Raw genomic sequence first — 133608 nt, forward strand, 5'->3', positions numbered from 1 at the left:
AGTAGCATATGCTCATATATAGCAATTTAATGATGGAGGAAGCTTCAATTTCTTCACCATTTTTCCAAATCAAAGCTTAATATGTTTTTAGAGTTTCTCTACTGTTTTCCAATGTGTCACGGTAACACCGGACAAGAGATCAAAAAGACTAAAAGGGACAGTCACGTGGAACGTGCCACCCTGATCCCCCTGATCCCAAGGAATCCCCCTGAACCCTATATGGTGCAAGAGCCTGTTGACTTACTAGTCGATGTGGCAGATGCAGGAAAGGGTTAGAGATATATGAAGGAGCTGGTGAGCTCAGTGAGTGCTACAAGTGGTAGACGAGAAGAAACAATCTGAGGTTTCATCCCCTACATGGCTGGTCTTATATACACATACAGCGGGCTATCTTACCTAAGCTACCTATCTATGAGTATAAGCAAATGGCTGTACATGAAACAATGGGATGTCCGGAAGTAGAACAATAAGTGGGAAGATCGATGGTTGCTGCAGTAATGCATGTGCACATCGTGCCTATCTTGATTTCTCCTTTGTTCTCCAGTGTGAACATCGTGCCTATCTAGGCTTCTGGCTAAACTAATAGGAAGTGGAAGGCCGATGCATAACAATAGTCCTTGTTCCCTTTATTCCCAAGTGGGTGCCTCTATTGTATCCTGGAATAGACAGGTCCGACTGTATCATCCGCGGGTCTGGACCATAACATGTGATGTGGACTATCACCTAATCTCTACGTGTCGCGTCTGTGGCTGAGTGGCATGAGATATTGGTGAAGCACGTGATCTGTGGTGTGAGGAAAGTCACGTGCGGACTTTGTGGCAAAAATCTGTGACACTACCCCCCTCTCAAGGCTCATTGTCCCGAGGAGCCAAAACCTTTATTACCCCTTTTAGTTGCTCGCAACGGTTGGTAGCTTCGGGAGGGAAGCCCTTCTGCATAATATTCGAAGATTATTTGGGCTATCCTATCTCCCGGCTTGACTGAAAATACGAAATCCATTATGTTGATTAGTACGACCTTGAGTTCCCCAGTGTAATCTGGATCAACGACTCCTGCGCCCACGTCAATTTCTCATACAGCCAGTCCGCTGCATGGAGCTATTCATGTATAGGTACGTTTGGGAGGGTCAATCGCAACTCCCGTTCCTACCACAGCTCGTGAATGCGGGGGGATTTCATGTGTTTCTGCTGCATAAATATCCCATCCTGCTGCTTCATTTGAGGATTTTTTCAGTGATTTGGCGAGATCTGTCATCTTATGATATAGGAAGAACTCGTCTGGATGGTCGGACATGTTGATTCAGTGTGTGGAGATCGGTGCAACTTCATATGAGGATAATTCGAAGCGTTTTCCATCAAAAGTGACGACCCTGATTGGTGCTTTGGCTGCATCTGGGTGTTGCTGGTGGAATTCTTGAAGAAGCTCGTCGGCATTGGTAAGATTTGTTCAGGGTTCCCATGTATCATCAGAATGGTCATAGCCTTTCCATTTGATGAGGTATTGGACCCTTCCCCTTATGACCTTAGAGTCTAGTATTTCTTCAACTTCCAATTCTGGTTCTCCTTCGATTTCTATAGCTGGGGGCTTTGGAGGTTCGTGGTTTGTGACCGTGTCTTGATGGTACATGATCAACTTGCTAGCATGGAAGACTGGGTGGACCTTCATTTGCTTAGGCAGTTCCAGTTTGAATGTGACTGGGCCTAGCTTCTGAAGTACTTTGTAAGGTCCGAAGTTTTGTGTGCCTAGCTTCACGGACTTGACTTTTACTCTGAGATCCTTTCCCTTGAGTAGTACTAGGTCTCCGACTTTGAATGAGACTTCTCCCTTTTTCTCGTCGAAGTACCATTTCATCCGTGAAGCTGAAACTTCCAATGCTGCCTTTGCCTGTTCTTGCGCCTCGAATCGGTGGGCGAATAGATGTTCCAATGAGGGATGACATATCGATTCATGTATGTCTGGTGTCATTTTTGGATGTCAGCCATATTCGACAAAGAATGGGGAAAGTGCGGTGGATTCATGGGTCTGGTTGTTGTACGAAAATTGTGCTGTTGGCAGGTAATAGACCCAATCGTTCTGTCTGTGGTTACAGTACATTCGTACGTACTGTTCCAACACCTGGTTAACCCTTTCTGTCTGACCGTCAGTCTGGGGGTGATATGCAGTGGACATTGTTGACTTTATACCGAGCTTCTGGCAGAACTCCTGGAATAGTTTGCTCACAAATTGAGTACCTCTGTCTGAGATAATCTGGCGCGGCAATCCATGGAGTTTGAAGACTTCATTATAGAATACGTTAGCAACTTGCGATGAGGTGACTGTGTCGTCCGTCGCATAGAAGTGCGCCCGTTTCATGAGTCTGTCCATGACGACAAGTATTGCCGTCTTCTTTTCTCCCCTAAAGTCCATGGCTGGAGGAAGTTGTGTGATGAGATCCACTGTGACAATCTCCCATGGTCCTCCTGGTACCTCGTTTGGTTGTAGTAGTCCGTATGGTTTTTCTCTTGAGTACTTGTTACGTTGACAACTGTCGCAACCTTGTACATATTGTTTAACCATTACAGACATTCCTGGCCACCAATAGTTCTGAGTGATAAGCTCCAACATCTTGAACCTGCCGGGGTGTCCAGCTGGTAAGGTGTCATGATGGAGTTTTATTAGGTCAAGGTGTAGCTGTTGATCCTTGGGGACATAAACCTTTCCGCGATGGAGCAGCAGTCCGTGCTCAAAGTTCCATTCTGCGAGGTTTTTCCCAAATTCGCACTGTCCTGTAGTCAAAAGTGCACCATAATCCTTGGTCATCATGTCATCTGTGAGTGCCTTCTTGATCCTTTCCAGTAGTTGAGCATCATCAATTCAGATGCGTGAGTGGGTCGAATCGCATTGATAGCGAAAAATTCGGGTTTTAACAGCATTTGATTCGAATTGTCGCTGTCTATCCCCCTCTCATGGTCTGGCCTCCTGGACAGAGGATCAGCACGTAGCATTGTCTTTCCAGGTCAGTGACTGAGTCTAAAATTGAAACATGTGAGGAATAATGACCAGCGCACTTGGCGCCGGGATAATTTCTATGCCTGACGGAAGTACGTAAGATTGAGATGATCAGACCAAATCTCAATGGGTTCTGGGTGGCCTTCTAAATAGTGCCGGTATTCTTCTAGTGCCCGGATAATGGTGAGCATCTCTTTGTCATAAATCTCGTAGTTTCGCTCGTGTTCATTGAGCGACTTTAAGTAGTATGTGACTGGGTGCCATAGCTTATCTTCTCCCAGTTGTTCCAGTACTGCACCGGTTGCATAGTCTGAAGAATCTGTCTCCAGTCGGTAAGGCGCAGTATCATTGGGGAGTTGTAGGATCGGGGCTGAAGTGAACGCCATTTTGAGTGCACTGAAGGCTTGGTCTTGCTCTTCCTTCCATTGCCAGGGCACATCCTTACAGGTGAGAAGTGTTAAGGGTCGTGCGAGTTTCGCAAAGTCCTTTATAAATCGCCTGTAGAAATTCGCGAATCCTAAAAAGGCCTGTACTTGTTTGACCTTTGTCGGTGCGGGCCAGCCAAGTACACCTTCGACTTTAGCAGGGTCCATCTGTACTGAGTTCTTGCTGATGATCATGCCAAGATACTCGATTGAGGACTGTTCGAAGAAGCATTTCTCCAGTTTGGCATATAAGTCATTGTCCTGGAGGTGCTGTAAAACTGCTTTCACTTGTCGTCGGTGTTCATCGAGATCATCCGTAAATATGAGGATGTCGTCTAGGTAGACTACCACCTTTCCAGTGCGAATTAAGTCTTCGAGGACTGTATTCATCATTGTTTGGAAGGTGCTAGGAGCATTGCAAAAACCGAAGTACATTATGGTGGGTTCGAAGAGGCCACGATGTGTGATGAAGGTGGCTTTCTCTTCGTCTCCTTCCCTAATCCTTATGTTGTTGAACCCCCATCTCAGATCAAGCTTCGTAAATATACTAGCATGTGAGAGTCTGTCGATGAGGTCCGAAATGTGTGGGATTGGGAACTTGTTCTTCTTTGTGACTGCGTTGAGGTTCCTGTAATCTTGTACGAGCCTCAGTGATCCATCTTTCTTTTTGACGAAGAAAACGGGTGCTGCAGTTGGACTCCTTGATCTCTTGATGTAACCTTTGGCTGACTCTTGGTCTATCCACGTGTCGAGCGAATTTCTTTCCTGTAGGTTCATAGGATATAACTTTGCCGGGCGTGGTAATGATGCCTCTGGAACAAGTTTGATTGGATGATCGTAGGGCTTTCTTGTGGGCATTCGTTCTGACTGCTTCTTGGAGAACACATCGCCATACTCGTGGAAGTGTTTGGGGACATAGGCTGACCAGTAGTCTTTGTCCTGTTTTCCTTTTTGCGGTGCTCTATCTGGGTTCCTCTTGGTGTCAAGACCCATAATGAGTGATGCTATGGCCTGTGCATCAGGGTCTTCTGATAATGACACCCATCTGATGAAGCTGTCCATGTCATTCCAGTTGTCACCTAACTCCTGGGAACCGACGAACTCCATCAGGTCTTCGATGTGGGGGATGTTTGTGTCTTCCAGATCCTCCTCCTGGATTGCTACCTGTGAGGGTGTGCATCTTTGTGGGCACCAGGTGAAATTGACTGTGAGTTTTCCCCAATCCACTTCGGGATTATGCTCCTTAAGGAAACTCATGCCTAGTATAACATCTTTATGTCCTATATCGGTGACCAAAAGGCTTTGCCTGCTTGTGTGGTTTCCGATGGTTATACTTAGAAGAACCCTTTTCTTAATGGTTCCACCCTTGTTGTGAGATGCATCTGCGTTGTAAACCCTGATCTCCTTCTCAAGTGAGATCATAGCGAGATTCAACTGATCAACCAGCCGTGGGTTGATGTAGCAAGAATATGCTCCTGAATCGAGGAGCGCCTCAGTCTGGACTTCCCTTACTCCCTGTTTGAGGTGAACAGATAAATCGATTGCGTGTTTTGACGAACCAGTAGATGCGATGTATAAAAAACTTGATACTGGTACATGCGAGAGCGAGTAGGTACTATTACATTGTCTATGGGAACTCTGGCCAGACCTCAGAGAACCCGCCAAAGAAAATCCTCATCATCTTCTACCTCCGTGATCCTAGCGGCTTCAACAGCTGGTTCCGGTTCTGCCTCCTTTTCCTTTCCCTTCGCGTCATAGCTGGCGATGAAAGCACGAACTGCTTCGTATCTCACCTTGCTGTCGTCGGAGATGTCTGAGGCCGTGTTTGAAGAAATTGCCCTTGTTGCTTGGCCCCGCTTCAGCATTTCGAATTTGCCTTTGTACTTGAGGTCTGGGCATCGCTGTTTAAAAATGAAGGGGTGTTTCCCACATCCTACACACAGCTTCTTCTCCAGCCATCCTTCTTGTTCCTTGGTGAGGGTGGATACTCGATCCATGACCATTGCGTTGAGGTCTTTTGGAGCCCGTGGTGCCGATGATGATGTTGCTACTGTTTCGCACTGTCCTGCCTTGTCAGCTCTGAACTTGGACTCTAATTGAAGACATAGGTCGAGATATTCTGGCCATGTGATGGGGTCAGAAATTCCTAGACTGTCTCGTGTGACCATTCCCTGGCATACGTCCTTGCTTCGGTGTTCAGCGATGTAACTGATGAGTGCAGTGTGCCCTAAGTTGATCTTAGTGGCCCATTGGCAGAACTGTTCTGCAAAGGATACCATTGTGGGATACGTCTTGCCACAGATATCCTTCAAATGCTGCTGCGCATCCTTGTCTGGGTCGAGGGTCCTGTAGTTCACTTTGAGAATGTCGACGAAGTCTTCCCATGTGCCAAGTGCCTGCCGTGCTGCTGCCCCTGGTTGCATATTCGGACATGTATGTGAACGCACCACCTTCCAAATGCAGTAAGGCTGTGGTAATCTTGTGTTCATTGTCGTTGATCTCGTTCCACCACATCCATATACTGAGTTGTTGGAGCCAGTCCTCCAGACTTCCTTTGTCCGAGTAGTGTGGAGGTTCAGCAATTTTGATGTGGGGCTTGTGCGATTGGACCGTGCCAGATGTTTGACCTTGCATTGTAGTGACACCGCTTGCTTTGAGCGAAGCTAGCTCGTGTCGCAGCTTAACATTAGCTGCCTTGATTTCCATCATTTCTTTGCCTGTGTCGAGCATTGCCACCTGGGTCCCCATGAGCTCATCATTTAAAACCGCCATATGTGCATCTTGCGCAAGGATCCTATCTTTGAGCTTCTCGATCTCCATCTGGAGAACTGCCTCCTTAAGTCAGTGCTCGCTTTTGTTGTTTTGGATTCTGCGATTCAAAGGCTTTCTTATGCTCGTACGTCTTGTTTCCAAGCACATTGTAGACCTTGGCGATTTCAGCAGTGACCGTCAGCTTCATTGCGATGATTACCCATTCACGTATGTGGTCCGGGACTTCTCCAGGAGCAGACTGTCTGAGAGCATCTTCCAGGTGCTCGAATTGGTGTCCATCAAACTCTCAGATGGGTGAAACGTAGGCGGGTACAAGTGATGGTGTCGGGGATGCTGGTCCTCCGACTTGTGATGCAGAATCCTGCGGTCCTAGCACAGGTTCTGGTGAATTGCACTGTGAGGCGCGTGGGGTGCTTCCATCATGTGCTGACTCGACATTTGTGTGCAGAATGTCATCCATTCTTTGCCTGAATGTGGATGCATGCACACGATTGGCTCCTTCCATTGTGATGTAGTTAAACTAATACAAAAAGTTGAGGTATCGCTTCTCTGCGATGAAAACCAGAGCCTTGGCAATCTCCTGTAGTCTCTCCTCTTTTCCTATCTGTTTGAAACTGATCCCTCCTATCTCCAAACAGACCATGTTGATCACCTGCTTCTCGATGAATGTGTAGGTACGTGTTCCAGTGTATAGGTCAGCGCAGACCTTGTCGAGTTCTGTAGCGAGGCTGTAGATGGGTCCTTGGTGCTGGTCCTTGAGACGATATGAGAATGCTCCTAAGATGGGTTGGAGCCTGAAGCGAGTAGCGTCTACTTGCTTCTTAAGGGTCTCGATATGAATCGTCAGCCTCACTCTAGATGGGAGTGGGCAGATGGGATGGGCAACCATGTTTGTTTTGATAAAGTTCAGCAGTGACTGGACTGGGATGAGTGCAATGACGGGGGGAGGAACTGCGTTGGATGTTATGAGCTCTGCTGGTGGTGCCGGCTTGTGACTACCAGTGGTAAGACATCCCTTTCTGGGCTTGTAGCATTCGAGCAGTGGGGTGTGATCGCGTGGCTTGCAGATGATTCTGCACTTTATGATGTGTGTGGTATCTACAACCCTAGCTGCTGCTCGCTGCCTGTCTGTGGATGATGCGCCTAGTGACGCAAGTGTGAGGAGCCTTCCACGCTCCTTGTTGGTTTTCTGATGCTTGTAGTGAGTGTTGAGGTCAATCCTGGGAGTGGCCTTGTGCTTTGAAGCTTTGGGCAGCTCAGAGTCTTGCTGAGGCTCACGCCGGGTAGAGATCGGATTGGAATGTTTGTCAAAAAAGCTGCGCGCTACGGCTGAAACTGCTTGTGCTGAAAATACGTGGCCACTTGTATTAGACACTAAGCAGGGGCACAGAAAATGTCAGATTGTTTCTAATGTCACGGTAACACCGGACAAGAGATCAAAAAGACTAAAAGGGACAGTCACGTGGAACGTGCCGCCCTGATCCCCCTGATCCCAAGGAATCCCCCTGAACCCTATGTGGCGCAAGAGCCTCTTGACTTACTAGTCGATGTGGCAGATGCAGGAAAGGGTTAGAGATATATGAAGGAGCTGGTGAGCTCAGTGAGTGCTACAGGTGGTAGACGAGGAGAAACAATCTGAGGTTTCATCCCCTACATGGCTGGTCTTATATACACATACAGCGGGCTATCTTACCTAAGCTACCTATCTACAGGTATAAGCAAATGGCCGTACATGAAACAATGGGATGTCCGGAAGTAGAACAATAAGTGGGAAGATCGATGGTTGCCGCAGTAATGCGTGTGCACATCGTGCCTATCTTGATTTCTCCTTTGTTCTCCGGTGTGAACATCATGCCTATCTAGGCTTCTGGCTAAACTAATAGGAAGCGGAAGACCGATGCATAACAATAGTCCTTGTTCCCTTTGTTCCCAAGTGGGTGCCTCTATTGTATCCTGGAATAGACAGGTCCGACCATATCATCTGCGGGTCTGGACCATAACATGTGATGTAGACTATCACCTGATCTCTACGTGTCACGTCTGTGGCTGAGTGGCGTGAGATATTGGTGAAGCACGTGATCTGTGGTGTGAGGAAAGTCACGTGCAGACTTTGTGGTGAAAATCTGTGACACAATGGAAAAATGTTGCTATGCATGCTGTGCAGACAGCAGACATGATGCGATTTATCAATGTGGGAAAATAGTGTGGGAATGTTGGCTGATGTCTTACACATGTGACAAATATTTGCAACCATGGCATTTCATGTCGAAAATGTTTTCCTTTGGCTGCAAATGTGCGCTATTTGCCGTTTAAATGCTACATTGGCAAACCTTTATCACAAGTGTAAGACATCAGCTGACATTCCCACACTATTTTCCACATTTTTAAATCACATCATGTGTGCCGTGTCTCACTACAAACATGATACAATAAAATCGCACACGAAAGTCTGTAAAAAATCTTTGGGTAATTAGTTGAAACCGTGGAAGAATAGATGAAACTGCGGATAAATAATGAATCGAGATTTTGTTCAGACTTTTCGGACTGAATTTATTGTACCATGTTTGTAGTGTCTCACGGCAGACATGACACAATTTATCAAGGTGGGAAATTGTGTGTGAATGTCGACTGATTTCTTACACATGTGACAAATATTTGCAACTATGGCATTTCATGCTGAAAATGGTTCACTTTGGCTGTGAATGTGAACTATTTGCGATTTAAATAATACATTGGCAAACCTTTGCTGCAAATGTAAGACATCAGCTGACATTCCCACACTATTTTTCCACATTGATAAATCGCATCATATCTGCCGTGTCTGCCGTGTCATTGCATCCGATCACGAAGCACGTGCGCCCCGTGATCAAAACGCGTGAGTTCACAACTTTTGGCCTGCAGAAATAAGCCTCCCATATAAGTATACACTCTAAATAAAATTTGACTACAGCCAATCTGTCTTTTCGTGAACACTACTGTCTGCTCGCTCGAAGTGGCGCTAGGAGGGAGAATTACATGTATATGAACAGTGGCAACATACCCACTGGGCCAGTGAATATCCGGGTGACATGGTTTGCTGTGTGGGGCTACTGATTGTTAGAGTTGGAGAGTCCGTCGTGCCCATGATGGTAAGTTCCTTGCACGACACCTGGTCTCCAAAATGATTTTGGAACATTTCATATGCAATCCTCTCGCATTCACACATCTTATACGCCGTACATGAGTCAGATCAAGCAAAGCCATGTTAGATAGTTACGTGAAGGTCGATCAGGAGTTTGTACAAGTGACGCCCACGGGTTTGCTTCTGTTCTCATCCTGGCACCACCATGTCATCGATGTCGGTCGCTCGTCATTCTAATCTCATCTTGACAGGGGGTCACTGGTTTGAAGCAAATACCTCGACATCTATATTACCGAAAGCCTCGACATGATAACAAGAATTACAAGAGCTTGCAAACTGCACTACTCTAATCACAGCACATCAGCTGCAATTAGGTTGAGATGCCGCGTCAAAGTTACACAGATATTGGGCGTGGATGCACCATTCGCGCAATGGTGGAACATATCGACACTATGGGATCCTTAAACTTCCAGTCCAGCATTTGAACTGACGATAATCTGCACGACTTTGTCCGAGCGTGGGCGAATCTTGCAAGGGAATGGGCGCGGGTGCTTGTACAATGGCTGAGCACATGAAATCTGTCACATTTGAGAGAGTCCTACCTGACAGTCCCCGAGGAAAACTTTGGTACTGGAATGATTTCCTGTCCCGATGAGTCATGATCCCTTCCGATATCCATGGTTGCTAACAGATTGGCCGCTACTAGCCATGCATTTGAACCAGCCAGCAAACGGCCAGGACAGACCCTGCGAACAAAGAGATGAAATCAAGCAAAGTATGTAGCACTACATTACCTTCTTCTGAACCCGAACGCAAATGTACACGGGTCAAGTAAGTCATCGGTGTCATCGGTGGTCTTGAGAAATCGATCAGGGTTGAAGACTTCAGGATTCGGATACGTATCTGCATCTCGCGTCATAGCCCTGAGAATTCGTTCAGACATCTGTCATCCCACAACGTTGGAGACCCTACCAGATTATCATGGTTCCTCCCGGGATGTAGTAGTCACGATATTGATCATCTTGAGAGACGTAGTGGGGTACGCCTCATCAAAAAAGAGCATGAGGGTATTGTTTCCCCTCGGGAAATGTGCCATACTCACCAAGCGGTGCGGAACAGCACCATCTGTAGTGCGTACAATGTCAGGTAGAGCCAGACGTGCATAATGAGGGACATACTGGAAGACCTCCTTCAAAATGCATTCTAGATATGGTAACATTGGTTGATCGTCTGGGGTTGGAAGCCTTGTTTGTCCTACTACAGCGTCCATCTCCACCTGAGCTCTTCGGTACACCTCGGGATACAGTACCATGGCAAGAACAAATGATGTCAGGAAAGCACCAGTCTGGATGGTTTGCATAAGAAAGACAGTATTTGGACACAACACAGTGCCAACCGTGTCAATCCCAGCTAGAATGACCAATGAGCTCAATGGATACTCAGCGGGAGTCAGAACGGACGCAAGTCATACCTTGATATATGACAGCAGCACCTGCTCTGATTCGAACCTCATCCTCTATTCCACCCGCAGTCTGGGAGATCTCCTGCAAAAGGTTGCTTACATATGAGGGCTTAGCAGATCCGGAAGCCTGCAGGCGTGTGAGCGATGATAAACGACAAACAACGATTGTGCAGCACCATCTTGGCTTTAACATTCTCATACGGAAGACTCATTGTTTCGAATGTGAACCGTTTGAGCTCGAGCGCTCTGCGCTTGAAGCTCCCTGGGCCCGGTAACCACGTTGGTACATACTTGACTGTTGTATCAATTACCGGCAGGGTTGTCAGCAGGTCTTAGTAACAATGCGAAGAAAATTGCACTCACAAATGGGGAAGAAGTCCACCAGGGTAGAGCCTAACTCTCCAATTTCGAGAATCTCAGCCTCAAGTTCGTCCGCCATGCGGACAAAGTCATCGTCTGTGGATGTGAAGGTATGGCCGTAGCTTATCTCCATGAGCACTCTGGCTGCATATCTGTCTGTCTCAGAATAAGCAGCTATGGTCATTACCGGATGAGATAGTTTACTGCTTGAGGTGCGATAAAAAGTCTTGACGCATTTGAAGCATGTTTGAAAGTAATTTAACCACTTCTCACCACTGCATGGGGCGATAGCTGTCGAGGGAGACTCTGGTGGAGAGCGCCGTCTGGAACCACTTTCGATGCTTCTGCCATTCATCTCCAACGAACATCAGAAGTATGTTGGGTTTGACGGATTCAATTCTTATATACCAGAAGTTAGTTGCAACAATTCAGCCGATGCTAGGAATGATAGCTCACAATTCACTGAGCAGCACAAAGCACGGCCTGTCTGAATACGTTGCGCCGTGCTTCTCCAAAAGGTCTCATGCAGCGCGCACCGAGTTCAAGATGACGATGTGCTTCTGTAAGACACGTGCATATATGATATCCCCTGAAGCCGATTCAGCATGTGCACGTACTTCATCAGTAAAAGCGTGCACCATATTTGACCCCCCATTCAGTAAACGTATCCTGTTGGTACTCCAATGGCATCTGTAGAGCATTTCCTACCAGAGGGAGCCCCTTTGGTCTGGGCGGTAGATATTTACCCACTCTTTGCTTTGAAGTGCGAGTGATGACGAGCCACAGAATGGTTAGACAGCATACAGTCACTCCAAGATACGGTGTCAGGTCAAGCATCATTGTGCAATGCATCGGCGACACTGCTCTCATGTCCTATTTGTACTTGAGATGTGAAGAGCTCTGTAAAAATCACTTCGCATAAGGGTGCTATTACAGAACGTAATGCGCCTCACCACATGGGGGCCGAACGGCTCCGCTGACAGCTAACCGGTGACTTATGGACTCCATACTGCAGCATGGAAGCCAATGTGCTGATGAAGCAACTGACCCGCATGTGGTTCGGAGAAGTGGAGATAATTGGGGTTCTCACATCACTTTTCGAAGTCTGTACAAGAACTCGCGAGAATATATCACGTAACAGTCATCAGATTACGCCGCTGAGTGATTCTTGACCTTTGGATCGGTAAAAAGTGTTCCCATATGACCAACATCCATTGGTCGAAGCAAGAGTGGACACTAGCCTGGCTGAGCCTGGATAGGAAATTTTCCCATTTCCCATGTCCCGGCTGAGCCTGGTAGGAAAATTTCCTATCTTCTAGCTGAGCCTGATGGGAAAATTTTCCATGAACATCTACTTTTCTTTTCATATTGTATTGCTTAATATGATGCCTAAACAATGAGCCTGAGCATGAGCCTGCAAGTGAGCCTGAGATAATTATGTAAGCCTGAGGTAATTATATGAGCCTGAGCATAAATCAGTTCAATCCACATTCATATGTTTCTGTCTCCATTAACCAGACAGATCTTTATAATTTCAAGCAATGTCATCAATACTCTATAGAGTGACAGTCCATGTCCCAGCCCTGCAGATTTAGTAAAAAGAGATGAAAAATAATGGATTTTCTTTTACTTTCTTCTGCTGCAACATCCTATTATTTTCTGAGCCAATTATGGCTGTTTCATGCAAATTTTTGATCAGAACAGGTGCAGAACGTGCCTTTTCTAAGCTTTTCTGAAAAACATTTCTTTAATGAGAAAGGCTGATTATTCAATTAAATTCTAACACCTTTTCTGCAACAGAATCAGTACTTTCTTTGCTGTGATTCAGGCTTGCTCAGTTGTAAGTATGATATGGCTTATTGTAGGCTCATGTTCAGGCTCACAGTCTTATGTCAGGCTCATAGTTTCATATCAGGCTCACTTTTGGGCTCATTTTCAGGCTCACTTTTGGGCTCACACTGTCACAGCACACTAAATACTTACTGATATAGTTGAGGTCAAGTGCTGGTGTAGATACAAATGCTAGAGTGGCTGATTAAGCCTAAGTGTATTGTCATGGTGGATGAAGAAGAATAAGACTGAGGTTCATCTCCCACCCACCCTAGTCCTTGTATATATGATTGCTATGCTACTGTATAGTAGTTACCTAAGCGAGTCACACACTGGCTACTGGTCCATGCTGCAATCATACAACTTGTTCTAACTGCCATGATAGGCTGCCTAAATATAACCGGTGATAACGGAACTCTGGCTAAGCACGCAATATGGCAACATGGTGATTGCATCATATAGTGTCAGTGCAGCATTGTGCCACTTAGTCCGCTGACTACACATCTTTGTGTCAGTGCTGAGGAGTCTGAAGATCACATGATATAGCTGAGGATTGCCTGAGATCACATGACTGTGTGTTTGGATAGGTTTAGCTCGAGTCTATTATACTTGAGTGGAGTTGGCGCAGCAGCACCGGTTCCAAATAACATTGCTGCATAGGGTTATATGTAGTGATACAAAGGAGTACATGTAAACTAAGGAAGCCGGTGAAGCAAGGAAGATGATGAACATCACCTAGACATTACCATCAGATGATGCGAGAAGGCGAGTAATGATTGCGGTACAGTGAGGTCCACAAGGTGCTTCTGCCAATCACCATGACCTGAGCAGGTTCAGAGCCATGGGAGCGGCATGATCATCATCGAAGGTGAGACAGAGGCAGATGTCATTGATGAAAGAGCGTACTCTGCAGCAGCAGAGTTTAGGGTGGCAACGCGAGAGGGGGTCCCAAACAGCTGTAAATGGTGCAAAGGCGTATCCCCGTTCAGAATTGAGGTGGAACTTAGGCATTCAATACAGGACTTCCGATAGCCGCAAAGACAAAATTCGAAGTGATAATGTTATGATCTTGACCAGTGATTGTTGATCGATCAACCAGTCAGTGGAATCCATCCGAGGAGGATCTGATGACAAATACGGCTGCAGTTGCTTATTTAATAATAACAATCTGATAGTGGTGACTTGACTCTTCATGTAGCCAGTCCTGTTCTCAATTAGTTATTAAAGACAGACATCAACAAGAGTGACTTGCAGCAAGCTCAGGGCTCAGGCCATGCTTGTGATTCTGGCAAGCCTGAGCCTGCTGAAGCTAAGCTCAAGCCTGGGCTTTCAAGCTAAGCCAGGCCATGGACATCACTATGCACATGTAAATAGCAGAGGTTGTGGCTTATGAAGATTGAGCTGGACTTAGCCATGTTATCTAAAGTCATTTATTATGATTGAGCATGCCATGCTAGCTTAGATCTAAGACAGATGCATAGAGCAGTAGGCTCATGATTAGGCTGACAGTTCTGCATTATGTTCACCTCCAGACTCATGCTTATAGTTCTATAGGATAATCTCATTTTCAGGCTCACACTTAGACACATCAGGCTCATACTTAGACTCATGCACAAGCTCACTGTCAGACTCATGCTAGTTCTACATCAGGCTCACTTTCAGGCTCGTAGTTTATGTCAGGCTCACTGCAAGACACATTTTTATCTTCAATTTAAAGATGGTCATTTTAGACACCATATAAGCCATAGAATATGTAAAAAAAAAAGAGTAGATGTTCATGGGAAATTTTCCCACCAGGCTCAGCCGAGACATGGGAAAAGTTCCTATCCAGGCTCAGCTGGGCTAATGTCCACCCCTGGTCGAAGAGGATTGTTGCACGAAAGAGGGCGGGGGGTTGGTGAACGGCGACAGAGACGTTGCGACTATCAGAAAGACCGACACCTATAAGATTCCTGCCACATGATTAGATTTCCATAGAGCAAGCTGTAGAAAGAATGATACTGTGCGTGCTGGTGATGCATCCAAGGCACTGCTTGTGCGTGTTAGAAGATCATAAAGTATGAATAACCTCGGTATCTCAACAGACGATGTCTTTCAAACGCAGGGCCTATCTGCAGGTCAACAACGTGCAAGTAATGATGATTACTCATTTTGACTGCAGCCGATGATACTCTGACTAAACGTCACCACGATGATCTGAACAGCCTGGAAGCTGTCTGTCTTGGATGCTGGAAGATTTTAGGTTTCGTTGTTCCGTACTGGAAGGCAGGCAGATGAACAACCCCATCGTGAACAAACGACGAAATGAAAGTGAAAGACCTCCGCGATATATGTTATACGGGCGTATCAGTGACAGGAGCCTCTTCAGATAGCCACAAGTATCTATACGTACCTATCGATGCACGCTTTTGCTCTGTATGAGAATTGAGTAAAAATGTGAGAGTACCATTGTGACGCTAGCTTGATGAATATAGGACGTGCAGCGTTCAAGCTGCGCGTGCTGGGGATCGAGATTATAGGGGCCTATAGACAGCTCGATATTCAAGCATGAGAACAGATCGAGACTCAACGGCAAGGTGTGAAGCATGTGATGACACACGAGACCAGCTCCTCACGAGCACCAGTCTGCATCTATTGATAGCACATCGATGTAAAGCTTCCTCCGATGCGGAATTCGTGGCATAAGCAACCGTCCTCTGTATGGAGAGTGAACCGTCCCAACTTCAGTTCATCTAAAAATTAAGTCTCGAGCGGCGAATGCAAAATACAGTCCGAAGTGGGGTTGATAGTAGTCTCCATCTTTCGCAATACAGTATAAACAGACACCAATAGCCAGAACCTTCGGTTCCATTCTTCCTGGCCTTCATCTGTATAATCATCTGTGAGATTTGCTCTGATAGTGCCTTAATGTTACACGGGAATGTTTTCAGTGTCTGAAATTGAGTTCGATAGACATGCGAAAGATCCTTTACCGGCTTTTTTACTTACTTGACCTATGACGGGCACTGGATCAGAAATAATTTCATCTCCCGCTAAATTGTGAGCCCTAGCGATAGCAATGGTTGCCATCGACTTCATCGCTATCAGCGACGTATGTCTCGTATATAGACCAGTTAAGTGCTCATAGAGCATAAAAGAGGTTCAGTGTAGAAGTAGACAGCCCGAGCCGTAGTTGACATCGATGAACACTTCACTGTTTGCGTATTTGTCAGAATCATTTATAAACGATGCGATGGGGCTCAAAACGTGAGAGACATACCTCTTGGGATGAGATGCAAAGTCTTGCAGTTTTTGGGCAGGTTCATAAGAATACCTTATCACTTGTCGCTGCCAGTGCGTTGGAGGCTGATAGCTATCAAACACGGCCCTGGTTGGCAGGGCTATTCAGAACCACTTTTGTCTAGGCCACTAATTCTTCATACCGCATAAGATGAGTCTGCGGCTCGGCCGCTTCAACCTGAAGATCAGAATGTTTTGGCCAAAGTAAGGGGTCTCTTCCATTATGCACGCTTCATTTATCAGTATACATTGTGGTCGACCCAGGTTTGTAAGGCTGAATTTATCCAGCAGCTGTCATGCAGTGAGTGCAGAACTCAACTTCAACTTGATGATCATACATTCCGAGAGAGGCTTGCGTAGTATGTACATCACATCTTCTGTCATTCATTGAGCAGAAAATTGGCCCCAAATGCTCACCTTAGTCTCCGCTTTGCGAAAATGTCCTGCTGACACTTGAGTAGAACACGATGTGCACTTCGTATGATGGCAAGTTGCTTGAGGCAGTAGCCAGCATCTGTAATCATGCTTTGAAGCAGTGAGAGACAAGTGAGAGCATGAGGAGTACGATGGCGTAATTAATGTACAGCATGAGGTGTGGAGAAAAACCATGATCGAAATGAGAAGGCATCTTCAACTGGCCATCGTAATCTATATACTCGAAGCCATTAGGATATCAGAAAGTACCGACCCAGTCATCGTGATCCTCTCACTCAGGTAGGCATAAAAACCTCTACTATCATCTATAAACGGCCCAACAGGAAATGTGACCACATTTGTAGCAGTTTTGTGTACCGCATAGCATTTGACAATCATCTGCAATTTGAACAGCGTGAACTTCGGGACTATAGCACGGGGCACGGACCGTGACGGTGTACGCGCTAGGCCGAACGCTTGCTTACTAAGCAGGCGGACAGCGCTCACCTAAAGGCGTCTCTTCTCTCCGCCACCACCTCGCTATTTGCTCGCTTTCGAGATTTCTCACCTCACTTCCCGTCCGTAATCTGTGCCTTAGGTAACTTCCTGAACACAGAATGACTGAAGGCTGCAGATCCGGACCCCGAGCACCTGTCTCGTGCGGATGCCGATGTGCGCGCACCCGGCCGAATCCTCTCCCCCCACACTCTGTCGTCGTACATTACGCTTCACATATTACACTCCTCCTTCCTCTGGAGGCGTCCGCAGCCGTTAGAAGCTCTCTAACGTGCTATCATAGAGAATACTGCGTAGCCTATAGTACGTGTTGTCTAATCGTGACTGAAAGATTACAGCAAAAAGCTGCAATACGCTATCTCACCGAAGGGTGAAAAATTAGACATAAACAATGTAGTACCGTAAAGCTTATTCATGATATGTGATCTAGATTATCTTTCCACTTCACCATAAAACGGAAAGGGTTCCTGTGCAATGACTCCATTCATCGCGTCTCGGACCATAAAACTACAGTATGTAAGGGGCATCCACTTGGCATTAAGCGCCAATATGGCGTCACGAAGCGGTATTTTTTCTGAGCCCGTTCCGCAAGAATCTAAGTTCGTACCTTGCCCCAGCCATCGCAAGCGTTTCCCGGAAGCACTTCACGTATCTCATGAATGGCGGCTGTGACAAGTCTCGCTATACAAAACAGGTGGCATTCAAGACCGCGGCCACCTTTCTGCGACGATTCCCGTATTCGTGTTTATTAAGAGCCTATCATAACAATCATATCTGCTCGTAAGGTACTCACGAACGCTAGCAAACCTAATAGATGCCCTAACATGATGGACCTGATAGAAAGCTCTCTGTAAAATTCGGACCCTGCAAGTGCGCGGCGATCCCAATTGATCCTTGTCACTTCGGCAACGGGCTGCCTTTCGACGATCCATCATCGTTTTCGATGGATTCGACAATGACGGTCTGATGCGCCTTCTCGGCAGCGGCAAGCTCGAGATACGCCGACGTCACAGCTGCAATGAACGTCCCGTCAGTCTACTGATATGCAATTAACGAGACGGCGGAGGGCTCACTTCGATTGGAATCGTTGAAGATGCACTCGTAGAACAGGCCCGCGAGTAAAGTCGCAGGGATGTTCGTGAGTGCGGCGATAGCCGCGTACCTGCTCCCGGATGCTTTCAGACCCCAAAGTGTGAGAACTGCAAGGCGGCCGCCGATGTCACGCGCTGAGTTTGCCGCCAGGCCTGGTGGTGAATAGCCCCAGATCACGACAGCGCTGGAATAGGATCAAGTGTCGGAGACGCAGAAGAATGAAACGGACATGAGCCGGCGTCAGAGGCGGCGAATAAGAGGAGACGCACTAGGTCAAGGCGATGATCCATGGCGCCATGACGGGCGGCGAGAACGCGTTGGTGGGTTCGATGGCGCCGAAGATAACCAGAGCGAGAACGAAGTCCTGTGTGAGAAGCGCAATCTATGAGTGGGAATGCAGGCTTTCTCGGAAGCGACTTACGCAGACGAACTCGTTGAAGACGACGTATCCGAGATTTTCATTAGTAACGTAAAGCCCGAAGATGCCTGCTGGCCCTTGGACAGTGAACATGACTGCATCGTATACGCCCTTCTCAACCAATACTGCAGTTGCTTCCTGAGAGTTCCCATGACTACGATGAGCTAAGGTCACTCGGAGATTCGAAAAACTGAGTGCTGACCTCAATTAAGTTGTGATATTGTACGTAGATTACCAGGCAGGCGATGTAGGCTCCGACAATCTGTGCCACAATCAGCCTGCACGCTAGTCAGTCTTTCTGCTCCCAATGTGCTGACGTGCAATCCATACCTAAGAGCCCTCGTAGGCGAGCATTTTCCTGCGATCATGGCACAGATCGTGAATGCTGGATTCGCGTGGCCATGCGATGTGGTCTGACGCAGCTCTCAGTCGATAACAGTAAAGGCAACAGCGGATGAAGTGACTCACAAGGCAGATGGTGAGAGCCATTACGATACCGACAGCATATGCGATACCGACTTGCAATACACCTGCATACTTTGAATGGACGCTGATTAGATTTTGCAAGGAGATAACTCACTGCTGAGATTCAAGCCAAGTATATTTCCCAAGACATATCCAGCTGTTGAACCTGTACCAGCAAACGTGTAGAAGAAAGTAGCCGTCTGTTCGCGGACTCATCAGGTGACCGAAAACAGGTCATGAAGACTGCACTTTACCGCTTCAGCCACGAACTCGACGACCCACCGTCCGCGACCGCGCCTGATTTTCTCCCAACGGGTCAACCAAGCGGGTCGCGGGCTGAACTCAGATAAGTAAACAGTATGGTCAGCCGACATGTTGGTTCAAACTCGTGCAAGTGAAGTGCGAGTGGCACTGCAGTGTCCAAGAAGAGCGGAGGGAGGCAAGGCCTGCAAGGACACAGAAGCGACCACGAGCAGTTTTATAGCCGCAGAGCGCTCAAATGTCGTCTTCGCCTGGGACTGTGGATCTGGTGGCGTCCCTAGCCTTTCAGCCGAAGAGGACGAGCCTTACGCGGGTAGCACGGGGATATTCAAGTGATCGGGTGCACTGGCCAGGAGTGCGATGCAATAGCGAGTCCGACCTCGCAAAGAGACAAATTCCGTGTCCCAGCTGTGTTTGCAGCATGGTTCCTGGGCTAGGCAGTGACAGGTGAGCAACGCAGCAGAGCTATCGCCTCCCATGTGAGCGTCCTCCCGTCACATGGACATGGAAGCATGATGCATGAGTTCAAGCGGCAATCTAGCATCACGGAATCGGAAGTGAGAACGCCCCTGTCGGCTTGGACCAAGATTCCGACGTAGAGAACCATGCAGTTTTGCAGATGCTGTGGGATCCGCCAGCCGGCGTCCTACATGGTGCGGAGAAGGAGTCGAGCACAGCATTGATCTGCGACTGTCCTGCATTGCGTCGTGTCTCAGCATCGTAAAACTACCAAATTGACGAGCCAAGAACGTTCCCTTAGTTTCAACAGCATTAAATAAGTGGTTGTAGCCTGCAGGATGATAATTCATTTGTTGTTGTTCCGGTCAAGAATGTCGGAGGATGATCGGAATGTTTTGATCGTGAAGCGACACTAGAGACATGGAGGTATTTTCGAGCGTGCTGTATGCTGTGACAAATGTTAATTAGATAGTCAACCTTCAACAATAATAAGTGGACGTTACATGTGCCGCCGCAAATCTAGAATATGATAGCCACAATGAAACTGTGGTATATTACAAACCATAGTTTGGGAGTATTATACTTCCCATAAGAAATTCAACATAACGGATTGGCGGGGGGTTGACATTTATATTTTCATATTTGTGACTACGCGCACAGCAAAGAAATGACCCTTTCCCGACACAAGAAAGGCATTAGATCTGAATTGATAATTTAAGCCTTTCTCATCAAGTAGTTGGATTTGTAAGAAAGCTTTGTAAAAGGCATATTTCATGCCTTCTCTCCCCGTTGATAGGCTCTACAGTGCCTTTACATACTCAGGAAATGTCAAACTGTACATAGCACTAAGCACTTGAATAAAGGTATGAGAAATATCTCACTTTCTCTCACCTTTCTTATGTAGAGAAAGGGTGTTTTCTTTGCAGTGGCGCATTCTGCGAAGTTTGAATTTGGCCTGTAGGATTTTGCACAATCCCATGTATGGTCTCAAATGTTAATTTTACTAGACAAATTGCGACCAACACAAATAATGAACTAGAATCTAATTATTATTTGCTAAGCATATTACATGCTTGAAAATGGCACCATGTCTCCCGTGCGACGAATGGCGATGCAGATCAAGCGAGTATCTCGGCAGACATGATTGTGAATGCCGACTGATTTCTTCGACATGCGAGACAAACATTTGCAACCATGGCATTTCATGTTGAAAATGTTTCACTTTGGCTGTGAATGTGCACTATTTGCCGTTTAAATGCTAAATTGGCAAAGCTTTGCCACAAATGTAAGACATCAGCCGACATTCCCACATGATTTTCCACATTTATAAATTGCGTCATGTCTGCCGTGTATGCGCGTCACAACAGAAAATGCTCCTCTCTACACAGCTGATCGTGTTCATAATATCTAACCAAATCATCGACGGTCGTCCAGCAATTCACGCGCGATTTTCTCTCAAAGACATCGCAACTGAGCCATTGATTTCAGCGCGGTAGCATCATTCAACGTCTTCAACTGCCTTTTACAATTCTCTGTCTCTTACTTCCAATTAGGCGTGTACTCCTTCAGAGTCGTACGGTTTCCAGGGAACAAACGGACTGATTCAATGCATCTCTGGTCCAACACATATCGACAGCACAGATTGACCGTTGCAGCTAGCCAACCTCCCGAACAACTTCCATACCGTGCTCTGAATTGACAACCAGTATATCCTAAGGACAGCTTAAGGGTCCACAAGAGACGCGTCACGTCAGATCAGGTACATAATGCCGTGGGCTTTGAGTTTGCATGATTAAGCACTCTTGGCAAACTTTCTGCGACAAGCTCCAGGTGAAATAAAAGGACGAATTTGCGATGCATCAGAAAGTCAGTCTGCTTGGTAGTCATCATCGGATGTTCTCGGCGAGATCACGAGCACGAAACGTGAGATGGGTCTTGAGTTGTTCACAGATGCGAGCCAACCGACTGCATTGTGGCATAGTTGCCTAAGAGACTAATTGGCCAACCGGAAGATTGTTGCGAATGAGACACGGTGAACACTAGTCATCTTATACGAGGTCCTTCTATCAGAGTAAGATCATAGTAAGATCATAGTAACAACAGGACTGTCAACGTGGAAGTGCAAAGTATTCGTCAGAGTTGCCAGTGGTGGCTCTCATCCGACGCGGACCACCACTTAACGAACGGCAAACGCCGAGTTGTTATTGGGCGCCAAAGAGCCCAGATGAGAAAATCTAGAGGGACTTTCGTATTTGACGAATCTTGTACCTCACCATGCAAACGAACTGCAAGAGTTCACGTTCAATATTCAATGTTCAAGATCTTATGAGCCAGCGTACTGGTCATACGTTCTTTTACAATCTGCTACCACGGCACATGCCGAGCCATCATCACTAGGCGCTAAACGTAGCACGTAACACATGTTCACCAGTTCTTCTGCTCGCCCTCCCAGATTCTCAGCCACTTGTGCAGTCGATATTTTGCCATTTCACGAGAGATAGAGGGGCGGGTTATTTGCTCACGAATATTTCTCGACAGATCTCTCCAGGTCGCCCGCTTAATTCTAACTAGTCGGCTATCTGCTTTACTACAACTCCCTAACGACGTATCATGCCTTCCACGGAGAACAGCTGGGCCGCATTAGACTCTCCACGACTAACTAATGTGGCCGAGGACGTGCAGTACGCAAGTCCCGGGCGCGCGAGTCCCTATTACCATGCAGCGTTGTCCGGGTCCACCGCGACGTTCAAGGCTGCAGCGAGCTCCAGCAGCCTGGCTAGCGCATCAGGGTCGGGTTCGTCCTCGTCCGCTCATCGCGCGCCGGTAGGGCCGCGGAGCCAGTCCAATCTGGTGCGCTCGTCAACCTCGCGGTCTGCGAGCGAGGCGGGAGGGAGCATATTCAACGGGAGGAGCACGCCAAATCTGCGGGCACAGGACGAGTCGCCGACCCCGGTGAAGAGCAAGGAGAAGGCAGTGAACGGGGACGGAAGCGCAGCTGGGGAGGAGAAGCGGGAACGCAGTGAGAAACATAGGGACAGACATAGGGAGAGGGAAAGGAATGGTAAGGCTGCCAAGGTGGCGGCGGCGGCACCCGCTGGTCCTCCCGCACCTCGGATACGAAATACGCCTCATCTCCCACACGCAAAGGACGTCGAGGCTGCGCCAGCGACGCTCATGTACTGGAGTCGTGCCCCCGTCTACGGCGTGCTCCCAGAACACGGCGTGCGCGCACACAGCGTGACGCTCGTCGACAGCGTCGCCTGGCTCTTCGGCGGGTGCGACGAGCGCGGCTGCTGGCGAGACGTCTATCTATTCAACACCGGTGCGTGTCCGCCTGCTGCATTCGCGGAGTTTCACTGACGAGTGCACCCGTGAAGTACAGAAACGATGCAGTGGTCGCACCCAGACATGCTCGGCGACGTTCCGCCGCCATGCCGTGCACACACCGCGACGCTCGCCGACCGGCGAATCGTAGTGTTCGGAGGTGGAGAGGGGCCGGTATACTACAGCGACGTCTACGTGCTCGATACAGTGACCCGGCGCTGGTCTCGCCCGGTGTTCCCTGAAGATGCACCGGTGCCTCCGCCAAGAAGGGCGCATACAGCCGTGCTCTACCAAAGCAAGATTTGGGTATTCGGAGGAGGAAACGGGATGGAGGCGCTCAACGATGTGTGGACGCTGGACGTGAGCGGGCCGACGGAGCGGATGCGATGGGAGCAGGTGGAGACGCGGGGGAAACGACCTGCTGCCCGAGGCTATCACACGGCGAATCTAGTAGGGAACGTGATGGTGGTCGTCGGCGGGAGTGATGGAAGGGAGTGTTTCCAGGATGTGTGGTGCTTGGACCTTGGTGCGTGTCTATTCGTTGCGATTTTGCGCGATGTGGCCTGATGTTGGTGGCAGACTCGTTGCAATGGAGCCAAGTAAGGCTCGAGATGACCCATCGACGGCTGTCGCATACCGCCACGCAGGTCGGGTCTTATCTTTTCATCATGGGCGGACATGACGGGAACCAATATACATCGGAACTACTCCTATTCAACCTCGGTATGTCTCCCACCCATGGTGCCATTGCCACAATACATCTCAATTCTTCCCCCATCACATAGTTTCGCTGACCTTCGAGCCACGGCCGACCGCTGGCAAACCGCCATCGCCGCGCGGGTATCATGTTTCTTTCCTCGCTGACAGCCGGCTGTTCGTCATTGGCGGGTTCAACGGAAGCGACGTGTACGACGACGTGCACATCCTTGATCTCGCCGGCGCGGCGTACCTCCCGCAGGTGACGAGCTTCAAGATAGAGGTTCCGTAGACTAACTTGAAGGCTGCTCACAACGCCATCATCCCGTCCCCGTTTGGCGAGCAGCGTTGCAATTCTCGGTCGCCTTCGGCGACGAGCATGGGCACTCGCGATGGAGTGTTAACTTATGACGGCCCGTATCGGTACGGATTGCATAATCTCTGTTGTATCTGACTTTGTTGCGTGCGTGGTACTCATGCCGTTCCGGAGTATAATGGATGGTCGTTTCTCTGCCTTTCAAGGCTCAAGCTCAAGGCGCAGGGGCCGCGTATGAACAAGCTCGTTCCCGAAAGGGCTCATTCTGGCACCCGGTCCTATCAGCCTATTGGAGCCATCCACGCGAATCGCCGACTAGCAAGTGCGTGGTGGTGGCGCAGCCGCATATCACATTAGGTGCTGCCTGTGGAAGGCCGACACGCGTGTGCGTGCAGGTTGTTCGGTACCAGGAAGATGAATTCCGTCGGTGCGGTCGGTGCGATGCGGTGCATCGGTGGAGCCAAGACCCATATCTGCCTCGTGTACATGTATTGCCATTGTAAGGTACCCACGCGGCCAGAGGAAGCTTGTCCGGCGGTTCTCTTGAAATGAAATGAAATGAAAGGACCACTGCCTTGTGCTTGTATCGTCATTGTTGGAATCCATAGGTGTGGTACGTGCATGGCCACGTTGGTGAAGGCTGATGTAGATTGTAGATACGGCGATGGTCGAGGAGGTGCGATGTTTGTCGTGACGAGTTTTGGCGCGGACGCCAAAGCGACCTATGTGAGATGCAGCGGCTTTGAAAGTTGGCCAATCGTTGTTGTCTTTCATCATCCTCAGGCTTGGCATGTAGCGATGTCCGAGCTGAACTTGGGTGCGGTTTCCAACAGATAACGATGATGTCGATACGATCCCTTGCATCTTTCAAATGTTCAAAAATAAGAAGATGCGCCGCTTACCCCGCAATAGCAAAAGCTCAACCGGCTGGCTAACGTTGTAGCATCACGAGGTATCAATGGGTTGCAATTTTTGACAGTTGGAACGTAAGTATCTGAACATGGGCGACGTTTTGGCCTGGCGGGATACAATACACCCAGTGAGGCTTAAAGCTTGACGATTGGTGCACACATGACTGCACCGCATCAGAAGGAATTGCACCGGTTGCGGCCACAACGGGCTTCTCGTTGCCACCCGCCATATCAAGCTTCGTGCCAATCATGAACGAATACGATGGGCGCAATATGCGATTGGATACGGGGCAACGAACAGAGACGCAGGTGCAGGATTGGACGCGACGGTGCTCACCCGTGTATCTGATAATGCAGAGACGACCGTACCCATGAGACGAACAACCTAGGACGACATGGTTCGATGATTATCTTCATCAGAAGTATGCGGCGTGGCGCGTTCAAAGTCGTATCCATGGGCAGGATTGAATTTCGGTTGGTATGCCTGTCAGTACGGTGATAATCCGCCATGCACGGGAGCGAAAGCGGGCGACGTGCGCGGAGGTCCCCGCACCTAAGAAGGTTATCACTACTACCGGCATCATGCAGCCTCTGCATGATGGGATGCCTATCCAATGGAGTGTGGTCATCGCTGGTTGCTTGCGCGACAAGGGCCAACTCATTTCTCTCAAAAATGATCAGTGGGAGCTAATGTTAGTAGAGTGACCGTAGTGCACTCCGAGTCCCCTCGCGATCAGAGGATACCATTACATTCCGATACTCAGCATGTAGCCATCTTGTCATCCTCTGCCTTCAGCTTGCATAGGCTATAGTGACCAATCTCAGTCCAAAATTTTCGCTTGTTCAGCCACCACTCGTCTGCCTACCCGTCATGATCCGGCGATCAAGCTCAGAGTTCTAGCATTGTGAGGACTGTAAACGAGTTGACAGGAATTGACGACCAGGCCACACTAGACGAGTAGCAACCGCGATCGTGGCCAAAGCAGGTGCCTGATCGGATTCGACATCTACAGAGTCCAGACTCTTGACTCCCATCGTCCACATCGCTTGTTACGTCGCGCAAAATCGGCTGTCAATGCGCGATCACGAGCTTCGAGGAATGTTGGATTCGGGCCAGAATCCACGGTCAGCCTATGGCGGCGCGAGAGGCGGGCGTAGAGACCGCTTGTGCAGTGGTCGACGAACGCACGCTGGCCTCGGGCTTCTCTGATATCCAAGACCTCATGGCAACGGTATGCATTGGACGAGCGTCATGTTCCCCGCCCTGTTTGGCAACGTTTTCTTCTTGAAAGATTTCGATTAAGGTTGGCGCACAAAGACCACGACCAATGGTGGCATCCGCAGCGTTGTTGTATTGCCTACTGGCTCCTGATCATCTCAAAGTCAACATGCATTCCCCGCGCGCTTCCTCCATTATGAAGAATTGCAAAGCCAATTGGAAGGCCACGACAATGCAGACCAGATTGCCCTGGCGACGGCTCTTGTCGACTTTCGCTCAGAAGACGGTTGGCACGGCAATGCTTCGCTCTATCTGATTCGCTCAAACGTGCCATCGTCAGCGGGTCATGCGTCGGAAGATTTCGTGCACGAGCTCCCTGCACGATGTATCGGTACCTGATGCCGAAGAGCTCCGCGATTGAGCATAAAAGCAAGCCAAACACATGCGGTATGCCCTTCATCTTCCTTCTTCATCTGCCTTGCTCTTGCTATCGTTCGCTGGCCGGTGCTTGCATTCGCCACTCGACCTGGGGTCGTTCTGTTCATAACCTTCAGGCTTTTCTTTTCACTCTCAAGCTCGCAAAGCACTCCCGTTCATTCCCATCCTGGCCCTTTCTCGATAATCACTCCTGGTCGAGATGTTCCCCAAAGCCTTTGCTGTTGCTTTCCTTGCTCTTTCACTTGTTGCGCATGCGGCTCCGGCAGCTGATGTTGATTGTGCAAGTAACCTCGGTCGAAGGCGTTCTCGGCAGTGTACTGATGCATTATATAGAATGAGACCGTGACTGTAACTGCTCGTGCCGTCGCAACAAAAGCTGCATCTTCGACATCGACCAGCAGCGCTGCTATTGCGGTAAGTAACGCATAATCATCTCTTGCAACGCGTCGGCTTATTCAACGCGAACCAGTCCGAGAGCGGCACAAATGTTGCTAGCACAAGCACAGGTAATCTGCAGACCTCCCTCAGTACGTCCCATCCTCTCGTCTTTGCCACCTGAATGATTATCAACAATCATCCACGTCTAGCACTGGACTCGTCATTAGTACAGCCAGGTTTCGAACAGAACGGACAGTCGGATGGAGAGTAAGTGCAGCCCTCGTCATTTCTCAAAACGAGGAACTCTGCTGATCAATGTCGCGGCGTAACCAGGCCTGAGGGTGCCGGCCAAGTCGCGTCCAACACCTCCACGAACAACTTCATCAACTTCTGCGCCGACTTCTCCTCGCTCCCACTCACGAACGGCACGCAAATCAAGGCCGGCTCATGCAACGCCGCGCCAATGGGCCTGATCGCCGCAACCACCGCGATGCCCTCCGCCAAATTCGTCAACCCCAAGAACCTCGACACCATCGCCGCCAACACCAACTTCACGATCCAAATGGCCATCAGCAACCTCGACACGGGCTTCTTCGTCAACCCCGACACGAACTACTTTGCCGCGCCCCAGACGCTCAACGCGCAGGGCCTCATCGTCGGCCACTCGCACGTCGTGATCGAGCAGCTGCAGTCGATGACCCAGACGACCACGACGGACCCGACCACGTTCGCGTTCTTCAAGGGCCTGAACGCCGCCGCTGAGAATGGCGAGTTGTCTACGACGGTGGCTGGCGGGCTGCCCGCGGGCGTTTACCGCATGGCGTCCATCAACGCCGCGGCGAACCACCAGCCCGTGCTCGTCGCCGTTGCGCAACACGGTTCACTCGATGACATGGTCTACGTACGTCAAGCATCTCTCTCTTACCTCGCGGCGGAGCTGACCTTGCAGCGTACAGTTCACGGTCAGCGATGATGGCACCTCTACGGGTACATCCAGTGCTGCCTCGGGCGCCAGCTCGTCGGCTGCCACTGCTAAGGGCAATTCGAGCGGCAACAACGGCAAGAATGGCGACACCGGTGCCAACGCTGCCTCGAGTGCCAGCGCATCCAGCGCCGCTGCGAGCACGAGCTCGTCGGCCGCCATCAAGAACAACGCGGGCGGCAACAACGGCAAGAATGGCGACACCGGTGCCAACGCTGCCTCGGGTGCTAGTGCATCCAGCGCAGCTTCAGGCGCTAGCGCGTCCAGCGCCGCCGCGAGCACGAGCTCGTCGGCTGCCACTAAGAACAACGCGGGCGGCAACGATAACAACACCGGCAACGACAACGGCAAGAACTTTGGCAACAAGGGCAAGCGTTACATTCGCTTCGGTCGCGCCTAAGCGGTCCCCCCCTCCCCTTACCTCCCTCGCACGTTCCCTCCCTGTTACCGTTGCCGTTGTCCCCTCATAGATCGTCCATCTTGATCGATATCACTCGCCCGCTGTTATGAGGATGTCTGAGTCTGGGCTTGGCTACGTGTGTGCTTTGCTTTGCGTTCCTTTCTTTATCCCTTCGATCTTTATTTTTGTACTATAAGTGGTGTATGCGTGAGCGGCCCTCACCCCTCGCTCAGGCTCAGGCTAGCCCTGGTATACGTAGATCTTTAGCAGAGCAGTTCAATAAACAGGCATGCTTGATGGAACTCTGCGCGCGTGTGGTCTTGCGGTCGTGTGGTCGTATGGACTCGGACTCGAGGTCGGGTCGTGCTGCCGCATTCGTGCGATCATCTTATCTCAACTTGCAGTTGCAAGGCGACACCTCGGCGCCGAACGCGGGATGGATGGATCTGATTGTAGGCAGGCAGGCAGAGATGACCGCGAGAAGAGTGACCTCAATTCGCGCATTCAATGTGCTTCAATCTTGCGCACGGTGAGTCCGTCTTCTACCGGTGGAGTTGGATGGCCTGGCAACCACTGGCATCCTTATCTCAGAGTAGGGGAAGAAATCGATATGGGCGTGGCCATGGATACGGGCGGCTAGATGATTCGGATGAGAGCAACCGATCTCCAGATGTCGTGGGCATCAAACTTTTGGTCTCAAAATATCAAGATGTCCAGACAGAAGTGATCCAATAATAAGTTACATGGCTATTATTATACACGATATCCAAACGAATGTACAGATGATACACTAGCAGCACATACAGTAGATCCGCCTCCAATCAGACCCACACGGGTATCCCACACCGCACCACACCGCACCGCACTACACCCGATCACCGCCCATACTCGCCACCGTCACCGTCCTCGACATCTCACTCGCATCATCCGCGTCCCCGACCCCAATCCCACCTAGCGTCCGCTCCCGCTCGCTCGTCCTCGGGCGCCACCTCTCCACACTCCCCCTCACCCCACCTGCACCGCCCTCCCGCATCTCCCCTCGCTCGGCCTCCTCCTCCTCCTCCTCCTCGCGCTGCGCACGCTCATCCGCATCGCGCCGCAGCTGCTTCCCCTGTATGAAAAACACAAGCAGCACGACGCCGCACACCGACACGCCCTGGAAGATGCTCGCCCGATGCATGTTGAACGGCGGGTCCGCCGAGGGGCCGTCCCTCAACGCGCCCTCGACTTTTCGCGCAATCATCGGTCATCGATCGGTCACAGAGAGATGCGACGAGAGAGCGTGCTCACCCAAGACGAAGATGATCCCGACGAGGTTGCTCCTGTTAGTTCATAGGAACATGCTCAGCGACGCGACCAGCGCAAAGATGAATCGGATCGACTCACGAAGCCCAGAGCACCGCCGAGCTCGCATCCGCATTCCTTGTCAGCTCCACCGCGAGCTCCAGCGCAACCGGCAGCATCGTCAAGCTCGTCACCCCTATCACCGCCATCAGCGCAAACAGCGCGCCCGTATCATTCCGCCGCACTACACCCCCAAGACAATCAGCATCCGCGTAGTCTGCAGAAGGAGATGCGCGGCGCGGCGGAGAGGGACAGGGAGAAGGGGAGGGGACTCACCCGCCCAGATGAGGCCGAGCCACGCGCCGCCGAGGAACGGGCAGAGCAACTTGCACGTCAGCGCGAGGTGGTGCGTGAACACCCTGTCGAAGAGCGGCGCGGTGATGAACGCCGCGACGATACCCGTCAGCAATATCGTCGCTCCAAACAACCCCGATATATCGTCCGAATACCCATAGGGCTCCTACACGTCCGCACACCATCAGCTCCTGGAAGCATCGACGCGGGGTGATGAGATGGGACGACGTACAAAGTCCTGTGCGGTGAGGATCGAAAACGCGTTGATCCTGACGAGAAATCCCAGTGATCGACGCTCAGCTGCCTGCTAACGAGTAAGGAGGCGAGAGCGACTCACACCCCAACCAGCACCCCAAACGCCAGCGCCAGAATCACCAAATCACTCCTCTCCCGCCTCGTCATGTACGTCACACGCTCCTTCGGCTCCCTCCCCACCATCGCACGCACGAACGACATGAACGACGGCGACCTCTGCTCGCCAGCATGCGCTGCATCGCACACGTCAATATCAATATCAATATATCTCCAAGGGGGATGGAATGGGAGAAAGGACGCACTGGGAGGTGTGGGCGGCCCATCAAGCACGATGAACACGAACGGCGTCGCCGCGCTATAGATAATCGCCAGCACCAATATCTACCACACAAATCACCAAAGTCAGCACCTCATCCCACCTCAAAGTTTAAAACGCCACTGACAGACTGCGCCGGCGTCTCCACGAGCGGCGAAATAAGCTGCCCGATCGCATTCCCAATCGGGTTCGCTGCACACAAATCCTCAATAAGTGCGATGTACGAAGTACGAGGGGGGGAGGCACGCACCGATGGACATGAGCATCGTCGCGGTCGTGCGTCCCTTGAGGTCGAACCACCGCTCCGAATACCCCGGGATGAGCACCTGAAAGACCGGCTGCGTGACGCCCGCGATGATCTGCGCACGCGCCAGCGTCAATTTCATCATGACATTGTCAATATCAGTTTGGCAGAGTCGACGAGGGTCGATCATGCGGGGCGGGGAGGGACGAGCATGCATCGTGATCAGACGGGGTTGTGAATGTGGGGAAGGGAAGAGCAAGACGCACCTGCCCGATGATCAGCAGCGCGTATTTCCCGTGGACGGACAGCGAGCTCGCCGTCCCTGCATAGCGGATCCAGGCGCTCAGGAGGAGGAGCACGGCCCCGATGTAGCACTGCAGAAACGGGGCAGAAAACGATGTCAGTACGTTCTGGCTCGGATCACCGTGACCCACACAGTCAAAGTGAACAGGAAAGAAATATGGAGAAATGACACGAAGAGACCGCGCACTGCATTTCTGGACTCAGCGCGAGAATCTCTGGGAAATCCGATCCAAGACCACTGCGCCGCCCGCACATACAAACTGCGCTGGCGAATGAACCCGAACCACAGCTCACGACGCGCCTCGTCTGGCACATCCGTCCGGCATGTCTATTCAGGATAGCCGGCTGACGAGCAGCAGCTGGTCTAATGCGCAACGGCAAACCCGACGCCCATCAAACCCATTCCGCAGTCCGTACGAAACCCACCTGAGCCTGATCGGATCAGCGTACGGGGAGCGGGAGAGAGTCAGATCGGTGCTTTTCGCAAGGTGCGCCTGGTGTGTCCGCCGGCGCGCCTAGGCGGGGTCCAAGTGTGAATACGAGAGAGCGAAGCGCATCACAACCATACGCGCGTGCGTAGTCGGCGCGTTGGAATGCACGACGCACGCACGCATCTGCACCTCGACGCACCACCCGACCCCACACCGCCCCACAACCAAAAGAAAACCCGCAAAAACGTTCACCAAAGGAAGAAAAAAACACGAAACGCCACTCACCGTCCGCCTCACGCCCAACCTCGCATACACCGCAGGGACGAGCGCCGCACACGGCAGGTACGTAAAATTGACCACGTTCCCGAGCCAGTTGACCTCGTCCAGCGTGAACCCGAACGCCTCCACCACTGCCATCCACAAACGTCGTGCAGGGGGAAGCATGAGGATGTTAGCGTGTGAGGAGAGGGGAGAGGGGGGTGCGCACCGTTGTTGGCGATGGGGCCGAACCAGACGAGGGACATGCCGGCGACGATGTTGAGCACGATCTGGGGTGTGTGTGTGCGGTGAAGGGGAAGGGGATGGAAGGGAGGGGGCGGCGTCGAGTGATGGGTATGGGGGGCGAGTGGCGATGAGCAGGATGCAGGGTTGGACGCGGATGATGTGCGCGGAGGGGCAGCGAATCACCAAGGAAGCAAGGCGGGCGGGCGCGAATCCGAACACGCATGCGACACCAACCAAATGATCCAATATTTACCGAGCATAGAGGATACAGATGCACGGTCAGCACACGCTCCGGAAAGGAGAAGGAGGCACTCACGATCGCACACACGCCCACCCATCTCCGCTTGTACATCCGGTACTGCACATGCGCGTGCGCGTGCGCGTGGTGCTCGCCGCTGTCCACGCGGGTCACCTGCAAGACTGGCGAGGGGGGGAGACAGGAGGGAGAAAGGGCGTCAGCATCAGTGTGTGCGCGGGAGCCTTTTACGAAGGAGAATGTGGAATGGGAGGAAGAGGGGGGGAGGCCTGGGGGTGGGGGAGGTTTTTGGGTGGGCAGGGAGGGGAGGGATGAGTGGATGGAGGTGGGGGAGAGGGAGGTGGTGGAGGAAAGGGAGGCGCGGGCGAAGGCGTCAGGAGGGGGGAGGGTCATCGTGTGGGACAGCAGTAAACGAGTGACGGACGGGTGGACGAAAGAAGAATGGATAGATGGCGGGCAGGACGCTAGATGTACGCCGGGGGAATATTGCGACCGCCACCTCAACTCAGACGCGCAGGTACGGAGTCAAGGATCGCGAGACGGTGCAAGCACGTATCACCGCCAACAGCAGCGCAGAAAGATGCGAAACGAACCCTAACCGACTCGACTCGGCACTCACCATCCACCCTGACCGCTCCCTTCTGCCGCTCCTTCTCCTTGCTCCGTCCTTCGGATACTCCGAACGGCCTTTCGTGCTCGTCCGGCCCTGGCTGCGAGCTCGGACTTGAGGTTGGCGAGGCAGCGGACCATGGCGGGGGCATCGTGCATCGACGGGCGGTGGGCGGTGGGTATCAATGTTCGCCGCAGGACGAGATACGAAGTGGATGCGGCACAGGAACGGTATCAGGATCGTGCGCCGCGTGAGTGGCACGGTTATCAATCAGCTGAGGCCGGCGGCGAAACAGAATCAGATGGGTTCTGGTTGGCGTCCGCAGAGCCCGCTCGGCGAGGAGGAGAGGGGGCGAGGAGGGGATCGGAGGAGGACGCCGGATCGGACGCATAAGGGCTCAGGAGGCAGGGCGAGATTGGAGACGACGGAGCATGCTGATTCGTTCGATCGCGTCGCGAGTGCCAAGAGGACGCGTGCGTAAGGACGATGCGTCATCAGGGCAGTGCATGGCTCCGAGATGCTCTGCTGTCAAGTGCCCGTGCTCGCTGGACGCGGAGAGGCGACGACCACTAGCATGCGGCGCTCGCGAGATAGCTGTGCACGCAGCACATGGCCGCACGACCAGCTGATTCACGCTTGAGCTTAACACAAGCTATACTGATCGCACCGCCAGCTGTCATCTCACCCGCGCCCGCTGTGTCCGCGTACGCGTCCTACTTCCCACAGAGCGCCACACGCCTCGCAGGGACTCAGCTCTCTCCAAATCGTTGCGTGGTTCACAGCGAGACGCGCAACCACGAGCACGGCACCGAACCTCCACCCATCCTCATTCTCATGATCACTCCCTTGGCCAAGCGGTATGATCTATATCTGACATCCTCACGCTAAGGGCGCCAAGTCCTGCGGCTCCGAGCTCCCTGGCCCACCAGCCCCGAGGTTCCTCCTCGCCGAAGTGCCTTTCGTGGGATCCGGGTGCGCTGTGCATGAGAAGATGAAGATAGCGTGCGAGCACACAGGCTTGTATCATAGGCGATGTCGATGGTGTGTGAGAGAGAGACAGGACACGTACAGCTGAGAGCGAGAGCGAGAGGAAGGTGCGTAATCTCTGGGTCCGTTTATCAGAACGTGTGCAGAGGCGCACAGATTCAGCTCGCGTGCGCAGGAGCAGCTATCCAGCGTTCATCATCATCGTACCAGTTCGCGCGCACGCGTCATTATCGCACAGCATTGAATCCGCTTGGGCGGCCCTGCGATAAACAATATGATGCAATGCAGTACGTCCAGGTCCAGGTACGCACAGGCACGGCGCTCACCAGTCAAGCTCAAGCTCAAGCTCAAGCGCAGGCACATGCTCACCTCCATCTCCGATCCCCCCTGCTCGTTATCGCTCGCGACCGCCGCGTAATCCGTTCTCAAGACACGCTCGCCAGTCGCCTGGTGAGAGTGGGACGCCGGGATATCAGACCTCGTTGGTTTAATCTGCCACCAAGACCCAACACGCGTGCCTCGCTGGACTCGACTCCGGCACACTACACACGAAAGATGTCGCCCGGCGCTCGGCAGGCATGCGCAGCCCAGTGAGATTCATGGACGATCGAGCTTGTCCGCGAGCGGTGCGCGTCCGTCTATGCGCTATCACATCGCCGGCTGTTGCAACGTCGCACCCAGCATCCTTCTTTTTTTCGCACCGCCGTCTCGTAAGCACCGCGATACCGTCGAAGCAGAAAACCCCGCAACCGCCCCGCGTCCCGCCCATCCGGGCCGCACGGCTCTCTGGGAGGACGGGGGTGCCTGGTGCGGTAAAGGAAGAAACGGCCAGGGATATTGCGGCGTGCGAGCCGCGAATAATATTGTCAGTTCAGAGTGGGACCAGGATGAGTAACGTATTCTGGTCCGGAGTGTTTCAGAGATTTAGATGATGATTGCGCTCAGGTCCGTACTAAGCTTGTAAGTATACTTAAGCTCGGGCATGGCGTTGGACAGCGTTTTGTGAGCGAGCGCTCGCGATGCCAACGCGGAGTTTCAAAGTCGATCGAGTTCGCGCGTTTGTGGCTGCGTGGTATCATACGCCACAACCCATTCCCTTTGTGAACCCTCACCAAATTGAATTCGAGCACCTGCAAGTCGCGATCCGCACTTTGACGAGCGTCATATACCATCGAACCCGTATTGCGGTGCACCGAGATCCAACGCATTGACGAAGGACAGCAGCATGCGGGCCCTTGCGTAACAGTAGTGCCTACCATGATCATATCGCAACTCTCCTGACCCGTGGCGCGTGGCGGACACGACGACGCGCATTGTAGGAATGTCACGGCAGTCACCGGTGGTCCTATGGTGTCGGTTGCTGGCGTTGTGGATGCAAGCGAGTCATGTCGTGATAATGAATATTCCGAGGAGGGCAGGGCGGCACGATGGACAGCCTCAGTGTAGTAGATGAAGGACAAGACCCGCAGCGGCGGTGCCAGTGGCTAGTGATGCGTTGCGCTTTCAGCAATCGAAAAGAGAGAGTTAGACGTCACTTCCCAGATCGCGTTTCAGTTGCTGAAAGGCATCGTGGCTTCATGGCAATGTGCCATCAATGAAAACAATCTGAAGCTTCTTGGTGTAGGATGTCGATGCGTTCATGCACTTGTTGTTATTGCGCGTGCGTTGTCGTCAGTGTGATCTTCGACCGTGGGCTGACGACAGGATGAATATGGATGGGCATAGCCTAAGCAATGTTGTTGGCGTTGTGATCCGTTCGGGGATCATCTGCAGACTGCTGGGGCATTTGGGTCCGCAACTTCGCTGGACCAGGCACTCACGGGAGATTGCTGGCCAGAATCATTCTGAAGGACGTCAATCAGGACACAAGCAACCGTTCGTCTCGTACTTTATTAGAGCGAGGGAATTATGCGGAAGGTCTAGAGATGGAGGATTCAAAAGACCAAGGGAGAGATATGCTCAGGATGAACTTGAATGATAGGACTGTAGACGTTCATCCTGAGCATATCCTCCCTCGGTCTTATGAAACAAGCAACCTCGTACCTTATTAGAGCCAGGCAACTATTCGGAAGATCCCAGAGATGGAGAATTCATTGACTGAGGGAGGATATGCTCAGGATGAACTTGAACGATAGGACTTGTAGGTGTTCATCCGTCCTCCGACGTTGACGTTGCAATCGGATCGTAGTATCGTGATTTGCATACGGTTGTCCGTATACAACCATATGACTGCGTATGGAACCGCAACTGCAGTCCACAAGAATTTGATTCCACTTTCCCCAGAGGCGCAGGCCGTCGGCTCAGGGCTGAGGTGTTAACGCAAGTCACTGCTTCGCATTGCTGGAAGGATGTACAGTCGACAAGTGAAGGGGACTTGCTTGGTGCCTAGGTGCGATCCTCAGAGCAACACACCTCAAGAGGCCGTGGAAACGAAGACTATTGCTTGCGCTGGGGGCCGGGCAGGAGCTAAAATTGGGATTACAGTGCATTCGACAATCAGTTAATCCCGGATCGGCGCTGATGCCTGTGAAGAAAGGCACGGCTTCACAGTGACCTTAATGACCATAACTACCTGTAGGTATTCGCTCCTTTGCATTCGAACGTAGATGAATCGAGAAGCGGGACCTGCCTAGGACCTGCCGCTGTGGCACCCTGTGACATTGCTGTGTGACTATACCGTTACAATCATGTAACCCGTTACGAGACGCGATAATGGATGTGGCCACTGGCCACATCAGAGCTGGACCGCTATCGCGTAAAGGTCATCCGTCGACATGGCTTCTTCGTAGTCTCATCACTTACTCTTGCATAATATACGGTATGCCTGGCCCTCGGAACATGAAGAAGAAGAAACAAGTGGAGTCGAAGAAAGCCAAGCGCAACAAACCACTCCCCGACAAGCCGACGTTGGAGACAGACGCTTGCGATGTTCGCTCGCATCCACCAGCTTCTCACCATTCACATCATGCCTCCGAAACCAGTGTACCAGATACCATCTCGAATCAAGTTTCCGAGCTGCAGATATGGAGCCAGCCGCCATCTGACAGCCCCGACGATCACGTTAGACGCACCACACCCTACACCTATGATATGACCTACGAAGACGCTCATCTTGATGCGGATATCCCACCAATATTTACGAAGAAGCCGTTCATTCATGACCCCGGTAACGGACCACGCGTACGGGATACGCGAGCTTTTCTTGCATCGACTTTCGCTTCTCCGCCCTCGCTGGAAGATCCTCTGTGTGCCGAGTTCGCACAGGACGAGATGCTGGAGATGTTGTCACTGATACTCCCAGAGGAGACTGCATTGGTATGCCTTCACTTGCTTTACGTGAGGCTGCCCCTGGATTGACGCAGCTATGAAGGTGCTGTGGTACAATAAGAGCCGCAAGACCGCTCGAGTATGTCCTGCCTGCCAGCGACTGTATCGGCTAGGGGATGTTCTTCCCAAACACCTCAACGAAGAGGCACTCACACAGTCTGCCGAGCACATGCGGGAGCATCTCTACCGCGAGCAGGCTATCAGCGGGCTCTGTACGTTCCCTTCCTCCGCGTGCCCTCTGTTGCCTAAGACTACTTGGCTTAGGCTCCTCCGTCTGCTTCATGCTCGCTGCATTAAACTACCCCGGCGCTATTAGCTCCACGTGGGGACGGATGGCGGAGGAACTGGGCGATGCGACGTGGGACCTGCTGGACGGGCCTGGCACGAACGCCGTCCAAAACGATCGGGGGCTCAGTCTGCTGCTGAAGATGACACGCTGTGCGGATCTCGGGCTGGGAGAACTGCTCTTTCCGGAGGATGATGTTGACGACCTATTGGATGGGGAGGGCAGTCATACGAAGGTGGTAGAGGATCGGACATGGACTACGCCGACGTTTCGCGATGCAGATGGGGTGGAATTAGCAGAACAGATGGGAGGCCTCCGATTGCGTGCTGGGAGCTGATATAGCCGGACACTTCGAGCCCCTCGTGCAGCTGCGTGACTTATCTACTCTAATTAATTCTGCTAATTTTCCGGACACGAACTTCGCATCCGTCTAGTTGGCAAGTCATTGCCTCGACAGGTACATAGCGAACACTTACACGCAAAGAGTGCTATACGGCGTAATTCCTGGTTCATAATACAGCAAGATAGATACTCACCTCTTATCTGTGTTCATCTAAACAGGCGCAGACAGATGAAGAAGCGATACGTTTCCTCGTGCGGTCTAGTGATCGAAGGCAGCTGGTTGTTCTTCTCCATTTCGTTTGTAACGAAAGGACGCTGCACGACCGTTGTCTGTCTAGCCAAGCTTGAACGCAAGCTCATTTCTTTTCCGGGCTCTCGTGGACCTCATCTTCTCGCCCTCCAACGTTTCCTCAAAGCCGTCGTTCGTCCGCTCCCCCGTTCGTCCTCCGTGCTGCAGGCAGTGCTCAGTTCTCGAAGACTCCCCCGCATTCTCATTGAGTCCAGAGGCCGGAGATTTTCACTGTGCAAAGCCGATGTAATAATTCGCGAGAGGAGCTTCCTAACAGTCCCTATTCTCCGATGTCGAGATGCAGCCACAAGTCTGTGGCTTATTGGCGAAGTCAATATTCAGAATGGGGAGTGCTGGCAGGAGGTGCAAGAAAGGTGGAGGTTTATGAGGTGAGTACATCGGAGCGGAGCTGGGAGGGCATGTCATTAGTTCTGAATGCAGTCAGCAAACAACATCTCTGCAAGCTGTGCTGATCGATGAACTCGTGCATGTCCGCGGACGCTTACAACAGGCGTGCCGTCCCGGAATCAACAGGACGCGTCGTCTGCTCCATTGAACCCCGCACATGCTTACTTAAACCTTTTCGAAGCTCTTTGAAGTCTGTCCCGCATCGGTCGTGGGCGCGTTCATAAGTCTGTGGGCCAAGCCGGTCGTTCTGACGAGATTGGATGAACTGGTACGTGCAGAAAAGATTACTCTCCATCTGAGGGCTCAATTGTCCCGTTAAAGCATTCTTCGGAGAAATGAAAGAGCTGTGTCATGCTTGCGTGGCCGATCGACTCTCGTGCAGACGACCGTGTATCGCGCACAAGGTGCACAGGTTTAGTGTTCGTGTGTCGATCTCAATCTTCAGTTCTGTCTGCTATTCGCACTATTTCGAGCATCGTTCTCATGTATGAGCTGTTCGACTGGCGATGCTCTTTGAAGAACGTTCCTGGAGGATATTTGACCATGACACATATCCAAGTTGGAGGCCCGCCTTAAAGTCAGTGTAGCGCTCCACGTGCAGAGCGGAATCTGCTTCATCCTTCGGTCTCTCCTGAGCATCGCGTCCCTCTTACCTTCCACACCCTTCAACATACGCCTAGACAATAATCATTTCGCGATTATACTATCCCACCGCAAGCAAGCGCCTAGAAGACAGTGCGTCGGCTCCCTGTCCGTACTCGATAAGCCATGTCGTCCATGAATGACATTCACATCCCCTTTCGCTTTCAGCTTTCGATGCCCGCCAGAGGGAAGAACGGAGTCATTACCCCCGGGAGGAAGACATGCGGATGGAGCTCGCCTCGCGAAATCAGCATCTGCACACATCCAGTGTGTACCGATGCCAGTTACGGACGCTGCATATGAGTTTAGGATCAAACCGGTACTGGATCGTGCTCATGGCTTCCCAACAACTTCCGTTTATGTTTGACATTCGCTCTCTGCAGAGGCGTGGTCACATAGTGTCTGCGCAAAATTTACTTCGTCTTCTTCCACGGATGCTCAACACAGCCGCGGCGTTATCCAGCAGCATGCCATTGATTATATCCTGGGGTCTTCAATTCCTCATGAGGCAGCCTAAAATGCTCCTCGGATGCTCCTCGGAGCTCCATGAGGCCGCTAGATCGGATGAGGAGCAAATTCAGACGCAAAGGTAATAGCTGGGGTTGGCCGTTTGAATACTGTCTATAAGACGGTCAGGACATGAAGAATGACATGCGCTGAACGCGCCGGGGATCTCGGTCAACTGCCTTTGGCCATCTTCCTCAGGCGCTTCCAACTGCCATTGGCTACAATCGGATCCCCCAAGGGAAGCTGTGCGATTCGTAACAGCTTTTTTTGCAACGAGGCGTGTGGCATATGCATTGACAACTTCCATGTCGGACTACATGCCGCCTTCTCGACAGGCCGATACACAGATTTTCCCATGAAGCCTTATGTAACAGTCCTTGGCGAGATTTTACTTCGGTTCGGCTCGAACGCGCTGATCGCAATATTGCCTTATTAATCACAGAGTCAGTGTATTCTGCTGAGAACCAAGGAATTGCTGTCGATTCTGTTTGCAGGCATTGAAGCCAAGATTGGATGGAAAATTGTAACGGTAGAGCTTGCTGTCGCAAGCAGGAAGAATAAACACGAGCAGATGATATTTCGCTCTGGCGAGCTATTCTATATGCCTTGTTCAGCCATCAAGTGAAGCTTGAGAACTTGATGCATTTTGACAAACCAGATAGCCTTCTCAATGGATGACCCGTGCACCGCAGTAATGGACAAAAGTGAGCACTGATTTTCGTAATCCTCCGACTCTGGATACATTCCGGGTCACCCGGATTGTCCAAGGACAATCCGCGAAGGAGAGTCGACATTGAATCCGACTCATGGGCCACATGGGCCAAGAGAACATTAGCGGACCCAGCTCACCCCCACTCCACATCCCCATAAAAGGAAATGATATGTTCTGTGTAAATTCAATCAAAATGTGTTCGGTCCATCCATGCACCCCAAGCCACCTTACACTGCCTCTACTGTTATTTCCAGATAACATTGATGAGTCCAATGCATAAGCACATCCATATTTACCTTCTGTCATGAGGGGAGTGGGTGTGTTGATACTCACTGATGATATTCATAACGGACATTATTGGCTTAAAATAATTTATGATATATATTACTAGAAACACAATCATCGTGGTCACTTAGCTTAGTGGCTACCACCGCGATTTCATTTTGTATGTCGCAAGTTCGAACCCGGTCAGTTTCAGCTACTTTTCACTTTCTTTTCGCCGGATGATCGTGGAAGTTCACATTTGTCTGCCCTAAACTTGTCATGTGCCGGGTTGTTTGCAATGGTTATTTCACCTTTTTGCCTCTTATCATTTCAAATCTGTACATGATCGTGCAAAAATAACTGGTATTACCATAAGTGGAAATGTGGAGTGGGGGTGAGCAAGGGTCACTGAGAACATTCGTGGCGAAGGTAAGATTGTCTCTACGTATTCGGCCGATACCGTTCTATTAGTGCGTGAATTTGCGAAGAGTACTACAAGGGTAATTCCAGGTCCATGATACAGCAGGGTAGACGCTCACTTCTTCCACACGCTTACTCAACAGGTGCAGAAAGACGTAAAGGAGCATTACACCCGCACGTGCGGTCTGATGAGCAAGGGCAGCTGGTGACCCTTCTCCATCTCGCTCGTAACGAACGGACGCTGCACGATCCCTCTCTTTTTCGTGATATCGCTTGCCGTCACCGCAAGTTCGAACTCGAATGCGCGAACCAGAGTGAACAGCAGCGCTTTCATCCTAATATGGTGTAGCGTGTCAGCGATGCGACCGACATTCTAGTAACGAAGCGGACGGGCGCTTACTCGACGAGGGAGAAGCGGTACCCGATGCACGAGCGCGGACCGCCGAGGAAACTCATCAGGTTTCCCCAAACGCCAGGAATCGTCTGGATGACATCAGGAGGCGATTCCCATCGCTCAGGCCTATCACGAACGATGAGCCTAACTGTCATCTGGGACCTGTCTCACGCAACTCACTTAAACTCAAATGCATCTTCCCCCCACAGATCCTTCGCACGATTTATGGCTAGGACCGGGATCAATATGAGCGTGCCCTGGTCGATCCTGTATTGCCGCGATCTCAGATCAACCGATAAGCTTTGCATGGGCACCACCACTCACTTGATGCTATCGCGCACCTGCCCGTGCACGTCCGTATATGGAGCGTTAAGCGGGATAAAGTCATCCTTACCGGCCATCCGGATTGTTGAAACGACGGGCGAATGAACGCGCATCGTCTCGCGCACGACGGCGTCGAGGTATGGCAGCTCGTTGAGCTCGTCCATGGTGGGATCCTCCGTGGGTATGCTCCAGAGCTCCTCGCGCAGCTTCTGCTGCACCTCGGGAGCCTGGCTGAGGGCAAAGAGGCACCACGTTGTTGCGTTGCTGGTCGTCTCGTGCCCTGCAACGAGGAAGCTATGGAAGCTGCGTCAGTATCGGCTCTTGATAACGAATTACTCTACCTACGTTGGGACCTCTGTAGGACGTGCGATCTTCAGCATAGACCTCAATGACAGCCTAGAGGCGACTCACGTGCAAGTACATCCGCGTCGGACAGCCGTTGACTCTCCGGGATATCGGTGCTCATGTTCGCTTTGATGAGAAGAGTGAGCAAGTCGCGTCCATGAAGACTGCTGCCATCATCATTCTCCTTATCCTTCTCAGACTCAGCAGCTTTCAAGATCGCAGCCTTCTTGTCCGCGATTAGCTGCATGCCGATGCGCCTCATCACCGCCTGAGCAGCGCCCGACTTTCTCGAGAAATTATCAGGCTACGATATTGGTCAGCAGCATCGGTCAATCTTTGTAGAATGCGGCGATTGGGGTGCGAACGCACGATGATACGAAGCGGAGGGATGTACGCCTTGAAGAAGCGGAAGAGGTGCACGCCGGCCCCGGAGAGCGATTCGAACATGATGCTGAATGCTTCGCTAAGTTCGTTCGGCTTGCCCTCGGGGTTAAGTGAGTCGAACTTGTAGTTGAAGCCTAAATATTGGACCACGTAGCATAAACTTGCACGCATTATCTCAGAACAGGGAGGCCACAACGCACCAGCTAGGCCGATGACATCAAGGGTAGCCTTGCTCAGTCCGCTGAGGACGTCCACTCTAGCGGGCTCGCCGTGCTTCGCTATCTCGGCGCTCCAAATATCGCGCAGCTAGAGGCGAATCTCGTTACTCCTCTACCCTATGTTAAACCACACGAGCGCTTACTTGCATGGACTTTTCCACGAAAATCCCTGTCAGCTCTCGGATTTGAGCGGGACCGAAAGCAGGGTTCTGGAATACGACAGGCTATGGACCTGCCAGGCTTGTAACACAGGATTCGACTAACCATAATCCTCCTCTGCGTTCCGGGTGAACCTTCAGACGGTCTGGAAATGTATACACTGCGGGGAGCTCACCTGCATGCGGTGCTGTTCTCCTGGAATTGGACGAGTTAGCTCGGAACGCATCGTTAAATAGGAACTGCTCCAAGGACATACCTTCAACAATCAATAAACCTGCAGCAGACGGGGTCAGCAGCGCGTCAACGGACTGGAGAGAGAATCTGTTCGAACCTGCTCCAAGTATACGGGAGAGGAAAAAGTGTGATATGTGAGGCTTGGGATAGTCGTAAGAATGGCTGAGGATGTGGCTCAGTGCCCGTGTGTCTACGGTGTACAACCTATTTGTCTATCAGAAGGCTTGGGATAGGCAGCACGAGAGGCTTGTGACTGAAGCGTACGTTCATCCATCCCTTGTAATTGATCGTCTTTCCATAAGTCTCGGTCCACGCTTCATGAAGTACGGCCTCTTCAGAATTTCGGATCTGTTTGAGGTTGCCATAAATCCAGCTCGGATTAGAAGGGCCTGGGAGATCGCGCATTGGAGAGATCCATAGACGGTACACGAAAGGGACTAGCTTCCACAGAGCATAAGCAAGCGCGGCTAGTCCCAGAGAGAGGGCGGCGTTCGATGCGTTAGCGACGGACATCGTGTATAGGGTGTTGGTTCTAGTCAGATCCGCAAGCTTTCCTTAGCGCTTTATATTGTTCTAAGATGCCTGCGGGGGCAATCACGAGGGCAATTTGACACATAGAAAGTGATTGCTTCTTCAGCGCGAGTCCCGGGCTGCGGGGGCATGTATGTCGGCACGGAGTCGACGGGTTAGGATATGCTAACGGTTGCTGACAGAGGGAGGGTCTGGACAAGCCATGTGGGAATCGCTTGATCATCGGATGAGTCTCAGGAGGTACAAAGGCGATGCTGGGAAGTTACCCTTGACAACTATAGCATAATACGCCGGAGAACCGCGCAAATTTCTCGGCTGATGGCACCCACAGGGTACGCGCGTTTTCTCACCAGCTATCTGAACGAGTTCGAAGCATGAAATACAGCCCAAACAATTACACTTGTCTTGACGATCGAGGAGGGAAAATGTTCGAGTGATCCGAAATTGACCACCGTCACCTAAAATAAAACAATCCCGAGCGTGCGATTCGTCACGGTAATAACCGAGTCGATCATGTTACTCCGAGAAAGTCGGAAATCAGTATTCTTCGGAACATTTCGTCCGACAAGCGAGGGTAAGTAGTAAGTACCGGTCGAGACTCAATATCGAAAAACGTCATTCATTCGCGATCTTGGATCAACCTTCGCTCGACAGAGATAATAGTAGGGATTCTCAAGCAAGCATGTACAGCAAGAATGCAAAAAGTCTTATCCTCGCACGTACGACCTGATGAGCAAAGGCAGCTGGTTGCCCTTCTCCATCTCGCTCGTAACGAATGGACGCTGCACAATCCCTATCTTTTTCGTACTATCGCTTGCCGGCACCGCAAGTTCGAACTCGAACGCGCGAACCAGAGTGGACAGCAGGGCCTTCATCCTACGCGGCGCGTCAGTGATGCGACATTCGAAGCGGACGGTGCACTCACTCGACCAAGGAGAAGCGACATCCGATGCACGAGCGCGGACCGCCGAGGAAGCTCATCATGTTTCCCCAAACACCAGGAATCGTCTGAGTGATGTCAGGGGGCGACTCCCACCGCTCAGGCCTACCAAGAATGTATTGAGCCTATTACCAGTGACAATCCGATGCATGCGACTTACTTGAGCTCAAACGCGTCTTCGCCCCACAAGTCCTTCTCACGGTTAATCGCCTGAATCGGAATCACGATAGGTGTGCCCTGGTCAATCCTATATAGTAAAGGACGATCTCGCATGAAAAAGGAGACCTTCGCATGCACAGACCGCCGCTCACTTGATGCTATCGTGTACCTCATGCACGTCCGTGTACGGGGTGTTCAGCGGGATAATGTCGTCCTTGCCGGCCATCCGCATCGTCGCGGGGACAGGCGAATGAACACGCATCGTCTCGCGCACGACGGCATCGAGGTACGGGAGCTCATTCAGCTCGTCCATAGTGGGGTTCTCGGTGGGCACGCTCCAGAGCTCCTCGCGCAGCTTTTGCTGGATCTCGGGAGCCTTGCTCAGTGCGAAGAGACACCACGTTGTTGCGTTGCTGGTCGTTTCATGTCCTGCGACGAAGAAACTGTTGGACTCTCGTCAGTGTTATTCGCTCCTTCTGAAGGAGCTATTTTGCGTACGTCGGGACCTCTATAGCCTGGTAAGTGATCTTTAGCATGGATCGCGGTGATGGCCTAACAGTGGCTTACGTGCAAGGACATCCTCATCCGACAACCGTTGACTCTCCTGAATATCGGTGCTCATATTCGCTTTGATGAGAAGAGTGAGCAGGTCGCGTCCATGCATACTGCTTCCATCATCGTTCTCTTTATCCTTTCCAGACTCAGCAGCTTTCAGATCGCGGCCTTCTTGTCCGCGATGAGCTGCATGCCGATGCGCCTCATCACCGCCTGAGCAGCATCCATCTTCGTCGGTATACTATCAGGCTGTGATAGTCATAGAGATAGTCAAGTCAAACAGGCATAGAAGGAGAGATCAAAACGCACGAAGATACGAAGCGGCGGGATAAACACCTTGAAAAGGCGGAGGAAATCAATGGCGACGTCGCTGAGTGAGCCGAACATGACGTCGAACGCTTGGCTGAGTTCCGTCCCCTTGCCCTCAGGATTGAGAGTGTCGAAATGATAGTTGAAGCCTGAGCACCGCCGTATCGTGTTCTGCGCGAGATAGTGCAGGACGAAACAGACATGCGACGTACCGGCTAATCCTATTACGTCGAGCGTAGCCTTGCTCAGTCCGCTGAGTACGTCCACTCTAGCGGGCTCGCCGTACTTTGATATTTCCGCCCTCCAGATATCGCACAGCTGCAAAAGGATCTAGTTACTTCTCTAGACATTACTCAATGCAATGGATGTCTACCTGCATCGACTTCTCTACGAAGATCCCCGTCAAATCTCGGATTTGAGCAGGGCCAAATGCAGGGTTCTACCAGGTGAGGGGTCACGGATAGAACAGGTCACGAGACACGGCGGCCGACTGACCAGGATCCTTCTCTGTTTTTTTTGGAGAGATCTTCAGACAGTGTCAAGATGCATGCTTTGCGGAGAGCTCACCTGCATCCGGTGCTGTTCCCCTGAATCAGACCAGTCAAACCAGGCGCGTCGCCGGACAGAGCTATCTCGAGCATACCTTCAACAATTAACAAGCCTACGCAGACAGGTCAGCAGCACATTCACGGATTGAGAAGATATTTTATGCGGACCTGCTTCGAGTATGTTGGACAAGTTGAAGCGCACCATCTCAGGCTTCAAATAGTCATGAGAATGGCGGAGGATATGGTTCAGCGCCCGGGTGTCCACGGTGTACAACCTTTTCCGCCTAGCGGACCAGCTGAGATCGGCACCACGGAAGAGCCTGAAATGAAAAGCGTACGCTTATCCATCCCTTGTACTTGACCGTCTTTCCGTAGGCCTCTGTCCAAGCTTCGTGGAACTCCACGGCTTGTGGTCCCTGAATTTATTGAATTGCCGTATTACAGGCTTGCATTTGGAGGGCCAGGAAGGTCACGGATTGAAGAGAACCAGAGACGATGCACGATGGGGACTAGCTTTCATACTGCATGGGCAAGGGCCTCTGCTGCCACAGAGAGAACCGCATTCAAGGAAGAAACGATGGGCATCGTGGATGAATCTGCTTCCATCTGCTGGTATTATCTCGCGCTTTATGCATTCGGCACGGATTTGCGGCAGCACGAACGAAATACTGCTGACAGTTGACGCGGTTTGGAAAATACTCTCCGCGGTTACAATCAAGCGGTGTGGGAACCTTGGTGATCCATTGAGCCGCAGTCGATGGCAAGAACGTATCCTGATGTTTTCAACTTGCTTGACAAGATCCGCGGAATGTCTATGCTTCATCGTCAACGTTGTGAGCCGAAGTGAGATGCGAGAGTGGCTAGCGATCCTCGAAGCGACAGATACTTCGTGTACCATGTGCATGTGCATGAAGACTCGGAAGAGTAATCCAAGTTCGCTGTGATTCATGGCCGGTGATCTTATTCCGAGAGTGTCAGAAATTAGTGCATCTCAACGTAAGAATGATCTGAGACACATTGATCGGCGATGCGTTAACAACACTGCCAGCATTACACCTGACTTCTATATGCCTGTTCATTGGTCTCATCGCGCCTGAAAGTGAATCTTCTTTCCAGAGCAGGTCCACCTTAGAAGCGGTGACCGTCCATGACGCGCTAGGGGTATGGTCACAGCTCAGCAGGACCCAGCTCGTGCCCATCACCTTAGGTGAATTTTTCGACCATGAGCTCATCGAGCCTGTGCTGAATGTATTGGAAGTCAGACATGCCTCCGGATTTCCCGACGACGGTGGATGAGCCCACCGAGTACAGACACTGGATTTTCTGAAGCGAGAGAGCGCGCCGTAAAATGCTGTATATCAACTATTCATTAGGATTTTCGCAGTGTGGCGTTGTTTGGGCGAACTGACCGAGGTTGTCGGCAGCCATCATGATGCCATCCTTGCAATGGATGGCGAGGACATTGCTGCCAGTAACGATGGGCTGCTTGAGCATCGATCAGAGGGAAGCAGACTCTCGGTAAGACCAAAATGTTTACACAGTGAAGTATCGAAGTGCAAACACGGGTGAAAGGGAAAAATGGCGCAGAGGGAACGTGTTGTACTGGTCATACAGATCGCTTCTCTGCGAGTCATCAACTATCAGCACTTTCTTCAATGCAAGGCAAAAGTACCACATGACGGATGTCCCCACTCGTTGGAAAGTGGTTCACGGTGAGGGTAAGGGCTTAAGGGGAGAATAATTGTGGACGCGGTCGTGAGCTCGAGCCTCGCGCCATGGTCACGCTCCGAGCGCTTGCTATCAGCCGGCGGTATATATAAATTGGTTGAAGAAACAAATTATAATGAAGAAAGTCGACGTACTTTACAGAATCGGCAGCGCATATCGTTCATACTCAGTCGTAGTGTTTCAAGTTGACACTGCAATGTCACGTTGTAATCACGACATACGCTATGGCCTCAAAGTCGAAAGCAACAAAGCAGGGTGATGCAGCGACCCTCATTTATCCTCCATTTCTCTACCTAGGTTCGCATCTACAAAGCTCGGCCGCTTTTATCGCCGCACATGGCATAACGCACGTCCTCAGCATCAGCTCTAAACTGACAGCGAAAGTGGCGTCCGTCTCGTACCACCTGGCTGCCGCTAACAGGCAGCCCGACCGCGTCCATTGAGAAAATTATGTGGCTGGCGAGCGCCGTCATCGACCCCGCGAAAGCGGGCAAGATCCTCGTGCACTGCTCGGCGGCGACATCAGGAAAACTCCAACTTTACCTTTTTCCTCGCTTTGCCACCTTTTTCGAGGATTAAGGAGTGAAAATGACAAAAAAGCATGAGGATCTCCTGAAATTGCACCTTTTTCTTATGAGAGCTTTTTACTCGAAAAGGAGCGGAAAGGATGGTGAAAAGGCATTGATCCGCCAGCTGCATCAGAATCAGCCGAAGCTCGGCTTTCCGGCTTACACCGGGGGCATGAGCTCATGATTCCGCTGGGAACATTTTGGACACATCATGATAACAGTCACAATGTAACTCTAATGTTACTGATGTAAACATCACGGAATAATTTGAATTATTTTGAGTGAGCTCATTTTGGAATAATAGTGATATTATTCAGAAAGACACCAGGATGAGACAACAATTTCGCTCTGGCCAGCATTCATATTATATGTTGGTATCATTTTGAATGGATCTTAAGGGTACATTACAAATGTGATCAATGTGATGTTACAATGAGTACCAGATGCTTTCCATCATGTGCCAGCTGGAATCATCTTGAACGCATCGGGGATGTCCTAATATGGTTAGCATATTACCATATATAGTAATACCAATTATGCGAATCACAATGAACCCATTGGGAACATCTTGAAGACATCATGGCCACTCACAGGTATCATTCAAGATTGTTCCTCAAGAAACATTTAGGATGCTTTTGCAATAATGCTTGAATGCTGTCATGTGCAGCATTGGGGTCTCATTCTTGCATCTTTATGAATGCTATCAAAATTGTGCCGCAATGTTGATGCTTAAAACATTTTAAAACATTCAAAATGATTTCAAAATGTATGCACTAACAACATTGCATAATCATTTGGACTGTTATTACAATGTGTCCAAAATGTTTCGGGCGGAATCATAGGCCCATGCCCCCGGTGTTAATGTCTTTAAACAGAATTTCTCGTGACCTTCCCGGCGCTTTCTGTGTGACTTTTCCATGAAAAAGGACAAAATAAGCGCAGAACCAGGAGATCCCCACGCTTTTCGGGCTTAATGCCTTTTTTGAACCCAAAAAAGCTCTAAAGGGGGCTAAAAAGCAATAATTGAGTTTTCCTGATGGATATCGCGCTCCCCGACGGTCGTCGCTGCATATTTGATGACGAGGTATGGGCTATCATTGAAGGACGCGATGGATTGTCAAGGCGAGGCTGGCTATGTGTCCGAATGAGGGATTTTTGTCGCAGCTGAAGAAGCTCGAGATGCAGCTTCGTGGAGAATGCTCGCTGGACGTGGATATATTGCCTGGCGAAGAGGAAGATCGATTAGCTCTGTTCAACTCATGATGCACGAGGTCCTATGGGCATCGCAGGTCGTGTTTCTCTAGGTGGTGAGATTTACAGCGGTGCTGCATGTTGTGGATGCTGATACGGCTCAATCTCTCTGCAGGTTTCCCGCACAAGTTGGATCGGCGCATCCCGCGGGCAACAGACCAGCCCGGAGCACTCCACTGCCACTGCAGACGACATCCTGCAGTGAACGAAGGATTTGTTAGCCGTACTTGTAGGCACCGACTACGGTGACAAGGACGTCCGCTGTACGTCACCAATCATCCAATCGCATTCAACACGTCGCGACATTTGAGACATCGCACAGAATGCAGGCGACGATAGGGAGCTGAAATGATGGGATGGTCAGTCGCCATTCTTTGATCGAATGTGGCCACCGGTTTCACATAGTCGTTTTCTAGTTAGAGTGAGAAAAGGGCACCGTTGATGGTGACAGCGTTATCCTGTTCCAGTAAATGATTACGGGCATAAACGGGAAGGCCATGAGACGTTGTTGGCAGCAAACGTTTCGAGGCTGTGGTCTCCTCGTCCTGACAAATACTCTTCTTATCGGCGACATTAAAGTGAAGGACGAAATCACCGAAGTGGTCTCTAAGAAAGCAATCATGCCACCACGGGCTTGAAGGATCTATTCCTGCCCTCGTCCTGACAGATACTCTTTGTAGTTGATGACATTTAAAAATGGAGAATGAGATCATCAAAGTGGACTATCAGATCAATTATGCAAACAGGGCCTTGGATGGACCTCCAGTTATCGCCAAACCCTCAAGATAACCATATCACTTGGAAGCAGATGATGAGAAACGGACAGGTTTGACACGGGGTGGGAATGTGCGGGAGCTACGTCCTTGTGGGCGGTGTAACAGAAGCAGGCATGGTAGAAGGCGGTGATGCTGCTTCGGTCTGAGCAGCCGGCGCACGGCGCTCAGCTCTGGCTAAACAAAAGCAGATGCTATGCTGCGTGAATGGCAGAAATAACAAGGCGCGTTCGGTAAGGATGTATATTTGCTTCAGTTTTGATCGCTAAAACACAACATCTGAGATTTACACAGGCGCTGTGCTTAACTTCCTGCACAGTTGACTATTAGCGAGGCAGGGCTCATCTCATCGGCACGGGAGTCAGCTTATTCTTTGCAATCGCTCGCCTCGTTGCAATCTGGGTGACAGGAGTCTGATTTACTGCCTGACAGCGCGATGACCGCAACCGTAGAACGCCTAGGACGATGACGATGAAACGCCGCAACATCGATATATCATTGATCAATACCGGGTCCCGCACATGATAGCATTTTCGTCTCTTCGCTCCTGCCACCCTTCAAGGGGCCGTTGGCCTCGTCTGTTGCAGCAAATCTTGCCAAGCTGGTCGTCTTCTTTCCTCCGTAGAGCTTCCAACATCAGCTATGACAGTCCACGGCAGATCGTTCGTCCTCTGTCTGCTCGCCCTGCAGGCCTGTGTCTTGCTCTGTTGCGCCCAATCACTAGTGAATCGGACGTTTCAGTGGAGTTTCGGCAAGAACGTTAGTGGGTCGGGTTCTAAAGCGTGCTCGTGTGAGCCAAGGCTGATGAATATGTCTACTGTATCCGATGATATGAATAGTTTCTCGAAACTGCGCTCGAGGAATGCCAGAACGTGACCGTCGTCATCGAGCCGCTATCGAGCAAGTCGTCGGAGATGGGTGTGCCGCCGTACTATCTCATTGCATTCGAGCTGGGAGGTGTCCCGACGACGCGCATGGTCGGGTCTAATGCCTCAGAGCTCTATTGGCAGGTTGGCCATCGAGAAGGTGCGTTTAATGGCCTGTGAAGTTCGCCGATAGTTGATGAATTGATATGACAATGCTTTACAGGATCGGCGCTGATGATAACAATGGTCGACTCGAATGACAGTACTGGGGGCGTTTCTCCGACACTACACATTGTGACAGGTATCTTAAGCTCCCGAACTGACCTATATCACCAACTGAGATTGGCCCGCTATCTGTAGCCGGCAGCAACAGCTCTTGCCTTCCTTCTTCTTCACCTTCCGCCGACATCGCACGCATTACGCCAAATCTTACTTCATCTCTTTCCACATGTGAACCGTGGGGCCTCACATTAACCAACGGCACAAAACCGTATTCAATGATATTGGCAGCATTGAACTCGCCTGTAGTGACGAATGTGACGCTGGGCCAGGATGACGATGTGTTTACGTACATCAATCGCGCGGGTCCTGACGGTGAACTGATAGGTAACGTTTCGTTTAGCGTCTTGATGGAGCCGATGTTGACTTTTTTGTTCTGCAGCTGCTGTAGTGAGTGCGTGAGTCTACTCCCGTTTTCCACTTGTCTACGAGCTCAGTCATTTTCAGCGATGGTCAATGGGGCTATGCAACTCTTACCGTTAACACGGTCGGCTCGACCGATGACGAATGCGTCGGGCTGGTCTCCACCTCACAAACACAAGCTGAAATTGCCGCGGAGGCTGCCGCTCGCGAGCGAGCTGCCGAAAAGCGTCACCGTGAAGACGTAGTCATTGGCGTCGTCATCGGCATTGGCAGCACACTGATCCTCGTGCTCGCTGGCGCTTGGCTGCACAGACGACGGCAGCAGGCCATGGCACGCAGGGTTTGGGACGGCCCGGAGATGCGTGCGACAGCATGGGTACCAGATTCAGACATGGACCCCCCATCCGTGCGATCGCACGTCAAGAACTATTCTACCGACACGGTGACAACCGCCGCAACCAACGGCCTCCTGCTTTCGCGCGCGCCGCCATACGAAGAGCAGCAGGCAGAGAACAGGGTGCTCGAGCAATCACAGACGACGCCCGCGCTGGTCCTTCCTACATCACCGCACTCATGGCGAAATCGTAAGCAGCAAGAGACCTCGTCGAGCATATCAGACACATTTGGGGCGCCACAGCTGCCGAACCTCGCGTTCTCCCATCTGTCGATGCCGATGCTGCGCTCGCCGCGGGGGCAGACATATCCCTTGCTGGAGATGAGCCACTCGGACGTCCAGCCGGACGTCATCATTCAGCACCGCGATGGCGGGGTCGTGCATGAGCTTCCACCGCCATATAGCGCGATCACTATCAAGGTACGAACTCGGGCACTGTCTTTGGTTTTGGTCCGAGGTAGGGTGGCCGCGATGAGAGTATTCACTTTCTGGATGGACCGTAAGCGGGATTGCGCTATCTAGAGAACAGATGAAAAGCAGTCTTTATGAGTCAGAAATTCTCGTCATTAATGGATAGTTTGTTACCGAGGACGGCAATGTAACAGTGCTGCATTTTTTATAATTATACGGTATGGTCGCTTATTTGCACATGTCTTGACGGCAATGGACTGTAAAATTCGGAGCCATTATTATATTTTCTTTCACAAAGCTGCTGTCTCGTGCGCCCTGGCCACCGCACAGGGCCCTGCGGTGAGTTCAGGGCCTAAATAGGCAGCAAATTTGTGGGTGCGGAGGATTCGGTGCGACGGCAGTGTAGAATTAAGCATGAGGTCGGATCTCGACGACCACCATCGCCCATTCTCGTACGCTCGGTGTCTTGCCTTCGCTTTCCTCGTCCCTGCTGTGTACCTGCTCCGGTACGGGGTGTCCGTAATCCACCGCGAGCCCGCTGTATTGCCACATTCAAATTAATTTATCCGGACCCACGCCTCCGCACGTCGCGTTCTGAGTGCAAAAGTACTTTATACCATATGGATGTCTAACGCGCTGGAAATGTCGTAAGGGCTGCATCTGTAGACTCCCGACAATTCATCGGCATAGTATGGTTCGGAGGTACAGTTGATGCCTTTTCTCCTGGGAAGAGGTATGAAAAAGTGACAAAAGGCATTGAAAAGTAAATGTAGACGGACTTTTTCAGGTGTGCAGACAGGTTTGCATGCCTTTCAAACCCCGCTGTGGCTGAAGGTAGCCGTCGCGTTGCAATGCGCTCGTTGGCTTCCGACGACTTCATTTCGGAACGCGAAATGTTCTCTCATATCACGCACGAAATTCTCAGATGCTTTTAGCAAAATCTAGTATGCATTTAGCGTTCGCTGAGTTTGCCACTACACTCATATAGGGGAGTTGCCCGGGGCTTGATCCCGTGCTGGCTGGTTTCTTATATTTGATCCCTTCTTCCACCCCTCCGCGTATATTGGCATGCCCTGTCTTGGGGGCGCGAGGCTCGTCTTCGACTTGCCGGCAGTTCCATTCTGGCTATCTCTGCGCCGTCCTCGCTCCTCACCGAGTTTATTTCACGTTTCCTACTCTTGCTCCATCGCCACCCCGACCCGTTGGCCGCCACGTCGCGCGTTCTCTATCATGGCGCGTCTTCGTAGCGACCTTTGAATACACGTCAGGGCGATGGATGTAAGTCTCGTACATGTTATTCTATGAGGTATGTGTCTAACCCGTAATTTGACATGTTCAGCTTAAACGATGACCTTTGCCATGCAGAGCGCAGACGTATCTTTAACGTCGATAAGCTAAGTCGACTTGCAGCGGAGTCTCTAAAAACTAGCCGAGCGTGGGTTTAACCATACCTTCCTCATCACCATGCGCGGTGGCTTCCAAATGGTGGTGCGTATCCCGTACCCGCTACGATTCCCAAGTACTTCACTGTCACTAGTGAAGTGACTACTATGGCCTTACTCCGTTCCTCCGGGCTGCCTATACCTGAGGTATACGGATACTCTCCTGCGCCGGACAACGCGGCAGAGACCGAGTATATCTTTATGGAATTCGTTGAAGGCACTAGCTTGAGCGACATATGGTTTGGTTTTAAGGAAGGGGACATAATTTCAATCTCACGCCAACTTGCTGAACTCGAGTCGAAGATGATGTCGATTGCTTTCCCGGCTGGTGGAAGCCTGTACTATATAAAAGACTTGGAGAAGGTGGCCGGGAGGCCGGGCATCCCGTTAGAGGACGAACATTTCTGCATCGGTCCAGATACAAGACTGCCTCTGTGGTATGGCAGGAGATCACAGCTCGACGTAGATCGAGGACCATGTAGGCCGCTCTCTGCCTTTTTATCATTACTCCTTCAAACTAACTGATAACCATAGACGAAAGTGCCGAAGCAGCACTCGTAAGAAAAGCTGAAAAGGAACTAGCTTATCTGGAGCAGTTCGGTCGATCGCTGTTGCCGTTCCAGCACGTAAGGAGGGAAGGTTGCCAGCACCAGGAGCAGCCACCATCGGATCACATCGAGAACCTGCACCGCTATCTCTTCATCGCATCGTCACTCATCCCTAGAAACCCGGCCCTCGATCATTTCTGCATCTGGCATCCCGGCCTCCAGCCAAGCAATATCCTCATTTCCAGGTCATCTGACTCTAACTTGCACATCATCGGCCTGATCGACTGGCAACACGAACAAGCCGGGTTGGGGGAGGTCTCACGGGCAGTAGTCGATACGGTTATTCTACGACGTCGTATATTCAATCATGTATTCTACCTTTCATACAATTGCATGATACTCCGACTATTGCGGTGAGACCCCTCGTTCTTACCGGAAGTTTCTTCAGCGTATCGCGATATAACGTCCGCAAGGGAAAAGAACATCATGCATGTTCCCCTCGACGCGGAGAATGGTCGAGAAAGGACAGCGGGCCACCATCTGGTCCGTACTCGTCTACATCGCAAAAGAAACCTGGCTTTGTCAAAAATGCAGGAATGACTGGACCGGTTGTTTCAGGAACCTGACGGTCCCCATCGCTGAGCTGCATTTCCGGGCCAAGACTCAACGGGGCAGGCCGTACTCCTGCATGCACGCGCGATACGACGACGCCGCGTAGAGCCGATGTCGAGCTGTGCCGGTACCAAGCGTCGCAGACGATAGCTCCCGACCCGGGCCAGCAGCTTGCATAAAGGCCAGAAATGGACTCGACTCGACGTTTATCGGTCGAAATGCGCTCATGGTTGGAAAGGTAGAGATCAACACAAGGTAGCTTGGTCCACTTTGCGGCACGTCCTGCGGGTCTTCAGGCTCTCGACGGTCGGGGTGTGGAGACCGGAATCTGCACCATACGTTGGTCGTTATCGACATTCTTCATAGGTCGGCCACCAGAGAATCGGAACCGGGCAGGTGGAGCTGCATTCCCGACTAAGTCTACTTAATGGTGCAGTAGACATTTGCCCTTTCGATTGAATTTTGCGTTTACTATGGCATTTTACAGACTTACAGTGGCACCGACACACCCGTGACGATTTGCTTGCTGATGCACAAGAACAAGAACGTTGAACTTTGTGTTGCTACACCTACACGGAGGAATCAATATATTGCAAACACTACATGAGGTAAAGTGCCAAGCACCAAAAAAAGTCGAAGAATATACACAAACTCGACGGAACACGAGAGCGAATGGATGAAGCCTGACTCGATATACCTGGTTCGAGTCAATCGGCCACCTATATTTGCGTATCATGTCTGAGAGGAAATAGAGGGTCCCTGGGGTAAAGTCCACACGCAGCTACTACACGAAATCAATCGGGCTGGGATTCTCGATAGAAGCATCGGTGTACCGGTGTACACTTGAGATGAAAGCATGTCAGTATGCAACATGAAGATAAAAAGCATTGCATTATGTCAGACATACCTCACTGTTCCGTAGGTTGTCTCATCTTGAAGCTTCTTCACCGCATTCGGTGTCACGGTGTACTCAAGCTGCTCGAGGAAAAACTGCATAGAGGTGCAGGTGAGGCGTATGAATGGATAACAGAATGGTGCATTGAACAGACCTTTTGGCCAAGGATGAAGAACCTGGATTGCTGCGGCATGTGAGCAGCTGGCTTGATGACGAGAGGGGTGCTGATCCTCGTATTGGCGCCCCAGATCCTTTTCATTACTATAAATTGACTGCACACGCCCAAGAGGGGAAATGAAGTCGGACATACACGACATCCATAGAGAGAAAGTCCGGGCCTTCCACCCCAGTCTTGACGGCATCATTAAGGGATTCCATCGCCACCATGCAGCTTTGAGCGCCAGAGTCCCAGAGGCACCAAACGTTTTCAAACATCTGGGTTTCCTTGTACGTTCGGGAGAACACTGTGATCGACTGGCAGCACACAAACGGAAGGTTCTCGTAAGATGAGAGGGGAGATATGATGAGGAATGCCACAGGCATGGCGCCCTTGAAGTCACTCTTGGCACGCTGGACGAGATTGCGCCTTTTGGCGATTTCATCGGCGTCCAGGGTGGCGGGTGCGGCCTTTGAACTGTACGGCGGAACAGGCTCTCCAGGCGTCATTGATCTGGCCGCTTCACGAAGGATAGAGGTAAGCAACCGCACATGCACAGGGCTTCACATAGGTACCGGAGACGAGCGCAGTTCTCTGTTGGGGATCGAGAGGAGGAGGCGCGGTCTTGAGTGCCTCGTGCTCGAGTGCTTGGTACAAAATTGAGGAATCCAGTTTATCAGACAGCCCGAGTTGCATCACGACTTGTCGAACAGTGTCGATGGTGATGGTGACGCTCATCGCTCAAGTTTCAGCTGTTGGGTTAGCGGGCCACTGTGAACTTACTAAAGCATAAGTGTGTATGTATTTATTTGCGTCGATTTACCAACCTGGCGGGTAAATCGCCCCACGCCACAGCGCGAGATGAACCAGGCTCCTTCCCATCTCGCTTTCGGGAGTTTGAGGGCCCCATAGGGAGGGTCACGGTGCCACATCCTAGACCGATCAGCCATGTGCTCGATCATGATGCGGTCACTAATTTCGAACTCCTAACTCTTATTTCTCCTCCAACTCCCTACAGCGGCTGGGAGAAAACAAGAGTAAATATCGGTGACCAGCACGCAAATGTCCCCCATTTGAAAGGCTAAACTCCATGTGGAAAATAATTTCGTGAGCTAGACATGTGAAGTATCATGTCCATTGAGATACTACAATGTGCTCAGTGCATAAAGCTGCACACGTTTCTACTGTTAAAGATATTTGCAATAAGACTCTTGAACAACAAAGAGATGCTGAAGGGCAAAACAGATGTTGTTTGTGTCATACTGACAGTCAGACAGGAAAGATTTTGGCACTTTGAATGCCTCTGCCATTCTGTATGACAGCATGAGAAAATGGACTGAACAAAGCACTCAGATTTCTTGGGTGAGCATCAAGGTGATATGCATTTAGAACACAGTGTCACAGAAACTCATTACAAAAATTGCAACATTCGACGTCTCATGATTGCCCTATTGGGGTGGTTGGCAGCTGCAGCACCGATGTTTACTTTTATTTTCTCCCAGCCACTGTACAGTGCATGTCGCTAAGGTTCAGCGCCTCTGTGTAGCCTTTACTAGAGTGCCGCAGGTCGACAGAAATTTTTTTGAGGGGAAACATGGCCAAGATATGCATAAGTCTGCAGTTACCGAATTCCTCAGTGATTATGTAATTGTTCACTTTTGGGGTGAAAAAGTTTTGAAGTGCAATTTTAACTGTACCATGGCTCCTCTGATGAAAACTAAAAATCAGGCGACGCAGCAGCATGCTAGATCAGAGACTCACTTCACGGATGCTCATAATAATGTATCTGAAGAGGAATCATGATGGCTGGCAGAACTCAGACTGCTTGATAAATCAAGTAACATGCACGGTAAAATGATGGTTGTAAGTTTTTGATAAATCTGTCGATAGGTAAAAGAACAAGCCATACCAATTGGTGAGAGGCTGCATTGGGGCTGAATGAAAGCATGTCAGTGCTTCTTCTAACAATTGTGTTACTGTCTCAATATGATCACAAAGGCTTCTGAGCAACTTCAAGTGGAACATTTCTGCCACAAAGTGTCTGGTGCCCCAAATATTTGATGCATGCTCTGTTGACATGATTAGAGCATTCTTTTGCATGGCATGATATTACAAGGATGCATATCAGTGATTACATTTTTTAATACTAATTCTCTCACCAGAGAGGGGCTGAATGCAAAGCAGGCTGATTTTGCAGTCAAGAAATATAGATCACACCCATTGCTGTGGGTAATCATCACTTATGATGCAATTGGTCTATTAGTGAACAAGTGAACTAGACATATTCACATATCTACTACAATGAAAGTCCATCTCACAAAAAAGGAAACTGTGGCTGATAGACACCAAGAGCCATGATGCTGCAGTCTAAATAAGGATACTTCGACATACTCCGATTCAAATTCACTTTTTGGGGTGGTCAATTTTTTAAAAACTTAGAATTTAAAAATAAAAATGAGATAGATCGAAAGCTCTCTTCAATCCGAGGCGATTGGTAACATTTTTGAGATTTTTACACAAGATCTCAAATCGCTGATAGATCTTGTGGCTTTAGCATGCCCGAGGCATCAGTTTTGAGCGACAGACACTGTAGAGAGTTGGGGGGCAAGTAAGAGTGAGCAGTTTGAAATGTGCTGAGTTCGAATATTGTGGCTGAAATGTGGCTGAGGTGGCACTAGGATGAAGCACGAAGTCCCATCATAATATTGAGGCCCCCCTAAACTCCCAGAAGTGGATGGGGAGGAGCCTGGAGATGAACCGGCTCAGCTGGTCAAGGATCTGGTGCAAACACCTCGACCCCTACCTCTGTTTCTCCTTGCTGGTATACCCCAATGGCTACAGAACTACGATGATCCTATCTCGTAATCTATGATGCGGCCTTCGCTATGGGAGAATTTGGGTGACTTAGACGAAATGCAGCAAAGCCGAGAGAAGGAACTCTACCATCGCTGCCTCGTCCATTACCACTATGTCAAAAACATGGAGGAGTACAATGAGCTTCATGATGCGGCATTGATGGACCCCATGGGCATGCTCTGCCACCACCTCTTCTGCCACGCTAGTGACCTGTGGGAGGGCGAAACTCTCATGCTGAAGGTTGTGCTAATAGAAGCAACGGAGGACTGGAAAACGGTTACAGGAGGGGCTGCCATGTCCTGTCGTGTTCGACGCCCAGGATGTACATGAGACGATGAAGCTAGATACAGAACAGAGAGGAGTGGACGAGACTCTAGAGGCATGCTGGAACATGATCGGCTTTGGGCTGGAGGGTTGGGTGTCCACAGAACGCAGCAAGCAGCTGAAGGAGGTCAGAGGAGGAACGGGCTCTGATCGCGGCGCACCGGCCCTTAGACGAAGAGGAATATATGTGATGAATCGACATCAGCAAAAGTGCAAAAAGATTATAAAGGGTTTATAATACCTTGAAAACCCCGCCTATTCTTATTTACCGTGACCATTCTGGCCTACTAGTATAATGGATCTCTGAGTTTCACAAGAACCCCCCTATTATTATAATGGCTTGTAAGATCGGCCGTTCTGATCACGCATTATAATCGTGCCCAGGATGCATAGGATAGTTTATAATTTTTCCCGATGATTATAAGATCTGGCCTATAATTGTAAGAATATCATATATTACAATTCTACTCGAGTACAATCATTATTTATAAAGTCCGTGCAACGATGCAGTGTCCGAAGTCTAAGACACAACTCAAGAGAGCGAGACAGCAGCAGATAGGCATGATTGCAGGCAGCCAGAGGAGCTCGTCAAGGGCAGACCAGAGAACAGTGCAAGCTGAGCGTGAGAACATTGTCCTGTTGGAAGGAGAGTGCGTGCAGCACTCAGGTATGCTCTTGTCGTAAGCGGAGAGAAGTGGCCGGTCAGACGGTCGGAGCGACGTGCCCTAGCAACGAGTGCGCATCGTACGATAGAGTCCGACCATGGCATTAGTCAATAAATAATGGACTGAGAAGATGTACATACCTCAGTAGTTTACTACGTCTAAATGACTCTAACGAGGTCCCTGGACAACGGACTCATCTTTGCTGTGCTCTCGCTGTGCTTAGACCGGGAAACTCCGAGATAAACTACCCCCATACCTTATTCTTTGACCTCTGCTGCATCTGCTCGCATTCTCCCTGTGCAACTGGCATCAACCTGACATGTCCGAGACAACCAAAACCACAAAGTTCCCTCTCTTGGGTGAGGGCAACTACGGTGAGTGGGCGATCTGGATGGAAGCGGAGCTGATCAACAAGGAGCTGTGGGAGGTGATGATGATTGAAACATCGCCACCGACGGATGCAACGGAGATGGAGGCAGCAGTGTGGCTGGAGGCAGAAAAGGTCAAGCGCTTGATGACCAAGATGGTGAAAGCACAGGCGAAAATGGTGCTGCAGGTATTGGCAGGGCAGCTGGTGCACCTGGTGAGTCGTGACCCTATGGAGTGCTGGGCGACTCTGGCGCAGATGCACCGAGCGTACGAGTTTGCGACCCGACTGGCGATGCAGTGACGCTTCTACAGGGTGGTGAAGGGCCCCGACGAGGTGATGTCAGCATGGATCAGGCAGGTGAAGAAAATGGCCGCAGATCTGGAATACGCTGGGGTAAAAGTAGAAGAAGAGGACATGGTGTTGGGACTCACCATGGGCCTTGGAGAACACTATGACCAGCTCGTAGTCATGCTTGACTCAATCCCACCCGAACAGCTCACTGTCGCAAACGTTACAGTGAGACTTCTGAATGAGGAGACCCGCCAGAAGGATACGGAGGATGACCAGGATGCGGTGGCCATGATGGCTAAGGCTGGGAAAGGGAAGTGGAAGGCAGCTGCAGGGGGCGAGAAGCGTAAGTGCTTCAAGTGCGGAGGAATAGGGCACATACGGAAGGACTGTCCGACCAAGTCGGATGATGGCAAGGACAACTCGGATGATGAGGAAGGGAAGCCGGATGACAAGGGTGCGAAGGCCAAGGTGGCGTATACTGACAGCCACATTCACCTATTCTGACAGCTTGACGACGGCAATCGAGGGGGCGTGTTGGAAGGAGAGTGCGCATGGCACTCAGGTATGCTCTTGTCACAAGCAGGGAGAAGTGGCCAGTCAGACGGTCGGAGCGACGTGCCCTAGCAACGAGTGCATGTCGTACGATAGAGTCCGACCGTGGCATTAGTCAATAAATAACGGACTGAGAAGATGTACATACCTCGGTAGTTTACTACGTCTAAATAACTCTAACGAGGTCCCTGGACAACAGACTCATCTTTGCTGTGCTCTCGCTGTGCTTAGACCGGGAAACTGTTACAAAACGTACCATCGCGCATGGTCACGTGGTTCCCATGAACAAGCGCCTAGAAGAGACGCCCAATCACGGATCTGTGATCCAGGACTTTGGTTCTCATTTCATATTCTAGGTATTTCACCTACGCTTTCCTTAGCTCGCCAATTACCTGGCTCGCAGCAGTTAAGCTCCGGTGTGTTTCACCTATCTTTATCACTGAGGCAGTGTAGAGGACCCCTTGTACTAGTACCCCAGACTATAGGTCTGCGACTATATAAAGGGGCGGAGCAGCAGCTGGAAGATAACCTCTTCCACCTGTGACTCTGAACGTTCTCAGTTCTAGAACCCTCGTGCAATCGTACTCGCTCTCAAGAGGTAGTAAGCTCGTACACTTGCTAGAGTCAGAACAGCGAACCTAGTAACCTGCAGGTGAACGTGCAGTAGCTGTAGCGGCCAAGGCCTAGCAAGGGTAGAGTGAGGACCTCACTGCTACATCGTCTACTAGGCTTGACCACACTATAAACCCTGCTAATAGTCTGCCTGACTATTGGAGACGTTAGGTATATTTGGTATCTAAGTCTCTGTCCACGTTGTGGACTAGTACGTGTGAGAAAGCACACATGGTTCTGAACGTTCTAGCAGGGAACGCTTCATAACATTTGGAAGAGGTTTTTCTATAGGTCAACCTGTTTAGGTTTAGAACCACTTATGAGAAGTGGGGTCTACTTGGACGCTACAGGAGAATCAAGACCTGTGTGGTCACTTCTAGGACCTGTGTGGGTACCTTGGTACGACAAGGAAGGGGAACCTGTGTGGTCACCCATGAACCTGTGTGGTTCAATCAAATCTGTGTGTTTATCAAACTCAAGCACTAGCGGTTACCTGTGTGGTAATCCAGAAGAGAAGCCCTCAACTGAGGCACACGTAGAAGACGTGCTAAAGCCCTTCCCAGGGAAGGCAATTCAGAATCAAGAAGATTCAAGGAACTAGCGGTAGTCTGTGTGACTATCCAGAAGAACTCTGTGTGGAGACGCGGACCTGTGCGGTTAACAAACAATTGGTTAAGGGCCACCAAGAAAAGGCAAGATGTCGTATCGCGACAATAAAGAATACGAATCGGACTCCGGAGATGAGCCGGTAGGCTATCAAGGAGACAAAGGCTACATGACGCCGTTGTCATGGAATGATGCAACCAATGAAGAGTTAGATTGGTTTGAAGACGTCAGGAATACGCGAGCCATTGCGTTACGAAGACGACAAAGGGTGGGGGAACTTACAACCCCAGAAGAACAGCAGGAGCTTCAAGAGCTCGAACATGATGTTGAAGAAATTCGACGAGTAATCAACAATAGGAAGGACATTGCAAAGGACTTCGAGGACGAATTCCTAGCACATACAGACCTTCCTAAAGGAGAAGCAATACAAGTCGATCTAAGGCCAGAGGACGCCGAAGGATCAAACAAGGATAAAGGACGAGGGGAATGAAATCCTCTCGGCATCAATCCAAGTTTACTAAGGAGTGGCGACTCTAGCGTTACGCCAACATCCAGGAAGCCCTACGATGGGTTAGGATTATGGAAAGGAGTCAGGACGACACCTTTAACCAGGACATCCTCGGAAGGAGGAAGGCCAGTAACGCCACTCGGAGTACCAATAAGGCCACAGTCGGCCATGGCGCAAACAAGTAGTTTGGGAACTACTAGTCAAAATCCCATCAAAGCACGGTACAATCCAGCTGATGGACCACCAGTGCATCCAGGACCGACATGTCTGGAATTCCAGTGGCAGGAATATCTTCTGAAAATGAATCTATATGCGCTGTATAATTCTGCACAACCAGAACCAGAAAAGGAGGAATTACAGCTAGGAGAGATCTGACCGTTCGCAGGAGATAAGCGAACATTTACGTCATTCCTCCAGGCTGGAGAATGACATCTCCAGGCAAACATCCACATATATGATGACGACTACAGTCAGATAACGTTCATCCTCTCCCACTTCGAACCCGGTTCGGCAGCAGCAAAATGGGTCGAATCATGGGAAGCAGCAATGATCGCATCTACAGGAAGATCGGATAATCTAGGACTTTATCGCGACTTTCAGATGACTCTCCAAGAAAAGTACGGAGGAGTCGCAACTAAGGACCAAGCATGGCAAACGCTACTCGACGATCAGTGTAGGCAGAAGAAAGAAAAGGTCAACGATTATATCGGGAATCTCGACATCCTCTTCCGCTATGCTGAAATCGACGACGACTATACCAAGCTCGTCCATTTCAAGCGAGGCTTGGAATCAAAGTTGGCAGAAAAAGTCTTCCTTACTCCGAATCCTCCAACCACGTACGAGGATGCTTGCGACAGTGCAAGACAAGTCAATGACCTTCGAAACGTCCATAAGGGAAAAAGCAATATCTTCGATTTCATCACACATGCGAATCAGGGTGATTCAATGAATAAAGAAGATTTGATGGATATAGACGATCCCAATGCAATGGACATCGACAGGACATGACGAATACGACAAGTACGAAATCTTCCAGTTCAGGAACATCTGTGCTATCAGTGCAGGAAGCCAGGGCACGAAATGGATCAATGTCCCACAAAGAAGCCAAACATCGATCGAACTCTGCCTGTACAGGTCGTATCAAAGAAGAAGAAGAAGAAGACTTCTTCAATTAAAAAGAAGGACGAGCGTGCATCTATCGGATCAAAAGAATCAATAAAGGATTCATCCCACAGATCAAAAGAACCCTCAAAAGATCTGTCCATCACGAAGAAGATGCGGAAGCAAATTGAGCAACTAGTAATGAAGTTGGTCAATGCCAAGCTTGTCAAGCTTCTCCTCGAAAGTAACAATTGAGACCACCATGTCGATCAGAAAAAGAAGGAGGTCGAAGAAGATGATGACGAACCTATGGATATCGATCGAATGTCTGAACATATTCTTGGCATGAATACCATTCGAATTGGCACCATACGAACTCATTCATTACATAAAGACCAAACAGCCTTCCCTACGTCAATATGGAAGGAAGTGCTTATGTCATCACTCGATCTCAGTCAAAAAGAATGGCGTGGTATCAAGGCCATTGTCCAAAGGAAATTTGACAAGAGGCGACAAGGAGATGACGATGAAAGTACTTCATCATCTACATCTTCTTCTTCAGCAGACAGCATGCCCAGCCAGCGGAGGGAGACATGTCCTAACCAGAAAGGCAAACAGAAGAAGACAAAGCAGCGGCAATCGACTAAGTCAGGCCAGCAGTCTTTGCCTTCCATTAACCAATGGATCAATCAGCCATTCAAGGGGACTCGCGAAGATTCGTGCCGCTCTCAAAAAGGACAAGGACAGTTCTCCGGTCAATGCTGGAATTGCAATCGTATCGGACATCGCGAATTTGAATGTCCAAAGCCACCTCGGATGAGTGTTACTTCTGAAAATAGTAACAAATCAAGATCGCGACCACTGCGACAGCATGAACGATGGAATGCAGGACGAATCCCCGATTCGTTATCGCCCAAGCATCCCAAGGCAGCCTATGTACGGAACTCCAGTATTGACTCCTCGAATCCAAGCACCGGCAGCATAATGAAGCAAGGAACTCCTCCGAGTCCCTCAAACTCACAAGTGCATCGCAGTGGACGGACGGTCGAGTTGTTCAACAGTGATTCTGAATCATCAAGTGCCAATCAGACTTCCTAGGCTGATCAAGTCGAAAGGCGATACCAGTCTCGGGGCAGCCCTGCACCGGAACAATCAAGCATCGGCACGAATGATGAGTCCTCCGCTGAATCACATGACAGTTCCACGCATACTGTTTCAAGAATACTTCCTTCCTGGAAGCGGAAGCACAAACGGAGAAGACAGGATCTTATGGTTTAATTGCCAAAGGGTCTTGGCGGTTGGAGAGGGAAGCTTGTGTTACGAAACATACCGTCGTGCATGGTCACGTGGTTCCCATGAACAAGCGCCTAGAAGAGACGCCCAATCACAGATCTGCGATCCAGGACTTTGGTTCTCATTTCATATTCTAGGTATTTCACCTACGCTTTCCTTAGCTCGCCAATTACCTGGCTCGCAGCAGTTAAGCTCTGGTGTGTTTCACCTATCTTTATCACTGAGGCAGTGTAGAGGACCCCTTGTACTAGTACCCCAGACTATAGGTCTGCGACTATATAAAGGGGCGGAGCAGCAGCTGGAAGATAACCTCTTCCACCTGTGACTCTGAACGTTCTCAGTTCTAGAACCCTCGTGCAATCGTACTCGCTCTCAAGAGGTAGTAAGCTCATACGCTTGCTAGAGTCAGAACAGCGAATCTAGTAACCTGCGGGTGAACGTGCAGTAGCTGTAGCGGTCAAGGCCTAGCAAGGGTAGAGTGAGGACCTCACTGCTACATCGTCTACTAGGCTTGACCACACTATAAACCCTGCTAATAGTCTGCCTGACTATTGGAGACATTAGGTATATTTGGTACCTAAGTCTCCGTCCACACTGTGGACTAGTACGTGTGAGAAAGCACACGTGGTTCTGAATGTTCTAGCAGGGAACGCTTCATAACAGAAACTTTGAGACGTCCAAGTGCGATACCTCAGATGACAAGAGGGACAGAATGCGACAAGAGGCTAGAAGTGTCATAGAGGCTAGGGGACGTCATGCTGACTTTCCAAGGTCCTGGCAAATTCGATCCATGAGTGAAGGACCAGTACGCTCCTCACTTGAATGTGTTCTTCTTGAGGAGACTATCGATCTCCCAGATAAGTTCCTAATCAACCGATCAGTATGTGCATGCATCGTCGTAGTATATCACCTACTCATTCCATACATCCAGAGTGTGCACGCCAACAATTGGGTGCTCGGGGATTTCCGTCAGGACATGTTGATTTATAAAGCCAATGAAACAAGTAGCATAGCGAACATACCACGACAAGAGTCGTCCCGTAAGAGCGAGTGAATGCCGTGCCGTTGCTAGTGAGCAGGAGGATCACCCAGTGTGCCACGATTGTGCTCGTGGAAGCGTCAATTGGCCAGATAGCACTCTCGGTGTCCTCATCATCGTCAGTCGTAAACATGAACGAGTTAGCTCCAGGGGCAGAGAGCGCTTTCGGAGAGGAAAAGTGACGCATACAAACACGCAGTCCGAATTGCACCACATAGATGTACAGGTTCATGTTCTTCTCGCAGGCCGCAGATACCCTTGCTCCACTGGCCCCTGGATGCGCTGTTCATTCACGCTCACTCTGAGCGAAGGTAGCTCTTTACAATGATAGTCTCCACTTTCACTACTGGCATGATCATCGCATCTAGCGCGTGCTTCTGGTCACCCTCAATGAATCCTCCAGCTAGTGGTACACATGCGAGCATGATGGAGTCTGCCTGTCGGACACAGCTAGCAGCTGGCATTCATGTCCCTACCCTGATGGAGTTAGTGTGGAGATGAAAGGACATCAGCGCACCGAGGGGGGACCGAGGTAGTGTTTGAACAGCCTACAATAGCTCACGAAATGATTCTGGTCTTGGAGATCTCCTGCGAGCTATTCCGGCAATTTTCTTGGGACTCCATTGAGACTGGGTCGCTCGAAATTTCAGGTGCAAGCGCCGCTCATTCTGTTAATGATGTTGTAAATGGTTAGATAACAGCACCATAAAGACCTTACCAGAGCAGCGTCCGAACTTGACCGTACGAAGACCTCTCGATCTTTCTCACAGTTAGCAATTGCTCACTGCGCAACTCTCTGACACATCTTGGGATGCCACTCCTGAGTGTGTTTGACGGATACAAGCTGTATATGCGCTGCACCAAAATCGCTTTCAGACGCTTGAGGGGGTCAAGATCAACACTTTCTTTGCCGTCCAGCCCTTGTGTATGAAGCCATGTGAGCGAGATTTAGCCTGCCATTGCATTATGCCACACTCCAAGTTATTTCAGCCCATCGGCGAGCTTCAGGATATTCGGGATGTTCTCGTGCGAGTATCTGTCAAGACGAGTATACTCAGTCCAATTGAGCATGTAGCCATTAGCAGTCCAGTCGCATATCACGGCACCGTGCTTCTGAAGTCAACCTCGCAGAAGATCTCTGCAGTTCGATTCTTTAGTCAGCATCAAGCAGCCAGAAGAAGGCGAGAAACGGAAGGTGCACTGACACATTGTCCAGTCAGCAAGCCATGCCCGGAATGGGAGTATGCGACGATTGTGGCGCAGAGCTCTCTGGTGGTCTAGGTCTTAAGGAGACTGATCTTGTCGTCGTCGACATCGAGCATTAAGGGTGGGTACTCGACTTGGAGTGCACTGATTAGGATGCATGGAGGATCTTCGCAGAGCGGAATATACACAGGGCTGAGAAATGCAGTTACGAGCTCCCAACAAATCCTTCGCTGTCTGCGTATGCATCTGTAATGCCCCACAATATGTATCTGCCAGACACTGCATTGAGCACCTAACAATGTTAATGCATGTTTCAGTCTAACAATGATGGCGCAAGCAGTTCTACATGGATCTTGAAGCGCTTCTCCCAATATATGTGCTTACGTATCCATGTATGTGCCCTGGAGATCCTAATCCATGTTGGGATTCCACCCCAATGAAAGAGACGTCAACATCAAAAATATGTTGCAGATTCACAAAGCATGGTAAACACCATGTGCTCTCCTTGAACCCATTAAGAACTGCTCTATACAGAAAAACAATGCAGTAAGGGAGGCAAAAGCAATGTGTTGACCGACTCACAGTTGAACATCACTGGTTTTCTCAGCTTGCATCTTGCGCATATAGTGGCCCAATCCAGCACCGGACGCAAGCTCATCATCAGTAAGACAAGTTGAGCATGCAGCGTGCTTAAGTACGCCCTCATCGCCTAAACAATGAACCAGTTCTGAGCTCAGGGTGCATCCGATTAAGATAATTGGGGACTTGTGGCTCGGATAGCTAGCAACAGCGGGTCAGTACGAATGGATATGGAATGGCTACTCAGTCATTTGATCTGCTATAATACATACTCATACAAAAGCACTGGGCACTTGGATAGGCTGACGCTATGCTCGCGCTGTGCGTCAGCTGATGAACTCCAACAGAAATGACTTTCCATACCTCTGAGGCAGCCACTACCAGTCTGCTCACCCGACATACTCTTTCTGCATACACTGGGACTCTGGCCGACATACCTGCAGTGACCACGAGCAGTCCTTCTGAGTCGAGGCAGAATTGTGCAGGTATTGATTTAAGAGGTAGCTACGGTGTGTGAGGTTCGATGAGGTGTGGGACAATGCGAGGACTTTGCAACGACTCATCTTGGGGCTGGGATATGTACGATCACGTGATTGTCACGTCACTAGCCATGCACCCCATAAAATTGTCCGCTCACAGCTGCAACGAGTTTGACGGTAGCGTCTTCACACATCCTGGCAGACAGCACGGCGACTAGCATGGCACAGACGTGACAGCAACCAACAGAAAGCGAATGTAAGCAGCAAGACATACCATCGGATGCTGGCCACTTCGAAGACAACCTGGACGATGCAGAGGAGACCTCGCAGGAAGCAGTGGCTGAAGAAGAGGAGCAGTTCGGGTATATATTATCTGAAGAAGGGTGGTCAGACTCGGGCAGCGGCGAAGAGGCAGGTGAGGACAACTGGGATGATGTTGTCCAAGGAGCTGAGGAGGGATGTGGGACCCGAAGATGGCGAAGATGGCATCGAGGACCAATTTGGAGCGCACGAGTTTGCACCGTTGTAAAGGCTCGTATTTTGATTTTTATTTGTCTTTGCTTCATAGGCATCAGTCCCGAGGCAATCTTGAGCTCGATTGAATAGACTTGAAATTGGCTCGCACGAATATTGCTTTGGGCGAGAGCCAGCTTGAAGTAAATTGGCTGCCCTTGTAGTCTATCCGGTGCGGAGATTGCAATCCTATGTGATTCTTGCATCCGATCAGTGCAGATTGCTTAGAAAAATAAGAATTACGAGGTTGATAATCGTGAAAGACAGTTTACAAGGGTTTATAACGCGTTATAGTACGTGATAATCCGCCCCAATATGCTCATAGGTTTCCAAGAACCGTAAAATCTACTATAACGTTTTTGCACTTTTGCCGATGGAACTGAAGACCCTAGGCTAAGGGATCTCACTAGATATTCCGCGGTGTTGTATCTCATCTGCTGTGTTTGTGGCTGGCTCGCCCCCCGTAAGAACCCCCAATCTTTCACTAGCCCTTCCCATCCCATTCCCTGTAGAAGAGAAGTAATATCAGCAGGAAACTTCTTGTATTGTCTCGACGAACTGGGCCGGGCCGCCGGGGCATGCTCCTTCAGCTTCCTAAACAGGCATCTTCATTTCCGATCGCACTTGTTTGTGATCCTTCACGCTAGCTGTAGCGTATAGCACCATTCGTAATCTGTAGCTAGATCGAACCAGTGGCATTTCTATACAACATCGTACACAAGGCGGAATAAAAGCACAATAGATGTAATTAATAATAAAGACTATAAGCGGCAGATGTACGCACGGAAAAGCAGCTCGGGAGTCCGAGCCATGCAGCAGGAGGACTCTCCGGCATATTATATTACCATGCAGGCCAACTCCTAGTATTCTATGCTGTCCATGCTAAGACCATGTAGTGTTTGTGCATAGAAGCCGCCGGCCTGGCGGTGCGGCTCAGACTGTGTTGCGGGGTTCGTCACGGGCGCGAACAGTAATCGATGTCGTACAGAGACTGGATTAAAGCAATTGCAAGATCTATGTGTCTGCGCTTCACCTCGCAGAAATATAGGCATGAGCTTTAACGATTGGCGGATTACGGGAGATGTTCGCGCAAAAGCACTTGGACGCACTCCAATTCATTTTCAGTGGCCCGCATGGAAGAACGCTTCCGATTCACACTGCTGTGTGTCGCGTGCACATGCACTAATAGGTCCCGTACATATAATACGTTGCACATCTAAATAATCGCCGCTAGCCCTCATATTAATCATGAGCTTAACGGTAGACCACAACGACGACTGCAGCACCTGCCGGGGAAAGCTTATGATGACACTGGAATTTCGATCCAAACCCGCAGGAGGCTGATGAATACACAGACTGGTTGAGTGAGTGGATTTGATCATACTATAAATATAAGTGATCACAGTCTCGATTCCCTGCCTCATTAATGTCGAAGGGCCCATGCATCAAAAAAAAAGGGGGGAAAAAAGACCGCGTCAGTACCAGGTCAGTTCTCAGCTAGGCAGGCAGCTTAGAGGTAAGGCGCTGAGCCGCTCCAGCACCGCGGCCTGCACTGTCGAGCTAACGTCCATCTTCGTTTCCGCACTGATGACGGAAACGCTCGCGTAGCAACCGCTGGTGTCCACCACACTCCTCTCGGTCGGCAAGGTGGTGCTCCCGCACGTCTGTACATCCGTGGCGAAGATATTGTAGAGGTTCCGCGCGAAGACCCACTTGTAGTCTGATACGTCAGAACAGTCGTCGATCGACGGGTAGTTCACGTTGACCAACACGCCCGCGGGGAGGATGGGTGAGTACCCGGAATTGAAAAGCGTTTCCGCGAAGTGCACCGTCAGGGACGAGTAGAGGAGGGCGGATAATGTTGATGTTGCGTCTGGGCTGCTCTCGAGAGTGGTATACGAGACATGGGAGCCGCTAGCGCCTGAAAAGGCTCCCGACGAAACCCCAAGCTTTACTGCTTCAGCGGCAGCTCCGCTACATCAGGAAGATGTCATTAGCGAGCACGTTTGGCCGACAAGCGATCAAGCACGAACATAGTGCCCGAGAAGAGGGTGATCAGGCCGAGATTGTCTGTGACGGTGTGTAACATGATCAGTACGCAACCATTTGCCACTCTACGAGCTCATTGGACGCACTGCCGATATTTGGTCCGCTGACAACGAAGTCGGGACCCGAATCACCGAAGATTTCCGGTGCGAGAGCTTGAACGCCATACCTTGCCGCATCGACACTGTTCGAACGTTCAACTGTCAGTATATGCTTTTCTGACCATCCGATGACGTACGGGTAAGAATTCACATAGTTGAGGTGTGCTTCATTTGACAGATATCAGAAGAGTATGATCGACACGATCACATATTCCACTCACGATCACTGGCATTGTAGCCCTCGGGGGGCGAACCTGCAGGACAAGAGTCGTACTCGCACGGTTCGACGAGGGGGGTTGGCGGGGCAGACCATGAGCCTGTGCCTGACTTGTTCTCCGCAGGTGCTGAGAGAACAACCTAGCAGAAGATACTGAGCCCCCAGCCAGGCATCGCAGCCCATGGAGTCGAGTATGAACTTACATCGAATCCAGCGCCCGTAAGTGCTGCATACTGTGCGCGAATCTGCGCGACTGCCCACCCATCGTCGTTAGTCAGTACGATATCCTGAGCAACGATTGCTACAGCACACAGTAGTGCGAATAGCGCCTTCAGCACGAGGGGCATCTTGCTGAAGATCTGCAGGCGAACGGGAGGAGCGGACGGCAACTTGGAGACGTGGGGCCATCCCTGCTACTTATACCTTCTTCTCAGCAGAATACCTGACTCTGTTAATAAGGCATTGCGATCAGCGCGTTCGAACCGAAGCAAAATCTCGCCAAGGACTGTAAGCACATGGGAAGCTATGCTTCCACGTGAGAGACTCCCGAAATAGGTCCATGAGTTCGAGGGAGCTTGCAGTCCCGAATAGCGCCCCATATGGATGCCCGCTGCTGAAGCACGACCACCACGAGTGAAAGTGCTTCGTCCATCAAGGCATTTACTATGACATTGCGATGCGGACGAATGTTCACGCGTTTTGGTCATTCTTGACCGGAAATATACTATATTCCCAGCGTCTTGATTGCCATGGCAGGAGCCGCTGGAAACGGTACGCACGTGCCTGCAAATTGGCACATGCGCAGATCGTTAGAGCCGTTCGCCATTGTACTGAAGGCGTCGATGCCTCTCCGACATCAGAGGAAACTGCAGTCGAATGCAAATGAGCTACTTATACGTGTTCTCGGAAAAGACTGCTTCTTACACGCAGTGAAGAGATTCAGTTCAAGTCACCGAACTTTGATATGGCCCTCATTTGCCGCTTGTATGTCGTTTTGCCGCTGCTGCCCCTATAGCGACAGCCGGCATATCTTTCAAAAAGGCGGCGGTTATCGTCGAAAACCGCCACGATAGAATAATGGTATTGAGAATCAGCACCAAGGTCCGAGATGGCGCCAGAATAGGATGGCGCCCGCCCATGCACCTCCACTCACCCTTGCACAGATTGTTCGAGCAATGAACCGATTTTGTTCGGCAATTCGAGCATGATCTTCGCCGTCCAACGCTCTCTATACTGTTCTTATCTTGAGGGTGAGTCTTTGACGTGATGATGTAAAGATGGCGTACATACCCATTCTACGAAGACTGATGAGGCCACTTGCTCGCCAAGAGCTCTGAAAGATCTGCGGAGCCGCTTTGTCACTGATCATTGCATAGCCATGTCTCATTGCATGGCCCAGGACAACAAAAGAAGTATCTGATCATGGCTTTTCTATAGTCGGATCAGATGGTTCCTATGAGCAGTTCGCATACTGATATGAACAAGACGGTGCACCTCATGTATAGCTCGCAAAATTGCGATGCAGGGTACAAGCGATACTTCTTCGCTGCCTCCACGAGCGCCGCCAACTCTTAAAATCGAGCTTCTCTAGATCTGGTTAAGATTGACGGTACATGATTTGAACAGTAGCTCAAGGGTACTCGCTTTCAAACGTAATGACGTACCCACATCCTTGCCGAGGAAGCCTTCTGAGTACGGTTGATAGGTTCTTCTCGTGGGCATTGCATAGTATCTCGTCACACCACTTCATAATTGTGTCGGAACTAGACGCAGACTACAGGGACGCGGAACAACGGTGTGGAAAACGCCAAGTACTAGAATGCTTATGGGCTGTTGCTTCGTCCGCTGAGGTACGCTTCACGTCAAACGGATGGAGCAACGAAAATGATGGGACCTTGTCCGAATGTGCGGGACTTGCTAGCATTTGTATGCAGAAGATTTGTCGTTCGCCCCGTGTGTGCGACGCCTTACAAACCACGAGGCCAAATGAGCCAGAAACCTTGAGAGGGCCACAACAGGAACCAATCAAGGCAACACGCCATGATGAGGATTTACGACTGGGGCCGCGCCACTGTTGAACCCAAGAGCTGGGGCTTGTACCGCAGGCTTCACGTATCGATGCATCAGCGCAGGCATTGCCGTGGACGAGTCAAACTATCGACCACTGCTTTGAGTACGCAGGCGGAAGCAAAATATCCTGTGCATCCGGTCAATTCAAGACCGGTCACCTACGTACATCTAACACTGCTGAACTTGGGTAGTATGTCAGAGAACATCGACTCCAAATGTGCTTGCCATCGAGCGGCTCGATGGCGGCAATGATCGCAGGATCTCAACAGTTGGATGTTATCTGTGAAAACTGCCGCCACATTCAGGAATCTCTGGAAGTCCTGACGAAAGCTAAGCAGGACAGCATTCTGGAAGGGCTGCCATTCCTCGCATGTTACCAAGCCGTCCTCGTGAAGCAGCGTTCCCGTCATAGTGGGCACAAGCAGTAACGCCTGAATCAAGGCTTCACGATACTGTACCTGTCGTAATTGTCAGTGTTCGCACAATCAATGAGGTCTCGGATACGCACCCATTGTATGAAGACGGACGGGCCCAGAACGTGTAGGGCGAACTCAAGCAACATACCCACGGTTCGAGGAGCAACCTCGTCAGCCAGCTTATTATGACCGTGTCTTGCCGCGTAGCCAAGAACAGTGAGCGGATAGTCGGGGATTGCATTCCTACGGGCTCAGCTTAATGACCCATCATGCTGGCACCGTCATCAAAGAGTGACGTACCTCATCTGCAGCTTGCAGACCTCTAGAGCCGGATATACTCCATACTTCTCGGCCGCCTCGGCGAGCAAAGCGAACTCGTAAAAGTCCAACTCCGTCAAATCAGGTTGCGGCTGGCGATACATGTATTGAAACAAGAGTTCGAGGATGCTCGCCTTTTCGGTCAATGCCACGACCTCTGGGCTATCCGATATAACAGGATCCTCGCCCGGAAAGCACTCGGAGTGCATCTCCAGGTTTCTCCTGTGCACTTTGAAAAGCACACCGTCGGAGGATAGAATCGTCAAATCAGCATCGGGTGCGCGAACTGTGAGAAGGATCCCGTCGGTTTCGATGAGACATCGTAGATGATACAAGCAACGGACATCGTTCGGACATCTTCACTTCGTCTACCGTGGCATTGCGGTCCATCGCCGATGACTGCATGTCGGTGAGGATGAGTCGATGACAGTTCAATAGTGAGCGTGTGAACGTTTAAACGTTCATACACGCGATGTGTGCGCGAAATATGAATAGACGCACAGTGCCTCGTGGGCGCCACGTTCCGAAGACTGCGCCACATAAGTCTAGCTCGAAATTACAAGTCGATTGCAATACCCCAGCAGAGCGTAGAGACGTCGTATAGAAAGAGGCCATACATAAACGGAACACTGATCGGTAAATAGTATCATAAACTGGTCAAGGCGCATTGCCAATAGTAAGCAACGCCTGCGCCTCTGTGAATGTCGGAATACGCAATACGGCTGCCTCCATGCTGGTCTGCCACTGCTCGGCCCTTGTCCGGCAGTGGCTGCATTCCTTCAGCATCTTGACGTGCCTGCGGAATATGCCTGTAACTTCTTGGAGATTCTCAGGGTCACAGCCAAGGGCGGACAGGATCTTTGCTTGGAATGGCCACCATTCCTCGCAAGCTTCTCGTCCTCCCTTGTGCAGGACCCTGCCCGTTCGGCTCTGCGCGTCTCGAAGGGCCTTCATCCAGCCGTCTTTGTAGAGGGCCTACGGAGTACGAGGTCAAAACTGCCTTCCCACAAACCGCACGTACGTACGTACGTACCCATCGTGCAAACGACCTTGTACCGAGCACTTTGAGTGCGATCTCGTTCGTCATGCCCACCGTCCGAGGGGCAGCTTCGTCACAGAGATCATGATACCCATATCTCGTAGCATACGAAAGCACGATGATAGGCTCTGCTGATATATTGGCTCTAATGGCGATTGAGCTTCGCAGTGTAAAATTCATACAATGATCACACACCTCATGTGAGCCTTGCATACTTCTTGGGCAGAGAAAACGTGATATTTCTCGACGGCTTCAGCAAGCAGAGCTAGATCGAAAAATGGAACCATCGCCAGGTTTGGTTGGGGCTGGCGGTACATGTATTGGAAGAGGAGCTCGAGGACACTTGCTTTTTCCGCTGCTGTGATCACGTTTTCATCACGCTGGGAGATGAAGCCCTCGGAGTGCATCTCTAAGTTCCTTCTGTGGACCTTGAATAGGATGCCGTCGGAAGAAATGGCCGTAATATCGGAGTCAGATGCATTGACTACAGTATCATGACGTTCTCGAGAAAATGAGGAACCTCATGGACATATCAGACAGATCAAACTCACAGCGTTCAGAGACTTTTGGGTCATCCAATGTTGTATCGTTGTCGAACATTTTGAAACAAGAGGGTGGACGCGGACGGTCGCTATCACGGCAGACATGATGCGATTTATCAATGTGGAAAATAGTGTGGGAATGTCGGCTGATGTCTTACATTTGTGGCAAAGGTTTGCCAATGTAGCATTTACATGGCAAATAGTTCACATTCACAGCCAAAGTGGAACATTTTCAGCATGAAATCCCATGGTTGCAAATTTTTGTCACATGTGTAAGAAATCAGTCGACATTCACACATAATTTCCCACTTTCATAAATTGCGTCATGTCTGCCGTGTATGTTCGCAGGCATGTCTCCCACAAAATGCCGGCGATTTATAAGCTTACGTTGTTTGGCTTGAAGCTTGTCCTCGTGTATGCAACACGGCAGACATGATGCGATTTATCAATGTGGGAAATTGTGTGTGAATGTCGACTGATTTCTTACACATGTGACAAAAATTTGCAACCATGGGATTTCATGCTGAAAATGTTCCACTTTGGCTGTGAATGTGAACTATTTGCCGTTTAAATGCTAAATTGGCAAAGCTTTGCCACAAATGTAAGACATCAGCCGACATTCCCACACTATTTTCCACATTGATAAATCGCGTCATGTCTGCCGTGCAACGTGTTACTGCTTCTTCAGATCGTGGCGTGATGCAGATCAGCCAGCCTGAGTCAAGGAAAGGCTTGATATAATCCATCGTCGCTGATCGCAGTCCGCGCATCTCGGAAGATGGCAATTTCGAGACCTCGGCGGATTGCATATCAGAGTTTTAGGCTGCACTGAGTATATACATGGAGACATCAGGATGCGTTTGGTTGGTGGCCTCAAACCGCTCCGCACGCAATGTGTTTGCGAGCATCTCGATCGCTCACAAAAGCGTGACAACGAGCCGTTCAGCAGGACGGTCAAAATGATTTCCACGAGAGAGATCGATCATTGTGGATGTGGATGGCGGGAGATGTGCCTCCCAAAGACGCGTGGTACTACTTTGTGTCGACGGCTGAAGTGACTCAGCGGTCGAGGCTTGCGACTCTTTACCACACGCCTACGCAGGGAATGTTGCGCTGCACATACCGCTCGTTATATTTGTTTTCTTTTGCTGTGTTGGCTATGACAGTCAACTTCATGAATTTCGCAACTCGTCGGTCGCTTTGATGCGGATGAGTACGCATCGGATACTAGACGCGAATCACTACCTGTCGACTCCGACAGCAGCAGCATAGCCATTTTCGAGAAACTGTAATGAAATTGGATATTTGGGACAGCGCCCACAACCGCAGCAGCACATTTGTTAAAGTAGGCCAAGAAAGAGCAGAACACACCAAACAAGTTCATCTGTCACCCGACCTCGCTCATGACGGCAAGCAGCTAAACGGCAGCGCCGCAAGTCGTACGTACACCTCCGCTTGTGTCAGCGCATCCACATCCGTCTTATTTATCGCGTTCAGCACAGTGACGCTCGAGTAGCAGCCCGACGCCGCGACTACGTCGCTCTCCGCAGGAAGAGTCGTGCTCCCACACGTCCAAAGATCTTCCGCGTCGTCGCTTGCCAGGTTGCGCGAGAACACCCATTTGTAGTCCGCCGGGTCTGGGCAGTCGTCGATAGCCGGGTAGTTCACTGACACAATGACGTTCGACGGGAGGAGCGGGATACCGGGGAAGTCGACGGCGAGGATGGTTTTGGTATAGTGGACAGTGAGCGCTGAGTATATCCAGGAGGACTCGGACGAGGAGGCAGTGGGATCGGATTCGAGCGTCGTGTAGGAGACTTGGGCGCCGGTGTCGCCGGAAAAGGCGGTGGCTGGGATGCCTTCCTTAGCAGCCTCGCACGCAGCACCGCTGTCATGACGCTGTCAAACATAAAGATTGGACATTTTGAAATAGTACATACACTGTTCCAGAGATGAGGACTACCGTTCCGAGGTTGTCTGGAGGGAAGCGGTTCAGGCTGGAGGAGAAAGCGAAAAGCAGCCATGGATACTTACTGCCAATATTAGGACCACTGACGACGAAGTCAGGCTTCGAACCATGGAAGAACTTCGGCGCAAGGGTCTGAAAGCCGTAGTGTACGGCATCGACACTGGCCAATAAGAGTTGTCAATTCTGACAGGATCGAACATCTACAGTCCATCGAACTTACGGGTACGAGTTCACGTAGTTCAAGCGGGCTGTAGGTGTATATCTTCAGCAGGAGATGGTGACAAACACCATGAGACGTACGATCGCTCGCATTATAGCCTTCCGGGGGCGACCCGATCGGACACGTATCGTACTCGCAGGGCTCGGTGAGGACAGTTGGCGTAGCAGTCGACGATCCTGTCCCCGACTCATTCTGAGCAGGACATGACAGAACCACCTGAATGATGCGATGTGGGCTGTCAGGAACAGTGATATTTGTATGGCACAGAAAGATTCACATCGAAGTCCGCATCGGTCAGATCTGTGTACTGGGCGCGGATCTGAGCATCAGCCCAGCCATCATCGTTCGTCAAAATTATATTTTTGGCATGTGCAACGAAGACGGTTGATAGGGCGATGGAAATGAAGGACACAGATACACGCATGGTGAGAGGTGGGGAGGGAGCAGAGCGGTACCGAGTCTTACGGCCGGGCGAACGACAAAGCCATCGTTCTCATGCGGACGGGAGCAAATATATACAGCAGATCAGAGGACGCACGTTCGTCCTCGCGTCAGGACATTGATGCTCGTACCATGCCGTAATGCGGGCCTGTCAGAAAGGGTCTATGACAGAAGCTAAGGCAGGCACACGATCCTGGGGCCTTCATCAAATGTATAAATATTTACACGACCTAAACAGAGCGCGGAGATCAGGAAGACGACTGGTCAAGTGTTTAGCAGATTGGCATTACTTGCATGCAGGTGATCCGAGAATACGAGCAGCAGAACTGCATGCCGGCAGAGCAGATTGTTCTCCATCGTAATGAGCGTATTAGATCCAGCTCTGCGCTCTCGTCAGCAGAATCAACCAGACAGAAGATAGCCTGGCAGGCGAGTAGAGAGCAGAAACTTCGGGGCTCGTGCATCATGATACGATTCAGGTACAAGTTGAAGTCGCAAACTAGCGCGGAATGTTGTTCGCGAGATCTCGCGCCACATCAGCATGACACGTGTGTCGCTCGTACTTATACGCGAATTGGTAGCCTGCCTTGGTCCATGAATGGCATGAACGTTTTACGACGACGACGATTACCCAATTATTACTATCTCGCACAAGCGCATCAATGGCCATAAGATACACCGTCGGCGATGGTTCAACTATCGTCCAGCATTTTTGACACAACCCGCACGTTCCACATCCAGCCCAAACTCGAGAATCACTCGCAGTCTACGGACCACCCTTCCCAATCGACCTTGCCCTCCTGAATATCCACGAGCCGCTCGTATAGTGCGCGCGCGACAGGTCCTCGCCCGCCCACGTGCTCCGACAAGACGATGTCCTTACCCTGGTGTCCGATCCGGCCCACGCTCGTTACGACAACCGCCGTGCCGACTGTGAACGCCTCGAGCAGGCGACCCTCTGCATGCCACGCCGCGAGGTCGCCCATCGTGATCGTGCGCTCGTCTACGAACAGCCGCACGCTAGTGGGTAGCCCAGGCAACGTGGTGCGCGCCGGGTGTGCCGCCGCAAGCGCGAGGCACGAGTCGCGCGTGATACCGGGTAGAATGGTCCCGTTCAGAGGCGGCGTGATCACGTCCAGGTCTGTTGTCTGAAAGTAAGTCAAGTCCTCGGAGGTGATCTCCTGATGCACTTACGGCCATCTTCCCGCTTCAATACGACGAAGAAGTTCATTGCGCCCGCCTCGGTGACCGTGTCTCCGAGAAGCCACAGCACCTGGTTATAGCCCTGCTGCTCCGCAAGCTGTGCCGGCTTCAACGTCGGCGCATAGTTCAACGCGAGCTTGTACCCGCCAGTGCCGCCTGGCCACGCTCGCACGGTGTCTCCAACTGCGAGCAGCGACAGCTGCTTCGCACCCGTTCGGAAGTACGGGCCCGTCGGCGAGCAGATCACGTACAGCACGGCATGGTCAGATGCGGTAACCCCCAAGGCTAAAAGCAATTAACACAATGGTGTGGGGTGGGGGAATGGGAAACGCGGTACTCACATGGCCTTGTGCCGATGATTGTCGGGCGGATGTATAGGCTGTGGCCCGCCTGGTTGGGGATCCAACGAGCGTCGATTGCAATCAATCGCTTGATCATGGTGAGCAATGCCTTTGTGTCGAAACGCTGTATGCAGGTCAGCTTCCAATATAAATCAAGTCAAACGTGGTCAATGGACTTACAGGAAGAGCGACACGGTCTGCGGAGCGCCTCATCCGCGCCATGTTCATCTCAGGCCTGAACAGTCTCGGCTTGCCATCGGGACCAACGTACGCCTACAACACCTGTAAGATCATAGCTAGCGACGAGGCCTACATCCCGCACCTTCATGCCTTCGAAAACATTTGTACTGTAGTGGAAGCACGAGCTGGCGGGGTCGAGAGACAGAGGGCCGTACGGCTTGATCTCAGGGTCGGACCAGCCGTTGACTGGGTCGTATGTAGCGACGAGCATATGGTCAGCCATTATCTGTTTTGTGCATTATCGAACCAGTGAGCAAGGTTTTGAGACAGCCGCATGTGATCATACACACCTGGCCGAACTTGAGCTTCTCCGGAGAGGGCATGACTTTTGGCGACTGTGTCAAGGTGACCTTCAGTCTTGAAGCCTGAACGCGAACCGCATAAGTTTCACCTGGCAAAAACATTCAATTTCAATGCGCTTACATCGAGCTCGGCGGGACTGCGCGCCACCTTGGGGTCGTTCGGCTGTGCTGTGTCGATAGCCATGGTCGTTGTGCACGAAAATGTCGTTCAAGCAGAGAGCAGAAGAGAGTGATGGTATTCCGGAACAAACAAGGAGTTGAATAGCCGAGTCATTTTCATTTTATCATGGGGGAGAAAGACCAGATGGTCGGCGCCACCACGGATCTTGGATCGAAAAAAATTACGCATGTCATCTTATCTCGAGATTGGCGCCCAATCATGCGCACACGATCGCCGTCTGCCGATCATCCATTCAAATGTGAATGTTTTCGTTTACTTGGATGGAAAGCAACGTAATAGTTGGAGAAGTGCAGATACCTGACATTTTTGGTAGCCATATCGCTGGTGTTATGCTGCACTTCAAGCTTCAGGCCTTGAGCTTCAGGCCCAGGCGTCACTGGCACTACCTGTCCGTTTGCACATCCCTCTTCGCCTTCAAATCCGTGATCAATGTCGAAGGACTTGAAGTCTGAACTCTGAGTACTACTCCTCCATCACGTACATAAATATGCTAACGAGAGATCGACATTGGCGACAGATCTACATTCAAGGTAGACGGTAACGCACAATGGTGAGCCTCGAGGAGACGGGCCTGAGTCGCTGCAGTTTCAAAGACCGTAGCGGCCCTGTGAAGCACAACTGTTACCGGATGAATCATCATTACTCTTGCTCTGTCGTAATGACTAGCACGAAGGAGCAGCACAATAACCCGCTCAATCGATCTTCACGACGGAAGATCCAGGTAAGTGAAGGCTACTATTCCTCCTCGTCCACCTTCGCAGCCAGCGCTTCCCGCTCCATCTGCCTCGCCCCCTTGCCCTTCCTCCATCTCTCATTTATCACCTCGACCAGATCCCCCCTCGGCCGTTCAACCAGCGGCACGTACTTCGCGCCCCTCCGGAACGTCCCTGCACCAAGCGGGATGCTCAGAATGCTCCCTTTCGGTACGAGCTGCACATCAGGATGGCCAACAGGGAAGTACTGTGGCGGCGGCCTGTGATGCTTCGCCGTGGCGCGCAGGAAGTGCGTATCCAGCACCGTATGGATCAATGACTTCTCGTGCAGTGACTGCATGCCCTGATAGAGGTTGTTTGAGATATCTCGCTGGCTGAGCACCGCATTCGCTTCGTGGTCTTCGTCTGTGCGCCATGAGACTGCGTCCGCATCGTACCCGCACTCCCACAGCATCAGAGGGAGCGGATCAGCCATCTGATACTCAGGCTTGCCCCGCACGACTGGCGGGGTGCCCTCGCTCTCCCTGCTGGACCCACGGGGAGCTTCGGGATCGACATTGAGTAGAGCGTCGATCACTGAGGGCCGCTCAAGCCCTGTGCCGACTAGGAAGAGGACTGCCATGATATGCCGCACCTGATTGTACAGGAATGCGTTACCGATCAGGTCTAGGACATACACTCCATTATCGGCAGGATTGATGTCTGCCGAGAGGATCCGTCGAGTGAAGATGGTGAGCTGCTTCGATGCATCAACCTTGCAGATATTGCGGAAATCGTGCTCGCCGACGAGGCGCGATGCGGCGTCTTGCATAGCAGCAAGGTCGAGCCCTTGCGGATTGAAGAAGTACTTGTAATGTCGATAGCGGCATGAGAAGCGTGCAGAGAAGTCGGGCGTGACAGGCGACCATGCGATGACACGGATGGTCGGCGGAAGGACATTATTCAAGGATGAAATATAAGAGAACTCTCTCGTGGGTTTCGCCGGTGGCGGTCTTGATGAGTTGGTAGGAGGCTCGTCCCAGTCGGCCATGAGGGCAAAGTCACCTTCAAGACCAGGTCCTTCATCCACGTCCTCTGTAGGTTGCGCCTCGTTTTGCTTCCCATCTCTCTCTACGTCTGTCTCGGTGATCAACAGTTCTTCTTCTGGCTTTTGCACATCACCCAGCGCACTCCTCACCCAAAAACTCACCACCTGCCCGGCCGCGCTGACGCCTTTATCCGTCCGTCCGCACTTCTCCCATCCACAATCCTCGAAGCCTGCCGCTGGGTCGATCAGCCGAGTATGGCTCAGCGCTTCGAATAGCACTCCCTCGACAGTCGGCAGAACTGTCATATCTTTCTGAAATTCCAGACCGGCGTATTGAGACCCATTGTAGCTGAACTTGAGCGCGATTTTGCGACGAGGATGGGCAGAGAAATCAAACGAGTTCGGCTGTTGATGCTGCTGATGGCGTTTCGTGTGCCTGGAGGGTGGATGCGAGTCTAGCCTTACTAGACGAGCGATGAGATCCTCTCTCGTCCAACTCTCGTATGCTGCCGGTGAAGGAGACATGAATCGCGAGAACTTGCCGTATCGTAAGAAGTGATAGTTGAAGGAGCCAGGCATGTACCTACCGGTACTTCTGCTCAAAGCTGGTCTAGATCAACTTCCGTTGGCTTCACGGAACGTCACAGAAACAATTTGTCGAAGACAGCCGTTAGAAAAGTGAACGCTGAGCATGGTGTCGACGAGTCAATTACACGGCAAAAACTTACCATTTCATCACGCTGTACAGCGCTGTACAGGGCATAGAAGTGTTAGTTGCCTTAAAATATAATAATTTCGTCTGCGATCGTTCGTTTAATTAATTCCACTAAATTACAATCGATTGATTTTTGGTGTGTGGAGTTGCCTGATTAGGGCATAGTGTTGCATACATAGGCCACACTCTAGAACACTGCGATGGCTTGCGATGGGCCTTCATTTCTGCAGTGCGCGGCTCTCCTTGCCCTCGGTTTTGCAATTCGGAAAGCGACCCACGTAGGGAGTGATTCTCTTAGAGTGCGAATTCAAGTCGTCACTCTATGGACGATGACTTGACACTTGACCGACGGATGCCGCCCTGTGGAAGCCTGTGGATCAACATATCTCGCTGCAACGATCCGGCGAGTAACCTCTGCAGCTCTTTGTTGCCCGTGACTCGCAGGATTGCGTCAAGCACATGCTCCGCTACCCAGGTCCTCGCATTCGCAAGGGGTCTCCAGACATCCATTTAGCCTCTGCTCCGCAATACAGGCTGTTATCCATGCTAGGGCCACCAAGGCATCATTCGCCGAGTGAAGATTATGATATCTTCTTCGACGGTCAGGCTTTCAATGTCGAACAATTGCGACTGTCCAAAATGAAGCTTCTTTCCGGCAACACTGAGTGCTCACGCATCTCCGCATTGAAGCTTACGGTCTAACGCAAGTTGCTGCGAGGCTGCGCGTTTTGTTGAGTAGAGCGCCTCTTCTTGTTGACTCGGTCCTGTTCGTTGAAGGTGACGGTCATAGTCCATCTCCATGTGATGTAAAAACGTTACTACCGGTCAAGTTGCCTCATCTGCACCGAGAGACTTTGGCCATCATGTTCTTGTCTCAGGCTGTTCAGCCGAGGTTCTCAGGCGCCAGATTTGATCACAATCTGTGTCTGTCGTTACATACTACATGTGACCCTTCCGGACTATGGAAACGAACACCTGCGGGTGGCGATGCATCTTTCAGTGGTACCTTCCCCTGAAATTTGGAGACTCTGGCATCCTGCGGTCGAACCTATCCGGATCAAGCTTTCTTGAATGCAGCGAGCTCTTCGTCAGCAGTGCGCATCGCCGAGGAACTCAAACAAGACCGCGCGCTTCTCTTCAGATATTCCTTCCATTGGTCATATCTTACCCCGGCTCTCTCGGTCCCCGAGCTATACATCAACGAATGATAAGAGATAGGATGCAGAAGCATTGATTGGACTAAGCCAGGAATTGTTCTATTCTTCCACAAATCTCGCAAGGCCGTATCAATGGTGGAGATAGATGCTGTACCTTCATGGACAGTCAATCGGTTTGTCGGGGAGAGTCTGACACTCTGGGAATCTAAATGCTGCTGAAGCGTTCAACGGTCTAAGTTCACGGCAAGTTCTCTGGCGTAACAAACTCTCTGTTCGCCGAGTTCGCTGCATCGCTGGTCACACTCGGCGTCAGACACCTCCGCATTTCGCGCCCGGGGGGGAACTTCCAGAGAATCCGGTGCTGCGCAGTCAACTTGATACGGTCATATTCTACGTCTCTGTTTCCATGCCTACTATGGCTCTGCCGCCTGCATGTGTCACCAAAGTCTATGCCTATTGGCCGTCGTTCATACTAGAGTACTTCATAGTTCCTACTTCCAGGTCGACAGTGGGAGGAGCACGGGCACTCCAGCAGGGAGATAGTGGTGTAATCCGTTGCTTCACTGTAGTCCCATACCATGAAATAAGTTTATGTGGAGCCTCTTTCCCGATACACTCGCTATCGCGTGCTTCTCAATTGCACTGTCGCGGACCCGTTGTATGTTTTAATATGTGTAAAGACCGAAGTATGGTTTCACGGAATTTTGCGAGATTTTACCTTTCACCATAGTTGTAACATGGGATCCTGGCTCCACTTGGAATGTGACGGGCTATCAGATCTTAGAAGCCGCACAGCCTGATGCTGAGCTCCTCTGTGTCCCATCGCACAATGACATTTTAAAGCCTCTTCAGCCGATTAGCCTGTGCACGAAGGCGGTTGCACAATACTTTTCCAGCGCAGAAAGGTGTTGACCAAGCGCGCGTCGAGGGAGCACCATCAGAAAACGCGACACGATGCGCGGTGCTTCAATGCGGATCACATGACCGCGTCAAGCACAATAGGGCCATCACAATCGGTGGAAGAAGCATCCTCTCATGGCATGGACGCCCAACTCACGCAAGGCGAAGATATTCCGCCTAATTGTGTTTGGTATCGTCTCTCCCCCGACAGCCTTGCTTAGTGTGTGCACTGGCCAGGCCTCATCGTGATCTTAGCACTCATCGTCCGTGTCCACGCGGGAGTCCAACTATCCAGCAAATTGCCTACGAGGACAATAACAACTCAAAGAATAGCTGATCTTACATCAAACATCATGTTGAGTCACTGCTTTGCGCAGCGGTGAGGTGGGACTAGTTGTTGTGCAACGCGACCACGCAGGCCACGCAGCCTCGGACACGAACCGTACGTGAATCAAATCGGGCCCCGGTGAGAGCCCGTCGCTTCGTAATGCGCCGCAGAAACGCTGATACCCGAATTGTGTGCGATCCACAGACAATAAAAAACTCAATCTTGCTGATATGGATACCAACACCTCTTCCAGCCACGTGCTTTGCGTGGACGCTGCCACACCTATTGTCCTAAGGTTGACAGGGCAGCATGGACCTACATAAGTAGCAGGGCCATCGGGTAGGGGGTAATACGCACTCTTCGTCTTCACCTCTCAGGCACTCCTAAGTGACGTTGCCTTTGCAGATTTCATCCTCTTTTCCTCAGTGCAAGGCCTACCATGGACACTTTCTTCACCATCGCTGAGCCAGTGCCCGTCGATCAGCCTGAGGGCTCGCAGGTCCCGTCAAACTATGAGACAGGCAATTCATTCTTCGCCGGCGGCTCATGTGCAATCGCCTAGAGCGACATTCATTCACGATCGGCTCACGCTGAGGTGTGTTGTCAAAGTGGCATCAAATGCCTACGTCTGAATCTGACTACCTTGACAGTGACAGAGCTGATCTTCTGTATCGTCGTCGGTCATCTTCATCTTGTGGACTCCATCCATCAGACCGTATACATTTGCGCTGTGCGCTGCACGCATCGACACTATCATTATTCTTTGTTCGTCGTTGTTACTTCACATCCTACATTCGTGGCATTCCCGGACTTGGTTAGAAGGAGGGAAGAGGAGAGAGACGGTGTTCGCAATTCTTAACGATTGTTTTACTATAATGGACCCGGACGTATTGTAGCGATACTGTACAATTCGTGCGGCCATCAGCGAGGCTGCTTGGTCGTCACCGATTTTTTCATACCCTGCATTCGCAATCGCTTATAACAGCCAGTGCACTGAGTCAGAGTGGAATTGTTGCTTCCGGCGAAGATGATCGTCCGAATAGCAACGACAACGAAAATTCGATGGGTGTTAACACTTGAGATTGTCACGGTTCTACAGGTATGGCATCGCTGTAGCCTGACGGAATGAATTCTTTTACGTTATCATTAATGCAGTTCCTCACCGATGGGGGGCCCCTGTCCATACAATGAAGGCGCCTGTACGTATCGTCAGTTCGGTGCTGGTGGACGGGCGAGCTCCATTACCGCGTTACTCAGGGTTCGAAAACAGGACAGAAGTTCTCCCTGGTATCTTGATATGACGATACTTCGCCTATTGATTTTAGGCAACGAGTGATATTCACGTACCGACACTTATACCGCAGTACGCATGCCATCATGACGGGTGCATTGCTTTGGATTCATGAGCTTGGAGAATCATTGAGGGAACGCTTTCACGATATAGAGTCATTCTCGTAACGAAGACGAGCAGGATTAGTGTGACCCTGCGGCGTCCGGTCAATCACGAAGGAACCTCTAAGAAGGGGGGTCTGCTCGCCATGGCTCGCATTGCTCTCGACCATAATCGATGCGCTGGCGACCGGCCATCGATTACGCCGTTTGAAAATCACGCTGCATGAAAATTACTCACCAATGCGATGTTCGGACTATATCTTGTGCTAAGTGGTCTTCATGAGGATCCAGACCACAGACGGATGGATAGAGCATACTGACCGGTCGCGCCAAAGTCCAAGATGACCACAAGACAGAGCCAAATGTAGCAGCAAACAATAAAATGCGAGGAGAACGTTGGTAATTGGTCAGCTCGCGACATTTGCGGTGTAATGCAATCCACAGGAGAGAATTGCGTTGAAGCCCCTAAACGAACAAGCTCTCCACGGTCTATTGTTTGAATGATCTGGAGTCTGTTATAAGAAAGTTGGACGAACGGGACGCCAGTCTAGGCATCCTGGTGTACCGTTGATTCCTTGCAGCAAGAAGTGTCAACGCACGTTGGGTGCCTGTGACATTCTACAGCGAGAAGAAATGAAGCAAAAATAGTAAATAGAAACCATCAACGACGCCGATGGAACAAAAACAGCAGGATATATAGCTATTCAACCATAGGCTAGTATGTACGTGATCACATTTCGACGAATTTCAGTTTAAAGCCGCGCGCAGAGCACCTGAGCGTATCAGGAGACTGATATGACGGTTATTCAGGAACCGGACTTGTCAGAGGGTTACTCAGCCCGCTCAGAGCAGCTTCACGCCCAGCCACGGAGACCACGTTCACCCGATCTGGAGATCACGAAACAAGGATACTTGATCGATCGGCGCCGCACCCGTCCCATCATGGGTTTCAAACCGAGGATGAATGTGTGATGTTGGGCATATATCAAGCACAAGGAGCCCCAGCCATCCGAAGAAGACAATAAGGTGTCGTAAGAAATCGGACGACCCCCCTCCCAGAAAAAAACAAACGGAGACTGGCATCGTTTGTCATTTTCAGAAGGCAGTGCTTCGGCACCCGAAGATTGTGGAACGCACTGTGGCGACTGGCCAAGTGATCGACCCAACCGTTGCGTTTCTTCACCTTGCTTTACGCATGAATATGCATATGTCACGAACAATTTCGAAGCAATACCTTAGCCAGATCGATAACACGCTCACCGAAAGTCATCCGCTAATAGATGCGCACCGATATCCTCGCGCGGGAACGAGATCTTCATGACAATTAGAGCCGTCAGCGTGATTTAGTGACACACGGACGCACCGCCAGGCCACATTGTGACGAACATCATTGCCCAACGAACTAACCAAATTCGGCGAGAGGCACCTTTGCCGTCCGCCAAGTGGCGGGCTATTCTTATTGTCTTCCCTCGGCCACCATCCGCCCATCGAAATGCATAAATACCGCTTCATGACGCAGGATCCGGCAGCGACTCAGTCACTTCAGAGCCCCGCTGTTCCTTAGAGCTTCCCATCGCTCGCCATCCTCCCTTATCACAATGGACGCGTTCTTCACCATTGCCACACCCGTCCCCGCAGAGGAGACCGAGCAGATCCCTAGCAACTACGACACTGGAGGAGGCACCGTCTCTGGTAGTTGCACCATTGCTTGAGCTGACCAGCTCTCTGGGTACGTTGTACAACCGTGCCTCGCGTCCTACCTTATGCTGACTTGACCGTGATAGAGAGGACAGCTTTCGTGGCCACCCTCTTTGCGCACACCCACTTCGTTTCGCGCACGGTCATTTGCACTTCGTTCTTCGATTGTATTATGGTTCTTCGACAGTTGAGGGCTGAGGTTTATCGCTGACATATTCAGCATAGATGGAAGGGAGGGAGTGGCATAATCTATTGATATTTATCACCTTTTGTCCTGGAAAACCCAGTCGACTTCATGACGTACGACCAATGTGATGTGTTTTGACGATTATCTAGATTGACATAGATGTCCTTTCGAACGTGAGATCGCATCATCAAGTAGTCTAAGTAAACAGAGAAGTTACGGCTACGTGCCGCATAGCGCGCACCTATCCTGTACCTCACAGAACGTATCAGATACGATCAGTCTTGATTGCATTATCCATGTACAGAGTTTTGTAAAGTTATGGTCGCTGGTCATATTTCGTCCTTCTCGGCCCACATTTTCACATGCGATAGTCAACACTTTTCTCTCCTGGACAAACGAGAGGCGTAGCCACATGCGAAAAATAACAAGCATCGGATGTCGATGAAGGGCGGTGATAGGCGGTGCCACGAAGTCGCGCCACAACGCGCGTACTAGGCCGGCGTCTATTGATTCAGATGCGGAGTCTCACCTCTCCGACTTTCTCGGGTTCTTGTGCACTGTCTCCTCACGAAATTCATCCAACTCAAAAAAAATGGTGTTTGCTTCCTGTACGCTTACAGACACAGAGTTTCATATGGAAGGAACAAGCGAAAGCGGAAGCTCTGCGCCTTCGAGGGCAAGAGGGAGAGGGAGATCGCGCGGTGGCCTGGGCAAGTATCTCCGTGCCCGAGGACGGGGTAGAGGACGTGGACGCCCCGCAGAATGGGGCAAGCGGCTCGTGCTTGAGGATGAAGAAGAGGGAGAGCCTGATGAGGAGGATCAGCAGGAGGTCGAGCGCAAGTATGCGAGGAGAGAGCTCGGGACCAATGCAGATCGATACGCTGAACCCGAGCCCGAGCTCGATTCTGAAGGTACGTAGGCTACCCCGTCTCAATAGTAGAGGGTATTGAAATCAAACTTTGTGAAATAAGGAGAGGAGATTGTTGAACCGGAGGTCGATTTGACATCTTTCCTTGAACGCCAGAGGCTCTCGTCACAGCCGCCTCTCACACCACCGCCACCGGATGAGGACGATATCGACCATAGCCTCGCAGGTCTATCCATCGGCAGACCAACGCGCCAAACTAAGAAAGGAAAGGTGAAGCAGATAGAGTGGGATAAATCACTTGAAGAGATGCGGCGCGATCAGGCTGCTGCTGAGGCCAAGCGGGGTATGCTTCCTCCTCCTTACCTTCGCCTCTTCGCTCATCAGAACTCCATCCAGAATTGAAGACACGCTTCCGTGCACAGACCGCGCAACAGCGTGGTCGAGCGAATCTGCGGGGGACGGCGACGTCCCGAGGAAAAGCACGAAGTGAGTACAGAGCGCTCAGGCGACGTCCTGGCCCCAGACCACTTCCCGATTGCAGGTTATGTGGAAGCACCTCATCTATCGACAAAGACGCGACAACCTGCGAAGCCGGAGAAGGAGGATATGCAAGAATTCTTGGACGATCTCCTAAGATAACGCTACAGCGATGGATATCGAGGAGGGATGCGGACGAGTTATCCCATTTTCTCCGTGAGTGATCTCTATTCGTGCGCCAAAGAACGTCAGGGACCGCGACCGCATGCATCTCAGACGCCCTAGGGTTCCTGAAGATCTCGAGGGCTGTGATACTTTAGACATGACGTGAAGACGTTGCAGAAATTGGATTTCTTTCCTGCGATTCCACCCTGCATATCGGCGAGGGAGATCTCAAGAGCATTTTATGACTAGCTGCCGATTATTCCCCTTCATATTATGTAGTTCAAACAATGCCTGTGAATGGATCGTATCAAGTCAGTTCTTCTCGAACGACTTGCTGTACTCGACTTTAACGCAGATAGTCATGAGATGCTGTTCATCGACATCTTAATCAGAAAAAGTCAAAATCGAGACCGAGTTGCCCTCGCAACGGTCGATGCCGTTGATTCTCCCATTTTTTTTTTCAAGTGGTCATTCAGGTTCAGGTCGCACCATAGTCAACTGTGGCCTTCCTCCGTCAAAATTTATCAATCGACGCATTGCATCTCGTCTGTCATGATAGTCATGGATTCCACAATAAATAGCGTTTTGACCATAGTGAGACATAAGAATACAGGATGGGGGAATAAGTTATCCGTACATAGGGATACCGCATTATAAGGTAACGAAAGAACTGACTGCGAAGGTCTAAAACCAGGAATACAGCGTGTCTTATGACGAATAGAAGACATCCGGAGAAGCGAATGAAAGGGCCCGGGAGGCTTTTGAAGAGTGCCTACGAACGCATTTCCAGCATGACTAGCACCATGAGGATTACAACAACATAGACAGGCCATAGTTGCTTGTGGCTTGCGAGGCTCTGAAAAAGAGCGACAGAGCTACCGACGGAAACTTCTGGCAGGCCATATATGCACTGCAAACTGGAAACTTCCCGCTCGACAAGGGAGGAATTGATCGCTTCGGGTAAGATGTCTATCTCGATGGATGCCTCTGACGAGTAGCCGCACAGTTGCGAGTAGGCTGCTCAATATATGCATCAATGCCTTCGTTCTCTCAGCACAGAGCAATGTCGTACGAACCGTTTAGTTTGGTTGGTACAAGAGTCGCAACCTCTCGGCGGTACACCTCCTCGGTTGCGTTGAGATGGCATTGCATACAAGCCTGCACAACGTCCGGAGGGGCCACAAAGCAGGTGCATTTCGCATTCAGGAAGCATTTCTGATGCGACGACAGAGTAAATCATCTAGCAGTGTGCCAAAGGGAACAACTACGCCTACCTGCGCAGCGCGAATAGGTTGACAAACAGACGAGCACTATTGTAACAACTGAGCATCTCTCTTCAAAGATGGTGAACGAACAATCTCACCTCTATTGTGACCGCCGCAGAATCACCGTTGTCCCCACACGTCAGTAGCTCGACGGCGGAGTTCTGGGTCGGTCTACTCTCTACGAGCAGCGAAGCTAGCAGACAGACATCAGGGAGGCTAGAGCAATATAGTACAGAAATTCACACACCAGCCCAGCCGAAGACCATAGAAAGAAAGAGTCGACCGTGATACATGGTTAAGCGCTCGACGATAGTGCACCGGTGAGATGCAGACACAATACAACAATGCGAGAAGCGAACGAGGATGGAGCCTAGCCAAAGGGAAGACGCAAGTGGGGGAAACAGTGGAGAGGTGCCAGTCGTGTCGGAGGCTTATAGCAGATCATCGTAGGCGAGCACTGTGGCCGCAAAACAATAAGACATTAAGCGCCGCTGATCAGATCACTTCGTCGCAGCGTTCCCTCGGGTTGCGCTCACACGGGGCGGCAATGCACCAGCAGCTGACGACAATTAGAGGCACTGCATCCAGCGAAGGAGGACCGAGCGAGAAGAGAACTGTAGCTGATTCCCAGACGCGTTGATCATGAACTTGCGACCATGGGATGAACGGCAGTTCGTCGAGACAATACAAGAAGGTTCCTGCTGACATCACTTCTCTCCTACGGGGAACGGGATGGGAAGGGCTAGTGAAAGATTAGGGGTTCTTACGCGGGGCCGGCCGGCCATAAACACAGCAGATGAGATACAACACCGCGGAATATCTAGCAAAATCCCTTAACCCAGGGTCTTCAGTTCGATTCATTACATGTATTCCTCTTCGTCCATGTCGTCCAAGGGCCAGTGCGCCGCGACCTGAGCCCGTTCCTCCTCCGACTCGGCCGCCGCCAATCCATCCTCCTTCAACTTCTTGCTGCGTGCCATGGCCTCCTCGTAGTGCTCGGCGGGCACCCAGCCCTCCGGCCCGAAGCCGATCACGTCCCGGCACGCCTCTAGAGACTCGTCCGCTTCTCTCTGTTCTGCATCCAGCTTCATCGCCTCGCGTACGTCATCGGGGTCGAACACGATAGGACATGGCGGGCCTCCCCCCGTGAGCGTCTTCCAGTTCTTCGTTGCTTGTATCAGCGCAACCTTCAGCGCGAGAGTTTCACCCTCCCACGGGTCACTGGCGTGGCGGAAAAGGCGACGGAGGAGCATGCCCATGGGGTCCGTCAATGCCGCGTAATGAAGCTCGTTGTACTTCTCCGTGTTTTTGATGTAGTGATAGTGGACGAGGCGGCGACGGTAGAGTTCCATCTCTCCGCTTTGCTGGATCTCGTCCAAGTTGTCCAACTTCTCCGGTAGCGAAGGCCGCTTCATAGATTGCGAGCCGGTATCATCGTAGTTATGTAGCTGTTGGGGTATACCGGCAAGGAGAAACAGGGGTAGGATCGAGGTGTGTTGCCAATCGATCAGGCCGACAACCTGCAAGTTAGAGTCGCGCGACCTGGAAACGATGATATTGTTCGGCTGGAGGTCGGGATGGCGGATGCGGAAATGACCGAGGGCCGGGTCCCTGGGGATCAGTGACGACGCGATGCGGAGATAGCGCTCCAGGTTCTCGATGTGATCCGACGGGAGCTGCTTCTGGTACTTGTAAACTTCCCTCCTTACGCGCTGGAACGGTAACAGCGGTCGACCGAACCGCCGTAGATAAGCTAGTTCCTTTTCGGCTCCTCTTACGAGCACTGCTTCGGCACTTTCGTCTATAGTTATCAGTTAGTTTGAGGGAATGTTTCATAAAAAGGCAGAGAGCGGCCTACATGGTCCTCGATCTAATTCGAGCTGTGATCTCCTGCCATACCATAAAGGCAGACTTGTATCTGGACCGACGCAGAAACGCTTGTCCTCTAGTGTGATGCCCGGCCAAGAGGCGCTCCTGCCTACATTCTCCAAGTCTTCGGTATAGTACAGGCTTCCGCCAGCAGGGAAAGCAATCGACATCATCTTCGACTCAAGTTCAGCAAGTTGCCGTGAGATTGAAATGATTTCCCTTTCCCCTAGGTCAAACCATATGTCGCTTAAGTTGGTGCCTTGTACGAATTCCATGAAGATATACTCGGTCCCTGCCGCGTTGTTCGTCGCAGGCGAGTATCCGTATACATCAGGTATAGGCAGCCCAAAGGAACGGAGTAAGGCCATAGTAGCCACTTCACTAGCGACAGCGAAGTACTTAGGAACCGTAGCCGGGTACGGGATACGCGCCACCATTTGGAAGCCACCGCGCATGGTGATGAGGAAGGTACGGTTAAACCCACCCTCGGCTAGTTTTTCCAGGCCGACGATATCATCAAGACTCCGATTGACGGACTCCGCTGCAAGTCGACTTAGCTGGTCGACGTTGAAGATACGTCTGCGCTCTGCGTGGCGAAGGTCATCGTTGAAGCTGAACATGTTAGATTATGGGTTAAACATATACCCCATAGAATAACATGTATGAAACTTACATCCATCGCCCTGACGTGTATTCGAAAAGGTCGCTACGAAGATGCGCCATGATAGAGAACGCGCGACGTGGCGGCCAACGGGTCGGGGTGGCGATGGAGCAAGAGTAGGGAACATGAAATAAACGCGGTGAGGAGCGAGGACGGCGCAGAGACAGCCAGACTGGAACTGCCAGCAAGTCGAAGACGAGCCTCGCGCTCCCAAGACAGGCAATGGATCTTGAACCGCAACCACCATCTCCTTCCGCTAGCGCCGAGGGCTCGCCCTCCTCGTCAACGGACCTCGTGCACACAGACTTCACCCCCAAACTTACACTAGCTGTCCGACAGGCCTTACGGCGATGGCAGACTCAGGGACCCTCTGAGCTGCTCACTGACATCGACTCTATGATCGATGCCGCATTTGCGATTCATCAGGCAGTGCTTCGAGTCATCGCCCGTGCTGAGGTGATGAACCACTGCAACCCTGACCTGGACGATCTCCATAAACAGCGACTTCAGGCTGTCGTGGGCAAGTACGATCCCCCCTTCCTTGCCGAATCCCTTCCACCAGAACCCACCCCTGTCCTATCCCCCCCCTCCAACCACTGGACCCGACCTCACAGCGGCCCTCCAGGACCTTCGTTCTGCCATTGACGCCAGGCTCGATGCCTTGGAGACTCGAATGGCGACTGTGACCCCCCCCCATCGCAGGTGACGGCCCCTCCTCCTCCCAAACCTCAGGTACGTGGCACTCCCAAGAAGCGCTCGTACACGGCGGCAGCCACCCCATCTCGTCCGGCTCCTCCCGTGACGACCCCGAATCCACCCGCTCCCCCAAAGGCTCCTGGGCTCAAGCACGCCCCCGAGCCTTTGAGGTATGTGGTTCGCTTCGCTGGCTCCACGCCAGAACACCTGCTTCAGACGCCCCCCGCCCAACTGGTCAGCAATGTGAACGCAGCACTGGCTGCAGTTCCGACTGCTGGAGGACTGACTGCAATCACAGCCTACCCAAGCTCCTCTGGCAACATCGTCCTGGCCTTTCCCGCCACCACATCCTACCGCCGCATTGACGAACACCTCCCGACCATCTGTACTGCCCTCAGGCTCAACCCGGATCACCACATCTCCAGGGATGTCAAGTGGTCCAGGGTCCTCATTGGCAATGTCAGTACACGGGCAGCCTCAGGCGGCGCTGTCCACACGGAGTCGACTTTGTCGACCGAGCTCCTGAAGAACCCCACGCTTGCACGCCTCCGTACCACCCAACCTCCGCGCTGGGCATGCCGACCTGAGCAAATCGACGGTGCTCGCTCGTCCGTCGTCCTCGGATTCGAAGACCCAGATGGCTCCATCCTCATCACCCTCCTTCAGACCCCCCTCTTCGCTTTCGGTACTCCCATCACCACGTCGCGCTGGCATGATAAGCCGCACCTCCGACAGTGTACGAGGTGCTGGGGTTATGGCCACCTCGTTGCAGGATGCACGAAGCCGCCCCGGTGCCGTGTCTGTGCTGGCCGCCATCTCGAATCGGTGCACCGCGCTCGGTGCGCCATGTGCGCGAAGGAGAATCGCGCCACCTCCGACCCCTGTGCCCATGTGCAATGCGTGAACTGCCGTGGTCTCCACCACGTCGACTCCGACCAGTGCCTCAAACGCACATCTTTCCGGAGCGCTGGCCCCGCTCCGACCTCCTCTCTCAAGCGCCCCGCGCTGCCCTCTACTGGTGACTCTGATGTTGCTATGTAGGGGCGAGTGCGACTTTAATTTTCCCCCACGTTCCTTTCTTTCCATTTCTAGCGCCCCCCGTCCACTCCCCTCTGTCACCACAAGGCATGCCCGCATCGAATACAGGGTCAACATGCCGGCGTAGCAACACTTAAATGCAGGGGATCAGTTTTTATCCAGCCTGCTGCGTGGTAGGGTTCGCCGCGCGTCACCCACTCATTTTGTCGATTCCCTCAGTTTCTTCATTCCGCCCCGACATCTCTTTGGCTGTCAACTCACTCCGCCCTTCAGTTCGCCGTCGTGCAATTCACTAACCCTGGTCCAGCCGGCTCTCCTTAATGTTCAACTGGTTACCATGCCCCGCACGCCACTTTGCCTCTGCGGTGAACGAGGTCTGTTTGGTGGGAGTATCTTGGGGGGTTCGATTCCCCTTACACAGTGTTTCTAATAAGTCAACGGACTGACTGCAGCATGGTTTTCGAGTTTGGTCAGGCATATGCATTTTGTTAGGTTATCGGCGCTTGCATGGTCCATGACACAGCTTACCGGGCTTCGTGCCCTTCTACTATACGCCTGCTCTGTTGCGTCCGTGGGACCTGGTGTCCGTACGTTAAGCTTCTTCATCCCCAGATGCGTCTGGTCCTCCGTTGTTACACGATATGTATTTACACACCTCCGACCGCTCCTTCGGGGCAGGATATAAATTGTACTCAAAAAAAAAAAGCTCCCAAGACAGGGCATGCCAATATACGTGGAGTGGCGTCTGATTTCGGACAGATTGACAGTCCGCGCTCCGCTGACATAAGCAACCCTCCGGAAAATGACGTGCCTCCACACAGCCTGCATAGATTTATTTTTCCACGAGAAACCTGATGCAAAAATGGTGAAAATATCTTATGTCTGGATATGGAAATAGTTTGGAAATTGGGCGAAGACAATGAAATTATGTTACGATTGTTTTACTGAAACATATCAGCAATAGTGAAATTATTTCTCAAAGGAAGATATTTCAGTTCAAAAATATGTGATACCGATATGTTTCGGTGAAGCAATTGTAACATAGTTCAATTGTCTCCACCCGATTTCTAAACTATTTCCATATCCAGACTTAAGATATTTTACCATTTTTTCATCAGGTTTCCCGTGGAAAAATAAATCTGTGCAGGCTGTGCCATCGCAAGTGCAAGCGCCTGGGGCCCTCAACCGTTTTAGGCAGTCAACGCCAATGCGCAGCATTTCTCATGCCTCATTTGTGCGAATCCTGCCGTTTGGGCCTCATTCGCAAACGGAGTCCGTTCAAAAAAAACGTAATAAATTTTTGAACTAATCTTATGTCTTCCTGAGCCCTTTTTTGGTATGAAAATGTGCTCCCGCACCCGCAGCTGGTGGTGTGATCGTGGGCAGCTGCAGTGGTCCGGGGTCCTCGAGCACGGGTGCTTGCGCTCACGCGGGGACTGTCAATCTGTCTGAAATCAGATGTTCTTCATCTTCGTGCAGTGTGGCTCAGATGACACGACCGATTGTGGATGTCAGGGTGACATTAATGCCATATTGCTGGGACAAGCTCCACTATGGGAGTGTGGCTTGTTCGCTGAGCTATAAATGCCCCTCCTTTCCTGCTCGGTCCATTTCATTCCATCCCATGTCGACAGTTGTTTCACACATCCTATCACTACCCAACATGACTGCTGTGGAGGAGATAGGCACCTGTACCGTATTTCATCCCTTTAATTCATTTCACGATGATTCTTTCTGTTCCTGCCATGCATAATATCTGTGTATCCACTAACTCTACCAGCATCCGATGTGGGGCAAACAAGCGAGTGGACAAGGAGACGTAGGCGAGAAGAGGCCTGCAGTGATGATCACGCGTCCGAGGGCAGCGGACTGTGACTCGCAAATTCGATCTCCCACGGAGGACTGAACTCACCGAGTTCGATGCCAATCACTTGGATGCACCTGGAACGATGTCTGTCGCCGAAGATGCGGCCCCACTCTTCTTTTGGTTATGCTACCTTCATATTTCCTTATATGTCTGGACTACTATTACCATACTGAGCAAATTCTTGTGCAATTGTTTCCCCATCAATCAAGGACTCCACCTCTGAGCGCTGAGCTACAGTATGGTTTCTGGCCTCTCAAATGTATATAAAGGCATCCTTCCGCCTACAAATGGAGCCAGCTTTTCCCCCTGGACTATACTCGAGCATCGGGATCAGCAATTCAGCTTGTCAAGCATGACATCTTCGAATAAGCCATGCGAATAAGTTCCTTCTCAGCACCCTCATTGTGTACCACCGCATCATTTTACTAGGCAACGTACTATGTTTCTTTACTCTACTTGATCAGCTCATTTACTACGTCGACGACCCTTCGAATGCTACTGCACTCAGAGGCTATCTAACTGTCAGCAGCAAACCCCTCCTCACCGCGAAGAGGTACAATCCGCCTCTAAGGAGTGCTTGATCAGCCCCACCGTATGAATTCATGATTCTGCACTGATCTTGAGACAATGTTGGCTAATGCCGAGGGCATCTAGGTGCCATCTCTTGACTGAAGATAAGATGAAGAAGATCCTGCGAACTGCTGCCGCCCACGCTATCGACGGCAGGACCTGGAAAAAGTTTACCAACCTCACCGTCGGCTGGGGCAAGACAGTATTCCCCCAATATGGGCCCGAACAGGAACAACTCAGTGTCCGCTGGGACTATGATGGGGAGACTGTGGACTCCGATGATACAGTCTACCACAAGTTCCAGCTGCAGCCAAACACAGGGAAAGTACCCACGACAATCAAGAGGTGGAGGGAGGCAAATGGGGGCACTCACACCGTCATGGCTGATGTGTATGTGAAGAAGGACGGTACTAAGGAGGATGTCGAAGAGAGTCTGAAGGCAGCTATCGAAAAGGTTGAGGGTGTCTAGACGTTTTCCTTTCCCTTGGCTTCTATGCCGGACTTGCTATTTTGTCAGACGTCTTCCTTTTGTTATGTTGATTTGGTCATGTTATGTACCAGAAGAGCCTATGCATTTCGATTGCATCTGCCTCGTTCTGTATGTGATCTCTGTGGTCCCTGTCTCTCGCTCCATAAAAGTTCATACATGGATTCCAGTTGTGGGCAAGCCACGCATCGTTAACTCCAGTATATGGGCACACTCTTACTTGCACCTCTTGCACCACCTGTGTTTGACTGGAGTAGAAGTTGAGACATCGGCGGAGGATACACTGCCTATGTAGCATCAACACCGTCTGCTCTCTTTCCCACCATGTCACCCCGCTCGCGGCATTCTTGAGCATCAACAAGACAAGCCGGTCTCGAAAAAAGGGTTAGCCCTGCTCCTGGAGAGCAATCCTTTGCTCCTGGACTTCTTGTCCATCATGTGAGCAAATTGCAAACGATTTGCGAGTAATGGAAATGTCGAAAAGTGAAGAGAACAGAACTGACTGTCAATTGTGAGGAACATTTGCTGTCAGAAGAACTCATCACATGCCTGTGCAAAATCTGATGAAACCCATGCCCAGTTGTCGTCAGAAGAAGTCCGGACAGAAGCACAAGCGCTCAGACGCAATCTAGTCTATTGCAGCGCTGTGCGGCAAGATCCGATGGGAACCCGCACCCATTGCCATCAAGTTCGGACAGAAGCTCAGGCCCACTTGGCCATCGGGAAAAAGGCCAAAAGCTTACACTTCTTGTAAGGCGTGAGAAACAATGTCAGTGTTTGTAACTACGTAAGGGGTTGCAAGTTTGCGGGCAGAGTCACGAAATGCTCACGCACTTGCGCAAGCATTATGAGAACTCTGCCAGCCTGGCATCATCCTGTTGGCTACCTTGAGATCCACCGCAAGGATTTCGACCTCGCAATATTGTCTTGTGATGAGTGACAATACTGCTGATGGGCTTATCAGGGAACTATCAGCCGTTTTGTTACTCGCAATGGCACGGTAAGTCATACACGGCTGCTTGTGCCCTTCTTATCGTGCTGATGATATTCTTGTGTGGGGACATCATGTAGATGGCTGAAGGTAAGTTGTTATGCTCAGGCAGACTGCAAGGTTGCATTTGGATCGGCCACTGCACATGACATGCACCAGCTCCGCTGTCACAGTTTTTCACCACAAAAGTCCGCACATGACTTTTTTCATGCTACAGATCACATGCTTCACCAATATCTCATGCCACTCAGCCACAGACGTGACACGTAGAGATCAGGTGATAGTCTACATCACATGTTATGGTCCAGACCCGTGGATGATACGGTCGGACCCGTCTATTCCAGGATACAATAGAGGCACCCATTTGGGAACAAAAGGAACAAGGACTATTGTTAGGCATCAGCCTTCCACTTCCTATTAGTTTAGCCAGAAGCCCAGGTAGGCACAATGTTCACACCGGAGAACAAAAGGAGATCCCAGATAGGCACGATGCTCACACAGCAGCCATCAATCTTCCCACCCATTGTTCTACTTCCGGACATTTCATTGTTACATGTACGGCCATTAGCTTATACCTGTAGATAGGTAGCTTAGGTAAGATAGCCCGCTGTACGTGTATATAAGACCAGCATGTAGAGGACGAAACCTCAGATTGTTTCTCCTCGTCTACTACCGTAGCACCCACTGAGCTTCACAAAGCTCCTTCATATATCTCTCACCTTCCAGATGCTTGCTTCACCAACAAGTAAGTGTTAGGCTCTCAAGCCACATAAGGGTTCAGGGAGATTTCTTGGGATCAGGGGGATCAGGGCGGCACGTACCCCATGACCGTTCCTTTTTAGTCTTTTTGATCTCTTGCCTGGCGGTGCCGTGACACCCGCCAGTGTGCCCCAGCACATGATCACCTCGCCTTGCCTCTGTGTGCCCGGTGCATGCACATTCCAAAGTGTATCCTGACTCTAGTGCATTCATCGCAGTCACACCGACAAAGCTTGTATTCCGTGATATGGCAGAAATCACGGAAATGGGTATGTTTGCTCCAAATCGCTACATGACATGCCGCTATGCTCATCGTGGCTGGTCACCCAGTGCAGTACAGGAAAGAGTCAACTATGAGCATCCGCAGCATTGTGCTGCAGCCTCTGAAGCTACAATTCTATGAAATATAAGGTAATCGGCATAAGAACGCCACCATATCTACAGACCAACACATGCCAAGCTCTGGCAGTCAACATTAAGCTGGTCTCAACCATTCAGAGCTGCAAAGGATCGCAATCTTGTTGAATGCGATTCAACAACCTCGTCAAGTGACCACACAGTTGAGCAGCATATTTAGAGCAGTGCGCGCTGCGTCTCTCAGAGTACAATGTTAATCCCTCTCCCAACACACACATGTCCTCGTCATCTTCAGCATCCCTCCCCTCTGAATCATCTTGCTTGAGCTTTCCAGCTGCTGTGGACAAGCATTTTACACCTTTTGATGTTCAGCTCACTCAGACAGGTCACCAGAGAGATGCAGAGACCGACACTATCTTTTCACATGGCCATCACTTTGTACGATTATAATTTTGATCTGCAGCACCCCTTTGATGGCATCCTTTGTGGCTGCTTGTAGTAAAGGTATGTCCTACAAATGTGTGCCAGCAATGCGGCCATTCATGGCATGCATGAAGTCAATGTGGCATCCATTGCCTATGCCGCTGTGCATGTATGATTAATTGTGAACCTTCATTGCAAGCTGCTCCTAATTCATGTTTCAGGTCTTCGCACTGTCTTCTGCAGCCACTCACAGCAAAACAAACAAGGTGTGCAACAAGGTTGTACTGCAGCATCTTCACATTTATTGATGATCACCGAAGGGAGCAGATGAATGTGTTATGTGGTGAAACTGGTATGGGCTCCTTATTCTTTTGAGTACGAGATTGACTGACATCCCGTATAGACAAACCCCCTTCATAATGCGACAATCGAAGGAGTCGCTATTGAGTCACACATTTGGTGGCTTCGTGGTGTCATATTCTCACTCGCAAAGGATGCATAACGATTCTCTACAAGTCGCTGTGTTAATCTAGATTATTTTGTATTTTGATCGTGGTTTGTAGCAACAAGCTAGGTTCAAATATTATCATGTTATTGTTATCTGCTACATGGCCGGTGATGAACTTCAGAATGGATATCAGCATGTATAAGGCGAGTATCAGCCTTGCATTACCCATTCAGGGTGGTGGCCTTCTGGCAGATTCACATGTAGATATCTTGCAAGTTACATACTACAAGAATTCACAATCTGAATGCCCGAACACAATGCATCATCAAAGATTCAGACAAGGGCAAGGATATAACAGCCTCATCATATCTCAACAGGCTGGTTGACCTTACAAATGCCTTCATGTCGGTATCTTCAATAATAAGGCACGCCATCAGTCTGTTAAGTCTTATGGGTCTGATATATCTTATAAGGCCATACAAGCAGTTATAAGGGGCATACAATTATGTTTCCGTTTTCCTGATGGCCTACTCTCGGGGAATTGACATTTAATTTCCTATATCAGGTAAGCACTGATGATGATTCGAGTGCCCAGCAGTGTCATGGATCCCTTGCCCCGGCATTCCTGTCACACCTGTGGGGGTGGCATTTCTCGACCTCTTGTTATATGCTGTAGGGCTCTCTAAATACATGTAAAACTTTTGGGTGTCAGCTATTACTTTATTTTGTAATCTTAGTGCAGATGGTTAGATTGTTGTCACAGATTTTCGCCACAAAGTCCACACGTGACTTTACCCACGCCACTCAGCCACAGACATGATGCGTAGGGATCAGGTGATAGTCTACATCACATGTTATGGTCCAGACCAATGGATGACATGGTCGGACCTGTCTATTCCAGGAAATACAAGGGTGTCCATGTTGGAACAAGGACAATTGATATGGATCATCTAGGCATTCAGCTCAATGAATAGCCAGTACCACAATAAGGAAAGGTCACAGAAGCCCGGGGATTCCCCATAGCATTGCTTGAATCCCACGAGGAAGAACCCTCTTCACCTTATTGTTTCACAGAGACGTTCCTGTACTAGTACATATTAGGATAGATTCGCTCACATGAGTATGGCCTTTTGTTCCGGACTTGACCAATACTGTAGTAGTCAGCGGGATCTAGTTCTGGATAGGTCAAGTAGTAGTAGTAAGCAGCCCATCCTGTACATGTATATAAGACCAGCATGTAGAGGACAAAACTCCAGATTGTTTCTCCTCGTCCACCACTGTAGCGACACACTGAGCTTACCAAGCTCCTTTTATACATCTATCATTTTTCCATAACACATTGCTGCGTAGCCAGTAAGTGTCAGGCTCTTTAGCCATTTTCAGGGATCATCAGGGGGATCAGGGTGGCACGTTCCACGTGACCTGTCCTTTTATAGTCTTTTGATCTCTTGTCCAGCGTTGCTGTGACAGTTGTGCCATGCAACATGCTGAAATATTTGAATAATTATCATTATTCCTAATTATTTGAGATGAGCCTCAAGGTCCAGAGTCCAAGGGAACTAAAGGCTCAAGCTCTCAATTCAAGTCTCAAAGCCTCAGGGACTCAGGCCTCAATGATTTCAATCAAACTCAAGGTCCAAATGTTCAATGTTCAAGCATCAAGCTCACCTGAGGTAATGCACAGTCTCCGGCCTAAGTCACAATGATTAAGTTATGGTCACGATTCTATGACACTTTGATCAACACATCCTTAAGTGCCTAAAATCTTGTAGGTCTTGAACATTTGAACAGTGACCAGTTATTGCTTGACTGTTATCTTAAGCCTTTGATTCTACAATACTAGCCCTTCATAGGCCATGGACATGGAATGCATTGGGTTGTATACCACACCTGTCAGGTGACCAACACATCCTCACAAAATGTGATCATGTGCCCGAAAGGCATGGAACCCTGCCGTTGCTATTTATATGTTGCTGTCTCCATGCACATCGTGCTCAGTTCACCCCTCATTGCACTGATTGTCTTTCGCTCAACTTGACTTTTTTTTTCAAGACTTCAACCTTCAACCTTCAAGCTGCAACCTTCAAAGTTCTCTGCCTTCACCTTTTTCAATCTCCTCAAATGCTGCTGTCAGATCACCAACTGGAGGTGCATCTCAGTCGATGCATCTCCATGGGATTTTACAGCTCAGCCATGGCATGGTCCTCCATTCCAAGTATGCAAAAAGGCAGCTGGTAGGTATCCAGGCTGCTGGACTACTCGCACTTGCAACCATCTATCTGGGTGAACATCACACAGAACTCTTGCAAGGTATGTAATCAGCAAGTCCACAAAGTGACACGATGAACCTGCTAATTGCCATATCTCAGACATAATCTACAGGCAACTGTGAGCAGGAATGAGATAGAAGTGTCATTGTAACGGGTCAGTGTCAATTTATCAAAAAAAATGTTAGATGTTCATTGACTTCACAGTTTTGCTCTGTTGCTTACCTGGGCTCATACTGCTGCTGCCTGATAAAAAAATGTCACAGCTTCAGCTGGGAGAATTATCAGATCATATAGAAAAGACAGGAACCCAAAGCCTCATAGTTGCTGCCTCGCATAGGCTTCGATTCACACTCAAAATGTCCGTATATCCCACTCATACTGTTCTTTATTCTAGAGGTGATCAGGACTGAAAAATGAAGCATGGTAACATCCACAATATTGCTCAGGCTTGCTCCCGACTGTAGAGCAGAGTTATGTGCTGAGGCACATTTTCCCTTTCCTGGCTGTCAAACACATCGATGTCTGGCGACCCCAAGGACAAGATGATAATATTATTTGTTGGCAGTCTGTCAACAGTGGCACAGCACAGAGTCAATAATATATCCCAGGGGTTATGTACTATGTTATGGTTCATTCCATATCACATGTCTACCATGATATCTTCACGACACAATCCCCTCAGAATGGTCGTCTGAGCCAGGTTTCTAATAATGACCTGAAGAGCACCCTCATGTCACAATATGTGTTCATTTGTGAGAGCAGTCTGTCAAGCTGGGCGAAGTCAGTTACATGATGCATGTTGGCCCTTATCCGCACAAAATGGGTGAACATTCTTTTACTTGCCTCTGAGGATATTCAAAGGTGCTTCTTGGCCCCTGAACCATCCCAGAGAGAGTCAATAAATGACGTGCAGGAAATATTGCATAGCCACCAATGCCCTCTGGGTTTCCTATGATGCTGCACAGGGCAACCTGTTGGGCCCATTCACGTACACTGTACCTGGGCCATTCTCGACATCCGTGCACCAGTTGTACTATAATAACCCCACCGTGACATCTGCAGAATGCAACTCATCATATATGATGGCAAGTCAGTTATATATGCATAGTAACAGCTTTAATCAGTGCATATATGTAGCAAAGACTTATTTCTACTGGTCAACAAATGTGGAGATGATCCCCCAGGTAGTGTTTGTCAATCCCTCTCATGCCCAGCTCCACTTAACTCAGATCACTGCTAGATCCCTGGAAAATGCATCCTTTTCCACCAGCAGCATTCTCTTCACAGCTGCTCATCTCTCCATCCAGCAGATCATCTTCATCATGAAGAACCCTGCTTTGGCAACAATATATGCTCAAAGTGCCAAGCTTCAATCAAAATTATCAACAGGAGTGAGCCCATTGAACCTAACTGGCTGGTCTGCCAAACGGAAGCTGGATTTACTCTCGCCTCCCAGGTGACCCACTGGCAAGCGGCTCAAGATCCTGAAAATGTGGTGGAGAGCTGACTGTCACCTCAAGATGACCCTCTTGCATTCTATGCTACATTGCATGAGCAGGGCCTTTTTCTGTTTAAGAACACAAATCTGGAGTACGCCATACCCATACTGGTAGCAGTTGCAGAGAAAAAAAAGGACAAGATCACACGCCTGCTGGTCCAGGACATCCTGTCAAATTGGCACCATGTCAGATAAACATATTGCTCCATCATGCTCAAAAATATCCTCCTTCTCATGCAGCAAAACTTCCTGAACAAGGAACAGGTCACTGCCTTGGTTCAGCACTCTCTGTTCTTCTGGCCAGCTCATGTCCATTAACAAACATAACCGGGTTGCCATAGCAATAGCGATCTTGGATTTCCCTGCTCATCCTAGGCTCGACACTCAGATCAATGACACTTTTGTGACTCTACTCACTGGAGTCTTAGCAGATGCAAGAGCACAGTTAAAATCAGATGAAGTTCAGCATCACCCCTACAAGGCAGCTGAGCTGCTGATGTTCATTGCATGTGATTTCATAGTGGTGGGGACATGCTTGTGCTCGATGGAGATTGTGAATGCGCTCATGCAGACTCATAGTGTGCCTTTTAGCATGATGTACCATGCGAATCTCATGTTGACGGACTTCTCTCTCATTATCATAACTATGTTGGTGCACTTTGTTCTTTACTTAGGGTGGCGGTCAACAGCTGGTAAGCCATTCTGGTGCACTGCTTCTCAATTAAAGCTTACCTTGATGAGGTCATCTATTCTGTCTCGTTTACGCCACAGAAGGCCTATCTGCCTCTTTAAGAACATCTCCTCTCCTTATCTGGCTCATGACGCACCTGCCACAGTTTCGCCAAACAACCTATATACAGAACATGCATAGACTTAGATCCCACTTAACACATTTACTTACATTTCATTTCATCAGGTCATGTGACAAGGTCAGCCATCAGCCTTATTTAATACTTCACACAATCACGTGACTTGGCCATATAGCCATCGGCGCTGGACCCAACCCTGACTAATCACTTAGTCAGCATGACTAAGTCTCAGTCATCCACCTTGAATGAGTCAGTCAGCGTCAGACAGCGCTCCGTCATGCCGCACTATTCATAGGCAGCCAATAGCAATAATGGATATCATATAATGAGAAGTGCTAGCCAATAAGGTAGCATGGAAGGTACTTATGTAAGTACTGTACAGTAGCACTTCCCTCATATATATAAGACCAGGGTGGATGGGAGACAGACCTTAGTCTTATTCTCCTTCATCCACCGTGACAGCTATTACAGGACTAACAAGCCTAATACTACTATCTTCATACACATAGCTTCACTTGTCACCTAGCACTATCACATAAGCCAGTGAGTACAAGCGATAACTGAAGGGGCTTGCTCGTCAGCGAGCTCATCATATCTAGCCATCAGGCTATCCAGGCTTAATATCCTTTGAGGAATAAGTCTTTTATTGTCTATATTTCTTTTTTTATGCTGAGCTGTGACATTAGAATAAGACTGATCTTTCCTCGCCCCTACCAAGTGTCTAACACTGGTAGCTGTGTGTTTTCACCCAGAGACATCTCCACCCAGGGCAGAGCTATTTCCACATCAATTCCTTTATACACATTCTCCATGTCTCTACTGCCTAAGCCACTTCCTTCCTTCAAAGAAACAGTGCAGCCTCGACTGGCAAAGCACCCCAGGTCCACAACAGCATCGTACCCACCAACGGACAATATCACCCCTACTTTTGCCACCCTCGCACACATCATCTCATGCATGAGAACCTTGCATGAGTGCAGTAGAACAAATCATGGTCTGAACATCACAACAAGCCTCAGAAGGTTAGCACCTGGCTTAAAGGCATCCCATCAGAGCTGCTCAACCCATCCGTCCTGCTCATTCCCCTGCATCCATTCTCCAACCACTTTCCTGTCACTGAGGTACTAAACTTCACCCTCTCCAAGAGCTACCACCCTTATGGTATCCATGAGAACCTCAAGAAAATGCTTCCTGACAATATCAGCCCCACAGTATATGCTACATACAATGATACAAGGTTCGTCAGCAGCCTCACATTGCTGTGAAGTTCACAGGGGAGCAGATAAAGTGCTGAGATAGGGTTCTCATGCACCTGAAAAAACTGAACACCCACATAGGAGCAGGAGACGATTTCACTTTTGTCAACAGATGCATCGCTATCAAGCTTTGCATGGGATTAGGACAGATCTCTTTTAAAAGGATCAACAAGGAGCAGGCACAAGTCAGAAAGGACTTATTGAAGTTCAAGAAGGAGTCTTGCTACTGGCCATATTAGCCAGTTATATCTAGTCGAAACAATCTTGTATATGCCATACTATCAAATCAACTTTGTGTACAGCTATTACCGAGTCGACAATTACATCACAAACTTGGAACACCACCTTGTTTGTATGGCATTCTTCTGTTATCGACCACTACTATTGTCATCCAACATCGTGCTTTACCACTACTCGGTTAAGCTCGAAGATTGCACATTTCACTTCACCCCATTTTGAGCCATTGAAGGACTTGAATTAATGAATTCAGATTGGGAAGAATTCGAACTTGGATTCTGAGAAATGCTCACCAGAGTTCAACGAGATGAGCCAGAGGCATTTGAGAACCTTTGGTACTTCTTCTTCCCTGAACAACATCATCCATGACTGGCAAGGTTGCTCAGACAAAAAATCATTACACATGCACTCCTAGAAGGACCACAATAAGCTGGATCCTCTTAGAAATCCCCACCTCAACCAATTTTGTGACAACATTGAATGAACAAATATGTCTGGATTTGAACTCAGAGAGAGGTCCTCATCCCAGGCAGTGCCACCGCATCAGAAAAACCTGTAGCTGGAGCTTCCAGCCAAACACCATGTGCCTCGGCCCAAGGCAGCCAAACACAATCACCCATCAGAATCACATCACCTACCCCATCACTTATGTGATTCCAGATGCCAACCACATGGGAGTATGGAGGCCAAGTCTATGCCACTGTAGAGGAGGCCGCCAATGCAGCAGCATCTCACAGCATCCCAGAAGACATCAGGGACTGGGTGAACAACATTGTTCAAACCTTCATGATTCAAGATGTAACTCAGGCATATGAAACACTGTGATCTAAGATGGAAGATAGGCACGAGCGCACTGTCAGGCAGCTCAAGGGCATAATTAAGAAGAATATGACCCTAGAGGTAGAGGTGGCCAGCCTCAAGAATCAGATCACAGGAATGCACACCCTCGTTTAACAAAAAAGGGCAGACACAGATGCTCAGATTGCACAGTCTGACAACAACATGCATGCACTACATTCTCACCTCCTTACCCTGAAGGATGTCAGAATGCCACGATGACATACATTCAACAACTGGAGCAGCAGCTAATGTCAGGCCAAGCTGCACCAGCCTTCACTATGACCCCAGGTCATCAATCCCAACCCAAACCTCCCAAGATGGCTGACCCGCCAAAGTTTTCAGGCAAGGAATCCAGTCTCTCATTAGAGCAATGGATCAGAAAGGGTCAAATCTGGCCTAACTACAATAAAGTCAGTACCAACAAGGAGTGAATCATGCAAGCTAACTTCCTTCTGGAGAATGGCATCGCTGATTACATGAAAGAATAAAACACTCTTCTGTCAAAAGATAAGGACCCCAGCACATGGGCTGACTTCGTCAAGAAGTTAAAAATGGGATACAAGATGCTAGACCCAAAGCACACAGCACAGTCCAAGCTGGACGAGCATTGCGAGAAGAAATTCTCATTAATGATAGACTTTGTGGAGAAGTTTCACTCCTATACCCCCCAATCCAGATATTTGGATGAGGACCTGATCATCAAGATCAGAGAACACAGGCCCTCATATGTTCAATTGGTCATGTCGAACATCTACATCATGACACCCGACAAAATCCCTGAAAAGTGGACTGAGTATTTGGACATGACACTCTGAATCGAGTTGGAGTACAAGCAACAACAGAGCAGGCATAAAAGAGTGGTACAAGCAAGTACATTCAAACTGGCATGGGACCCCACTGCAATGGACTCCATGGCAAGGGTCACAACTGACCTTACTTCAGAACAGGTGGAATGGCTAGAGAAGAAGCTTTGCATTTACTGCAGAAAGCATGCCTTTAAGAAGGGGGTGTTCTGTAAGAACCCTGACCCCAAATATAAAGGCAAGAAATTTCAGATGCCATCAGTGCCAGGCAAGAAAAGGCAAGCAATTCGAGAAGTCAAGGAGTCCACGGCCGACAATGACGATTCATCACCATAAATTAGAGCATTGAAAGAAGCTTTACAAATGATGAAGGTGAAAAAGTTGGGACAGGCAAAGGGTCAAAGCAGTGGCAAGGGGAAAGCAAGGGCATCCTCAGAAGAAGAGGAACAAAATGCCAGAATCGTAGAATTCAACAAAATGTCAGATTTTTCAGCAGCAGTGTAGACATGTCTGGTGTCATGCTGCTTACTCAGGACAATTATATGTACAGTAGTGCAGTCTGATCAAATGTACCAGCAGAATATTTATATATTGCATCAACTGGTTCAAACAAACATTCAATGGAGTTACCCATAAGGATACTTCCGCACGAAATTCAGACAACAGCTTTACTCGACTCAGGAGCTTTTTCATGCTACGTCGATGAGAAATTTGCAAGGGAAAAAGGATTGAAATTCCTCCCACTACACCATGAGATCAGAGTATTCAATGCAGATGCCAAGCCCAACAAAAGTGGGACGATCAAGTACCGTGTGAAGGTTAATATGTCGATCGGGGATCATAGATCCACAAAAAGCCTACTGGTAACTAACCTTGGCAGACAGAAGCTAATTTTAGCAATGAGCTTCCTAAATCAACATAACTCTAAAATCGATTGAGAATGACAAGATGTAGCATTTACCCAATGCAATCATTCGCGATGACACAAGATCGCTGTAGGTGAGGAGGAAGTCAACTTACTCAAACAGCAGTGACTTGAAGAAGAAGCCATGTTTCCTGGCTCTGGAATAGACACCCTAAGCAAAGATGATAATCAGAGTGACAAATTTAATGACTTCATTCATTGGATCTCCATCCAAGATGATGAGATACATACCATGGTACACAGTATACTCAGATTAGGAGACAAGGCAAAGAAACATTTGGGAGACAACCTCGAAAAAGAACACATGGACAAGGATTACTGGTCTAAACTTGTTCTGAAAATCTATCACGAATTTGAAGACATGTTCTCTAAGAAAACCTCAGAATGGCTGCCACTTCACAAGCTCTATGACCATGCGATAAACCTGAACCCAGATGCAACATCACCAAGACCATTCAAGGTTTGCCCAATGTTTCTGCAAGAACGGAATTTGCTCGATGAATGGATAGATACAGAATCGGCCAAAGAATACATTAGGCCATCCAAGTCACCATTCATGGCCCCAGTATTCTTTGTTAAGAAGAAGGATGGATCATTAAGGCTGGTACAAGACTATCGAGGCCTTAATGCAATAATTAAGAAGGACAAATTCCTGCTTCCAAGGATAGCTGACTTAATTAATGGATTATTCAAAGCTTCGATCTTCACAAAGCTTAATCTCAGATGGGGATATAACAATATCTGCCTCAGAGAAGGAGATGAGGAGAAGGCAGTGTTTATTATGCACTGAGGACTGTTTGAACCAACAGTCATGTACTTCAGGTTTTGCAATGCATCAAGCACCTTCCAGGCCATGATGAATGACATCTTGGGTGACCTAATACAAACAGAAAAGGTAGCGGTGTACATCGATGACATCCTTATCTACACAGATAACAAGGAAGAACACGAACACATCACCAGAGAAGTCCTCAAAAGGCTTCAAGACAATGACTTGTTCATTAAACCAGAGAAATGTGTTTTCACTGGCAAGTCCATGGAATTTCTAGGACTCATAATCTCAAAGAACTCAATACAAATGGACATGAAGAAGATTGATAGCATCCTCAACTGGCTGACTCCCATGAAAGTAAAGCAAGTACAAGCTTTCCTGGGGTTAGCGAATTTCTACTGGAGATTCATAAAGGACTTTGGCAAACTTGTCAGACCTTTAACTCTCCTAACATGCAAGGATGTAGCTTGGGAATGAAAAGAAGCCCAATGGAAATCCTTCAAAGCCCTCAAGAAGGCATTCACTAATGCACCAATATTGGCCATGCTGAGTGATATCTGCCCTTACAGGCTAGAAACAGACTCATCTGACTTTGCCACAGGTGCAGTCCTCGAACAACTCGGTGAAGATGAGCTGTGGCACCCATCGTGTATTACTCAAAGTTACTCAACAAACATGAGCGCAACTATGAGATTTATGACAAAGAGATGCTTGTGATCATTCGGGCATTAGAAGAATACAGACATTATCTTGAAGGACACCCAGAACCTGTTGAGATATGGTCAGATCACCTAAATCTTACCTATTTCAGACAAGCACAATGACTGACCAGGTGACAAGCTCACTGGTCCCTTTGCCTAACACGATTCAATTTCATACTATGTCATTGCCCAGGCAAGATGATGCTATGCATGGATCCTTTGTCCAGGAGGCCAGACCATGAGAAGGGGATGAGCGAAGACAATTTTGGGCAAACCATGCTGCGGCCTGAGTTTTTTTACCATACATGCCATCTCGACCACTCATGGCTCCGAATTTGATGATGCACCACTAGTGGATAAGATTAAACATGCATTGAAATGATGAAATGACCAAGGAATACCGATCCTTACTCAAATCAGAAAAGAGAGAGTTTGGAAAAAACCTCCAAGAGTGAAACTTCGAACAAGGACTACTACTTTGAAGAGGAAAGGTCTATGTACCCAAACTCCCTGAACTTAGAACTGAACTCATCCACTGGCACTTGTGACATGTCTCGACATACTATTTGATGTCCTGATCCAGATAGAGCAACAAGAATTACTCCAGCAGGTGCATCTGCACAATGAAGATCCCTTTATGGCCCAGTTCATCGTGTGCTGCCTGAAGCAATTCATACTACTGGAACTCATTTGATACACATTTATGCCACTGCTGGGGGTCCCTCCACCACAAACATCCATCCTTAATGAAGAAATGTCCTGCCTCATGAATAAATCACCCGAACTCCTTCTCCAATAGCCCCTGTGGCCGTTACAGATCCTTCAGAAACTTCTGTATGCCCCTTAACCTCATGTCAGCCTTCCTCACCTTCACACCCTCAGAATCTTCTGTTACTCAGCCTTTCTTGGTGAGAACACTGACACCACCTCACCTGATCCCATTCTACCCATCATGTACCTTCCTTCGCCTTTCTGATCCATTCCCAGATTGTGTCACAGGTTTTCACGTTTTCAACCTTCACGTGACCAAAACAGTCTAGGTTCAGTCACGTGACACACTACATAATACAAACACATATGACAAGTGGCGCAGGTATTAGGTAAGCTAACTTATACAGTAATATCATCCCACCAAGAAGGCACGGTCAGACTCCGGAAGAATCCATCAAGGAATACACACGCCACTGGAGATATGTCCTTAGATAGATAGAAGTTCACATACTAAAATAGCACGGTGCCACACCACCAGCGATGTAGCCATTACAGGCCAGATAGTCCCATGGTCTTACTAAGTAGTTCAGATATTCAGCATGCACGACACATCCAGTCTAACAGGCAGTGGTAGTCAATCAAACCTCATCCATTAGATAGCGGTTCTGGGGTATCAGGGTCATTAGGGTCCCTCCACTCATGTATATAAGCCAGAGCTCTGAGACGGCTAAGTCCCCCAGACTTATTCTCATCTCTGCTATGCCTATTCATACAGTGTCACCAGTGCCCACTTGCAAGGCACTGCTTTACCTTTGATCATTTGTTTGCCCATTCCACTTCGACTATCGTCAGTAAGTGTTTGATCCATAGGTCATAGGCTTAGTCGGTGCTCTGCGCCCTAAGTTTGTGATAGAAGAATAAGTCTGACCTTACCTGCCTCGAGTGCTCACCCAGCATGCTCGCTGCAGTGTTGCATCTTTGCACATTCACCCGCACATTAGCGGTGTCATATCTTCACCTGCCTCTCCAGCAGATGCTGACTCTACCAGCGTAAGCTGCCCCAAGGCATTGCGCAGCACCGACGGTGTCATCTGTCATCCTCGAGCAAGAACTCCGATCGAGTTCTACGAGCAGTGGCCCATAAGACCCCTGCCAAGGCCAGGACACATCTCTACAGGAAGTTGGCCCCCGCACGACAACAGTTCCATATTCATTATCCAGTCTCCATTGGTCAGGTGACTGATTCTACCTGCAGGACCCCCAGGTCAAGATCTCATCAATCAAAGGACATACATCGAGACTGCTCTAGGGTCTCACTATATCTATCCTCTCGCAGTTTTCATCATATCTACACAGCACATCGAAGGTACCCTTTGACAAGTTCAACTATTCCTCACCAAGCGATATCATCATCAGCTTGATGACTACAACATCCTCAACCTCGAACACCTTATTCGTAAGCTCGAGTTACTCCACACAGACATTGCAGAATCCAAACTTCCTTTTGTTCACCAACACGTAGTGCGTGCCTTCTGTGACTACGTTCAGGAAAGGAAGCATCAAGGAGGAGAAGCTCATTGGATAATCAGAGATATTATCCAGCAATGTCGTCTAGGAATACAGGTCACTGGCAGACCCCTATAGTAGCATACATTGTATATGTCTTCATTCGATGATTCGAATCAATCTAGCAATTTGAGTTCATCTGGCGATTCAAACAACTTAAATAACTTTGAACACATAAACCCGGTCAGACATACATTCAACTATCTTTGAAACGTAATACCATGAGCACTTCGCGATAGAGCAGTGGAAGCCTTCGTCACATACGAGGATGTTTTCCATATCGATCACCACGACGTCTATCATCTATCAGCTCTCCAACTCTACTGAGAATTTGATTGGAGGAACGTCACGGTACACATCTGCTTTATCCCTATTGGAGGCGAAGAACCCGAAGATCGTCTAACTGAAGCATATGATAGCTTTGTCGACTGGCTCGAAGAAACTGAGCGAATTTGCAACATTCATCATAACCATCAGTGAGCAGCGGCCAGGGATAAAACTAGGCTCCTGTGGCAGCCCTTCGTCAAGGTTATATTCAACGACGTGTGGGTACTACAACACGCACGTGCAAATTGACAAATCGTTTGCTCTGCTGTAATTGCCAATAGTCACATCACCAAGTTCGAAGAACATCTACGTGAAATAGAGGAAGAAAACTGAAAAAATATGTCTCACACCACACCGATCCCAAATGATCCCAGTTTCTTTCGGGCTCCATCTCTGGAGCTCCCCGAACATCTCAATTTTGTATTACAACCTCTGAATCTCATTGTTCAGCAAGCCCTCACCGATACTGCACCCTCCGATGCTCATATACCTGACAATGTCAAAAATTGGATAGTCAACTTGGTCACCAACGTAGTGGAAAAAATGTGTCAAGATACAGTGGCGCACTACGAGAACTTGATTGGGTGACAAGAAAACATCGCTCAACAAAACACCATGGAGTTCCACAATCGCACGGTCTTTCTAGACGAACATTGTCAACAAGCCGAGTCTTGAATCTCAGATTTGGAAAAAACCTCAGCAGCATTAAACACTGAGGTCGATACTCTCAACAGTACATTGGGGGTATATGACAAACAAGTGCAGGAACTCGAAAAGCAATTGGCTGAGTTGAAGAAATCACACGATCGACTTCGCACATGGGTGGCGACGCAAGATAGGAAGGCGGGGCAAGGCGGTGGTAATGTTGCAGATATGGATGACAACAACGAAGTCATGTTCAGTTGCAAGGGAAAGTGCGTAAAAATTGACCAGCCTGAAAAATATGGCAGCAATAAGGACAGAGTCAATCTCGATGATTGGCTCAAACAGGTTATGCTCTGGTTAAAATATACTGGACATACCAAAGACGAGTCCAAAATCATGTCCACCCTCTTGCTCCCAAAAGGAGGAGCATGCGAATACATGCAACATTGGATTACCACCATAAACGAAATGAACAAGGCATCAGGGACTTGGGCGGAGTTTGTTGCAGAACTCTGCACAGCATATGAATCTTTGGACAGGGACGACAAAAAGCGGATGGAGTTAGAAGCCTGCGTCAAGAAGGATCATCGAGACTTCCACAAGTTCGCAGAAGAATTCCATCCAAAGGGCATCAGCACCAGCTTCTCACACCAAGACCTAATCGAGAAGGTCAAGAAACATATTCCGGAGAAGATGTGGCTGCTCATGCTGGCAGACATGCCTAAGGACAAGTGGCCCAAGAAGTGGAATAAATTCCTTGCATTTGCACTCCGGGTGTTTACATCACTCCAACGAGAAGGCCACCATGCCAAGGCTGACACCAAGGACCCAAACGACATGGAGGTTGATGCGGTAGGGAAAAAGGGGAAGGCAAAATCGGGCAAGGCCTGCAGCATCCAAGATGACAAGTTGGTTTATGCCAACTGCAAGAAGAACAAAGCTACATTCTTCAAATCGTCAAAACGCTTCAGCAAGTATTGCGCCAATTGTTTCAAATTAGATCATGTCAAGAAGCAGGTGGAGAAGGAAAAGGAGGCAGCCACGAAGAAGAAGGATGGGAAGGACAAGGACGACACCAAAAAGAAGGCAAGGTCGTCCAAGATGCGACAGGTCATATCAGATTCCACTTCATCTGATAGCAACAGTGACTCTGATGAAGAAGTCAAGAAGAAGCACAAAAAGACCTCTTCCTCTAAGACTAAGGGGAAGGGTAAGGAGACAGCTGCGCACATTAGCGACCGCAGCATCCACTCAGAAAGCAGGCCTGATGCATCTGAGTCAGATGAAGAAGGACTGGCCAAGATCCTCTCAAGGCTCAGGTGCCTGAGGGCCAGTGGATCTACTCCATCATCAAGAAAGGTGGGAGAGGGCTCTTCGCAAAAGGATCTGAAGGGTTTTCTCAAAGGGGATCTGTAGGCAGCTCATCAGAGTCCCCTGAACATTATATAAGACCTGTACAATTAGCACCCAGCTCAGACACCTCTGTAGATCGTCGCAACGCAGAGGATGATAATGTAACTATTAAGAACTCGTCTCCGAATCCATCATCCTTTTATCCACCAGTTACATTATGGGTGTATGGCAAAAAATCGAGCGCCAAAGCTCTAGTTGATTCAGGAGCATATTCCATGTACATCAGCAAGCGATTCATAAGAAACAATCGACTTGCCACATCCAAGCTCAACACCACATACAAGGTGTATAATGCTGACAGATCCCAAAACAAACACGGTGAAATAACCGACTATGTAAAAGCATACATCAAAGTCAGAGATCATGGTTCAACCCACCGTCTGTTAGTCACAGACATCGGAAAACTAGACCTGATCATTGGGATGTCTTATCTCTGACAACACAATCCAGAGATTAATTGGCAACTTGGAGAATGGAAATATTCCCGATGCCCTGAAACGTGTCACCACCAACGGCTTCATAAAAAACAACAAGCCATTGTGAGAGAGGAATCTGAAAAAATCTCGCAATGAGCACCACACATGGCTGATGAGGAGCCAATCACATTTAAAATGTTTAACGGGCAACACATTGATGCGATAAATCCTGTCATCTCTTGGGTCGAAATGGATGACCCGGAAGCCAAACAAATAGCTCGCATGATTCTGCAACTTGCAGACTGCAGCTATGTTGAATCAGAGGAAAACCTGAATGAAGCGGCACCCCAGTCAAACACTGGCAGCCAGAATCAGGTTATTAACGAAGTAGAATCTTGGGAAAAGTTAGTACCAGATTATTTACATTTGTTCGGTGATGTCTTCTCCAAAAAAGTGTCAGAAAGGATGCCAACTCTATCACAAACTTAGGACGCAAGGCGCCGACTAAGCCTATAACTTAAAGATCAAACACTTACTTGTTGATAGTCGAAGTGTAGTGGGCAAACAAATGATCAGAGTAAAGCAGTGCTTTGCAAGTGAGCACTGGTAACACCATATGGATAGGCGTAGCAGAGATGAGAATAAGTCTGGAGGACTTATGCGTCTCAGAGCTCTGGCTTATATACATGAGCGGAGGGACCCTAATGACCCTGATGCCCCAGAACCGCTATCTAATGGATGAGGTCTGATTGGCTACCACTGCCTGTCAGACTGGATGTGTCATGTATGCCAAATATCCGAACTACTTAGTAAGACCATGGGACTATCTGGCCTGTAATGGCTACATCGCCGGTGGCATGGCACCGTTCTATTCTAGTATGTGAACTAATGTACTCTTTGGGACATATCTCCGGTGGCGTGTTCATTCCTTGAGGGATTCCTCTGAAGTCCGACTGTGCCTTCTAGGTGGGATGATATTACTGTACAAGTTAGCTTACCTAATACCTGCGCCACTTATCACATGTATGGATATCACATGGTGTGTCATGTGACTGGACCTAGACTTCCGGGGCACTTAGGACTGTCAGTACTTCGCGTACCGGTTCATTCCTTTCTGGACAGCCTAGTGCTGGTTTATGTAATGTCTTGGTCACGTGAAGGTTGAGAACGTAAAAATCTGTGACAGTACTCCCTCCTCTAGACAGTTCGTCCCAAATCTGGCTTTTGACGTGATTTTTGGAAGTAATTATCGCCTGTTGAACCAAATCCACGGTGCCCTCGATCGGATGGTTTGAGATAATCTACTAGTGAAACAGCAGGGGTGGTAATACTTTCAATGATGAGTTGGGCGATTCGATCGCCAATATTGACTATAAAGTCATCATCCGTATTATTGATTAGCAAAACCTTGATTTCGCCTGTATATCCTCTGTCGATGACACCAGCACCTGTGTCGATGCCTTTGACGGCTAATCCACTGTGGGGTGCAATTTGACCATAAGTTCCTCGAGGTGTTGTGAAATGAAGTCTCGTGGAGACTAGTCCGCGCGATCGTGCTCAGATAGTTGTTGGTTCTGATGCAGCTAAATCCATTCCAGCATCGTCTTCGTGAGCATATTTTGGTGGTTTTACATTGGGATTGTTGAAGGTAACCTGAAGATCCCTTGAAGTGTCCCAATCATCTCTATCTTAGTCATAAATCTGGATAGTATCAGTGGCAGGGTCATAGATTTGACCTGTTCTCCTTGGTTCAAAAATGCCATCGACTGGATTTGTATCGATAAGAGATATTGATTGTGGTGCGTCTGAATATTTCTTGTGAAATTCTCAAATTAGACGCGGAGATTTCTTTAGGTTAGCGGCTAGCTCCCAAGTTTCTTCCGCTTTGGAGTAGCCTTTCCAATGTATCAAATATTAAAGTTTGTCACGAATGACACGAGAGTCGACTATGTATTCGACTTCCCATTCTTCGCCAGTTTTCTTTTTAATTGGAGGACGGGGTCTAAGTGTGCATCCAGGTATTTCATCTTCGTGGTAAAGCGTGAGCTTAGATGCGTGAAAAACTGGATGAATGCCGTATTGCCGCAGCATTTGTAGTTTATATGTAACTGGTCCTAGTTTTTTCACAATTTTGAAGGGTCCATCTCTCCGTTGTGCCAGTTTGGCTCCCGATGTTTGCCAATCTTTAGTGGAGAGTAGTACTTGGTCTCCGACTTTGAATGGCGGGGGTCGTATGGATTGATCGTAATACCACTTCATGCATTCAGCTGCCAGCGATAAGGCTGCTTTCGCTTGCTCCTGCACTTCTACGCATGCCTGCATTATAGAATCTAACGTCTTATGTTTAATGGGGTCCATTATTGTTGGTTCTGCGCATGGATGTCTACCATATTTGATAAAGAATGGAGAATTCTTTGTGGCTTCTGATGCCTGGTTATTGTATGCGAATTCGGCAGTTGGAAGTAATGTGCTCCAGTCTTCCACATGTCTATCAGTATAAATACAGAGGTATTGTTCTAACGATTGATTGGTGCATTCCGTTTGACTATCAGTCTCCGGATGATATGCCGAAGACATTGTTGAATTTATCCCAAGTAGCTTACAAACTTCTTGAAATAATGCGCTTGCAAATTGAGTTCCTCTATCCCAGATGATTTGTCTCGGGAGACCGTGCTATGTCCACACCCTTTCATAAAAGGTGCGAGCAAGATCTGTTGCAGAGAATTCATTTGTGATTGCAAAGAAGTGTGCACGTTTGGTCAATCGGTCAACTACTACCATTATTGTGTTGTAGCCATTAGACTCTGGTAATTGTGTAATCAAATCGACAAAACAATTTCCCAGGGTTCCGTCGGGATTTCGTTTGGTTGTAGATCTCTGTACTTTGGCTGATTGATGTTCTTGTTGCATTGACAAAGATCGCAAGAACAAACATATTTTTTGACGTAAGTGGACATTTCCGGCCACCAGTAATTATGAGATAACATCTCATATGTCTTCCATCTTCCTGGATGACCTGCACTGGCAGCTTCATGATGACGTTGGACGATTTCTCGTCTAAGTGATTCCTTTTTATCTGCTTTCGGCACGTAGACTTTGCCTCGGTAAAGCAATATCCCACTTTCGAAGTTCCAGTCTTCGAGTCCTTTTGAGAACTCTCGTTGCCCTTTCTTAAGTAAATCTTGATAAGATTTGTTCACATTGTCGTCTTGAAGTGCCATTTTTATCTTGTCCACCAAATCGTGATCTGTGACAACTGTGAGGTGAGGGTGTTGGATTGCTTTAATCGTGAAATATTCAGGTTTGAGTAGAGTTTTATCTGAATTATCGAGATTCACCCCCTCCTCATGATCTGGCCTCCTGGGCAGAGGATCGGCGCGATGCATTGATTTTCCTGGTTTGTGATGTAGTTGGATGTTGAACCGTGTGAGGTAAAGTGACCATCGAGCTTGCCGTCTTGTCAGCTTTTGTGCTGATTTGAAATAGGTCAAGTTCTGGTGATCGGACCAAATTTCTACTGGGAGCGGATGATCTTCGAGATGTTGTCGGTATTCTTCCAATGCTCGAATGATTGCGAGCATCTCTTTGTCATAGATTTTGTAATTCCGCTCAGCTGCAGTTAGGCTTTTTGAGTAGAAAGCGATTGGATGCCACAACCTATCATCTTTGAGTTGTTCAAGGCATGCGCCAGTGGCAAAATCGCTTGAGTCTGTTTCTAACCGGAATGGATGAACATCATCCGGTAACACCAGAATTGGAGCTGTGGTAAAGGCATGTTTAAGAGAATCAAATGCCTGTTGCTGTTCCTCGCTCCATACCCATTGTTGATCCTTCCTTGTCAGGATATTGAGTGGTCGAGACTGTTTGGCAAATCCTTCGATGAATCGACGATAGAAGTTAGCGAACCCGAGAAAGGCTTGTACTTGTTTAACCTTCTTGGGTTCAGGCCATTCGAGAACACCTGCGACCTTTTGTGGATCCATTTGGACCCTTCCTTTTGCAATGATCATGCCGAGATACTCAATCGATGGTTGTTCGAAGAAGCACTTCTCAGGCTTTGCAAAAAGGTCATTTTTCCGCAGTCTTTTTAGTACCTCTTTTGTAATCTTCCGATGTTGTTTGAGATCGTTGGTGAAGATTAAGATGTCGTCGAGGTAGACGATCACATGGCCTTCCCAAATAAGATCATCCAAAATCTCATTCATCATGTGTTGGAAGGTGGCTGGTGCATTGCAGAAACTGAAAAACATAACTGTTGCCTCGTATAATCCCCGATGCGTAATAAACACTGTCTTCCATTCATCACCCTTGCGGACGTAAACATTATTGTACCCCCAGCGGAGATCCAATTTGGTGAATATGGAAGTGTTGCTGAGCTGATCAATTAGCTCACTTATTCGAGGGATTGGGAAGCGGTTTTTCTTGGTTATTTTGTTCAGTTTTCGGTAATCTTGTACCAGTCTTAGTGTGCCGTCTTTCTTTTTGACAAAGAATATGGGTGCAGCAATCAGTGATTTCGATTTGCGAATATAGCCCTTGGCTAGATTTTCATCGATCCATGAATCCAGAGAATTGCGCTCCTCAGGATTCATTGGATAAAGCTTGCTTGGTCATGGTAATGTGTGGTCTTCTTCAAACTCGATTATGTGATCATACAGCTTTCGAGTTGGCATCCTTTCCGGTGCTTTTTTGGAGAAGACATCACTGAATGAATGTAGGTAATCTGGTACTAGCTTTTTCCAGGATTCTACCTCGTTAATAACCTGATTCTGGCTGCCAGTGTTTGACTGGGGTGCCACTTCATTCAGGTCTTCCTCTGGTTCAGCATAGCTGCAGTCCGTGAGTTGCAGAATCATGCGAGCTATTTGTTCAGCTTCGGAGTCGTCCATTTAGACCCACGAGATGATAGGATTTATCGCATCAATGTTTTGCCCATTGAACATCCTATAAGCGACTGGCTCCTCATCAGCCATGTGTTGTGCACGTTGCGAGATTTCCTCAGCTTCCTCTCTCGCAATGGCTTGTTGTTTTTCATGAAGCCTCTGGTGGTGACACGTTTCAGGGCATCGGGAATATTTCCATTCTCCAAGTTGCCAATTTATCTCCGGATTGTGTTGACGGAGATACAACATCCCAATGATCAGGTCTAGCTTTCCGATGTCTGTGACTAGCAGATGGTGGGTTGAACCATGATCTCCTACTTTGATGTAGGCTTTTACGTAGTCAGTTATTTCACCGTGCTTGTTTTGGGATCTGTCCGCGTTATATACTCTGTATGCGGTGTTCAGCTTGAATGTGGCAAGTCGATTGTTTCTTACAAATCGCTTGCTGATATACATGGAATATGCTTCTGAATCGACTAGAGCTTCGGCGCTCAATTTTTTGCCATACACCCATAATGTAACTGGTAGATAGAATGATAATAGATTTGGAGCCGAATTCTTAATAGTTACATTATGTTCCTCTGCATTGTGATGATCTACAGAGGAGTCTGAGCCGGGTGCTACTTGTACAGGTCTTATATAACATTCAGGGGACTCTAACGAGCTGCCTACAGATCCCCTTTGAGAAAATCCTTCAGATCCTTTCGCGAAGAGCCCTCTCCTGCCTTTCTGGATGAGTTAGATCCACTGACCCTCAGGTGCCTGAGCCTTGAGAGGATCTCGGCCAGTTCTTCTTCGTCCGACTCAGATGCTTCAGGCTCGCTTTTCGAGTGGATGCTGTGGTCACTTATGTGTGCAGCTGTCTCCTTACCCTTCCCCTTAGTCTTAGAGGAAGAGGACTTTTTGTGCTTCCTTGTGTCGACATCTGAGTCGACTTCCATCTCGCTATCGGATGAAGCAGAATTCGATGCGACTTGTCGTGTCCTGGATGACTTTGCCTTCTTCTTGGCGTCGTCCTTGCTCCTCACATCCTTCTTCTTCATGGCTGCCTCCTTCTCTTTCTCTGCCTGTTTCTTGACATGATTTAATTTAAAACAATCAGAGCAATACTTGCCGAAGTGCTTTGATGACTTGAAGAATGTCGGCTTGTTCTTCTTGCAGTTGGCGCATACCAACTTATCATCTTGCACTCTGCGCGCCTTGCCCGATTTCACCTTCCCCTTCTTCCCTACCACGTCAACCTCCATGGCATTAGGATCTTTAGTATCAGCCTTGGCATAACGGTTCTCTCGTTGAAGCGAAGTAAACATCCAGAGTGCGAATGTAAGGAACTCAGTCCATTTCTGGGGCCACTTGTCCTTAGGCGTGTCTGCCAACATGAGCAGCCACGTCTTTTCCAGGATGTGTTTCTTGACCTTTTCGATTAGGTCTTGATCCAAGAAGCCAGTGCCGGTTGCCTTTGAACGGAATTCTTCTGCGAACTTTCAGAAGTCTCGATGTTCCTTCTTGATGAAAGATTCTAACTCTGTTCGCTTCTTGTCATCCTTGTCCAAAGATTCGTATGCTGTGCGAAGTTCATCGACGAACGTCACCCAAGTCCCTGGTGCCTTGTTGGTTTTGTTGATGGTGGTAATCCAATGTCACATGTATTCGCGTGCTCCTCCTTTTAGCAGCAAGAGGGTGGACATAATCTTGGACTCGTCTTTGGTATGTCCGGTGTATTTTAACCAGAGCATAACCTGTTCGAGCCAATCATTGAGATTGACTCCGTCCTTATTGCCACCATATTTTTCAGGCTGGTCAATTTTTACGCCCTTTCCTTTGCGACCGAACACGACTTCATCGTCGTCATCCGTGTCTGCAACATTGTTACCACCTTGTCCCGCCTTCCTCCCTTGTGTGTTCGCTCATGTCCGAAGTCGATCATGCGACTTCTTGAGTGTGTCAACCATGTTGTGAAGCTCCTCATCATGTTCTCCCAAAGTTGTTACTTTGGTCTCGAGATTTTGTCGATAGTCCTCGACCAGCTCTTGCAACTCTGTGGTTAGAGCTGCGACCGTCTTCTCCAAATCTCCTATTTGGGAAGCGAGCTGTTGTCTCTGAGTGTTGAGGAACATTGTACGATTATGGAACTCCGTGGTGGTTTGTTGAGCAATACTTTCTTGTCACCCAATAAGATTTTCATAGTGCACCACAGTATCTTGACGCGTCTTTTCCACCACATTGGTGACTAGGTCGACTACCCAATTTTTAACATTATCGGGTATATGGGCATCTGGGGGCGCCGTATTGGCGAGGGCTTGATGAATAATTGGATTTGGAGGTTGTAATGTTACATTGAGATGTGCGGGGAGCTCCGGAGATGGAGCCCGAGAGAAACTGGGATCATTGGAGGTCGGAGTGGTGTGAGACATATTTTTATCAATTTTCTTCCTCTATTTCACATAGATGTTCCTCGAATTCGGTGATATGACTATTTGCGATTACTGCTGAGCAAACAATTTGATGATTTGCACGTGCATGTTGTAATACCCACACGTCGTTGAATATAACCTTGACAAAAGGCTGCCACAGGAATTTAGTTTTATACCTGGCTGCTGCCCACTGATGGTTATGATGGATGTCGCAAATGCGTTCGGTTTCTTCGAGCCAGTCGATGAAGCTATCATATGCTTCGGTTACATGATCTTCGGGTTCTTTGCCTGCAATTAGGATATAGTGGATGTGTACCGCAACGTTTCTCCAATCGAATTCTGTGTATAATTGGAGAGCCGATAGGTGATAGACGTCGTGATAATCGATGTGAAAAATGTCTTCGTATATAACGAAGGCTTCTGCTGCTCTGTCATGAAGTGCGCGTGGAATTGCATCCCAAAGAGAATCGAATGTATGTCCGACCGGATGTATGTGCTCAAAGTTATTCAGATCGTTAGAATCGCCAGATGAATTTGAACTAATGGATCAGTTCGAGTCGTCAAATGATGACATATAATAGGTATCTACTACAAAGGTCTGCCCATGACCTGTATTCCTAGACGATATTGCTGGATAATATCTCTTATTATCCAATGAGCTTCTCCTCCTTGTCATTTCCTTTCCTGAACGTAGTCGCAAAAGGCGCGTACCACGTGTTGATGTATGAAAGGAAGTTTGAATTCTGCAATATCTGTGAGGATTAGCTCGAGCTTGTGAATGAGGTGCTCGAGGTCGAGGATGTCGTAGTTGTCTAGTTGACGATGGTACCATTTAGTGAGGAATAGGTGAACTTGTCGAAGGGTGCCTTCGACGTGCCGTGTAGATATGATAAAAACCGCGAGAGGATAGATGTAATGAGACCCTAGAGGGGTCTCGACGTATGTCCCTTGATTAATGAGATCTGGACCTGGGGGTCCTGCAGATAGAGTCAGTTGCCTGACTGATGGAGACTGGATATTGGATACTGAACTGTTGCCGTGTGGGGGCCGACTTCCCATTGAGATGTGTCCTGGCCTTGGCAGGGGTCTTATGAGCTGCTGCTTGTAGAACTCGATTGGAGTTCTCGCTCGAGGATGACAGATTACACCGTCAGTGCTGCGCAATGCCTTGGAGTGGCTTACGCTGGTAGAGTCAGCATCTGCTGGAGAGGCAGGTGAAGATATGACACTGCTAACGTGCAGGTGGACGTGCGAAGATGCAACACTGCAGTGAGCGCACTGAGCAGGCACTCGAGGCAGGTAAGGTCAGACTTATTCTTCTATCACAAACTTAGGATGCAAGGCACCGACTAAGCCTATGACTTAAAGATCAAACACTTACTTGTTGATAGTCGAAGTGTAGTGGGCACACAAATGATCAGAGTAAAGCAGTGCTTTGCAAGTGAGCACTGGTAACACCGTATGGATAGGTGTAGCAGAGATGAGAATAAGTCTGGGGAACTTAGTCGTCTCAGAGCTCTGGCTTATATACATGAGCGGAGGGACCCTAATGACCCTGATACCCCAGAATCGCTATCTAATGGATGAGGTCTGATTGGCTACCACTGCCTGTCAGACTGGATGTGTCATGCATGCCGAATATCTGAACTACTTAGTAAGACCATGGGACTATCTGGCCTGTAATGGCTACATCGTCGGTGGCGTGGCACCATTCTATTCTAGTATGTGAACTAATGTACTCTTTGGGACATATCTCCAGTGGCGTGTTCATTCCTTGAGGGATTCCTCCGGAGTCTGACCGTGCCTTCTAGGTGGGATGATATTACTGTATAAGTTAGCTTATCTAATACCTGCACCACTTGTCACATGTATGGATATCACGTGGTGTGTCACGTGACTGGACCTAGACTTCCAGGGCACTTAGAACTGTCAGTACTTCGCATACCTGTTCGTTCCTTTCTGGACAGCCTAGCGCTGGGTTATGTAATGTCTTGGTTACGTGAAGGTTGAGAACGTGAAAATCTGTAACAAACTCGAAAGCTATATGATCACGCAATCGAGTTTGAAGAAGACTATACATTACCACGACCAAGCAAGCTTTATCCAATGAATCCTGAGGAACGAAACTCCCTGGATTCATGGATCGACAAAAATTTAGCCGAGGGCTATATTCGCAAGTCGAAATCACCTATTGCAGCCCCTGTATTCTTTGTCAAAATGAAAGATGGCACATTAAGACTGGTACAAGACTACCGAAAGCTTAATGCAATAACCAAGAAAAATCGCTTCCCAATCCCTCGAATAAGCGAGCTAATCAATCAGCTCAGCAACACTTATATATTCACTAAATTAAATCTCTATTGAGGATACAATAATGTTCGCATCTGCAAGGGTGATGAATGGAAGACAGTGTTCATATCGCATCAGGGATTATATGAGGCAACAGTTATGTTTTTCAGTTTTTGCAACGCATCAGCCACCTTCCAAAACATGATGAATGAGATTTTGGATGATCTTATTCGGGAAGGCCATGTGATCGTCTACCCCGACAACATTCTAATCTTCACTAACGATTTCAAACAACATCGGAAGATTACAAAAGAGGTACTAAAAAGATTGCAGAAAAATGACCTTTTTGCCAAGCCTGAGAAGTGCTTCTTCGAACAACCATCGATTGAGTGTTTGAGCATGATCATCACAAAGGGAAGGGTCCAAATGGATTCACAAGAGGTCGCAGGTGTTCTCGAATGGCCTGAACCCAAGAAGGTTAAATAAGTACAAGCCTTTCTCGGGTTCGCTAACTTCTATCATTGATTCATCGCAGAATTTGCCAAACAGTCTCGACCACTCAACATCCTAACAAGAAAGGATCAGAAATGGGTATGGAGCGAAGACCAACAGCAGGCATTCGATTCTCTCAAACATGCCTTTACAACAGCTCCAATTCTGGCGTTACCAGATGATACTCATCCATTCCAGTTAGAAACGGACTCAAGTGATTTTGCCACTGGTGCGTGCCTCGAACAACTCAAAGATGATGGGTTATGGCATCCAATCGCATTCTATCCCAAAAGCCTCAACGAGGCTGAGCGGAACTACGAAATATATGACAAAGAGATGCTCACAATTATATGTGCACTCAAAAAATATAGACAGCATCTCGAAGATCATCTGCTCCCAGTAGAAATATGGTCCGATCACCAGAACTTGACCTATTTCAAATCAGCACAAAAGCTGACAAGACGGCAAGCACGATGATCGCTTTACCTCACACGGTACAACATCCAACTACATCACAAACCAGAAAAATCAATGCATCACACCGATCCTCTGTCCAGGAGGCCAGATCATGAGGAGGGGGGTAAATCTCGATAATTCAGACAAAACTCTGCTCAAACCTGAATATTTCACGATTAAAATGATTCAACACACCCACCTCACAGTCGTCACAGATCATGATTTGGTGGACAAGATCAAAAAGGCACTTCAAGATGACAATGTGAACAAATCATATCAAGATCTACTCAAGAAGGGACAACGAGAGTTCTCAAAAGGACTCGAAGACTGGAACTTCGAAAGTGGGATTTTACTTTACCGAGGCAAAGTCTATGGGCCAAAAGCAGATAACAGGGAATCACTTAGGTGAGAAATCATCCAGCGTCATCATGAAGCCACCAGTGCAGGTCATCCAGGAAGATGAAAGACATATGAGATGCTATATCGTAACTACTGGTGGCCGAGAATGTCCACTTACAGTGACCCACAAAACTGTTGATAAGATTGCTTACTTCAAGTTGTATAGTGAATATCTCCTCAACCACTGCGTCAAATAAATTGCATAAGAGCCCATTTGAAAGTCTATTATTATGGCTTTCCAATGCAGTTTTAATCATGTTCTTACCACATGTTGATCCCAAGATATTTGATACTCTTTGAGGGCCACTCTTATCAACAGTTTTGTGGCACATATTCAGGTTCTACAAAATTGTACTTTCAGTACTTGGTATAGCCTCCCTTTGCTTTCACAACTGCATCCACCCTCCTTGGCATACTTTTAATCAGATTATGACACACTTCCTTCCCAATAGCCTTCCGTTCCTTTTCCACCCTTTCTCACAACTCAGTAATTCCCTTTGGTGGCTTCTGATACTCTGCAAGCTTCCTTTAGAGATGACCACCCAGATGCCCTATGGGATTAAGATCTGGGGATTGAGAGGGACATATCATAGTGTTGAAATCATGGTCTTTGAACCAATTTTCAGCCTTCTTGCTGGTGTGCTTGGGGTCATCGTCTTGCTGAAATGCCACATCCTCCACAGTTTTGCCCCAATCCTCCAGGCTATTCTGCAGCTCATCCTCCAGAATGCTAACATAAAGGCCTGCATTCATCCTGCCATCAATTTTGCAGGCATATCCCACACCATCCCCAGCCCATACAGCCCCACATCATCAAGGATCCACCTTTAAATTTCTGGGTCCCTTCCATCAACCTATCATTGAGGCTCTCTCCTGGCTTTTTTCACATCCATTTCCTTCCATCTAACCCCATCCTGTTGTTTTTTGTCTCATCTGACTATACCACCCTTCTTCATTCCTTCACAGTCCAATACGGGTGAGCCAAAGCAAAGTCCATCCTCTTTTTTTGATGCCTTGCAGAGAGTAAAGGCCTTTTTCACTTTACTACAGCCTTCATTCCTGCCTTCTTCAACCCTCTTCGCACTGTCTCTGCATTGACAATCCTCTCAGTAACATCTTCAAGAGCTCTGGCCACAGCAGGAGATGTGGTAGCCTTGCCAGTCCCAATGAGTCGAGTAGCATAGCAAAGATTTGACAGTAGTAAGAAGGGAAGGATGTCCTCCTTTGACCTTAGGAATGGTGAGGCAGTGTGTGGAGTGCAGTTTACTGATGGTAAAATAGTGTAGCCCAGTCAAAGCTTCAATTTCTTGAAGAGATTTGCCATTCTGAAGCAAAGCGATGACATGGTTGACAGTTTCAGTAGCAACAGCTTTTGGCATGATGTTGGTTAAGTATAAAGAGTTGCTGATGGGTGTTTCTACACTGAATTCATGTTGAAACATGATCACTCAATCAATATTCCCACAAGGAACCCTGTTAACACATCAAGAATCACAATTTTCAGAGAACTTGTGTGTGCCACAAAACTGTTGATAAGAGTGACCCTCAAAGAGTATTAAATATCTTTGGATCAAAATGTGTTACAAATATGAGCAAAACTGAATTCGAAAGCCATGATTATAGGCTTTCAAATAAGCTCTTATAAAATGTATTTGACTCATTGATTGAGAAGATATTTATCATACAATTCAAAGTAAGTGATCTTATCAACAGTTTTGTGGGTCACTGTATGTCAAAAAATATGTTGGTTCTTGCGACCTTTGTCAACGCAACAAGAACATCAATCAGCCAAAATATGGAGATCTATAACCTAATGAAATTCTGTCGGAACTGTGGGAAATCATTTCCGTCGACTTGATTACACAGCTACTAGAGTCTTATGGCTACAATGCGATCATGGTAGTAGTCGACCGATTGACCAAACGAGCGCACTTCTTTGCAATCACCAATGATTTCTCTGCAATGGATCTTGCTCACACCTTCTATGAAAGGGTGTGGACACAGCACGGTCTCCCGAGACAAATCATCTCAGATAGAGGAACCCAATTTGCAAGCGCATTATTTCAAGAAGTTTGTAAGCTACTTGGGATAAATTCAACAATGTCTTCAGCATATCATCTGGAGACGGACAGTCAAACGGAATGCACAAATCAATCGTTAGAACAATACCTTCGTATTTATACTGATAGACACGTGGAAGATTGGAGTACACTACTCCCAACTGCTGAATTCGCATACAATAACCAGGCACCAGAAGCCACAAAGAATTCTCCATTCTTTATCGAATATGGTAGACATCCATGTGCAGAACCAACAATAATGGACCCCATTAAACATAAAACACTAGATTCTATAATGCAGGCATGCGTAGAAGTGCAAGAGCAAGCGAAAGCGGCCTTATCTCTGGCAGCTGAATGCATGAAGTGGTATTAGGATCAATCCATACGACCCCAGCCTTTCAAAGTCAGAGACCAAGTACTACTCACTACTAAAGATTGGCAAACATCGGGAGCCAAACTGGCACAACGGAGAGATGGACCCTTCAAAATTGTGGAAAAACTAGGACCAGTTACATACAAACTACAAATTCCATGGCAATATGGCGTTCATCCAGTTTTTCACGCATCAAAGCTCATGCTCTACCATGAAGACGAAATATCTGGATGCACACTTAGACCCCGCCCTCCAATCAAAAAGAAAACTGGCGAAGAATGGGAAGTCGAATACATAGTCGACTCTCATGTCATTCATGGCAAACTTCAATATTTGGTACATTGGAAAGGCTACTCCAAAGCGGAAGAAACTTGGGAGCTGGCCATTAACTTGAAGAAATCTCCACGTCTAATTTGAGATTTTCACAAAAAATACCCAGACGCACCTCAACCAATATCTCTAATTGATACAACTCTAGTCGATGGTGTTTTTCCACCAAGAAGAACAGGTCAAATCTATGACCCCATTACTGATACTATTCAGATTTACAACTAGGACAGAGATGATTGGGATACGACAAGGGATCTTCAAGTTACCTTTGACAATCCAAATGTAAAACCACCAAAATATGCTCACGAAGATGATGCTGGAATGAATTTAGCCACATCAGAACCAACAACTATCCGAGCACATTTGCGCAGATTAGTCTCTACAGGACTTCATTTCACAACACCTCGAGGAACCTATGGTCAAATTGCACCCCGTAGTGGGTTAGCTGTCAAAGGCATTGATGTAGAAGCTGGCATCATTGACAGAGGATATACAGGTGAAATTAAAATTTTGCTAATCAATAATACAAATGATGACTTCATAGTCAACATCGGCGATCGCGTCACCCAACTCATCATTGAACGTATTATCACCCCCTGTTGTTTTACTAGTAGATTACCTCAAACCATCTGATCGAAAACACCGTAGATTTGGTTCAACTGGCGATAATTACTTTCAGACACCACAACAAAAGCCAGATTCAGGACAAACTGTCTAGAGGAGGGAGTACTGTCACAGATTTTCACGTTTTCAACCTTCACGTGACCAAGACAGTCTAGGTTCAGTCACGTGACACACTACCTAATACAAACACATGTGACAAGTGATGTGGGTATTAGATAAGCTAACTTATACAGTAATATCATCCCACTAAGAAGGCACAGTCAGACTCCGGAAGAATCCATCAAGGAATACACATGCCACTGGAGATATGTCCTTAGATAGATAGAAGTTCATATACTAGAATAGCATGGTGCCATGCCACCAGCGATGTAGCCATTACAGGCCAGATAGTCCCATGGTCTTACTAAGTAGTTCAGATATTCAGCATGCACGACACATCCAGTCTAACAGGCAGTGGTAGTCAATCAAACCTCATCCATTAGATAGTGGTTCTGGGGTATCAGGGTCATTAGGGTCCCTCCACTCATATATATAAGCCAGAGCTCTGAGACGGCTAAGTCCCCCAGACTTATTCTCATCTCTGCTATGCCTATTCATACAGTGTCACCAGTGCCCACTTGCAAGGCACTGCTTTACCTTTGATCATTTGTTTGCCCATTCCACTTTGACTATCATCTTCCATAGGTCATAGGCTTAGTCGGTGCTCTGCACCCTAAGTTTGTGATAGATTGGCCCATTCCACCACAAATGTGCATGCCTCATCGATCCATTCCTCAAAATTGTCCTCCTCCAGAGTGTCTTCATCCACCTTCAGGCACTGCGAAAGTCCATCCGCTGCCCCATGCCAGGCTGCCAGAACATATACCAGGTTGAACTCGAACAGCAGAATTTCTGCAATCCAGCAATTGATCATCACATTTGGTTGGATGTCAGGGTTGTTGAGCATCCCCTTAATATACTTCGCATCCACCTCAACATCAAATGTGTCCAGCCCAATGAGAAAAATGTGGTATGCACATAGCATCCGGAACAGTTCAAAGAGCTCAATTTTTGCCTATGAGTACCATGACTCCTGTTCATTCCAGGTTATCAACCAAAACCACCTCAGCCACCACTGCTTTTCAGCATCCATTTGAAACAGAATGAACCCAACTGCAATCACCGAAGAGTTGACTGCAAGGATAACTTTCTACTTAGATTGATAGTTGATTTGGACAAGTGCTCCAGAGTGCATCACCGCATCCTTGAGCCATTGCATGGCAGTTACGTATTTGCCCTTTTATGCAAAATTGACCTCTTTCTTCAGCAGGGTGGTAAGTGGTTGAGCGATCATTGCAAAATCCTTGACAAAAATTCAGATGAGCCCATACATCTCTAGGAAGCCCTGCACCTGTGACACTGATTTGCATGGCAGCCAGTCCCTGATTTTCTGTATCTGGGACTCATTTAGTAGATGCCCCATATATGTGCAGTGATGTCTGACAATGACTACCTCCAGTACACACAAATAGGCCTTTTTTCTGTAGAACATCCCCCCGAAGCAGCCCATATAATGTAGAACCCAGTTCATGTTCTGAAAATGCTCCCAAATGAACTGCCTAATCCCCAGATTCTCTGGAATTGTCTTGTAGACACTGCCCGGAAGCTCATACCATGTCTCGGGACCCTTGACTGGAACATTATCCACGAAGAGAATCATCACTTCAGGAATTTCATCTTACAGGATGTGCATGACATCTCCATGCA

General features: G+C 49.4%; 36 protein-coding genes across 36 annotated transcripts in view; 16 read left to right on the forward strand and 20 right to left on the reverse strand.

Annotated features, from left to right (window-relative positions):
- Window positions 1-5062: 5062 nt before the first annotated feature.
- On the reverse strand, window positions 5063-6233 carry LAESUDRAFT_760454 (uncharacterized protein; the record flags this gene model as incomplete). Its single annotated transcript, XM_040912742.1, has 2 exons — window positions 5063-5826; window positions 5861-6233. 2 exons carry the CDS (start codon window positions 6231-6233, stop codon window positions 5063-5065), a joined length of 1137 nt encoding a protein of 378 aa, XP_040763023.1.
- Window positions 6234-9806: 3573 nt separating this feature from the next.
- LAESUDRAFT_781271 (cytochrome P450) lies at window positions 9807-11881 on the reverse strand (the record flags this gene model as incomplete). The annotated part of the gene is made up of 12 exons (XM_040913851.1): window positions 11767-11881; window positions 11585-11717; window positions 11402-11527; window positions 11132-11331; window positions 10945-11063; window positions 10767-10895; window positions 10485-10651; window positions 10409-10431; window positions 10279-10351; window positions 10101-10229; window positions 9914-10052; window positions 9807-9869 (listed from the first exon to the last, which is right to left on the reverse strand). Coding segments are annotated over exons 3-12 (1137 nt in total), but the record flags the coding sequence as incomplete, so codon positions are not given.
- Window positions 11882-17206: 5325 nt separating this feature from the next.
- LAESUDRAFT_727233 (uncharacterized protein) lies at window positions 17207-17576 on the forward strand. Its single transcript, XM_040909182.1, has one exon. It carries the CDS (start codon window positions 17269-17271, stop codon window positions 17539-17541), a length of 273 nt encoding a protein of 90 aa, XP_040763025.1. The 5' UTR covers window positions 17207-17268; the 3' UTR covers window positions 17542-17576.
- A 488-nt stretch (window positions 17577-18064) lies between these two features.
- Window positions 18065-19516, reverse strand: LAESUDRAFT_760456 (aquaporin-like protein; the record flags this gene model as incomplete). Its single annotated transcript, XM_040912743.1, has 9 exons — window positions 18065-18180; window positions 18241-18443; window positions 18529-18623; window positions 18681-18815; window positions 18880-18955; window positions 19008-19090; window positions 19146-19207; window positions 19258-19342; window positions 19397-19516. 9 exons carry the CDS (start codon window positions 19514-19516, stop codon window positions 18065-18067), a joined length of 975 nt encoding a protein of 324 aa, XP_040763026.1.
- Window positions 19517-23036: 3520 nt separating this feature from the next.
- LAESUDRAFT_656234 (galactose oxidase) lies at window positions 23037-24174 on the forward strand (the record flags this gene model as incomplete). Its single annotated transcript, XM_040904608.1, has 4 exons — window positions 23037-23184; window positions 23245-23712; window positions 23766-23909; window positions 23972-24174. 4 exons carry the CDS (start codon window positions 23037-23039, stop codon window positions 24172-24174), a joined length of 963 nt encoding a protein of 320 aa, XP_040763027.1.
- Window positions 24175-26805: 2631 nt separating this feature from the next.
- LAESUDRAFT_237697 (uncharacterized protein) lies at window positions 26806-28628 on the forward strand. Its single transcript, XM_040901684.1, has 6 exons — window positions 26806-27046; window positions 27100-27180; window positions 27236-27293; window positions 27354-27411; window positions 27478-28045; window positions 28101-28628. Exons 1-6 carry the CDS (start codon window positions 26966-26968, stop codon window positions 28524-28526), a joined length of 1272 nt encoding a protein of 423 aa, XP_040763028.1. The 5' UTR covers window positions 26806-26965; the 3' UTR covers window positions 28527-28628.
- Window positions 28629-29414: 786 nt separating this feature from the next.
- On the reverse strand, window positions 29415-33526 carry LAESUDRAFT_727239 (MFS general substrate transporter; the record flags this gene model as incomplete). Its single annotated transcript, XM_040909183.1, has 13 exons — window positions 33093-33526; window positions 32534-32637; window positions 32201-32261; window positions 31999-32123; window positions 31246-31353; window positions 30986-31094; window positions 30863-30927; window positions 30722-30800; window positions 30502-30652; window positions 30397-30433; window positions 30147-30330; window positions 29912-30054; window positions 29415-29681 (listed from the first exon to the last, which is right to left on the reverse strand). Coding segments are annotated over exons 1-13 (1381 nt in total), but the record flags the coding sequence as incomplete, so codon positions are not given.
- LAESUDRAFT_760460 (uncharacterized protein) lies at window positions 33268-33971 on the forward strand (the record flags this gene model as incomplete). The annotated part of the gene is made up of 2 exons (XM_040912744.1): window positions 33268-33556; window positions 33757-33971. The coding sequence occupies 2 exons, from the start codon at window positions 33268-33270 to the stop codon at window positions 33969-33971; spliced, it is 504 nt and encodes a 167-aa protein (XP_040763030.1).
- A 59-nt stretch (window positions 33972-34030) lies between these two features.
- On the forward strand, window positions 34031-34837 carry LAESUDRAFT_238186 (uncharacterized protein). Its single transcript, XM_040901686.1, has one exon. It carries the CDS (start codon window positions 34116-34118, stop codon window positions 34662-34664), a length of 549 nt encoding a protein of 182 aa, XP_040763031.1. The 5' UTR covers window positions 34031-34115; the 3' UTR covers window positions 34665-34837.
- Window positions 34838-36890: 2053 nt separating this feature from the next.
- On the forward strand, window positions 36891-38020 carry LAESUDRAFT_656177 (uncharacterized protein; the record flags this gene model as incomplete). Its single annotated transcript, XM_040904600.1, has 3 exons — window positions 36891-37385; window positions 37441-37609; window positions 37662-38020. The coding sequence occupies 3 exons, from the start codon at window positions 36891-36893 to the stop codon at window positions 38018-38020; spliced, it is 1023 nt and encodes a 340-aa protein (XP_040763032.1).
- A 78-nt stretch (window positions 38021-38098) lies between these two features.
- On the forward strand, window positions 38099-38990 carry LAESUDRAFT_727250 (uncharacterized protein). Its single transcript, XM_040909184.1, has 3 exons — window positions 38099-38180; window positions 38245-38703; window positions 38756-38990. The coding sequence occupies exons 2-3, from the start codon at window positions 38255-38257 to the stop codon at window positions 38868-38870; spliced, it is 564 nt and encodes a 187-aa protein (XP_040763033.1). The 5' UTR covers window positions 38099-38180; window positions 38245-38254; the 3' UTR covers window positions 38871-38990.
- A 2152-nt stretch (window positions 38991-41142) lies between these two features.
- LAESUDRAFT_727252 (cytochrome P450) lies at window positions 41143-43849 on the reverse strand. Its single transcript, XM_040909185.1, has 14 exons — window positions 43590-43849; window positions 43423-43537; window positions 43348-43365; window positions 43267-43286; window positions 43197-43208; window positions 43076-43141; window positions 42915-43020; window positions 42700-42848; window positions 42397-42634; window positions 42331-42340; window positions 41986-42279; window positions 41842-41928; window positions 41668-41787; window positions 41143-41602 (listed from the first exon to the last, which is right to left on the reverse strand). The coding sequence occupies exons 1-14, from the start codon at window positions 43836-43838 to the stop codon at window positions 41434-41436; spliced, it is 1653 nt and encodes a 550-aa protein (XP_040763034.1). The 5' UTR covers window positions 43839-43849; the 3' UTR covers window positions 41143-41433.
- Window positions 43850-44563: 714 nt separating this feature from the next.
- LAESUDRAFT_760463 (cytochrome P450) lies at window positions 44564-46572 on the reverse strand (the record flags this gene model as incomplete). Its single annotated transcript, XM_040912745.1, has 13 exons — window positions 44564-44732; window positions 44782-44901; window positions 44957-45043; window positions 45108-45398; window positions 45454-45463; window positions 45523-45751; window positions 45820-45968; window positions 46032-46137; window positions 46193-46258; window positions 46315-46326; window positions 46387-46406; window positions 46463-46480; window positions 46536-46572. 13 exons carry the CDS (start codon window positions 46570-46572, stop codon window positions 44564-44566), a joined length of 1314 nt encoding a protein of 437 aa, XP_040763035.1.
- A 159-nt stretch (window positions 46573-46731) lies between these two features.
- On the reverse strand, window positions 46732-47556 carry LAESUDRAFT_238295 (uncharacterized protein). Its single transcript, XM_040901687.1, has 2 exons — window positions 47384-47556; window positions 46732-47326 (listed from the first exon to the last, which is right to left on the reverse strand). Exons 1-2 carry the CDS (start codon window positions 47416-47418, stop codon window positions 46837-46839), a joined length of 525 nt encoding a protein of 174 aa, XP_040763036.1. The 5' UTR covers window positions 47419-47556; the 3' UTR covers window positions 46732-46836.
- Window positions 47539-48264, reverse strand: LAESUDRAFT_238385 (uncharacterized protein). Its single transcript, XM_040901688.1, has 4 exons — window positions 48230-48264; window positions 47905-48164; window positions 47777-47849; window positions 47539-47718 (listed from the first exon to the last, which is right to left on the reverse strand). Exons 2-4 carry the CDS (start codon window positions 47999-48001, stop codon window positions 47571-47573), a joined length of 318 nt encoding a protein of 105 aa, XP_040763037.1. The 5' UTR covers window positions 48002-48164; window positions 48230-48264; the 3' UTR covers window positions 47539-47570.
- Window positions 48265-51140: 2876 nt separating this feature from the next.
- On the forward strand, window positions 51141-53212 carry LAESUDRAFT_750736 (uncharacterized protein; the record flags this gene model as incomplete). The annotated part of the gene is made up of 7 exons (XM_040911619.1): window positions 51141-51447; window positions 51528-51714; window positions 51778-51855; window positions 51915-52160; window positions 52216-52231; window positions 52281-53010; window positions 53168-53212. The coding sequence occupies exons 1-7, from the start codon at window positions 51331-51333 to the stop codon at window positions 53210-53212; spliced, it is 1419 nt and encodes a 472-aa protein (XP_040763038.1). The 5' UTR covers window positions 51141-51330.
- An 844-nt stretch (window positions 53213-54056) lies between these two features.
- Window positions 54057-54614, forward strand: LAESUDRAFT_727256 (uncharacterized protein). The gene is made up of 2 exons (XM_040909186.1): window positions 54057-54307; window positions 54367-54614. The coding sequence occupies exon 1, from the start codon at window positions 54070-54072 to the stop codon at window positions 54256-54258; it is 189 nt and encodes a 62-aa protein (XP_040763039.1). The 5' UTR covers window positions 54057-54069; the 3' UTR covers window positions 54259-54307; window positions 54367-54614.
- On the forward strand, window positions 54411-55531 carry LAESUDRAFT_238538 (uncharacterized protein). The gene is made up of 3 exons (XM_040901689.1): window positions 54411-54489; window positions 54539-54921; window positions 54978-55531. The coding sequence occupies exons 2-3, from the start codon at window positions 54552-54554 to the stop codon at window positions 55406-55408; spliced, it is 801 nt and encodes a 266-aa protein (XP_040763040.1). The 5' UTR covers window positions 54411-54489; window positions 54539-54551; the 3' UTR covers window positions 55409-55531.
- Window positions 55532-60819: 5288 nt separating this feature from the next.
- Window positions 60820-61335, forward strand: LAESUDRAFT_781343 (uncharacterized protein; the record flags this gene model as incomplete). The annotated part of the gene is made up of 1 exon (XM_040913852.1): window positions 60820-61335. One exon carries the CDS (start codon window positions 60820-60822, stop codon window positions 61168-61170), a length of 351 nt encoding a protein of 116 aa, XP_040763041.1. The 3' UTR covers window positions 61171-61335.
- A 1687-nt stretch (window positions 61336-63022) lies between these two features.
- Window positions 63023-63421, forward strand: LAESUDRAFT_760468 (uncharacterized protein; the record flags this gene model as incomplete). The annotated part of the gene is made up of 1 exon (XM_040912746.1): window positions 63023-63421. The coding sequence occupies one exon, from the start codon at window positions 63023-63025 to the stop codon at window positions 63419-63421; it is 399 nt and encodes a 132-aa protein (XP_040763042.1).
- A 3226-nt stretch (window positions 63422-66647) lies between these two features.
- LAESUDRAFT_760470 (uncharacterized protein) lies at window positions 66648-67005 on the reverse strand (the record flags this gene model as incomplete). Its single annotated transcript, XM_040912747.1, has 2 exons — window positions 66648-66698; window positions 66856-67005. The coding sequence occupies 2 exons, from the start codon at window positions 67003-67005 to the stop codon at window positions 66648-66650; spliced, it is 201 nt and encodes a 66-aa protein (XP_040763043.1).
- Window positions 67006-68149: 1144 nt separating this feature from the next.
- Window positions 68150-69357, reverse strand: LAESUDRAFT_715083 (uncharacterized protein; the record flags this gene model as incomplete). Its single annotated transcript, XM_040907113.1, has 6 exons — window positions 68150-68222; window positions 68288-68370; window positions 68463-68604; window positions 68661-68787; window positions 69095-69161; window positions 69295-69357. The coding sequence occupies 6 exons, from the start codon at window positions 69355-69357 to the stop codon at window positions 68150-68152; spliced, it is 555 nt and encodes a 184-aa protein (XP_040763044.1).
- Window positions 69358-71142: 1785 nt separating this feature from the next.
- LAESUDRAFT_656402 (sure-like protein) lies at window positions 71143-72360 on the reverse strand (the record flags this gene model as incomplete). Its single annotated transcript, XM_040904615.1, has 6 exons — window positions 71143-71623; window positions 71683-71719; window positions 71785-71879; window positions 71934-71961; window positions 72018-72153; window positions 72217-72360. The coding sequence occupies 6 exons, from the start codon at window positions 72358-72360 to the stop codon at window positions 71143-71145; spliced, it is 921 nt and encodes a 306-aa protein (XP_040763045.1).
- Window positions 72361-73887: 1527 nt separating this feature from the next.
- LAESUDRAFT_238562 (uncharacterized protein) lies at window positions 73888-75273 on the reverse strand. Its single transcript, XM_040901690.1, has 4 exons — window positions 75162-75273; window positions 74800-75103; window positions 74592-74742; window positions 73888-74535 (listed from the first exon to the last, which is right to left on the reverse strand). The coding sequence occupies exons 1-4, from the start codon at window positions 75220-75222 to the stop codon at window positions 74242-74244; spliced, it is 810 nt and encodes a 269-aa protein (XP_040763046.1). The 5' UTR covers window positions 75223-75273; the 3' UTR covers window positions 73888-74241.
- A 93-nt stretch (window positions 75274-75366) lies between these two features.
- On the reverse strand, window positions 75367-76471 carry LAESUDRAFT_681702 (uncharacterized protein). The gene is made up of 4 exons (XM_040905772.1): window positions 76408-76471; window positions 76052-76340; window positions 75851-76001; window positions 75367-75792 (listed from the first exon to the last, which is right to left on the reverse strand). Exons 1-4 carry the CDS (start codon window positions 76454-76456, stop codon window positions 75475-75477), a joined length of 807 nt encoding a protein of 268 aa, XP_040763047.1. The 5' UTR covers window positions 76457-76471; the 3' UTR covers window positions 75367-75474.
- A 1157-nt stretch (window positions 76472-77628) lies between these two features.
- LAESUDRAFT_702542 (sure-like protein) lies at window positions 77629-79490 on the reverse strand. Its single transcript, XM_040906487.1, has 7 exons — window positions 79319-79490; window positions 78865-79258; window positions 78668-78803; window positions 78588-78615; window positions 78433-78527; window positions 78339-78375; window positions 77629-78286 (listed from the first exon to the last, which is right to left on the reverse strand). Exons 2-7 carry the CDS (start codon window positions 79009-79011, stop codon window positions 77800-77802), a joined length of 930 nt encoding a protein of 309 aa, XP_040763048.1. The 5' UTR covers window positions 79012-79258; window positions 79319-79490; the 3' UTR covers window positions 77629-77799.
- A 120-nt stretch (window positions 79491-79610) lies between these two features.
- LAESUDRAFT_727264 (branched-chain amino acid aminotransferase II) lies at window positions 79611-81349 on the reverse strand. The gene is made up of 7 exons (XM_040909187.1): window positions 81236-81349; window positions 81103-81177; window positions 80895-81038; window positions 80753-80845; window positions 80573-80696; window positions 80223-80516; window positions 79611-80169 (listed from the first exon to the last, which is right to left on the reverse strand). The coding sequence occupies exons 1-7, from the start codon at window positions 81296-81298 to the stop codon at window positions 79784-79786; spliced, it is 1179 nt and encodes a 392-aa protein (XP_040763049.1). The 5' UTR covers window positions 81299-81349; the 3' UTR covers window positions 79611-79783.
- Window positions 81350-81760: 411 nt separating this feature from the next.
- Window positions 81761-83573, reverse strand: LAESUDRAFT_727265 (tRNA pseudouridine synthase). Its single transcript, XM_040909188.1, has one exon. The coding sequence runs from the start codon at window positions 83558-83560 to the stop codon at window positions 82031-82033; it is 1530 nt and encodes a 509-aa protein (XP_040763050.1). The 5' UTR covers window positions 83561-83573; the 3' UTR covers window positions 81761-82030.
- A 6383-nt stretch (window positions 83574-89956) lies between these two features.
- Window positions 89957-91277, forward strand: LAESUDRAFT_727268 (uncharacterized protein). The gene is made up of 5 exons (XM_040909189.1): window positions 89957-90323; window positions 90384-90623; window positions 90677-90766; window positions 90822-90973; window positions 91034-91277. Exons 1-4 carry the CDS (start codon window positions 90005-90007, stop codon window positions 90917-90919), a joined length of 747 nt encoding a protein of 248 aa, XP_040763051.1. The 5' UTR covers window positions 89957-90004; the 3' UTR covers window positions 90920-90973; window positions 91034-91277.
- Window positions 91278-91636: 359 nt separating this feature from the next.
- On the reverse strand, window positions 91637-92763 carry LAESUDRAFT_238860 (uncharacterized protein). The gene is made up of 5 exons (XM_040901691.1): window positions 92435-92763; window positions 92286-92380; window positions 92197-92232; window positions 91999-92137; window positions 91637-91939 (listed from the first exon to the last, which is right to left on the reverse strand). The coding sequence occupies exons 1-5, from the start codon at window positions 92478-92480 to the stop codon at window positions 91695-91697; spliced, it is 561 nt and encodes a 186-aa protein (XP_040763052.1). The 5' UTR covers window positions 92481-92763; the 3' UTR covers window positions 91637-91694.
- Window positions 92764-93047: 284 nt separating this feature from the next.
- On the reverse strand, window positions 93048-94935 carry LAESUDRAFT_656126 (protein kinase subdomain-containing protein PKL CAK Fmp29; the record flags this gene model as incomplete). Its single annotated transcript, XM_040904596.1, has 3 exons — window positions 93048-93988; window positions 94046-94668; window positions 94730-94935. Coding segments are annotated over 3 exons (1770 nt in total), but the record flags the coding sequence as incomplete, so codon positions are not given.
- A 1208-nt stretch (window positions 94936-96143) lies between these two features.
- On the forward strand, window positions 96144-96787 carry LAESUDRAFT_727271 (uncharacterized protein). Its single transcript, XM_040909190.1, is given in 3 exon segments — window positions 96144-96442; window positions 96462-96483; window positions 96506-96787. 3 exon segments carry the CDS (start codon window positions 96260-96262, stop codon window positions 96586-96588), a joined length of 288 nt encoding a protein of 95 aa, XP_040763054.1. The 5' UTR covers window positions 96144-96259; the 3' UTR covers window positions 96589-96787.
- Window positions 96788-98997: 2210 nt separating this feature from the next.
- On the forward strand, window positions 98998-99357 carry LAESUDRAFT_760480 (uncharacterized protein; the record flags this gene model as incomplete). Its single annotated transcript, XM_040912748.1, has 1 exon — window positions 98998-99357. One exon carries the CDS (start codon window positions 98998-99000, stop codon window positions 99355-99357), a length of 360 nt encoding a protein of 119 aa, XP_040763055.1.
- Window positions 99358-109083: 9726 nt separating this feature from the next.
- LAESUDRAFT_760481 (uncharacterized protein) lies at window positions 109084-109377 on the forward strand (the record flags this gene model as incomplete). Its single annotated transcript, XM_040912749.1, has 2 exons — window positions 109084-109185; window positions 109255-109377. 2 exons carry the CDS (start codon window positions 109084-109086, stop codon window positions 109375-109377), a joined length of 225 nt encoding a protein of 74 aa, XP_040763056.1.
- A 13716-nt stretch (window positions 109378-123093) lies between these two features.
- Window positions 123094-124542, reverse strand: LAESUDRAFT_760484 (uncharacterized protein; the record flags this gene model as incomplete). The annotated part of the gene is made up of 2 exons (XM_040912750.1): window positions 123094-123906; window positions 124375-124542. 2 exons carry the CDS (start codon window positions 124540-124542, stop codon window positions 123094-123096), a joined length of 981 nt encoding a protein of 326 aa, XP_040763057.1.
- Window positions 124543-133579: 9037 nt separating this feature from the next.
- Window positions 133580-133608, reverse strand: part of LAESUDRAFT_656197 (uncharacterized protein) — a gene marked incomplete at both ends in the record, with an annotated part of 237 nt that continues 208 nt past the window's right edge. The window contains one exon of the mRNA XM_040904601.1: window positions 133580-133608. This exon is cut by the window's right edge and continues 208 nt beyond it. Within this exon, the coding sequence (XP_040763058.1) occupies window positions 133580-133608 (29 nt within the window).

Source organism: Laetiporus sulphureus (assembly GCF_001632365.1).
Source record: "Laetiporus sulphureus 93-53 unplaced genomic scaffold LAESUscaffold_27, whole genome shotgun sequence".
Lineage (NCBI taxonomy): Eukaryota > Fungi > Basidiomycota > Agaricomycetes > Polyporales > Laetiporaceae > Laetiporus > Laetiporus sulphureus.

Coding starts and splice junctions, on each gene's coding strand:
- LAESUDRAFT_727233 (XM_040909182.1), top strand. CDS start 17,269: ATGACTGAAGGCTGCAGATCCGGACCCCGAGCACCTGTCTCGTGCGGA.
- LAESUDRAFT_237697 (XM_040901684.1), top strand. CDS start 26,966: ATGTTCCCCAAAGCCTTTGCTGTTGCTTTCCTTGCTCTTTCACTTGTT. Junction 27,181..27,235: donor CCAGCAGCGCTGCTATTGCG/GTAAGTAACGCA, acceptor AACGCGAACCAG/TCCGAGAGCGGCACAAATGT. Junction 28,046..28,100: donor CACTCGATGACATGGTCTAC/GTACGTCAAGCA, acceptor TGCAGCGTACAG/TTCACGGTCAGCGATGATGG.
- LAESUDRAFT_238186 (XM_040901686.1), top strand. CDS start 34,116: ATGTCGATGGTGTGTGAGAGAGAGACAGGACACGTACAGCTGAGAGCG.
- LAESUDRAFT_727250 (XM_040909184.1), top strand. CDS start 38,255: ATGAAGAAGCGATACGTTTCCTCGTGCGGTCTAGTGATCGAAGGCAGC. Junction 38,704..38,755: donor GAAAGGTGGAGGTTTATGAG/GTGAGTACATCG, acceptor TTCTGAATGCAG/TCAGCAAACAACATCTCTGC.
- LAESUDRAFT_727252 (XM_040909185.1), bottom strand. CDS start 43,838: ATGTCCGTCGCTAACGCATCGAACGCCGCCCTCTCTCTGGGACTAGCC. Junction 43,021..43,075: donor TCGTGGAAAAGTCCATGCAA/GTAAGCGCTCGT, acceptor ATTCGCCTCTAG/CTGCGCGATATTTGGAGCGC. Junction 41,788..41,841: donor GAAGATGCATTTGAGTTTAA/GTGAGTTGCGTG, acceptor CGTTCGTGATAG/GCCTGAGCGATGGGAATCGC.
- LAESUDRAFT_238295 (XM_040901687.1), bottom strand. CDS start 47,418: ATGCTGGCAGTGTTGTTAACGCATCGCCGATCAAT. Junction 47,327..47,383: donor TTAACGCATCGCCGATCAAT/GTGTCTCAGATC, acceptor TCTCGGAATAAG/ATCACCGGCCATGAATCACA.
- LAESUDRAFT_238385 (XM_040901688.1), bottom strand. CDS start 48,001: ATGACTCGCAGAGAAGCGATCTGTATGACCAGTACAACACGTTCCCTC. Junction 47,850..47,904: donor GCACTTCGATACTTCACTGT/GTAAACATTTTG, acceptor ATGCTCAAGCAG/CCCATCGTTACTGGCAGCAA. Junction 47,719..47,776: donor GATGGCTGCCGACAACCTCG/GTCAGTTCGCCC, acceptor GTTGATATACAG/CATTTTACGGCGCGCTCTCT.
- LAESUDRAFT_727256 (XM_040909186.1), top strand. CDS start 54,070: ATGCCCTGTCTTGGGGGCGCGAGGCTCGTCTTCGACTTGCCGGCAGTT.
- LAESUDRAFT_238538 (XM_040901689.1), top strand. CDS start 54,552: ATGGCCTTACTCCGTTCCTCCGGGCTGCCTATACCTGAGGTATACGGA. Junction 54,922..54,977: donor CGACGTAGATCGAGGACCAT/GTAGGCCGCTCT, acceptor TGATAACCATAG/ACGAAAGTGCCGAAGCAGCA.
- LAESUDRAFT_238562 (XM_040901690.1), bottom strand. CDS start 75,222: ATGCAGTCATCGGCGATGGACCGCAATGCCACGGTAGACGAAGTGAAG. Junction 75,104..75,161: donor AGTGAAGATGTCCGAACGAT/GTCCGTTGCTTG, acceptor TCCTTCTCACAG/TTCGCGCACCCGATGCTGAT. Junction 74,536..74,591: donor CGTCCGTCTTCATACAATGG/GTGCGTATCCGA, acceptor CGACAGGTACAG/TATCGTGAAGCCTTGATTCA.
- LAESUDRAFT_681702 (XM_040905772.1), bottom strand. CDS start 76,456: ATGTTCGACAACGATACAACATTGGATGACCCAAAAGTCTCTGAACGC. Junction 76,341..76,407: donor CCCAAAAGTCTCTGAACGCT/GTGAGTTTGATC, acceptor ATGATACTGTAG/TCAATGCATCTGACTCCGAT. Junction 75,793..75,850: donor CAAGGTCGTTTGCACGATGG/GTACGTACGTAC, acceptor CGTACTCCGTAG/GCCCTCTACAAAGACGGCTG.
- LAESUDRAFT_702542 (XM_040906487.1), bottom strand. CDS start 79,011: ATGCGTGTATCTGTGTCCTTCATTTCCATCGCCCTATCAACCGTCTTC. Junction 78,804..78,864: donor TGACCGATGCGGACTTCGAT/GTGAATCTTTCT, acceptor CGCATCATTCAG/GTGGTTCTGTCATGTCCTGC. Junction 78,376..78,432: donor CAGTGGTCCTAATATTGGCA/GTAAGTATCCAT, acceptor GCTTCCCTCCAG/ACAACCTCGGAACGGTAGTC.
- LAESUDRAFT_727264 (XM_040909187.1), bottom strand. CDS start 81,298: ATGGCTATCGACACAGCACAGCCGAACGACCCCAAGGTGGCGCGCAGT. Junction 81,178..81,235: donor GCAGTCCCGCCGAGCTCGAT/GTAAGCGCATTG, acceptor GTTCGCGTTCAG/GCTTCAAGACTGAAGGTCAC. Junction 80,697..80,752: donor CAGACCGTGTCGCTCTTCCT/GTAAGTCCATTG, acceptor ACCTGCATACAG/CGTTTCGACACAAAGGCATT.
- LAESUDRAFT_727265 (XM_040909188.1), bottom strand. CDS start 83,560: ATGTCTCCTTCACCGGCAGCATACGAGAGTTGGACGAGAGAGGATCTC.
- LAESUDRAFT_727268 (XM_040909189.1), top strand. CDS start 90,005: ATGGTGTTTGCTTCCTGTACGCTTACAGACACAGAGTTTCATATGGAA. Junction 90,324..90,383: donor GCCCGAGCTCGATTCTGAAG/GTACGTAGGCTA, acceptor TTGTGAAATAAG/GAGAGGAGATTGTTGAACCG. Junction 90,624..90,676: donor TGCTGCTGAGGCCAAGCGGG/GTATGCTTCCTC, acceptor AACTCCATCCAG/AATTGAAGACACGCTTCCGT.
- LAESUDRAFT_238860 (XM_040901691.1), bottom strand. CDS start 92,480: ATGTATCACGGTCGACTCTTTCTTTCTATGGTCTTCGGCTGGGCTG. Junction 92,381..92,434: donor TATGGTCTTCGGCTGGGCTG/GTGTGTGAATTT, acceptor TCTGTCTGCTAG/CTTCGCTGCTCGTAGAGAGT. Junction 92,233..92,285: donor CTGCGGCGGTCACAATAGAG/GTGAGATTGTTC, acceptor TTGTTACAATAG/TGCTCGTCTGTTTGTCAACC.
- LAESUDRAFT_727271 (XM_040909190.1), top strand. CDS start 96,260: ATGTGCGCGAAGGAGAATCGCGCCACCTCCGACCCCTGTGCCCATGTG.